The 141673-nt window shown below is 36.6% G+C and overlaps 12 protein-coding genes, 3 long non-coding RNA genes, 2 other non-coding genes and 1 pseudogene across 24 annotated transcripts; 9 read left to right on the top strand and 9 right to left on the bottom strand.

Annotated features, from left to right (window-relative positions):
• Positions 1–449: 449 nt before the first annotated feature.
• LOC121258457 lies at positions 450–5899 on the bottom strand. The gene is made up of 2 exons (XR_005939408.1): positions 5774–5899; positions 450–577 (listed from the first exon to the last, which is right to left on the bottom strand). It is a non-coding gene; the product is annotated as an uncharacterized LOC121258457 (long non-coding RNA).
• Positions 5900–6249: 350 nt separating this feature from the next.
• Positions 6250–6321, top strand: TRNAD-GUC. The gene has a single exon. It is a non-coding gene; the product is annotated as a tRNA-Asp (tRNA).
• Positions 6322–6367: 46 nt separating this feature from the next.
• On the top strand, positions 6368–15979 carry LOC121257970. Of its 2 annotated transcripts, none has more exons than XM_041159273.1 (5): positions 6368–6664; positions 9411–9520; positions 9622–9760; positions 14954–15541; positions 15848–15976. In XM_041159273.1, exons 1-5 carry the CDS (start codon positions 6560–6562, stop codon positions 15857–15859), a joined length of 954 nt encoding a protein of 317 aa, XP_041015207.1. In that variant the 5' UTR covers positions 6368–6559; the 3' UTR covers positions 15860–15976. The 2 variants fall into 2 exon arrangements, with proteins under 2 accessions (XP_041015207.1, XP_041015206.1); XM_041159272.1 differs by having other exon boundaries at positions 6369–6664; positions 15840–15979.
• A 791-nt stretch (positions 15980–16770) lies between these two features.
• Positions 16771–23692, top strand: LOC121257969. Of its 2 annotated transcripts, none has more exons than XM_041159271.1 (8): positions 16771–17052; positions 17710–18377; positions 18495–18580; positions 18658–18876; positions 19279–19407; positions 20734–21102; positions 21357–21472; positions 23193–23692. In XM_041159271.1, exons 1-8 carry the CDS (start codon positions 16878–16880, stop codon positions 23315–23317), a joined length of 1887 nt encoding a protein of 628 aa, XP_041015205.1. In that variant the 5' UTR covers positions 16771–16877; the 3' UTR covers positions 23318–23692. The 2 variants fall into 2 exon arrangements, with proteins under 2 accessions (XP_041015205.1, XP_041015203.1); XM_041159269.1 differs by having other exon boundaries at positions 17428–18377.
• A 1738-nt stretch (positions 23693–25430) lies between these two features.
• On the top strand, positions 25431–28929 carry LOC121258432 (lipoyl synthase, chloroplastic-like). Of its 2 annotated transcripts, XM_041159943.1 has the most exons (6): positions 25432–26191; positions 26615–26705; positions 26825–26982; positions 27515–27686; positions 28191–28301; positions 28614–28929. In XM_041159943.1, exons 1-6 carry the CDS (start codon positions 25629–25631, stop codon positions 28695–28697), a joined length of 1179 nt encoding a protein of 392 aa, XP_041015877.1. In that variant the 5' UTR covers positions 25432–25628; the 3' UTR covers positions 28698–28929. The 2 variants fall into 2 exon arrangements, with proteins under 2 accessions (XP_041015878.1, XP_041015877.1); XM_041159944.1 differs by lacking the exon at positions 28191–28301 and having other exon boundaries at positions 25431–26191.
• A 3860-nt stretch (positions 28930–32789) lies between these two features.
• Positions 32790–36013, top strand: LOC121258555 (transcription elongation factor SPT4 homolog 2-like). 2 transcript variants are annotated; one of them, XM_041160089.1, is made up of 5 exons: positions 32790–32983; positions 33088–33179; positions 33590–33650; positions 34684–34745; positions 35625–36013. In XM_041160089.1, exons 1-5 carry the CDS (start codon positions 32894–32896, stop codon positions 35710–35712), a joined length of 393 nt encoding a protein of 130 aa, XP_041016023.1. In that variant the 5' UTR covers positions 32790–32893; the 3' UTR covers positions 35713–36013. The 2 variants fall into 2 exon arrangements, with proteins under 2 accessions (XP_041016023.1, XP_041016024.1); XM_041160090.1 differs by having other exon boundaries at positions 32795–32983; positions 33590–33645.
• A 1005-nt stretch (positions 36014–37018) lies between these two features.
• Positions 37019–40047, bottom strand: LOC121258226 (folate synthesis bifunctional protein, mitochondrial-like). Its single transcript, XM_041159651.1, has 3 exons — positions 39834–40047; positions 38938–39063; positions 37019–38691 (listed from the first exon to the last, which is right to left on the bottom strand). The coding sequence occupies exons 2-3, from the start codon at positions 39002–39004 to the stop codon at positions 37235–37237; spliced, it is 1524 nt and encodes a 507-aa protein (XP_041015585.1). The 5' UTR covers positions 39005–39063; positions 39834–40047; the 3' UTR covers positions 37019–37234.
• Positions 40048–41685: 1638 nt separating this feature from the next.
• On the bottom strand, positions 41686–46105 carry LOC121258115 (probable 6-phosphogluconolactonase 1). Of its 4 annotated transcripts, XM_041159489.1 has the most exons (5): positions 45797–46105; positions 45633–45717; positions 44822–45020; positions 44601–44736; positions 41686–42435 (listed from the first exon to the last, which is right to left on the bottom strand). In XM_041159489.1, the coding sequence occupies exons 3-5, from the start codon at positions 44992–44994 to the stop codon at positions 41944–41946; spliced, it is 801 nt and encodes a 266-aa protein (XP_041015423.1). In that variant the 5' UTR covers positions 44995–45020; positions 45633–45717; positions 45797–46105; the 3' UTR covers positions 41686–41943. The 4 variants fall into 4 exon arrangements, with proteins under 4 accessions (XP_041015423.1, XP_041015419.1, XP_041015418.1 ...); XM_041159485.1 differs by lacking the exon at positions 45633–45717 and having other exon boundaries at positions 45797–45971; XM_041159484.1 differs by lacking the exon at positions 45797–46105 and having other exon boundaries at positions 45633–45780.
• Positions 46106–48814: 2709 nt separating this feature from the next.
• Positions 48815–51579, top strand: LOC121258770. Its single transcript, XM_041160307.1, has 4 exons — positions 48815–48923; positions 49040–49194; positions 49933–50752; positions 51491–51579. The coding sequence occupies exons 1-4, from the start codon at positions 48815–48817 to the stop codon at positions 51577–51579; spliced, it is 1173 nt and encodes a 390-aa protein (XP_041016241.1).
• Positions 51580–57177: 5598 nt separating this feature from the next.
• On the bottom strand, positions 57178–59923 carry LOC121258550. The gene is made up of 5 exons (XM_041160086.1): positions 59555–59923; positions 58695–58759; positions 58431–58606; positions 58027–58135; positions 57178–57875 (listed from the first exon to the last, which is right to left on the bottom strand). Exons 1-5 carry the CDS (start codon positions 59850–59852, stop codon positions 57576–57578), a joined length of 948 nt encoding a protein of 315 aa, XP_041016020.1. The 5' UTR covers positions 59853–59923; the 3' UTR covers positions 57178–57575.
• Positions 59924–60613: 690 nt separating this feature from the next.
• Positions 60614–65335, bottom strand: LOC121258769 (annotated as a pseudogene).
• Positions 65336–67696: 2361 nt separating this feature from the next.
• LOC121257738 (ubiquinone biosynthesis protein COQ4 homolog, mitochondrial-like) lies at positions 67697–81017 on the top strand. The gene is made up of 3 exons (XM_041158920.1): positions 67697–67845; positions 79103–79322; positions 80227–81017. Exons 2-3 carry the CDS (start codon positions 79140–79142, stop codon positions 80731–80733), a joined length of 690 nt encoding a protein of 229 aa, XP_041014854.1. The 5' UTR covers positions 67697–67845; positions 79103–79139; the 3' UTR covers positions 80734–81017.
• On the top strand, positions 79767–79848 carry LOC121258898. The gene has a single exon (XR_005939450.1). It is a non-coding gene; the product is annotated as a small nucleolar RNA snoR53Y (small nucleolar RNA).
• A 707-nt stretch (positions 81018–81724) lies between the features above and the next one.
• LOC121257737 (putative methylesterase 11, chloroplastic) lies at positions 81725–85855 on the bottom strand. The gene is made up of 5 exons (XM_041158918.1): positions 85478–85855; positions 83879–84115; positions 83174–83317; positions 82423–82554; positions 81725–82339 (listed from the first exon to the last, which is right to left on the bottom strand). Exons 1-5 carry the CDS (start codon positions 85841–85843, stop codon positions 82055–82057), a joined length of 1164 nt encoding a protein of 387 aa, XP_041014852.1. The 5' UTR covers positions 85844–85855; the 3' UTR covers positions 81725–82054.
• A 1769-nt stretch (positions 85856–87624) lies between these two features.
• Positions 87625–101049, bottom strand: LOC121257739. The gene is made up of 2 exons (XR_005939274.1): positions 100659–101049; positions 87625–87766 (listed from the first exon to the last, which is right to left on the bottom strand). It is a non-coding gene; the product is annotated as an uncharacterized LOC121257739 (long non-coding RNA).
• A 74-nt stretch (positions 101050–101123) lies between these two features.
• Positions 101124–108540, top strand: LOC121257947. Its single transcript, XR_005939296.1, has 3 exons — positions 101124–101252; positions 106280–106283; positions 108517–108540. It is a non-coding gene; the product is annotated as an uncharacterized LOC121257947 (long non-coding RNA).
• A 53-nt stretch (positions 108541–108593) lies between these two features.
• Positions 108594–116470, bottom strand: LOC121257946 (pre-mRNA-splicing factor ATP-dependent RNA helicase DEAH10). Its single transcript, XM_041159234.1, has 13 exons — positions 116067–116470; positions 115795–115841; positions 115617–115697; positions 115311–115527; positions 114258–114663; positions 113655–113858; positions 112620–112780; positions 111890–112075; positions 110933–111164; positions 110139–110338; positions 109869–110003; positions 109461–109669; positions 108594–109338 (listed from the first exon to the last, which is right to left on the bottom strand). Exons 1-12 carry the CDS (start codon positions 116153–116155, stop codon positions 109486–109488), a joined length of 2142 nt encoding a protein of 713 aa, XP_041015168.1. The 5' UTR covers positions 116156–116470; the 3' UTR covers positions 108594–109338; positions 109461–109485.
• Positions 116471–123700: 7230 nt separating this feature from the next.
• On the bottom strand, positions 123701–130491 carry LOC121258418 (cell division control protein 48 homolog B). The gene is made up of 12 exons (XM_041159925.1): positions 130277–130491; positions 130135–130179; positions 129590–129645; positions 129252–129401; positions 128502–128609; positions 127514–127613; positions 126563–126847; positions 126320–126489; positions 125980–126108; positions 124814–124901; positions 124606–124683; positions 123701–124292 (listed from the first exon to the last, which is right to left on the bottom strand). The coding sequence occupies exons 1-12, from the start codon at positions 130436–130438 to the stop codon at positions 123828–123830; spliced, it is 1836 nt and encodes a 611-aa protein (XP_041015859.1). The 5' UTR covers positions 130439–130491; the 3' UTR covers positions 123701–123827.
• Positions 130492–141673: the final 11182 nt, after the last annotated feature.

The raw sequence follows: 141673 nt of genomic DNA, 5'->3' as shown, positions 1-141673 counted from the left end.
TTTGTTGCATTTTCTTGCATGTAGGAAAACAGGAAAAGAGAGAAACAGAGCATGATTTTATAATTTGGTGACTAGTCGCAATATATGGTCCATTTTCTTTTCAGTATTTTACTCTACGTAATTCTAATGATTCTAAACTTATTGTAATTATAAGTTGTTAAGATCTTGAATTTCACACACTGTAATTCTACCAATGACTTCTCTTTCCTTTTGATTGTTAATATATTAGACTAAGGAAATAATGTGAGTCTCAAGGCTAAGGCCTAATACTTTTTTTATAGAAGGTATGGACTGGACAGGGTCTTTCATATATGCGATGTACATCCATAAGTACTTACCTACAAAAAAACATGGATATTGTTCAATATTGGAGGAGCTCAATATATATATATATATAAATAAATATAATACTAGTTGACCTGTATGTGTGAAGCACTAAAATCCAAGCGGACTCGACATGCTTGCTTTCTAGTTTAGGAAACAAGTGACCTTTCCAAGTGAGCCTAAAAACAAACATTTGGTGGGCAAAAAATTACACCTCCATTCGCTCCCCCATTCCATTTTCCAAGCAACTAACCTATTGAGGACTTGGGTGTTTGGAGTCGTGTAGGGAGAAGAGAAGGAGATTACGGGTTGAGTAATTAATTGTGGGCCACGCTTGAGTCGTGGGTTGTTGCATCGTGGGCTTGTTGTGGGACTGCTCTTTTAATTATGTTTACTTATTTTTGTTTACTTATGTTATTTTGTCTAGTCCATGAAGGGCTTATCAGTCATTTACTTTACTATTATATTTCATCTTTCCGTTAAATTTATCAGAAGAATCTGTAAGGAGAGATCATTTATCAATACAAGGTTTTATCCTTCTGGAGGTGTTGATTTCCTCGAAAAGTCAGAGTCTATTCTTCCTTTTTACAATCATCACACACACACATTTGGGTTTATAACAATTTCTGGCAACAGAGCCAAAGTTTCTGGAACCTGGAAGCAATCATCCATGGCTGCGGGTACTCGATTCAAGGAACTGGAGAAGCTAGTTTTGGGGATGAAGTAGCATCAAGACCTGCAAGACCAAAGAGTAAAGGGCCATCAGAAATCTCTTGATGATTTATCAAAGAAAATGGATCTTCTTTTAGAAACTTTAAATGGGGGTCACTCGCACTTCAGATCTGTCCATAACTCCCGCTAGGAGGAAGAGGTTATTGGGGATGGTTCGGGAGCTACTAGGGAAATGCATTTTCGTTCAGTTAAGCTGGACTTTCCAAGGTTTGAAGGAGAAAATCCAACTAGGTGGATTTACAGAGTGAGTCATTATTTTGCTTTACACCTAATGTTGGATTACCAGAAAATACTTATGTGTTCATTTCACATGGAGGGAGATGCCTTGGTCTGGTTTCAGGATGCTGAGGAGATAGAGTGTTTGCAGACTTGAGATTCATTTATACAAGAATTGCAGATCAGGTTTGGAAGCTCTTCATACGATGACCCATGGAGGCCATTACCAGGTTGAGGCAAACCACTACTGTTTCAGTTTATATGACACAATTTGAGGTACTTTCTTTCTACTCGTCTTAGAGGGTTGTCTGAAAATTATAAACTCAGTTGTTTCCTTAGTGGGCTTAATGATGAGATTAGACTCCCTATTAGAATGCTTAAACCTTAGAATCTGAACTCTGCCTTTGGATTAGCTAAAATCCAAGAGGAGTACATAAATAATTCAAGAAGGAATTCTATATTTGGAAATTTTTATAGTAACCCTTCAAAAGGGGTTCACGGTGGGGGTGATAACTAGGTTTTTTCATCTTAGTTTACTAAGAGGGAAAATGTACCTTCTAAAGGGTTTTCTCCCAAGGGAACTCTCCTTATCCAGAGGGTGAGTCCTACTGAAATGAAGGAAAGAAGAAAAAAGAGACTTTGTTACTTTTGTAATGACAAATGGAATCATACTCATAGATGTATGAAAGCCAAACTTTTTGTTATGGAAGGAATGGATTTACCATTAGAAGATGAGGGTGTTGAGGAGGAAAATGGAGAGAGTGAAAAGGAAGACGAAGAGTTGATGGTGCAAAAGGTGGGGGAGAGACCCCTGAGATATCTCTCCATGCCATAATAGGATCTATTAATCCAAGAACCATACAGGTGTTGGGCAAAATAAAAGGGCAATCTGTGGTGATATTTGTTGAGACGGGAAGTACCCATAATTTTCTTGATCTAGGCTGTAGCAACTAAGGCTAAATGAGATGTAGATTTAGAAGAACAAATGGAGGTAAGGGTGGCTAATGGAGAGAGAACTAGAAGTAAAGGCAAGTTGACTGGTGCTGAATTTGTGGTACAGGGGCAGACATTCTCCACTGATTTCTTTTTATTACCCTTAGGGGGTGTGATATAGTGCTGGGTATGCACTAGTTGAGGACTTTGGGACTAGTATTATGGGATTTTTCATCCCTAACTATGACCTTTATAGTGGGGAAGGTTTTTGTTACACTTAAGGGCTTGAATCCTAGCCTAACTGAATGGATTGAGGGGATAGAATTAACTCAGCTCACTAAAGTAGAAATGATGGTGTTGTTTTTACATATTCTTGAAGTTAAATCTGGTGTGGAAGAGTCACAAGTACTCGTGGATTTGGGAATTAGATAAATTCAGTAAGGTTTTTTCTAAGCCTAATGGACTACCACCTAAGAGAAATTATGACCATTCCATTAACCTTAAAGAGGGCACCACACTTGTATTAGTAAGACCCTACAGTACTCATTATATCAAAAAAATGAAATTGAAAAAATAGTACAAGAATTGTTGGCGGCTGGAGTAATTAGACTCAACCAATCCTCATTTTCTTCCCTTGTATTGCTGGTCAGAAAAGCTGATGGGAGTTGGACGATGTGTGTGGACTATTGCACATTAAACAAGGAAACAATCAAGGATAAGCTTCCTATTCCAGTGATTGATGAGCTGCTAGATGAATTACAATGGGCAACTATTTTTTCTAAGCTGGATCTGAGATCCGGTTACCATCAGATAAGGGTCAAGGAAAGAGATGTGCCTAAAATAGCCTTTAAGACCCACCAAGGTTACTATGAATTCTTGGTGATACCATTTGGGTTGATCAATGCCCCTGTCACGTTTCAAGGCTTAATGAATGAAGTATTCCAATCTTACTTAAGGAAATTCGTGATCGTTTTTTTTGACGATATTCTGGTTTATAGTAAAACTAAATAAGAACACTTGGGACATTTAACCTTGGTGTTGAAAACCTTAGCTGAACATTCACTGTTTGTTAAGAAGAGCAAATGCAAGTTTGGATGTAGGGAGATGGAGAATTTGGGCCACATAGTGTCGGCTGAAGGGGTTAAGGCTGATTCCTCCAAAATACACTTTATGACAGAGTGGCCACTACCTAAATCCTTAAAGTCATTGAGGAGATTTTTGGAACTTACAGGATACTACAGAAAATTCATTTAGCATTATGGAATATTGGTTGCCCCCTTATTGCATTACTCAAGAAGAATTCATTTCACTGGATTGAATCAGCTTCTAAGGCCATTGAGAGGCTGAAAACTTCTATGACTAAACCCCAGTGTTACCCTTGCCAAATTTTTCTAAGCCTTTTCTTATAGAATGTGATGCCTTAGGTGTGGGCATTGGTGTTATCCTAATGCAGGAGGGGAGACCCTTAGCCTACCTTAGCCATGGAGACCCTACTTGGTGGGTAGACCCTTTGTAATTAGGACTGATCAGTAGAGTTTGAAGTTCATTTTGGAGTAGAAAATTGGTACTCCTTCCTAACAAAAGTGGATCAGTAAGCTATTGGGATATGACTTTTCAATAGAATATAGGAAGGGAAGAGAAAACAAGGCTGATGATGCCTTGTCAAGACAGCACGAGGTAGTTGAAGAAGGGTCCTTGGCTGGGATCACAGTTCTGGATCCTATATGGTTGTAGGAACTAAGAGACTCCTATAAGGGTAATATGGAGCTTCGAGAGCTATGTAAAAAATTAAAGAAGGGGCAGTTAGCTGAGAAGGGTTTCTCCTTGGTGAATGAGTTGCTTTTGAAGAAGATAAGGATTTACTTAACTAAAATCTCTCCTTTTAAAGTTCAAGTGTTACACTAAATAAATGACAGCCCCTATGGAAGACATGCAGGGTACTAAAAATCCTTACACAAGGCTAAGGCTGATTTTTTCTGGCCTGAAATGAAAAAAGATTTTAAAACCTACATAAAGGAGTGTGCCACTTGCCAAAGGTGCAAATCCGAGAACCTGCACCCTGCTAGTCTTCTCCAACCACTGCAAATTCCTACCAGAAGTTGGACTGACATCTCAATGGATTTCATTGAGGCACTTCCCATGTTAATAGGGTTTTCAGTAATCCTAGTGGTAGTAGATCGATTCACGAAGTATGCTTACTTCCTTCCCTTGTCACACCCCTACACTGCATCTACAGTGGTAAAACTATTCTTCTCACAGATATTCAAATTGCATGGGATGCCTTCTACTATAGTATCAAACCGTGATGTGATTTTCACCAGCTCATTCTAGAAGGAGATGTTCAAGCTTTAAGGCGCTAAACTATCATATTCCTCAACATACCATCCATAATCCGATGGTCAAACTAAGGTGATTAACCGTTGCATACAATAGTATTTGAGGTGCTTCGTGCACAACAGGCCAAAGGAGTGGTCCACTTGGTTACCATGGGGGAAAGGTGGTACAACACAAACCTCCATTCCTCCACTAAAGTCACCCCCTTTGAGGCCTTGTATGGGGTTCCACCCTTTACCCTAGTGCAGTATGTCTCAGGAACTACTCAGAACTAGGAGGTTGATTCTCAACTGAAGACCCGAGAATAAATCATCACAATACTCAAGAAAAATTTACAAGCAGCCCAAGAGTCTATGAAGAAATAGTATGACAAGCACCATATTAGCGGAGAATTCGAGATTGGGGATCTGGTTTACCTCAAACTACAAAAGCATCGACATCAAAGTGTAGACACACGACAAAGTTCCAAACTTTCCCCTAGTTTCTTTGGACCCTTCAAGGTTTTGGAAAATATTGGTGGACTCGCCTATAGACTGGAGTTGCCCCCAATTCTTTGATCCACCCCGTGTTTTATGTTTCCCTCTTCAAGAAACACATTCGCTCGAGTATTAATCCCTCACCGGGGCTGTCGTCTGTCGATCCTCTTGGATCCCTGTGCATCGAACCAAAAAGGGTGTTAGATTGTCGAATGATTAAGCACAAAAACCATGCTTTGATCAAACTTTGATAAAATGGAGTGGTGTTCCAGAAGAGGACTCGTCGTGGGTCGCCGTGGAGGAGCTTCGCCGGTAGTTCCCCGACCTTGTGGGCAAGGTCTTTTGAGGGGAAGGTGTTGTTGAGGAGTTGGGTGTTTGGTGTCGTGTAGGAAGAAGTTAAGTTAGCAGGAAGAAGAGAAGGGGGTTACGGGCTGAGTAATTGATCGTCGGTCAGGCTTGAGTCGTGGATTGTTGCATCGTGAGCTTGCTGTGGGCCTACTCTTTTAATTTTGTTTACTTGTTTTAGTTTTACTTATGTTATTCTGTCCAGCCCATGAAGGGCTTGTCAGTCATTTACCTTACTATTCTGTTTCTTCTTTCCGTTAAATTTTTCAGAAGAATCTGTAAGGAGGGATCATTTATCAATACAAGGTTTTATCCTTCTGAAGGTGCTGATTTCCTCAAAGAATCAGAGTCTATTCTTCCTTTTTACAATTCATCACACACACACACACACACAGTTGGGTTCATAACATAACCAGAATCCAAAAATTTTGTAGAGAACATAAAGAGCAAAAATTACAGGTTCCACTGAAAAATTTATGGTTCTAAAATCTCAAAGAAGTGTATGGTTCCACTAAAAATTTACCTTGCTGAGAAAGGGGACGACGATCTCGCAGTGAAGAAGGCGATGATGATCTCAATCTGAAGGCGAAGGTGTTCCGATCCAAAAGTGATGACGGTCTCAATTATTTTGGGAAGATTGGAGATATCTAAAATCTGAAGCTGAAGTTGAAAATCTGATTTTGGGTCGGATTCTTTCATTGTTTCTTGTGTTTTACTCCACTTAATGGAATGATAACATTTTAACTATTAATGAAACGATTCCTCTCTAACCGTGCATGGGGTCCCAAAGTATGGACTGGATACAGAATTTTTCTCTAGAACTTTTTTAAACAGCAAAAGTCAGTTAAAAAATAATAAATAATTACTAAAGGGATAAAATTGCAACAAAGTCGTTGTAGTATAGTGGTGAGTATTCCCGCCTGTCACGCGGGTGACCCGGGTTCGATCCCCGGCAACGGCGAATATAATTTTTGGTTTTTTAGTAGCTAACAGTAACATTTTGTTTTCGAAGTATTTATCCATTGGAGTTGGAGGGAATACCTAACGAAAAACATCCCCTTTCTCTTTGATTTCGGTTCCCGCTATCTCTACTCTCTCTCACTCTGCGAACTAGGCATTTCAATCTATAAAATCAATATCCTTCAACTTCGTCCATTTTCGAAACTCCGGAGCTCAGCGCTCGCGCTCTTCACCTACCAATGGCAAAACCTGGAGAAGATGACCTATCGGACGGCCTAGAAATCACTTCCATTGGATCTCTATACAAAGGTCCTTGGGACAAGAAGTACTGGAGCAGCTCTAGGGTTCGGTTTCCACTCTCTTCCCCCTTCTCTCTCTCTCAATATTTGTTTTTCTTGATTTTTATTTTCCATTTATTTTCGTTAAAAACCTGTAATGTGCATTCAGTTTGATTTTCTGCGTGGCCATGCGAATCATCTTGAAATGTATGTAGGTTGAGATCTGTATTGATGTGATAATTAGCATTCAAACCGACATGACTTCACTTAAGTGGATTTTACATGATTTAAATCTCGCAAATAGATCTTGTGCGTATTGTTTGATATGTTTGGGAAGGCTAATCGCTTATAGGAGTGGTCTAACGATTGTTTTGTGAAATGCATTAGGAAGATCCAGCAATGTTAGTACTGGGTAACAATAAAGTCATTCATAAAATTTTCACTTTGGCCTAAGGCTCTCGACAAAAAACTTGAAAACGCTCACTCATTGACTGAACAGACAGTACTGGTTTCAAAGCTTTGGAAAGGCGATGAAAGATATGCGGAACAGGGGTGTTTGAGTCCGAGAATGAGGAGAATATATGATTTTCTTAAATAAAGAACAAAAAAAATTATGATTTCAAAATTCCGTGATGATAGTGCTCTACTAAACTTCTGATATGTTTGGATGGCCAAATTGCCTACACACGATCAAGATCAAGCTGATGAGGAAGAAAATAAGACCTGATTGCTTGGCATAGGCTGTTGAAGATAACATTTTTTTTATGACAGGGACCACCTCACGGCAGAGCCCGTGAACTCATCCATGGAACCTAAAACCCAGGGAAACTAGCACAGCAGTCCACCGCCATGGCCTCCCACTTAAACTTGATCCCAAGGGGAATAAAACCTGTGACATGGAGCTCATGCACACAAGTTCGCCCTTACCACTTGGGGCTACCTGTGGGTGGGTCTTGTTGAAGATAACATTTCAAAGCTAAAGTTATCAAATATCGGTTGTTTAAGCTTGTTTCATCACCAGCTCTCACTCTAGTATGCCTGTACAGAAAGGGTTTCAGTATGAATATGGTGAGCAACAAAGGCGAAGAATGACATTTTGTATTGCTTGAAAGTTTTTCTTTTTTAGTTATAGGTGGAATCTGACTTATCAAAAAAAAAAAAAAAAAAAGGTTAATAGGTGGAATCTGTCCATATAGCTTGTTATCTATTGATTTATCAAGTAAAAGTGGAGATATTTGTCAATGAAAAGAGAAGTTGAAGTTGAAGTTGAAGTAATAAGGTTGGCTGTGAATTCTTGAAGTGCTCCATTTAATGGTCTCACCATTATTACTGACTTGCAATTATCTTATGAAAAATGCTTTGTAGATCGACTTAGTTTTTTGTGGGGTGGATTGGGGGAGAGAAAAAAGTTCCATTTGATCAAATCGGACAAGATTTGTACACCCCTTTCTCGTGGAGGGTTGGGAATTAGAAAGTTGAGTATTTTTAATAAGGCCTTGCTTGGGAAATGGTTGTGGCAGTACCACCAAGAAATAGATGCTTTATGGAGGATTGTGGTTGATGCTAAATTTGGGAGCACTTGGGGAGGTTGGATTTCTAATGAAGTGCATGGATCATATAATGTGGGAGTATGGAGATCTATTAGGAAGGGCTGGGAGGATTTCATTTGTAATTTCAGATTTGTGGTGGGGCCTGGTACTAGGGTCAGATTTTGGGTTGATGTTTGGTGCGGAGACGTTGCTTCAAAGGAGGTTTATCCTTATCTCTTCAGAATTGCATTGCATAAGAAAGCCTCCGTTGCTGATTATATGGATTCCTCAAATGGCCTGCTGCAGTGGAATGTATCATTTATCAGAGCAGTTCAAGATTGGGAAGTAAGAGACATTTCTGAGTTTTGTGGCACCTTGTATGCTTTGAATTTGGACTGTGGTGTGGAGGAAAAACTGTTGGGGATGCATCCAGTTAGATTCTTATTTAATGTTATGTTTTCTCATCCTTCCATTCTCTTCCCTTGGAAGCGCATTTGGAAAATCAAAGTGCTCCTAAAAGTTACATTTTTTGGTTGGCTGGCCTCTCATGGGAAAATTTTGACATAGACAAGTTGAGGAAGCTTGGCTTTTTCATAATGGATTGTTGCTTTATGTGTAAATGGAATGGCGAATCGACGAACCATTTGCTTCTCCACTGTGATGTGGCAAAGGCTTTATGGGATGAAATTCTTGTAAGGCTGGACATTGCTTGGGTGATGTCTAAGAGAGTGGTGGTCTTTTGGCTTGTTGGAGTAGTGTACAGGGAAATCACCAAATAGCGGATGTTTGGAAGATGATGCCTCTATGTCTTATGTGGTGTATATGGAATGAGAGGAATGAAAGATGCTTTGAAAATAGAGAACGATCATGGGGGGGGGGGGGGGGGGGGTTAGAGACTTATTTTTACAATCTTTGTTACTTTGGGATAAGGCTACTATAGTTGAGGGCGATAGTTTTAATGACTTGTATGCTTCTTTTTTTGTCTGCAGGTTGTAATTAGGTATTTCTCTCTTGTATACTACCTGTGTACTTGGGCTATACCTAATTATGAGAATCAATACATTTTCTTACTTATCAAAAAAGTTTCCAAATGCTTCTCTCTGAAGTGTTAAATTGATCCTAACAAAGGTTTACTATATTCGCCATTCGGTGCATTGAGAATAAGGAACAAAGCCATGTTAGTTCTCTGCAATGTGTTCCCTTCCCTAGAACTCATGCCATGTCACTCTTTTTTGTTCCTTTTATGTTACATTTGAAATCAACTAAATTTTATTATTTTGTAGGGTAAAGATCGGTATCCTTATCCTGTTGGGTATCAAGTCATAAGAGCTCATAATGGGAACATGTATAAGATGGAAATTCATGAAGGTCTTAAGGGTCCATTGTTTGTGGTATGTAGCCTGGCTCTGCTGCTCTTGATTTGCTTTGCTAACTAGTTTGGGGCTGCAATGTAGTTTTTAGCCTATGAATAAAACATGTAAATTCCATCTTGTATATGCAGATTGCTTCTGATGGACGTTCATGTTCTGGCCAAACTCCAGATATTGCATGGGAGAAATGCCAAAAGAAAGGTTTTACTCGCATGAAGATTTGGCATGGAAAGAGATTTTCATGCAAGATAGATGGGGTGGAGGTAGATATTGGCAGCTTGTGTTTTTTTCTTTTGATAAGTAAGAAATTTTATTGATTGAATGAAACTAGGTAACACCTATGTACACATGAAGTATACAAAAGAGACTTCTAATTACATTCTAGAAAGCTGAAAAGAAAACAAGGACTCATGAACATTCCCTCCCTTTAGTACAATAGCAGCCAACCATTGAACTAAAGAAAAGACAAAATGTTCCATAATTCCCCCACATTCCTCTCCTTGTTGTTGAAGCACCTCTCGTTGCGTTTTGTCCATATACACCATAAAAGGCACAAAGGAATCATCCTCCATGTCGCTGCCAGTTGGGAACAATGATGATGCATGTTCTAACATGCTAAAAGTTCTACCACACTCTTAGGCATGACCCAAGACAACCCAGCTCGGCTGAAAATACCTGCCCATAGCTCCCTTGCCACCTCACAATGCAGGAAAAGATGCTCAATTGATTTGCCTTTGCTTTTACACATGTAACACCATGTACTTTTGATGAGGGTAAGTCTCCCCCCTTTTGATAAGTAAAGCCGCTTCCAACCCCTTCCAACCTACTAGTCTTTTTTCTACCTTCTCTACAACACCATCCCAAATGTTTTTTTGCTTTGAAAGAGGCTCCCAAAGGAAGACCGAGGTATTTCATAGAAAGAGAGGCTACTTTGCACCCCAACAAACCTGCTAGATGACTGATATTGTCCACCACCCCTAACGGGACCAATTCCGACTTTTCCAAATTCATCGTAAGTATCGAGACAGCTTCAAAACACAAAAGAACAGTCCTTAAAGCTTGCAACTATCCACTGTCAGCATCACAGAAAATTAAAGTGTCATCTGCATACAATAAATGGGAAATGGAAAAAGCATTGGAGTTACCCATTGAAAAACCAGCAATAAAACCTCCCCTTACTGTCGCCTCCACCATACGACTCAGGGCCTCCATTACTATAACAAAGAGAAAGGGAGATAACGGGTCTTCTTGTCTCAAGCCTCTCAAACTCGGGAAGAATCCACAAGGTTGCCCATTAATTAAAACAGAAAACCGAGCGGATGATACACAATGTTTCACCCAACCGCACCACCTATCTTTGAAACTACACCTCCTTAGCATATATAACAAAAATTCCCAACACACATGATCGTAGGCCTTTTTCATATCCAATTTGCAAAGAACTTCCAGAATACTTGCCCTCAACCGACTGTCCAAGCACTCATTCGCGACCAAAACTAAGTCTAAAATTTGCTGGCCACGTACAAAGGCATTTTGAGGCTTGGAAATGATTTTATCCATCACCAAACTCATTCAATTAGCTAACATCTTCGAAATGATTTTATAAATCCCACCTACCAGACTGATGGAACGGAAATCTTTCAACTCAATGGCACCTGCTAACTTCAGGATGAGTGCAATAAAAATAGCATTAAGGGACTTTTCAAACTTATGGCAAAAATAAAATTCATGTAAGACTCTCATTACATCATCTTTCACTATGTCCCAACACTCTTGAAAGAAAGCCATAGAAAAACCATCTAGACTTAAAGTTTTATCTTTGCACATACCTCTCACCACCTGCAGCACTTCGGACTCAAAAGGCTTCTTTAACAAACTCGTTGCATTGCCATCCAACTGTTCAAAATGTAACCCATCCAATTTAGGACGCCACACCTCCGTCTCTTTAAGAGGCTCTTCATAATAATTCTCTATATGGGCTTGAATGTCCGCTGAAGTTTGATGCACCATGGTACCAGAATGTATAACCTCAATCACATTATTGCGCCTATGGGAATTTGCCATTTTGTGAAAGAACTTAGTACATTTATTACCCTCTTTTAATCACGTCATCCTAGATTTTTGTCTCCAAGAGATTTCTTCTAACAACAAAATCCTTTCTATTTTGGACACCACCTTAATTTTTCTCAACAAAGACTCTTCATTTACCTTCCCTTCTTCTATAGAGCTCAACTCATTTCATAGAAGACTCTTTTGCTCATTGGTATGCCTAAAATTCTCAATATTCTACTTCTTCAACTCCAACTTGAGGGCTTTAAGTTTGCAAGTCACAATAAAGCTGGGAGTACCATGAAAAGAATAGGAGGCTCACCAATTCCTCACCTTCTCCTCAAAACCAACCGTTTTGAGCCACGTATTTTTAAATTTGAAATATCTCCTACCCCCATGAATACCGCCACAATCTAGCAAAATAGGGAAATGATCTGAGCATACCTATGGCAAACGCTTCTGAATTAGATCTGGATAATGTGTCTCCTATGAAGAAGAGACTAGAAATCTGTCTAATCTTGACCCCCTCTACTGTTAGACCAAGTGTAAGACCCCCCCCTCCCCTCCACTAGAGGAAGATCAATCAAATTGAGATAAAAATTCAGCTTCAAGAAGTCTTCCATAGCCTGTGTCAAAGAAGTAGTCCCCGTCCTCTCCCAAGGAAAGCGTGCCACATTAAAATCCCCATACACAACCCTAGGTAATTCCCATATATTATGCACTCCCGCAAGCTCTCTTCCCACAACAATCGTCTATCCCTATCCATATTAGGCCCATACACCCCCGCAAGTTCCCACCTCCAACCATCCACAATATTCTTAAAAGAGGCAGCCACTGAATAATTCCCAATGTCGTCCTCTACTAATTCCACCACTCTCATATCCTACATCAACAAAACCCCTCCAGAAGCTCCTAAAGAGGCTAAGAAACTCCATCCCACAAACTCGCAACCCCATAAACTCTGGATAACATTTCTGTCAACATGGCTCAACTTAGTCTCTTGGAGGCATACAACATCAACTTTCCAATTGCGAAGAAGAGAACAAATGCAAAGTCGCTTATTAGCATTGTTAATCCACCTGACATTCCACGATATGATTTTAGGCTTCATAAGAAAAATTGCTCCCCCTACCCTTCTGTCTTTCCCTCCCCACACTACCCTCCTTATTATCGTAATTAATAGAGCACATTAATCTTTTCAACTCTCTGTCTTTTTTAGGAGCCGACTTTACTGCTGTTGATTGACCAGATTCAATGGCCACCAGAAGAGCCTTGAATTGTTCTTTGTAACTCACACAAGAAATCCCCAGAAGTTCCTAAAGCTCTGCCACCTTTTTTAGCACCCAATCCGCAGGGATAGAAGTTGGATTAGAATGAATAGTACAAGCGGGGTAGGACTGCCCAACTCTTTCAGATTACCCCCATCCTCACTGACCACCATCTGTAAGCCCCCTGAGAATTCATCTCACACCTCTACCCCTGCAACTCTTCCCTCTATTTCTAACTCTACTTCCCTTGCCGCCGTAAGCCCAGGAAAACACCCCTCCTGCATCTCGACCGAAAACAACTCAGAGCTACTTCTCTCGCCGGCACCACCAAAATTGGGTTGTTCCCCCCTCAAGGGCAATTCTCCCAACCTTGGGATAGGTGAGCTGGTCTCCCCAACCAAAATCGACAGGATAGGTGTGCTGGTCTCTCCATCGAAACCTCCCTTTCCATTACAGACTTCTCGAACTTCTCCTTCCTCGAGATTCTTGCACTCCCACCGGCAGTCTGACGTTATTGACCCACCAGGGTGGTCGTCGGGAGTTGGCGACCCTTTCTATGCCGGAGCTAGGTCTGGCCGGTCACGTATCGGTGACGTGGTGAGGGGACAACACCCCTGTACCGATATATCAGGCGAGGCTTGATGTTTCTCCCTCCATACCTGTGCTGGGCCTAAGCCTTTGCCCAACCCAACCCCATTAGACTGGCCTAATACTTGCCCAGCTTGAAGAGGCCCTGGAAGGAATTGGCCCAAGCCCAAGCCCACGTCCCCAACTGCCTTACCCTTGGTGCATCGTTTCAACCAACTTATATTATTAGACAAGACACCCACTTGCAATTCCATCTCAGCCAACGCTTGAAGAAGGATTTCCTCATTCAGCCCGACCGTTGCCCTGCCACTCTCCTTACAACTCTAAGCAAACACCAAAGAAGAAGACCCTCCTATACCTGCCGAGCCTGCCCTCTCTGTTGTTTTCGCTGCTCGAGGCACCTCGAGCACCTTTCTGTATGACCGTGCGAAGGGCTTAAGCACCGTCGTCGAAGGTGGGGGTAGCCTTCCATTGCCTCTGTTTTTCTCACCCGAAACAGAGATTGGAGCTAACAGCTCCTTCAAGCTCTCTCCGAAGTTCCTCTATCCGTCCCCCTTCCTCCCTGCAGGTACCACTATCAGACAATTCCTCCTCTCATGCCCAAACTCTGACAAGGTGAAGAACCTGCCGTGAGTGTTGAGTCGTCTTTGCATCACCAGGACCTGGTCCCCCCTTCTGCGAGTTCTAAGAAACTCAGAGGGTCCCCCAGAAGCTGTACATTCCTTCACTTGAGTAGCCAACCAAGCCAAAGCTTCATGATCGATGGAGATATGTTTAATGACCCGACGACTACTCTCCGTGATTCTCCACTGCCTATCATCTTCCTTCTTAAACTCGAAAGTCTTATAATCAATAATAACGTTACGACACGACTGCATCACAGCCAACCAAACGTTAAAATAGAGTATCACAAAGCACTAAAAGAAACCACGAAGCTCAAACACTAGTAGTGTGACTCCAGTAACGGGGATGCACCATCATCGTGATTTTTCGCAAGTGTACGGAGAGAAAAAGTCTAGAGTGTACATGACTCCCATTGGCAGCTTGTAATATCAGCAAACTTCATTTAATAAAGAACATTGTGTTTAAGACCTTACCTTACATTTTGAAGGAACTAGGAAACTTGACAGGATTGAAACAGAATATTTGTCTTTACTATGTTTGAACCTCTGACAGGAGAATATGATCCTTTGAGTTGAAATAGAATAGTGCATCTTCTGTGCAAAAAGTAAATAATTTTTTTTCTACTTTTTTCCCCCCTTGGGAGTTTTTGATAAGTAAAACAAGAAAACATACAATCAACAACGAACAAGAAAATAGAATATTAATCTTAAATTGGTCATGAGTCAACCTTAAATTGCAGTTTTAAAAAAAGATAAGGGTGAAGAGTTTATTACCAATACCCTGCTCCCTTTCACTGCTGATGCTTCATATCCAACGAGTCAACATTTAGGCTTGTTGCTATAATCAATTCTTAATAGCATCAATTGTCCTAACACTCCAGTATGTTGTGCCCAGATTAAATTCATTGTCTTGGCATGTGATGTGCAGTTTTTCGGGTTTAAAAATCCATTAGTACAGAGACTGCTTCGGGAACTGGTGGCAAATGTCAATGGAATAGCAGAGCAAAGTTCCCATTTCTGCAATGGCACTTCTAAAACTGAGGATGACAGTCGACTCTCAGATGAATGTACATATCCTGATCTGCTACCATATATAAAAATTCCAAATAAAGGGAAGAGAAGTAGAAAACATGAAATTGTAATTACGAAGTCAGTTGGCATGGCTAGACTTAAAAGATCCCGATCTCAAGATCTCATTTGTGATTCTGACGCACCGGCTTTAGGACAAGGGAATCAGAAGAACTATAATCTTGGATGTTTCATGCCTCCCTCTTCTCCAGAAAAAGAGTATGGTGTTCATAAACATCCAGGAGCTTTGGTCTTGTCACCTCACTTAATATCTGGAACTATAGAAGAGACGAGCCACTTCTCAGTCAAAGAGGGGCCACTATTGAATTCTGTTGACCACTCTGAGATGAAGGAAGCTGTCCCTACTCAGGAAGAGAGGGAACCTGATGCTTCAGAAAATTGTAAATCTGCTGGAGTAGCTAACAACTTTCCTGAAGGGGAAGCACCTGTAAGCGCATCTCAGTTCTTTGATCCTAGAAGCTGATAAGCTCTTGGATGTTTTTGTCTCCCAGGAAATTTGCATATGTGCATATGTTTTACCTTTACACACACACACGCACATACTGATTCTAAATTACACCCCAAGCTCAGAGTTTTCACTTTTTCTTAACATTTGTGTTTAATTTGTACTCATTATTCTACAGTCAACTAGTTTAGCATGGGAAACACTTTATATATATATATATATAGGTAATTTAAAAAAGACATGAAATAGGAAGCACTCTTAACTTCTTACAGCTTTGTAGATTTCCAGATACTGAGTTAGAGGAGTTCAATGTTCAAAATGTAGCAGAAGAGGAAAATAGAAGTGCACTAGCTCAAAAAGACTGCTTGGTACTTGGTGATGGTCTTTGTGCACCAGATACTTTAGATCTTACACAAGGTATTCCTCAACTCATTCACTGTGTTGTGCTACATAGGCTAGTAGTTGATGTATCATCATCTGTAGTTCCCTCAGTTTGTAATTGAGCCTAGTTCAATGCAGATAATACTTCTAGTCCTCCTGCAAGTCCCCGACATAAAGGTGTATACAATGAGAAAGAAGAGTTAACTGCAGCTGACATGGTCATTTCTGAAGAAATGGTGACCGAATCACATCCACAGGAAGAAACAGGCACATCTAACTCAAATGCAAGTTCTGAAAAGAGTGATTATGATTCAGTTGGTCAGGAAATCGCCAAGTCAATGATGACACTTCTGCTTCCACAAGCAGTTCCTCTGCTCAAAAAGGTGTCTAGGAAGAAAAAGGCTTCGAATAGCCCTTCAAAGGCTTTTAGCTGTATGGTGAAGTCTCAGTTGGAAAATAATGAAGCCAGATACTCTGCAGATGTTCCCTCTCCTGGTAGTGTTGAACCTTCTGCTGATTATTTTATTTCTGGTATTTGCCATGTATATTGACCCTTCTTTAAGTTCATTGTAGCATTCGTTTTTCTTATGTTTGGGTCACTTTCTTTTGAACTTGCAGTTTTAATACTTACTGAGACTGCTCATATGGAAAAGGAAGAAATGATGCATATCCAAAGTAGAGTTCTTGATTTAGTTGGACCAAGTTTTGGACATACCAAGTCTGTCGTTCTTGACAGTTTTGAGGATGATCAATGTGGAGAGCTTGTTACTAAGGAGGTGAAATTGTCTCATGATATTGCTGAAGGCAATCACTTCACTTTTGACAAAGACAACTGTCCTCCCAACACTTGGGGCAGCTTTTTGTACAGAATGAGTCATCATTTTCTCATGTTAAGACCAGTGGGAACAAAGATGTCTTTTGCTATGATGAATTACACATGCCTTTGAATGAAAAGCCTCAAGAGGGAGATGAATGTATATCTGAGTCCATCTCAGCTTGTGCATTGCCCAGCAATGACATCAATGCTCGTGCTAAGTTGGATGAAAACCCAGTAGAAGTTGAAATCCATTCCAAGGAAAAGCACCTCAAAATTGTAAATGATTGTACTGAAGGTAATAAACTTTTTCCAAACCATCTGTTAAATTTTGTGTTCAGTCCTTAAGTAATAAGAATTAGAATATGTCATCTGCTTGAATTCAGTGTAGCCAATGAAGCAAGGCACCTATAGCTTCTACTACCTTGGTAATCATTAATAATCTCTTAGTTCCTTTTTCTTCATAAAGACGACATATTGGAAGGTACTGTATATTCTGCCTATAAAGTTGGGAGCCACAAACCACGAAATGATTATGACCTTTATTTTATGGTCATGAACTATTTTGAAGTGTTTACTTGTAACAAAAAAAAAAAAATTATTTTGAAGTGTCGAAACTTTTTAGTACTGCTATCTTTAAGTTCAAAATGATCCCATTCTTTACAAATTTCAGCTCACCCAGATACTCATGTTTCTACAACTACTGATACAACTGACACCAACCAAAGAAGCATGGTTGATTCTTCAAAAATATCATCAAAGGAAATAAGTTTTAAGGGAGGGGATGCTGAACCTGGCATTACGTTCTTTAGTCAAATACCAAATAAGGTCTATACCCGAAAAAGGGCCCGAAATGTGAATCTGTTGGCAAGGAAGGATGATGTTCCACTCTCAGAAAGTATCATATTTAGAAACTTTGGAGAGGATCTTCACCCGGAAAAAGATCCTGCCACAGGAACTTTGCTTGCCTCAGAGATTCATCAGACGAGCTCTTCTAATGACAAACCATGCTATGAAGATTTATTGGGAGGTCAAGCCAGGCTAGGTGGACAATCCTGTGTGTCGCACACTGAGAATACCATAGATTCCAAAATTTCAACAAACAGTATGGCTCCTGCTATATCACAAAGTCACGCATTGGCATTTGCCTCCGATGAGAAGGATACTTCAGATGTTTTTCAGCAATCTGTTTCACATGTAGAAAAATCTGAAGCCCATCTTGACAAGAAGGCGGTTGGGCACAAGAATATTGTAGAGTTAAACAGTCCCTCATCGATTCTGAATCAGAACACCAGTTTTGGTGGAAATAACAGTTTGATGGCTAAAGGAGTTCAAGAGAGTGTAGACACAAAACTTCGCAGGAAGTTGAAGCTTAATAATGAGCTAAAAGACATTGTTGAGCTTGTGGGATGCTATGTCCATCCCATGCCTATTTCGTCACTATTTTTGAGCACCAAAGGGAATGAAATCTGCATTTGTGTTTCATGTGGCCTTCTGACGGACAGAGACAGAAACCTTTTCATATACAGGTTAGCAATCCAGGAACCAAGAGTTGGATGCCCTTCTTTCGTTGGGCACACATCCATAACATTGCCGATTCGCAAATATTACTTTGGTAGAGAAGTAAGTTATTGTATAACTTCTGGGCACTTGTATTCATTTTAAAAAATTCCTTGGGTTGGTCGTCAGTCACATTTCCAGCTTATCATAGACATCACTATGATTGTGTTATCCTGCTAGGTTGAACTGGAAAGATCTGGTTTGCACTTTGCTCCAGATGGTCAGCATCTTGTTTTACTCGACAGCATAAAAACACCTTATTGCAGGTTGTATCTATATGGATTTTAATTATACTGAATGATAACATGACACAAACATAGTGATTTTGGGTATTTATTCTTAGGGAAGGGAGAATTCAGTGCTTGTGTTCAACATGTAAATCGGACTGCTTCGAGGAGAATACAGTGAAGATTGTGCAAGTAAAATTCGGTTATGTTTCAGTTGTTGTAAAATTGAAAGCAGTTGAGATCTTACATTGTATATTGGTTTGTGAACCCAACCATCTTGTTGCTGTTGGAGAGAGTGGGAGACTGCATCTGTGGGTTATGAATTCAGCATGGAGGTGAGTTTTAGATCTGTCATGTCTATCTGGTTACACTTCTTTCATGTATAGTGGCGCATTGCTATGATGTGACCCTAATATTCATGCAGATAGATTTTTTAATTACATTCGGATGTCTTATTGTGTCAGTAACTAGTCGTTCTCTCAAACTTGATATTGGATGCCCAAACTCAGAATATTATTTTGTAGAGCTTGTTTTATGGATACCTAGTGATACACACATTCATGAAAGAAGTAAAGAGAGGATATGAACTTGCTCAAATCTGAGGGTTCCTGAAGTCTGATATATTGTGTCAGCAACTTGTTAATTTAGTCAAGATTAACTTTACATATTCAACTTGGCATTTTCTTTATTGATTTACTGTTTTCCATTGCCATTCCATTTATTTTCCCAATACACAGTGCACAGACAGGGGAATTCATTTTACCGGCTAACAATTGCACCTCTCCTGGCCTAATGGAGTTGAAGGGAATTCCAAAGTGTGCTTCTCTAGTTGTGGGTCATAATGGTGTTGGGGAATTCAGTATATGGTATGTATCGCTATTTTTTCTCCCTGCAGCCCCAATTTGTTTTTTCTGCTTCTTAAGAGGGCTACAGGTTTATCAGCTTGAACGATTATCAATATGGTATGCCTCAAAGTATTCTTGTCTCTAGCTTATAGCACGCATTACATAGCTTTTTTTTTTTTTTTTTAAAAAAAATTAGTTTGTAATTTGACAATTCATGAATTGATTGCAATGGTTTTACTTTGGGTTTTGTCCTTTCGAACCAACCACTCCAGCTGTCCTTAAATAGTTGAAGCCTTTTTTTGGGCTATCCTAAAATACAGGGGAGTTTGCAAAAATGATATATATATTCGTGCAACTCAAATTTGAAACCACCTTTCAAAACTGATCCTACTTTTTTTTCCTCTCATTTATATCCTGTTGGAAGTATTTATGACATCTTGCATCCATTCAGATGAATAAACTCTAATCAGCACCAAGTCATTACTTTGTGAAATTAAAGAATGAATCACTGCAGAAGCAAAACAACTTTTAAATCCTATAAGTTGACCTGAGTTTTCTATGAGATTGAAACTTAGTTATCTTATATCTAAATAAGCGTCACATATTTATGCTGCTAAAGAGCAAAGCTTCACAATTTTCTCAAAACTACAGTCTAATTGGTCAATGCAAGCTTTTAATATCTATGGATAAAGTTGAATATGTTCAGGAAAAAAGGTCGAAAGTTTACATTTAATGACCCAGTAAATGAAAAATCAAAACCTAATTTATCTTGTTATGTTTTCTTACGTAGTAGCACCATGTTCTTTTGGTCAACATTTCAGTCTATGATATGATTCTTAATTTGGTCAATTTTAAGTTTCAACCAGTTCTACTATACTCATTCCCTTTTCTGGGAGATACTGAGAAAGTTTTGTATGTATTTTGATGTTGGCCTGGGTAATAATGCTGAGACTGAAACCTTGGGATAAATTGCTATGGTGTTCATGTCACCAAGTTTTAGGCAAAGCTGAGGTATGATTATTGTAGTCCTTTTCGGCAATTAGTTTTACCTCGAAGTGGCCCAACTCACATATTTATGATATTGTTTTTCTTTTTGTTAGTTTCCTCTTTGATGAGTGCTTTGTTTTAAAACTGATACACAGCTGTTCTGCACCATGCACCCATTCTATCAGTTTCACCCGTTGCTTTATGCTCTCTTTAAACCACATTCACCCCATCCCCCAGAAAGGAAAATTAGTATAGAGAGTAAAAGAAGGGCACAAACACCAAAACGGTGAAGGAAAATTTATTTATTTTCTTTCTGGGACAGATTGGTATCTGACAGGCAGTACGTTTCTTTTGTTTCAGGGATATTTCTAAGCGCATCTGTCTGTCAAGTTTCTCTGCTCCAAGCACTTCAATTTATCAATTCTTTCCAATTAGTTTGTTTAATTGGAACAGCAAATACCATGTTTTCAGCAACTCTAATGTTGAGGAACACATCAATGGGATTATGGCTGCAACAAAAATGTGGTTCTCAGACAACAGTGTGAATAATTCTTTTCTTTCATTTGAGGGCGAAGATATTGCTGTCTGGCTCCTTGTCTCAACCATCTCAGACTCTGATGCTCAAGATGACTATATACCAAGTTATTGCCAGAATCATTCAGTGGGAGGGTGGAGGCTGGCTCTACTGGTGAAAGATAAGGTTGTACTGGGATGTGCACTTGATCCAAGGTGCTTTATTTTTCATACTTAGCAATATGTTGCCAAATTCATTTTGGGCAAGGTGTTTTCTTGTATACATTCAGTGTACTTGGTTTCTCCTTTTGATATATATAATTTTTTACTTATAAAAAAAAATATGTTGCCAAATTCAAACCTTTGGAGGATGATAGAAAGAATTCTTGGAAATGATACATTTCGTATTTCAGAAGTCAACTTTGTTATTCCATGCTAAGAAAGTTTAAACTGTAGAACTTACTGTGCAGGGCTTCTGCTGTTGGTGCATCAGCTGGTCACGGGATTATTGGCACATGTGATGGACTTGCATACATGTGGGAATTGGCAACTGGAACTAAACTTGGCATGTTGCATCATTTCAAAGGTATGTTTGTATCTTAAACTTCCATATTTATGCTGTTCTGTTTTGTTTTTGTTCTCTTATGAGAATTGCTCTTACATGTATATTGCAACGGAGTAATGCTAGGTACAAGCCCCAGATGTACAAGCCTTGTACAAGTCTTTTGTAAAAATTTGGGCCCCATAAAGAAAAAATGAGTTTTTCACACTTTTGCATGGTGGGGTCTACTTTTTTATAAAGGGCTTGTGCATTTGGGGCTTGTATATATCATTTCGTATATATCATTTCTCATTGCGATATTGTGCACTCACAATTGCTAGCAGTGTGTGTAGCATGAAGACTGCCTTCTAGTACATTTGGAGTTCAGTTTCTATTTTCTCTTTGGATCAAAGCACTGTGTTTATATTTGAGATAGACGCATCTTGATAGAAGATAAATAAGAATTCATTGCATATTCAAGACAAGAAGTTTTTTCTTTTCTTTTCTGTAATGAAATTAGATTTACTCCTTGCAGAGGGCCTATGCATCCCTGGAATTAGTCGAAACGCTGTTCATGGACACTAGGTTCCAATAAAAGAAAAGTGAAATTAGATTTGTGAGCACCACATACTTAGCGTAACTATGCAAGATGATGAGAAATTGGTCATTATCTTTTCAACATGTTTTTATTTAAATGTATTGCAATGTAAAAATATTTTAAAGATGAACAATTATCCTAATATTAGGAAACACTGAACAACCAACCTTGAGCTAATATAATGTGTCTTATTAGAGCAATGTCTGGCTTACGGTAGGTTTTGCTTGAATATTTGTTCTCTAGCAAACCACTAAGAGTAATCATAATGACCATCATGATTAATTGTTGAAAGGGAAAAATATTATATCAAAGCCTACTCTTCATATTTCTCTCAGTTCGTTCTGTCTCAAGATTTGTTGCTTGATTTGAACCTTTCAAGTTTGCATTATAGATTGTTGTTTTGAACTGCTTGACATTTTCTTTAGTTTGTCGAAAGAGAAGTGCGAGATTTACACAGAGATAAAAAACAAACTTACAAAATATGTGATTTGATATGATATATTAGATCTATTTTATAATAAAAGGTACTTTACAATTAGAGTACCACATCAAGCCATATCAATTTTAAGTTTGTTCTTATTAGATCTCTGTGTCAACCAAACATTTTTCTTGTTGAAATACCGTTTCAGTCCCTGAACTATGCTCAGATTCCAATTCTGTCCTTCAAATATCTTTTTATTTTTTCCAATTTTTGACACAGCAATGCTTATGAGGCTTCAATGTAACATCACAATTTGAATGTTAATTACTAATATGGTGGACACTTTTTGAACACATGTCCTTATAAAGCTGGCGTAGTATGTATGGCAACATGTTGGCTTCAGACAATTAAAACATATGGAGATACGTGAAATGTATGTTAGGCTTATTTCATTATTTCTTGAAAATTCATGTGTGATTCTGTTTTGTAAGACCAACATGTGGCTTTAAGTATCACATCAACATTATCAAGATACTTGTGTAGAGGATGTCAATCACATCAGCAATTGTTATTTAGATAGCGATGGTCAAGTGGGGTAAAAATAACATCAAGTACTTTTAGAACTTCAAAGACTAAGTTCAAACCATTGATAAGTCCTGATGAAATCCGGATTTGCAATGTAATTTAATAACCAAATGCAGATTTTAATTTCTTTTTAATTCTCCTTTGTTTTGTTACCGTATTAGGTGGCCGTATTTCATGTGTTGCTACAGACGATTCAGGGGCAGGTGCTTTAGCAGTAGCTAGTGATGGAGGTCAGTTACTGGTTTATCTGCAAATTCTGCATGCTGAAAAACAATTTTCAAATTAACAAGCGAACACGCATACCAGTTTTTGCTCTAATGTTCTTTGTTGAGATCCTTGATATTCACAAGGCCACACAGCCTATATTCCCAAAGTTCTCATTCAGTTTGTCAAGATGTGCATGGTTCTTAAAAGGAGAAGGAGACATACAGACCGGTTTCTGCTCAAATGTTTTATTCTGTGAGCTGTTATCGGAAAACTTGGTATTAGTGAGGGAATGCTTCCTAGATCCCTAGAGGTAAGTGTATGCACCATTGACCTTAAATGTACACAGATCAAACTGGGTCCATTTTTAAATGGTGAATAATAATCAAATTCCCTCTTTGATATTGTCTGTCTGCTTCTTAACCAATAATCAAGATTCCTCTTTTCTGATCCATGATTGTGTGGTCCTTCCCACACAACATGATTCTCTCAAGTTCGCTTCATTACTTCCAGAATTCAATTATTAAGTTTGTCTGCTATTATTGGTGGGTGTAATTTAAGTAGCTGATACTGTCATTGGGGCCCTAAAAGCCCCTGCGTTGAATGAATGCTTGTGAATCAGAGGCTGAAATGTTGACTCCTAGGGGTTGGCTCAAGTGACAAGTGTTTTGGTTTTGTTGTTATGCTCGAACCCTTGGGCGCAAACAATTTCATTTCTAGGAACCACATCTTGTTGGTTAAAAGCCAACGATTTACCTAGTCTGTGTGATGGAGATGCTTTACACGACTATGAGGTTTAATTGGGTTAAAGACATGTTGTGTTTGCATGGTCTTTGGAATTTCTCGTCATAAAAACTCACAGGCTGTAATGTTTGATGTCTGATACATTCCTACCCAATGACTTTTTGACAAGATACTACAACTGGTGTTACTGTCTAACAACCGAAGTGCTTTGGTTTGTAGTTCAGAGACAGCTTAGATAGCATGAAATTTTAGAAATAGATTATATTTATAGTCATATCGCTGCACACTATTTGGAAAAAAAATGAATAAATATGAGACTCATATGAAAAAATTAATTTTTTAATGGTGGATTCAAATTTTTTCAACAAGAATGTGTGGTACTTATATCATAACTGTATTTAGTCGTACTCTTGGAAATAATTGAGATCAGAAGCGAACTTGAGAGAATCATTGAATTCTGGAAGTAACTTCTAATTGAAGCCCTTGCCCATCCCAAATTTGCGTGCTCTGCAAGCTGTAATTGTTATTGACTATTGAGTGAGAGTGGTCACGTTCGCACAAACGATCCTTACCTCGTTAGCTTGCAGCAGTGTAAGCTGGAGAGCCTATTTACATTGGAAAAACATCTATTTACATGCCGCTTTATAAATGAGTAATAATATACACAATATATTGTATAACAATGTTATAAAATAAGAGTATTTTTATAAAATGATATTATTTTTATAAGATGTTTTACAAAAATATCTTTTATTTAAAATATAATTGTGTAAAGTGTTTTGTGTAAATCATTTTCTTTAATATACTAACGACATCTTTGTCGTGGAAATCATTGCATCAGCTATCATAAAAAATTATTTGTACGTGTTAAAATTCTTAAAATTCTTTGTACTAATCTTATTAGTTATTAGTAATAGTATGAGTGGTTTTTAGGTTAAACACTTAAATAAAAAATACATTAAATAGAAAGAATTCTCAAGATATAGAATAACATTTTCTTTGATGAAAGTTTTAATAAGAATTTCCGTCTCATTTTATCGATCATTACAATTTTTTAAAATTTTTTATATAAAATAAATAAATAATTTATTTTTTTAAAAATTTTAAAATAAAAATAATATTAAAAAATATATTCTAATAATATTTTGGATAATGATACCTTTCCAACCGATTTACTCCTTTATTATTCTAACCGGTTTACTCCTCTTTTACCACTTAGGCTATATTTTAAATTTTTTATTTTTTATCATTTTCTTTTAAGTATTTTTTTAACATTTTTAATCATTAAAAAAAATTAAAAAAATATATAATTTTATTAATAATCACTTTTTTAACGATTAAATGAAATAAAAAATTAAAAAAAATTAAATATAAAAAGAGGAGTAAATTATTAGTAAACGGGAGTAATCTTATCATTTTCTATTTTAGAGAGAAATTTTTTAGTTAGGTGTGGTTGAAACTACCAAACCAACCTGAACTCAACGGAGAAACCAAAGCCACCCCCCAACGGCCACTCTCTCCTCTGATTTAAGAACAAAGAGGAGCTGAGCTTTTGCACTCAAACAAACAGACGACACTCTCTTTTTGTCTGAGTTTTCTACTCTGAAATCACGTAATATTGATTGTTTCCAGCGAAAACGGAATAAAAAATGATTCAGCAATCGGTTTCGAACCCTTGTCCAATCTCTATCCCATTTCCAAAACTCAAACCGCACTCCATGTCCTGGAATACCTCTGCCTGTATTTGCTTTCTTTGTGATTTTCCCGGTAGTTATGTGAGAACGAGAATTCGCTGTGAAGCTGTGGATTCGTCCAAGGTTGACATAAAACCGTCCCCGTCGTCGTGGGATTCGTCGGCGGCGAAGAAGAGTGGGCCCTACCCCGGAGGAATGGGGCCCTACACGGGGAGAGACCCGAATGCGAAGAAGCCGGAGTGGTTGAGGCAGAGAGCACCTCAAGGAGAGAGGTACGAGCAGGTGAAGGACTCCCTCTCCCGCTTGAATCTCAACACCGTCTGCGAGGAAGCCCAGTGTCCTAACATCGGGGAGTGTTGGAACGGAGGCGGAGATGGTGTTGCCACTGCCACGATCATGCTTCTTGGGGATACTTGCACCCGCGGCTGTAGATTTTGTGCTGTCAAAACCAGCAGAAACCCTGCGCCTCCCGATCCATTGGAACCACAAAACACTGCCAACGCTATTGCAAGCTGGGGGTATGTGTAATGCTTTAGAGTTTGGAAACCATGATATTTTTTTGTAAGTAAAAACCGTGACAATTTTATATCCGTAGTTGTTGAACTTGAACTAATAGAACTATTGTGATTTCGCTGTGTAATTATGCGGCTCCCTAAATAGAACTAGATTTATTACGCTCCATTATAAGTATTTGGAACAAGGGTTTTTTTTAATCGGTAAAGAAAGTATTTGGAACAAGGACTACCATTATGATGCTTGAAACTTGTTATTTTGTTCCATAAGAATTTTGAACCGGTAGTTTTATAGTATTGAAGCTTATCACAAAATTGAACATTTATTAGACGTTTATTGGGTGGTTTATAATACATACCTTATCATGTGTATCTCAATGCAATTTCATAATTCGGTACTCTTTTTTTTTTTTTTTTTGATATTTCTAGTGTGGACTATATTGTTCTAACGAGTGTAGATCGTGATGATCTACCTGATGGTGGAAGTGGGCATTTTGCTCAGACTGTCAAAGCTATGAAGGTGTGTAAATCTTTCCGGCTATTGTCTCGAGGTGCTTTCTACTCAGTTATGCATGCTATTGCAAATGAGGTTGAAATCAAAATTCAGGTTTGTTGGATTCTATATGACTCCTTTTGCAGAAACTCAAGCCTGAGATCATGGTCGAGTGCTTAACTTCTGATTTTCGGGGCAACTTGAAGGCTGTAGAGACTCTGGTACACTCAGGATTGGATGTGTTTGCCCATAATATTGAGACAGTGAAACGGCTCCAGCGAATTGTCAGAGATCCTAGGGCTGGGTGAGTTGCAGTATATGTCATCTTTCTGCTTAGTCATTGATTGTTTGTTTCTGCCCCCTCCCCCCACCCTTTGTTTTTTAAAAGGTTTTCTCCCTATAGCAGTTTGAATCTTTTAAGTCTGTCTGCAAAATAGATATTTTATTTTTCATCTCTGCATCACCTTCCAATTGGTATTCCTATAAATAACTAGAAGAAACTATTGTTACTTTAAAATTAAAAAAAAAACAAAAAGAATCTAGTAAGAAGTTTTTAGTTATGAGAAAATTTGGAAAGCTTTGAGAGCTATAAGACGAGGAAAAAAACTAGCAGGAGTGATGTAAGACCTCATTCTGTTGATTTTAGAGTGCATTTTCAGGCGGACTCATTCTGTTGATTTTAGAATGCATGATTGGACTCAGTTTAGCAGTTGGTGTGCCAGGCTTATTGGCGTACCCCATATATGGCCTTTGTTTCATAGATTTTTTCTTCCTCTATACTGAACATGTGTTTGCTGATTCTATTTATGTTTCTTGTGTTTTGTTCATTTATGCAGGTATGAACAGAGCTTGTCAGTTCTAAAACATGCAAAACTCAGCAAGGAGGGCATGATAACAAAATCCTCTATAATGTTGGGCCTTGGAGAATCTGATAATGAATTGAAAGAAACCATGGCTGATTTAAGGGCTATAGATGTCGATATTTTGACACTTGGACAATACTTACAGGTTAGTTGATAAGCGATAGTTCGTTGCATAACACCAATCTGCCTCTTTTTTTGGGAAAATTTCAGGGTCTTACATGATTACATCCTATTTTTTTCCCTGATTTTCCTTGTTGCAACCAGTCTGAGTAGTAACCACTATTTGAGGTTTATAATTCAATATATAATTATGTTGTCAAAGTTTGCAATTGTACGTGTGTTCATAAGGGTATTTGCCATGTAGCTTACAGAAGGGACATTTCTAAATAGGAGCCAAGTTCTTGATATTTTTCCAAACCATGAGAGAGTTTGGGGTAATATATACTAGTTTATATCATGACACAGAAATCCGAGCATTCTGGCACATGAAAAATGGGATCATTTTGAAACTTTGGTGCGGCCCATGTTTGTGCGTGTAATTTTTGCAGAGCTTAATCTTCTTCAATACTTTAAGTTGACTCATTGCTCGGATCTGGCACTACTTGGCTCTTGGTATTAACTTGAATTTGTTTACAATTGTTTGTTGCAGCCAACTCCATTACACCTGACTGTCAAAGAGTATGTTACCCCTGAAAAGTTTACTTTCTGGAAGGAATACGGGGAGTCCATTGGATTTCGTTATGTAGCCAGTGGACCTCTGGTGAGCTCTCTGTTACTGTTTGCATAGATGATGGTATCCTTATTTTCCATTCTCATATGAATGGATACTTTTTAGAATACAAAGAGCCACTGAAATGGACTAACAGGATGAGCTCCTCCCATCCAAATATATCTTGGTTCAAATTATTCTCTGACTAGTGTTTGGGTGGACTAGAAAATTGGGGAAAAAATTTGAAGTCAAAGTTTCTTCAAACTAATTGCCAATGAGTAATGTGATTTAATAATTTTCTCAAGCTCATACTTTGAATTTAAGAAATAAATCTTACAAGTTCAACATGTATTGATTTTTCAGGTCCGATCCTCATATAGGGCTGGCGAGCTCTTCGTTAAGACGATGGTTAGAGAAAGGGTTAATAGCACTGCTGGCAAATCCTAATGAGTTTTGGCTATGTGGACTTTCCGATGTATTGCTGTTGAGCTAACCACAAATTAGTGAATGGCGTGTCGTGGGCAAATGACTGCAAAGGCAGTCCTAAATCATTATAGTCTAAATTTTTGTAGGTCTAGTGAAAAAATGTCTTCATTTTTTTGAGGATTTTGTTTTTATGTTGAAACCCATTGCCTGGCTTACAAAATTTCAATAATCTTCAAGTTAGCATTTATTCTCACATTATAATTTTCCACTGGTGCTACTTTTTTTACACCCTTGAGACTAATACGTGAAGAAAGTTGAAAGATTTCAAACAAATCCCAGAAGGAGAGATAGAAGTTGGTTCTTAGATATTTCTATGCCATTTTTGTGGCTTTCTTATTCCAATGCATTTGGTTGGAAAATGAAGTAGCCACAAGTGTCTCTAGAAAACAGAAACAAAGGGTAGGGTACATGAAGTATACAACATGAATTCCACTTCAGATCTGAATTGCATCACCAGTCACAAGAACAGGAGCTGGGATATTCTCTTTGAACTACTCTTTTTAGTCGGGAAGCAGTTAAAAGTTTGAAGCTTTGTATGACTGTAAACTGATGATTGAAAACAACCTCGTGATACCCCATACTAAGTGCTAAATGTAGGTGGTGTATGGGGATTCCGCATTGTTAGAAGTTTTCACTCTTTATAATAGTTTTAATGGGATTTCAATTATATCATTGACTAGTCTTTTTTGAGTATTAGTCTTTTTAGAGTATAAGTGTAGATGTGACTTGGGCCGGCCTTCGGGCATTACAAACCTTGTCAGCGTTGCGTTGAATTCAAGTTTTATAATATTATAAGGTTATTTTTGTTTAGTTTGCGATGTCAAATGCATCCTCATATCGAAGATCAGCTTCCATGGAGGCGAAATGATTCTCAACACCTCATTGATCGTTAACACTTCATTGATCGTATTAATAAAAAATATTTGCATTGATGACTATCAAATATGATTGTCAAAATTGGCTGTCATACATGAGCAAGTAGTAATTGATGTCACAAATGAATAATAATCAAGCCAAGTCCTCTAAGAAGATGTGAAATCTAGTTCAAAATCATGCAGCGTTTAATTCGTTAATCATACATGGATTAGGGATAGGCAATAACTTAATAAGGTTTAAGATATTTTGAGTCTGTCTTACTTAGTTATCGATGAAAGATTAGGCTAATGGATATTTAGGGTCTGTTTGGCAGTATAAGTATTCTCAAATATTTAATTCTCAAACATAAGTCAAACATAAAATATTTTTAATTTTTAATTTTTAAATTTTAAATTTTTTATCTAATCATTACAACTTTTTCAAACTTCCAAACAAAATTTAAAAAATAATACTATTTTTTCAATTTTCAAAATAAAAATAAAATTTTATAGTAAAACAAATTTTAAAATTTATAATATTTTTGTTCAACTTTTTCTCTCTCATTTTTCAAAATTTAATAAAACATTTTAACTCAAATCATTTTACTATCATTCACAAATATACTAAAATATATATCCGCAAGGGCCTTTAGTCTTTTAAAAAAATATCATATACAATATCTCCTCTAATTTTTATTTTATTACACTGATGTAAGAGCATTGGTATTAAACTAGTCAAATGCTAGCCAAGTCTAAATTTCTACTAATTTTTCCTAAGATCAACTATGTTGGACTAGCCAAATCACTTTAAGTGAAGTTATGAGTAACAGTACATGAAGAACCAAAGCCATATTTGATAAGTTATTGTTCACCAACTAAAAGAATATTTTATTAAAAAGTATTCTCACTTTTCTCACTCACTCTCATGCCTTCTCTCTCCCTTCCTTCCCTTTCTCTTCATTTCTTCTTCTTTTTTATTTATTTATTTATTTATATTTATTTTTACGAAGAGGACGTAACCCCAATTTTAATGATAGCCCTCACTTTTTACGGAGGAAAATCGTGGTTACAAGCAGATTCATGGGTGTTACAATTTAGGTAAATAAGCATAACTCAGGTAATCCAGAGCTGAAAATTCCAACCAAAATATAAATTACCCATAAATTTGGAAACAAGGACCAAAATCAAGATAAAAACTTGCAAGAAAAATAGAACAAAGAACCAAGTGCACGTAAAAAGGCCAAAGAAAAACCAGCATCCTAATCACAACACATATAAAAAATACCAATTATGTCCATCGTAAGAAGACCTCTTAACTGACTAGGGAGATTATCACAATCAGCAGACCACTCCATATCTAAGCCCCTAGCACCCCTTTTAGTAAGAAAATCAGTCACAACATTCCATTCACAATAGATGTGGCTTACACGATAGTCCATGAAGTCGAGATAGGAGAATAATTCATCCTAGTACTCGTCCAGATACCGAATATTACACTCACCTTTAATAATCCAATTAACAAGAAGTTGAGAGTCCGTCTCAATCTCAACCCTAGAAAACCTAAGTTGGTAGCACCTCCTGATCCCCTCCAGAATACTTCTCATTTCAGCAAAGTTATTGGAACCCTGGCCTAAATAAGCAAAATAAGCCACTAGAAGCCTACCGCAATTGTCATGAACAGCGCCCCCAACACTGGTCAGCCCAAAATTACCCAAACTACTTCCATCAGTGTTAAGCTTCGCCCATCCTAGTTGAGGTCTAACCCATCTCAGCACACGAGTCGACTTAGACTTAGGTAAAAGAATTGGGATATCCATTCTATTTAAAATAGCAACATCATTTCTTTTTCTTCTCTCTTCCTTTCTTCTTGTAATAATGATAACAAGAAAACTGTTTGAAAAGAGTACAAAAAAAACCCAATTCTTCCATGGCCCCTCACTAGCATAGCAGAACAAACAAAATCTCATCACCCAAAAAACAGAAAACAGGATATGAAAGAGTGAGGTAATTCTCGGGTTAAATAATTTGTTTAGATAGTAAAAATTTAAGTTATTAATTAATATATAGAGTGTATTTGTAAAATATAAAAAAAAATTAAAATATATAATATTATATTATTATTTTAATTTTAGAATGACTAGTCCAATGTGAATAACCTCGTCAAAAGTTTTGGCTCTAGCCAAAATCTCAAATTTTAGTTAAAATTTAGACTTAGAAATGACCTAAATGCTCTGAGAGCACTCACATCTGAACGTGTATTCCAAAATTTAATAACAAGACTTTCAACTTTTGATTAAAAAATAATGCCCTGCATTGGGCTGATCATTACAGGGAAGGAATTTGACATTTGAACAGTATATCCCCATATTTGAGAACTATTGTAGCTCCTCAAATTGTTTTGTGCAAATTTCTTATTTGACCAACAAAACATACCCTTCCTCCGATTCTCTACGCTTCATTTTGTGCTCATACTTGCTATGGCTGGAACTTGACAAAAATGTCGCAGTTGAGATGATCCGACTTTCTTTTATTTGAGCATTTGGAAAAATCTGATTTTTTTTTTTAAATTATCATTATGAAAGTACTATTCTTTTTTAAGCACTATTTTAAAAACACTGTCGTTTGAAGAGATAAATAACTTACAAAAATTGTTATAGATGAAGAGTTGTAAACACAGTGACAACAAATAATTAAGTGATTAAGAAAATGTGAAAAGAAATAATTTAAATAATAATAATAATAGATTACTTTAATAGAATAGAGAAAGAATACAGTGTTGGTGTCGGCATATGATGTAGAAAATTTTAGAAATCGTTTGGATTGAAAAATATTTTCAACTCATCTCATCTTATCATTACAACTTTTTTAAATTCTTACATAAAATATAATAAATAATTTAATTTTTTAAAATTTAAAAATAATATTTTAATAATATTATATTAAAATTATATTATCTTATCTTACTGTCTAAATAGTTTCTAGAAAAATGGGTAACTAAAATAGAGAAATGTGTTTTAAAAAGCTGTGAGCGTTCTAATTCCATTTTCTTAAAAAAAAAAAAAAAAAAACCCTCAAATGAAATAATTGTTAATTTGAATTTTTTTTTTTTTTTTGTTAATAATAAAAGAGTAATTGTTTAATGAATTATTAGATAATATGTATATGTGTGCACTATACGGAAGTATGTATGTGTATGCATTTAGATAGAAAGAGAAGAAAGGAACGGGGAAGAGTTTTCTTGTCACAGCGTACACCAGCTTTATTCATCGATCGAGTGATAAAATATCGGAGGGGAAGACCAGAATGGGAAGTGATCCGGCACAGATTCCAACGAGCTTCGGGCATGAGCTGAGGGCTTGCCTTCGTTGCCGCCTCGTCAAAACCTACGACCAGGTCCACCCACACCTTCGACTAAAATATCAGTTTTAGGGTTCAATAGGTTCTTCTTCTTCTTCTTCCAATTCAATGGTTACTCTATTTTGACAAATACTGCACAGTTTCGGGAATCGGGGTGCGAGAACTGTCCTTTCTTTAAGATGGACGAGGATAACGAACGTGTCGTTGATTGCACCACTCCTAATTTTACTGGGTATGCATCTTTCTTACTTTTATCATAATCATTGTTGTTTTTTATGTTATTGTTACTATGATGTTTCTTACCCAACATGGATTAGAGTCTGCCATAAATTTTGTTTTGCTTTTGTTCTTGAATTTTCTGTAATCTTGAAAACGTGTACTGCGAAACTTTGTCCATCTTATTTTTGCTCACTTTTCTTAGCAGGAAAATAGTAGGAACTAGTTTGGTGCATCTTTTACTATTCCAAGAAATCATTCTTCCTGTATTATTGTGAAATGTCAATTGTTTGAGTATCATTGATTTTCCAAGGGTAGTGGTACCTGGGCTTGCTGACACGTGCCATAATTGTTTATTTTGGTTATCAAGTTCCATTTCCCGATCTCTCGTATTTTGATTTTTTCCTTTTATCGGGACTCTTGCAGGATAATCTCGGTCATGGAGCCAAGTAGAAGTTGGGCTGCTCGGTGGCTGCGAATTGGTATGTTAAACACCTTATTAGTTATTACAGCCGAGTTCTTTTCGTCTCTCTTTTTGGCTCTCCAGTTTTAGCACATGTAAGAATTCCTTAGATCCCTCTCCCTTGATAAATTTTCTGTACGGTTACCATAATTTACCGCTATCCTGGCCAATCATAATTCAATTCAAAATTGTGGTGTACTCTAATTTTGATTCATGAATGTTGTTGATCTGAAAGTTTCATTCTTTTTCATTCCCTGTCGACACTTAAGTAAAAGGCAAAATAGAGAACAAAACTTTCCTAGTTAGATTATGATATGTTTGTTCACAACGATGCTATAATTTTCCCTATACCATTGGATGGTCTCAATCTTGTTAATCTGATTACCGTGTTCTGGATTTCTATTACTCGTCCTTTTCTAATTAGTATCCTGTATCTCCCTGTGTACCTTTTCTTTTATAAGTAATCTCCCTGTGTACCTTTATTGAAACCTTTTTGTGTCACAGTGATCTGCATTCAAGAATACTTTTTTTTTTTTTTTTTTTTATAAGTGATCTGCGATCAAGAATACTCATTGCAAGCCTATGACTTCAAATCAGTTGGTTAAGATACTAATAAGAGGATCCTCTTAGGGTTGGGGATCAGGAAACCTATTGCTTATCACTTAACCTCTAGGTCATTGGCTAATTGCTTCAAAATTTTAAACATCATTTAAAGCATTGGTTGGTGGTCGGATGCTTGTAACATTTGAGCATAGTTTGATTTTCGTCTGATGTTTCTTACACACCCTCTCTTAAATTGGAAGTTGGGTGTCACTATTTTCTCGTACATGGTTATTAGAAATCCCGAATAGTTGATTTTTGAGCTCCCTCAGGCTTTTGTTATCTGCTAACAGTGATGTTTCCTAAAAAATTGAAATTTTATTTTACTTGTTTGAACATTTGCAAACACTTCTTTAGATGTTTTTTGGGTCCATATACAATTTTGCAGTTTAAAATCTAAGTTTGCTCGAATTGGTTTTTGTAATTTTGAGTTTAAGTTCCTAAATACTTTTTGCAGGAAAATTTGTCCCTGGTTGTTACACTCTTGCAGTCTCAGAGGCCCTTCCAGAGGACCTGCAGGTTTGTGTATATAAATTTTTACATTATGTTTTATCCTTTCAATTTGAATTAGCAAAAACAATGTCTCCTTGCATAATATGGATTCCAAACATTCATGTCATAAGATTTATTTGATTTAGGAGAGGAATTATGTTACTTTGCATATATCTCTTTCTTCTAATTAACACAAATTGTGGTACATAGTACTGAGTGAGTATAGGTTGTAAATAAGATCCCACATTGCTTTGGAGGGAGAAGCTCTTGCTCTTTATAATAATTATAGGGGGGCTCCAATTGTACCATTAACTAGTCTTTTTTCAGTAGGGGCACAAATGTGACTTGGCCTTTATTGGATCATTACAAATGATTTCAAAACCATTCTCAACGAGAAGTATGGGATTTGAGCCATGCCACCTATGATGGAATGGCTCGACAAGGAGGTTGGGATTTTAAGCTGGGGAGATTGTGATAATCATACAATCTTATTGTTGACTCTTTTGCATGCTAATCATACAATCTTTTCATTCATTCACATTCATTGATATGAACACTTTTCCATTTAATATCATACGTTCATTGCCAAGTATGTCCTGAAAAAGAGCCTGGGAAATGGTAATGTGATGAAAATTACTAGGATATATGCTTGGCCACTAATTTATGTGTTTATCAACATTGGTGTGCTGTTAACAGTTTAGGCTTGATTACCGCACCCCCCCCCCCCCCCCCCCCCAAAAAAAATAAAAACAAAAAAAAGAATAGAAAAGAAAAAGGAGAAAAGACTAAATGCAAAACTAACTACTCGTACTGGTTACTTGTATCTTTAGCTTTTCAGTTATTACATTTCATTGGATCTTTCAACTTCGAATCTTTGTAACGGGCCATTTTATTGGATTCTTGCAGAATTTATGTGAAGATGAGCACGTGCAATATGCGCCACCAAAACGTATATGAATGTGGAAAGTATCTGAAATTTGAACATTTGATGTAACCAAATCCTTGTTGCAAGACCCAGGACCAAAAAACGTTGAAGCGTTCTTCTGCATCCTTCTACATATGCGATAGGATTTAATCCTTTTTTGTTGTCTTTCCTCTTTTTTTTTTTTTTTTTTGTTTGGTTGTCTTTGATTAGCTTGCGTGGAAGTTTTGGTTCTTATAAGAGCAGACAAAAGAAGGAAAAAAGATATAGAAAGAAATGACCTGGCCTTTATCCACGAGGCTTTATAACGACTTAAAAGAGACAGAAATTCATGTAATTGATATATTTTTAGGCATTGCAAAACTCTTCATCAGATTGATAGTAAACTTGTATTTTAACGTGAGAGGATCTGAGATATATTTGGGCAGTGATGAAGAATATCAAACAGTATTTTAATGCAAGCAATCTAGCAGACTGGCAACAATTTCGTCGGATTCCATATCTCTGTTAGCCCGTGTGGAATTCAGTAGAAATAAGGTCTTCAATTTACGTGATATAACTGAGAGTGCTGAGTAAATGGAACAGATTTGAAGACCTTATTTCGTTGATACTCTTTCAGTTGTGTCACGTAAATGGGACAAATCTGAATGATCTGATTAGTCCATCTCTAAATGGACAATGGTCCATTCCTCATTGATCGTAATCTAATTTCACTCCCGGGCTACATGAATGTTGAGTTCTCAGTTTCAGTTTTGCATTTGATCTTCATGTGGCAATGACCCCAAAAAAAAAAAAAAAAAAAAAACTGAGCTACGTTGCTGGGTACCAGGTTGAGATTTTGAGGTCCAAATTGACTCTTGAGTTGCATCTCTCGAGTCTCGACTACTTTTGAAGCCAGGCTAAGTTCCTTTCTCCATTCAATTCTTTTGTGTTTTTATTTTTGTTTTGAATAAGTTCTCCACGTAATTATATTTGAATTGTAATCTCGTTCCATGCCCTAATCTATGTTCCTTCGACCTTCGGCCCTTTGAGCCCTTACGAAGACACCCACCATTTTTTTACCGAGTAATGCTACATACAGTTGTGGAGTGCGCAAACGACGTGCAGTTGCTTTGAAAAAGAGTGAGGTCTACTATTAAAAAATTAATTTATTTTCATGTGAATCTCGTATTTATTAATTTTTTTCAAAGACAGCACTTGCACACTCACGACTGCAACTATCATTTCTCTTTTTTACCATATCTGTTAGCCAATCCATGGTGTATTCCACTTGGAGCCTCTTGACAAAGCAATGAGAAGTTAAGTTGAATCCACAAAAACTTATCAATGAGAAATAACAATACCACAAAATTTTGATGAAGTTTGGGGACAAGGTTGGTGAAAAGAAGGAAAAAGAAATCTTGGAAATGCTATTCACTTCTGTAAGTTCATGCCAGTGTGTTGACTGTAAACATCAGGTTGCAAAGCAAATGCTTCCAATGGCAGCCTTCTAGTTCTATAACCGATCCAGAAACTAGAAACTAGGTGTGGCGGAAAAAACATATCAAGACAGATTTCCGATTAGAAGAGAAAAGAAACAAATAATTTACATCCTTTAATCGCAAGATCTCCTCTGCTTCAGCATTGCATCACAGACCTTCACAGCATCGAGATTATCTCTTACATTATGTACTCTAACAATGTTTGCTCCACCTAAAACACTGGCTGTGACAGAAGCAATAGTGGCAGGATCTCTCTCATCTGCAGCAGTTCGAGAGCAAATGTCACCTAAAAATCTCTTTCTCGAGGGTCCAATCAATATAGGAGCATGAGACATGGCGAAACTCTTTTTTGCAATCTCTGCACGAATGCTTGGTAAACCTGTTAGGATGTCCAAATTCTGTTCGCTTCTCTTTGAGAATCCAACACCTGGGTCAATAATTATCCTCCAAGCTGGAATACCTGATAATTCTGCATCCTTAACTCTCAAGTATAACTCAGAAGCTACCTGCTTACAAACATCATCATAACGGAGGTTTTCAGTATTTTGCATCGTAGATGGGTTCCCCCTCATGTGCATTGCAACATACGGAACCTTCAGGCCTGCAACGACTCTAAGCATGTTAGAATCTAACTTCCCAGCAGATACATCATTCACAAGATGAGCCCCTTTGTTGATTGCTTCTGAAACAACATCTGAATAGAAAGTATCCACTGATATGAGCTTTCCCTCTACCTCAGGCATCCTCACAACAGCTTCTAAAACAGGGATAAGCCTATCTAGTTCTTCTTCAGCGGATATCCAAGAGGCCATTGGCCTTGTCGATTGAGCACCAATATCAATTATATCGGCCCCTTCAGAAATCATCAAGCGGACCTGAGAAACTGCAGAGTCCACAGAAACGAACTTTCCCCCATCACTAAAACTATCTGGGGTCACATTAAGAATACCCATGACAGAGGTTCTCTGTGACCAGTCCCATAAACCCCTTTTAATGGGTAAAACTCTTTTCATGCCTTCCTTTCCAATAAGGGATTCACCACCCATTTTCTCCCATGACTCAAAAAGTCCATCAGAATCCACTGAAAAGGAATGCCAGCAGGTAACTGTATCGCAATCAGCAACTGATCCCAACAAATCCATTAGAGGGGCCATTACAAATGGTCTCTCCCAAATTCTTTCATGGGGTATAGTTAGAAGATCAGAGTGGACCTTGAACCTTCCATAGAACAATATGTCCAGGTCAATTGGTCTTGGACCATACCTTATACCATCAGTACGACCCATGTCTGTTTCTATTTTCTTGAGCACTCCCAATAATTCATGTGGGCCGAGTTTAGTGGCAGCTCTAACTGCTGAGTTGAGAAAGAGAGGCTGATTGGTCACATATGCTGGAGCTGTTTCATACAAACAAGCATGTCTTGTAATATTTATGCCCAAGTTGTTCATCAACTCCAAGGCTTTGTTGAAATTATGTAGTCTATCACCCACATTGCTTCCCAAAGCAATAACTACTTCCTGCTCTGGAGAATGAACTTCCACAGAGGCATTTGGGGAGGAAGAATGCAGTGCTGCAGAAAGGATGGGAACAAGTATATAGAAACTGACTCAGATAAATTCACCCAAAAACCAAGAGGGCTCTATAACTTCTTTCTGCAATCAAAGTATCGCAACCAACCATAGTTTATGTCCTATATGGCACAGTTAGCCCTGCTGATTTTCGTAATCACGGTGAACAATTCTGAGTGGCATTCAACTAAAAACCCATTATTTCACCCAATTTAGACGCCAAGTTGTTTAAACTGAATATACATTACCTCTAAAATACTTTGTGAAACCACTAAGCCAAAGTTTGTTGGGCACAAATTGCTTCAAAGTATTCATATCAGGAGCGGCTTCTCAACAACGTGAGGTCGAAGTAAATATTCTATTCCTTTTTTAGTCTGCACAGTTATATAAAGAGTGAAAAAGAAGGCATTTCTGGACAACTTAAAATCAGGAGTTACCATTTACCAATAAAGGTGATAAAAATGATTTAAGTAAAATAAAATAGCAGACAATTTTTTACGGGACGGTATACTAAAACCTAGCAGCCAAAACAAAAGATTCAAATTAGAGTCAACTGCTCTAACTATGGTGTGGCATATAATGTCTTGTGATAAGAACTTATTCTCATGATTTTCTTCGTTAGACATGACAGTGACTTAATATTTCGGCACTGAAAGCATGCAAACCGAGAAAAGAAATGCATAGACATTTTCAGTTTTCAGTTGAACACTAATAACAAAAGTTGACTCCCCATACTTGGGCCAAATACAGCCCCTAGAGAAACTATTTTTTCAAGTGATCTAAACAAGGCACTTGTACTTGAAGTTATCCAACAAATCTAAAAGCTAGGAAGTTCACTTAAGACCCCCTTAAAAGTACTTATTTAATTCTAACACGAAATCCGCCTGGTGAAGGAAGATTAACGTAACAAAAGTTTAATAGATGAACGAAAACAAAGTCCAAAAGAATCAAATGCACAAAAGAAGCTACAGAAATTTCTAGAGCAAAGGCAGCATATCAATAAGAGAACAAGAAAAGCTAATTTCAAAACATAAAACGGGAGACTCCAAAGGTTAATTTTCTCGTTTATCTTCAGGAAAAAAATGGTGAAAAGTTATCTTCTTTTTCAGATGAACAATAAAACTAAAAAACTGGAAGCGAATACCTTTTCGGAAAGACGATTTTTACATATGAAAGTGGTATGCTGGGTGCGAGACCTGCTGAGACTCCTATGTACTCTAATGTAAGGTTTGAAGCTGAACAGGGAGAGCTGTGTAGTGCTCCAGGAAGATATCAATCCGAATAAGCAGCTGCATATAGAGAAAGGGAGAGATGAGTTGGCGAGCCGGTGAGTAGGGTAAGCATTCGTACATTTTCTTAAACTAAAAACGACTGTCGTTTGTTTGGTGGATCTCGCATCGGCATCAATCCCCAGTCGTTTTATGCCAGCAACCTTACTCAACTACTCTATAGAAAGAAAAATTATTCTCATTAATTACTATTCACCATCTCACACCACATTATAAAGAAAAATTATTCTCATTAGTCACTATTCACCATCTCACACCACATTATATGAGAAACACCTCCACATCGTATAAAAAAATTTATAAGTGTGGAGTGTGAGAGTAAATAGTGACTGATGCATAGTATTCTTCCAATTGAAAATTTCAATCCACCGAATAAATGAAAAAAGAAGAAGATAGTTATATAGAAGAATGGATCTTACCATATTTATTATTTGAGAATTTAATTTTATTAATTTAATATTTTTTAAAATATATGGTCATGATTTATCATACACCTTGACATCCTCAAATTTCGACAATAACTTGATATAATGTTTTTTTACTATACATGAATGAAAGTTCAATTTCATTAATTTAGCATTTTTTTTTTTTAAATTCGTGGGATAGAAATACATCCTACAACTGAAGTGTCTGATTGAATATTTCTACAAATTTATTTAGACACCTATAAATACTTCTTATAATGGATAAGAAAAACCCAATATTTTTTAGATGATGGACATTAGACAACAAAAGTTTTACAAAGTTGTTTTATAATATCTGGATCAATTCATTCATTTTACACCATTTTTTTAATGCACCTTTGATAGACCGAGTGCTTTCTTTTGCTTTCCCTTCTTCTCTAAACTCAATGGCAGAATCAACAATTTTTTTTAAGGGGGCTAACTTTTCTACCACATGAGATGTTCATGTAAAATAAAAAAATATTACAAATTTATAAAGCATAAATGTATATAAAATTAAATCTCGATAATTTGCAAAATAACGTAGAAATAAAATTTTAAAAACACAACTTAATATATGTTTCAGATTTTTGACGACAATATTTCATAAAATAATATTCATTCATTATTCTTTTTATAAATATGAGATATATATATATATATATAAATTTTTTTCTTCAGAGAAACTATCAAGTGATATTTTAGAATGTCATATTTCATTCTAATATCTAAACTAGTTTATCAAATTTCATATAAAATCTATCTATTTTGGCGTCACATTAAGTATGGAATGCTACAATTGAGACCTTAAATAAAATTTTCCTTGCTCAATAAAGTTTAGAGGATAAATCATCTCAATGATTTTTCATATAAATCATCAATCTTAAATAATTTTTCTTATATTTTCACTTTGGATTCTATATTAAAAAACTTAATATTGTATAATAAAAAACGTTGGTTTCAATGTTAATAGTTCATTATTTCTCCTAATCTTAGTTTTAATTTAATTTTAGTGGGGCCATATCCTTGAAAATAGATAATATATATAAAAACTATACAAAATCTAGGGGTTATAGGAAAAAATTGGAGAGACATTTCTATGTATATTGAAATTTTCCAAAATTTTAAAAAGTATATGAGAATAAGAAAATTATAAACTTTTTTGGATGGCCAATTTCTATATACATGAAATTATGAATACAATTTAGGGACTATTTTGAATTTTGAAATTTTTTTGGGGAGATTCGCCACTGGGCAAAGGGAGGAGACAAAGATCCTGTTGAATTTCATGAACTTAGTATTCAAGTTCCAAAAAGGAACCTGAACAAAACAGCTTTTGCATCACGGCCCCTACCTTATTAACCTCATCTCACAACAAAGGATAATCAAAATTGTCCAACCCTTGTTAAGGAAGAGAGCAAGAAAGGCCAAATGCGAAAAGCAGAAAAAACTAATGGGAAAGAACATAATCCACTGGGGTAAAATACCATCACTACAACATACAAGCAATACACATCCCAACCTACTCAGAAATTTGAGAACGGTCAAGTTTTGAGGCAGCTGGCTTGTCCAAAAACCACACCAACTTCCCTTTCATTGGCTGCACCATCCTTGCTGGCGGTGACAGGGAGTCAGGTCCCACATCGTCGATTGCCAAGTGTACAGCCTCTGCTTTGCTGTCACCTGTCACGACCACAGCGACGTTGGAAGCTGAGTTGATGACAGGCAAAGTGAATGTGATCCTCTCTGGTGGGGGTTTGGAGGAATCAGTAATAAAAGTTACCCACTCATCTCTCTCATTGAGCACCGAGTGGTTAGGGAATAGTGAGGCAACATGGCCATCAGGGCCCATTCCAAGGAGTATAAGGTCAAACTTCGGGCAATCACTAATCTCAGACACACCGACCACACGAGTTTTCACTAATTGTCGGATGACAAACTCGTAGTCATCGGCAGCCTCCTCTGCTGTCATTGAATCATTGATAGAATGCACGTGACTGGGAATTATAGGCACCTGTAATGTAAAATGCAGGTGATCTAATGAGAAGATTATGCACACCCATATCGTTTGACAGTGAAACACCCTCTAAGATTTTATGAATACACTAGCACAAGTAATCTAACAACCAGCAAAGCTCATAATAAATAAATATATATATTAAAAAAAAAAAAAAACCATCTTAAATAAATATATATATTAAAAAAAAAAAAAAAAACCATCTAACCAGCAAAACCACTATGGTCCTGAGTCTTCAAAACTAAATAAATATTTTTGCTGGGGCCATTTGAGAGCACGAACGCATTGGAACTATAGGCCACTCAATAGAAGGTAAGGTTTCTCCAATCCTTTGCCCTAACTAGGATTTGATCCCAGGTCCCCTGTACAATGTCAAGAGACTTACAAGTAACTAGTCCTCACCCACCTTCAAATCTAGATCACCTACAATATGTCCAAGTTGATGGAGGATACCAATATGCAGAAAAAAAGAACAAAGCGTGGCTTCTTACAAGAATACTACTATTCTAAGGCCTCTACACCACTCACTCCTTATGTGGCATAATTTGATTTGAAAGATAAATTTTAAAATTTGAATCTTACAAATCAAATCTTACCATTTAAATGATGTGAATGGTGTGCTCTACACACCTGCTTGATAACAGAATAACTCTACTTAAAATTACTGTAATATATGATGATAACATACTTACTAAAGAGACGCTAGTGCTACTGAATTATGCTTCAGCATTTATGGGATTTGATACTCAATTTAGTCAATCATAAGCAGTAGAAACTTGTTTTTACTTCCGAAAGTGGGAAACTTGACAATGATAAAGATTCATAAATTCCTCGAAAAGTATCTCAGGCATAAATAGGAGGCTTTACAGGTAAGTAAGGGCTGCCACAAATACAAGATTGACAGTCTAATATTTGTCAATTAGAAGTGCATAGAGCTGAGATTTTACATATAAATCAAAATCTATTTATGGGAGAACGTCTTTTATTGATGTTTTTTTCCGGTAAGTAAGAGAATATCAACTTAATAAGGACCACTTCCCCATTCATACAGAAGAGCAAGTAATAAAGGACATGCTTGGATACATATAGACATACTAATTAGCCAGTCAAAACATAATTGTATTTTGATATTGAATTCCAAGATATGTATTCTCCAAGCCAACTTACTAGATACCAGTGGTTCCGAGTATGGCCTTATACAACAAGCAAAAAAAGAAAGAAAAAAAAAAAAAAAAAAAACTTTTAAGTCCTATCTCCCCATGACCATCACAGCCGCTCAATTTCATTTACATTTTTACCTACAAAAAAAAAAAAACTATATCCCCATGAGCAACACCATTCTTTAGAGTGAGAGGGGAATAATGTAGGCATTTAGCTGTTATTATAGCCTCTACATAGAAACAAAAAATACAGCATAAAATGGCTAAGTAGCCACCTAAATAATATTTGCCTAAAGTCCTTCCTCCGTATCGACACTATATTTTGTAAGAACCTTCTTATTAGCTGCCAATTTTACAAGATTGAAAGTCCACAAAAGAATAAAACCGAAACAAGTATAAAAGCAGCTGTAAAGACTAAAGAGGACATTGAGATATTAAAGAAACTCTGAATTTTAGCAGCAGGTAGCAAGTTTCAGCATGGTACAAACTTGACTAAATAAATATGATAAGCACCTATTACTTTCATACACATATCTTGAATCGGCACAATAGTTAAAGAGTTGAATCACGGAACTTTCTATCGACAGGAAAATCCAAAAGATCTTACCAATCACTCTACACAAAGAAAGTAATGACAGTCTAAGGGTGTTAAGAAGACATTTGGTGCCAAATAAATTGGCAGATAAGTTGGCCTCAAGTAAATGTTCCAGTAACTGGAAGGGTCTGTACCAATTTTGAGGAGGATTTGAACTGATAACTAAATCCATAACGGACTCCTGTATCTGGCTATCGGTAGGGAAACTTGGACTCCCCCCCCCCCCCCCCCCCCTTTCCAAAAAAGCAGCGAAGGTGTCTAAACAAAAGGCATGCAATGCTCAAGGATTACAACCAACTGCATTTAATTTCCTCCCCCTCCAACCTTTCTGAAAATCGAACACAGCCTACATATAGATAGGTAAAGTGAAAAAAGACACAAGAATATATGAAGTAAGAGGTAAAAACCTTGGACAATAGGCCATCCTTTGCTAGCTTATAATTGCTGTCAGCATGAGTTTTTGCCACAACACGCTCGTCAGCCCAAAATATATACCATTTGGCCCAGTCTAGAGTCTTGTTGTAAGGAGCATCACAGAGTTTCCTGTTTTTCACCGCGTCGTTAAACTAAGTACCAAAGTCATAAAACTAGAGAAATCATGAGGCAAACAAAAGGAAGGCTTTGATACCTCATTAAGCCAACAAGAGAACCACCAGACAATGCAATGGCAAAGACACCCCGCTCTTTCACAGATGCCTCTGATAATTCAGCAATATAGTCTGCCAAATCAGTGCTAAGCTCATCCAAACTTTCATGGATCCTCACCTCCCCTCGATTTTTACAAGCCCCAGAGAGAGCCATTCTTTCAATAAGTTTAACAGCTCTATCTAGAAACATAAGAACGACAACAATACCAAAATTCAGACTGGTTTATTTTTCAAAAGTACAATCTGACCTTCAGAAAGAGCCACGCTTTCAACAAGCTTAATTAGAATCAATATGACATCAATCCACAAAGTAGTCATCCTCCTTGTAGCGCTTATATGCAGCGACTTATACTAGTACAGGTGAACATAAAATCTAGATCATTTAAAATTCTACAGAGTCCATGACTGAATGTTTTTTTTTTTTTTCAAACAACAATTTGAGATATTAGAAAAAAGAAATTATGAACAACTATATGGTAACACAAATCAACCTGTGCATGGAGTCAAATTGACGAGAAGAAGACAATCGAACAAAAGGGTATGATAATTATACAGTTTATGCTCCAGAGATCAACGCAAAGGAACCGAAATCAAGTCAAACAGACAAATTTCACAGCAAATACAGGCATCCATCACAGCCAGATCGTAAAACACCCTCGACTCAGAACCCCATTACACCAAGAAGCTGAAAAAAAATAAAACTACAAAAAAATTAACAATCCCATGCAGTCTAGGATTCCCGACACCGCAGCATGTCGAAGAACAAAAATACAACAAAAGAGAAATACTTACAACGGTGGAGGAGAAGAGGAGTGGCAAAGAGAAGTAAGAAACTGGCGAAGGTGGAAGATTGGTATGAATAAGGAATTATATCATACTGCAGAGAAACATTATTTTCTAATTCATTTACTCTTGATTGTAACAAAACCTTCACAAGAAATTGAGAAGAATTTTACCTTGTGGGCTTCCACGTGCAAACAATGACCGTGACAAAACACACGCAAACACAAAACAACAAGTCTCTCTCTCTCTTCGAAGTAACCGGATAAAACTAGATAGAGAGAGAATGAATAAATATCTCTCTCTCCACTTTTCACAGATGATGATGAGAAAATTCCTCAATCCTAGATCCTCTGCGGAAACATCTGAGACAGAAACCAAAATGAAAATAAAAAAAATAAAAGGTCAATAAATACATGTAAATCTTATGGGTTAAAACTGCCAAAGAAAACAAAAATTCTAATTTTTACAGAAGAGCAGAGCCACGGGAGACTAACCCAACACCCGTCCAAAGCTGACGCTGAAAAATATACAAATAGATTTCCCTGCCTTGCTCTTGCAAGAAAACAGAATATAGTTTTCTATTAAAGATAATGGGGCTTATTTAAAATCTTAATTTATCTGACTGCGCGTAACTATATTTCTCCTATGTTGTTTTTGGGTAGTGGTGATCATAAATATTTTGTGCATAATAATAAGAAAATAATAAAAAAATAATCATAGAATATTTAATAATAAATAGTAATAAAAATATATAAAAAATAATAATAAGATAATTAATAATAGTGAAGTATTCTGATAATACTCTATTATCTAAACTAGTCTTAAGACGCAGTTTGAATAGTAAAATGAGATAGTTTTATATGACAGTTAAAAGTTAAATAAAATATTATTTTTTAATATTATTATTGTTATGAAACGTGAAATAATTAAATTATTTATTATTTTTTTATAAAAGTTTAATAAAATTATAGTGATGAGAGACCAACTGAACTTTAATCTGTTCTTCTTTTCCCACGGGTCTTTGCTTACTTTTTAATTTTCGTTTTGATTGTCTCCTCAAAACCAGCTATCGACACTTTTTATATGTTTCTGTATGCATTGTGTCATACACTTTCCCTCGTCACCATCCCACATGATCCACAGGTCTGTACCGGGTAGAGAAGCACTGACACGTAAATGTAATATTTCTGTTTGAGTACATACGGTCCGAAGTCAAAGTCATTGGGGCCACTGATGGTCCAACTTGCATATATGCTCCAAAGTGCATGTATGTGTTTTAAAAAAAATTAATAAAATATAAGATTTATATAAAAAAAATTAATTTCTTAATATTAAACTTCACTCTTTTTTAAAATTATTACGTGACATTTACGTACTTCACGATTGTATGTAGAATTACTCTTTTTTTTTCCTTTTCTTTTGGAAGAAGTTTATTTTGTGATTCTGTTTTCTCAAAAAAAATCTCCCAATGATAACGTTCTCTTTAATTGTTGAAAGAGTTTATGCCATTTCAATCTATGGGCCTATTCCTTAATTATAGAAACCAACGTTATGTCATCTTTCATTATGTTGCATTGAATACATCATGTCAGCCATCATTTTGTTTACTTCCTCCAACCTCCACACCATAGAAATAGAAATAAATACTCAAGAGGGAGTTTGGAATCTCTCTACATCAAAATCAACCTCCATAGTGGTTAAAAGGGAAGGTGGGGTGTTCCAAGTAAAAAAGTACACATAAAGTTCCCTCCCGCCAAATCAAAGCCCCACATCATGACAAATCAAGACTTCCTACCCCAGTTTGAGGAATCTTTGCATTATCAAAGCATGACATACTGATGGGTTCCTACTTCCTGCAGGAATCATGCCATGGTTGATAATCTTCCCCCACCTTTCATTCTACCACTATTGACAGGAAATGAATAAACACCTCTAATCATGCTCTTGAATGAAATCCCACTTCCCGTATTGAACTAGTTAAACCCTTTTATTATAAAATTAATTGATCTATAGTTAAGGGTCATGCAAATAATATAAAGTAATCAAGTATGCATGAAGTCATCCCTGGCCAAAACATCTTCATCCTTCAATGTACAACCTCTCTAAAAACAAAGACTTGGAAAATCAATACAAATATTAGAAACACTCTAGATCTGTTTTCTTCGGAATCTTCTTTGTGTGTTTTCTCTACGTCTCTACGTCTAGAGTTGCTGCATGGCGGCGGTTGCCGCCCCTCTAGTGTTTCAGATGCCAGCGGGGATTCCAGAACAAGCACTTTCATATGCCCATGTTGTTTCGAGAGCATCTCCTTCATTATCATTCAAGCTTCATATGCGTTATCCATTGGATGTTGACGGCCAATCGAGTTTTGTGTTTTCAGAGGGAGAGATGACCAAGGTTGCGGAAGATTTTAGATTTGCTTTGGTGTTGAAGTTTCTTCATTCCCGTCCTTCCATCGATGTAATTCAACTATCAGTGGTCAAGTCGTGGGATTTGCAAGATATTCCAATCATCAGTTTTATGGATGCTCACCATGTCTTCATTAATCTGCAAACTGAGAGGGATTTCGTACATGTTTGGGTGAGAGAAGGGCAGGTCATTGATGGGTGCACTTTTCTTTTATTTAGGTGGACGAAAGATTTTGACCTTAAGAAGGAGCCATCAACAGCGGCTCAATGGATCTTTTTGCTAGGTTTACTGATGCATATGTATAGAGTTGATTGTCTACAGATATTGGCAACGAGGTTTGGTAGATTCCTAGGGATTGATAATGCAACTTTGAATAGGACTAGGGCGTCAGGTGCACGAATCTGTGTGGAGATCGATCTCTTAGAGGAGCCTGTTCAAAGTTTTCCCATTGTTGTCTTGGCTCATCAAAAAATTTGGCAAGAAGTGAGATATGAGAAGCAAGGCTCGTATTGTCAGAAATGTCGCTGTCAGGGTCATACGAATGTTGTTTGTAGGGTTGGGTTGAAGGACTTTAAAGTGAAAAATCGAGATTCACAAAAGTCTGACAAGAAAGGAAAAAGAACTAAATGTGGAAGGTTAGAGATCCAAGTGGAAATAAGGAGAAGAAAGTGAGTAATGATCTAGTTACTAGTGAGAAGGAAGAGCTCGATGTGGATCAGAATATTATTGTTGAAGAGCTAGAGGACATGCAACACGAAGGTCCAGAGGGCTGTGCCTAGGCAATGCCAAAGAGCAATGAACTGGTTATTGGTGGGTCAAATACAATCATTATTTCTGAGGATATAAATGGAGTTGATAAAGGGAAGATGGTGGTAGATATGGAGCCAGCGGGTAGTGAATAGGAGAGGGATGCATCGCATGAAGATGGCCCAGTGAGTCACTTTTTGTGATTGGGAAGTCTAGGGAGCATGTTTTAAAGGTTCGGAATGTCGAAAATGATATGGCAGTGCATGAGTTTTTTACTTGTGAAAGGCTAACTATTGAAGGCAGGCAACAAGATGTTATGTTCGAAATTTTAGAAAGTGAGAATAGGGGCAGTCTAGCCATAGCAGATGAGGCATTTCACTTGGATCAAGAAGAACATGGAAATTCACATAAGATGGCAAGTGACAAGGGGCACGGATTAGACTCATAATTGCTGTCTCTGGCATCATGTGTGCAAAAAGTTACAAATTCTAAGACATTCGAGACGGGTTGCTTCCCATCCTGAGAAATTAAATTTATAATAGACAGAATCTTGGTGTGGAACGTGCGCGGATTGAGCCCGTCTAAAAGAAGATTAAAGAGTTTGGTAAGGAAGTATAAGCCTCTTGTTCTAGCAATTTCTGAACCTTTTACGGAAGAGGTGTGTATGGTTTATTGGGCTGATTATCTTGGGTTTTCTTCTTATTGCACTAATGAAGCCATAGGCGGGAAACTTTGGATTTTTTGGAAGACAGAATTAACGTTTGATGTATGTGATATGTCTGATCAATTAATATCGGGTTGTTTCACAGTGAATGATTTTAAAATCTTTATGACTTTTGTATATGCAAAGTGTACTCAAGGGGAAAGAAGAGAATTATGGCATGATATAGAGGGTGCATTGGTGGATGATGTACCTTGGATTATAGTGGGAGATTTCAACTCTATCAGAGAGGATGGTGAGCGGTTGGGAGGACATCAAAGGCCTTTATCGGCAATGGCAGTTTAATTCGTGCATCCATAATTGTGGCCTTCTGGAGTTGAATTATAGTGGCTATAAAATGCCGTGGTGCAATGGACTAGGGGTACATCGCGGAGTTGGGTGCGTCTTGACAGAGCCCTTTCGAATACTGCACTGAGCCGCTGTTTGCCACAGGTTCATATGGAGTACCTAGAATGGAAATCCTCTGATCATTGTCCAATGTTGATAGATTTTGTTAGGGATATGACCGGATATGGCCCTCATCCGTTCCGGTTTCAAGATATGTGGTGCTCACATGAAAGCTTTAATAAATGTGTGGAAGATGTGTGGAGTGGGGAGGTTTCTGGGATGGGTTTGATTCAGTTGGCAGCCGAACTTAAGAGGCTTAAATCGGTTCTTAGAGTTTGGAACAAAGAAGTATTTAGTCAAGTGGACCATGTGATCAAGGTCTTAGAAGAACGCATGAATTTTCTTGAATGCCAACTTCAGGATGGACATGCCCCAGATGTGGAAGGTGAGTATTTACGTGCTAAAGCTGAATTAGAGTTATATGAACATAGAGAAGAAATTCAGTTGGCACAGCAGGTGAAGAGGAAGTGGCTTAAAGAGGGAGACAGGAATACGAGATTCTTTCATGATTTTGTGAATCAACATAGGAAAGCTTCGGCGATTAATAGAATGGTTTTACCAAATGAGGTGATCTTGGAAACGCCGGAAATGATTCACTTGGAAGCACTAAATTATTTTCGAAACTTCCTTACAGAAGAGGGGCTGAATGTTATTCCAAAATTAGGGGACTTAGTATTCTCGGTGGTTAGTGATGAAGAAAATTTGGTTCTTTCTAAAAAGCCATCTGAGGAGGTTTGGAATGCTTTATCATCCGTTCTTAAGAATAGTAGTCCTGAGCCGGATGGTTTTAGTTCTGCTTTCTTTATCCATTGTTGGGAGACGGTTAAAAAGGACGTGATTGAAGCTGCGTGTGATTTTTTCCAAGGTACTTTGTTGCCGAGATTTTATTCTGCTTCATATATAGTGCTAGTAGCTAAAGTGCAGGACCCTAAAAGTTTTGACAAGTTTAGACCATTCATAATAAAGTGGCAGGATGGAAGTTAAAATCTCTGTCACAAGGTGGGCATCTCATGCTTATAAAACATGTATTATCTTCCATGGCTACACATCAATTGGCAGTTTTGAATGTTCCGAAAGTAGTTTTTTCAAAGATAAGCTCCTTCTTCTCTACTTTCTTTTGGAGAGAGTTTCATGGAAAGGCCAAAATAAAATGGATACCATGGTCGAATATCTGTAAACCGACAAGTGAAGTAGGGCTTGGGATTAGGGACTTGTATGAAGTGCAGAAATCCATGCATATGAAGTTTGTGTGGAGGTTGTTATTTGATGATAATCTCTAGTCACAATCTAGCTAAGTATGTGAAGGACCAGAATTTTGGCATGGTTGTCTCGAAGAACAAGGGATCAAGGTTCTGGAAGTCCCTTATGCAGGTTTTTCTAGAGGTGTATGAGCATACAAAAGTAAGGGTAAGGGAAGACAGTACCTCGTTTTGGCATGATAAGTGGTTGTCTTTAGGTCAACTTAGTGTGCAGGTTCAAAACATAGAAAATCATACTCTAAAAGTGAGGGATTTGTGGGTGGGAAACGAGTGGGATGAAGTTGCTCTAGTGGGTTTGATTGGAGAAAACAGGGCAACTGAAGTGATGTAATCTGTTATGGCAGGTAAAGCAGGGACTGATGTTTTTGTATGGGAGCCATCTTGGGATGGTGTTTTCTCAGTAGCTTCGGCATGGGACTCGATAAGAGTTTGAAGAGATGATCTTCCTTGGAAGGATTGGATTTGGCATAAATATCTTCCGAAAAGAGCAGCAATTTGAATGTGGAAAGCTTGGTTCCGATGTTTGCTAGCTGATGCCCGTGTTATGTCTGCTGGTATACCGCTTGCGTCTAAATGTAATTGCTGCGGAGAGGGGAAGTTTGAAACATTAGATCACATTTTATGTAATGGAGATATTGCTAAAGCCGTGTGGCGTCGAGCATCTATGGAATTGGGCGTCCGTTGCATGGAGAGCTCGACTTGGCATGGTTGAGTCTCAACATGGTTTAGGTGTGCGAAACGATGTTCTCAAAGAGGCATTTTGGTGGGTTTAATTCCAGGCTTGATCTCTTGAAAATTATGGGTGAGAAGATGTAAGGCTAGAATGGAATCAGTGGAGGAATCGGTTGAAGCTATTTGGAGGGATGTGAAGTTTTGGTTAGGCCAGATTTCTACCCAGATTAATAAGTGTCGTAAGATCTCGTCAAGTGATATAAATATTATTCTAGCCATGGATTTGCCTATAAAACAAGTCAATGGCCGTAAGTTGTCTGCAGTATCATGGGCTAAGCCTATGGAGGGTTGGGTAAAATTAAATATAGATGGAAGTTGTAGGGGAAATCCAGGAACATGTGGAGGGGGTGGTGTGATTAGAGATCATGTTGGCAATGTTATGACTGCTTTCTCAAAATTTCTGGATTTCAGAACCAATAATAAAGCCGAGTTAATGGCTTTATGTCGTGGTGTTGCTATGTGCAAAGAATTTGGATTTTGTAATGTAGAAATTGAGTGTGACTCGGCATTAGTTGTTCATTGGTTATCTTCGAAAACTTGCAATGCTTGGTACTTATGAGATTTTTGGGAGACTTTATTAGAGAATTTGGAAGGAATAAACTTCAAAATTTCGCATTTTTTCCATGAGGGAAATAGAGTAACTGATTTGCTTGGTAGAGATGGAGAAGCTGGGGTTAATAGGATATATGGTCAGATGGATAGGCTTCCTCAGGTTGTGAGAGGGATGGTCAGGCTAGATAGATTTGGTATTCCGTCTTTAAGATGTCATTAAGGAGTATGGTTGGGTTGGTTTTTTATTCAAGAAGTACAGTTGCTGGTTTTTTACGTTGGGAATTAGTTTTGGAATTTTTTTGTTAATATGTTTGGTCTTAATAATTCGGTCTAGACACTTGGGTTTGAAGTTTTTATTTTTTATTCTTGTATACTCCAAGTGTAAAGTTGTTTCTACGATTTTCTTCCGCCATATGCGAGGATTTTTTGAAATAAATTTGAGATATGAGACACTATGAAACATGTGTCCACTCTTCAAAAAAAAAAAAAAAACACACCCTCTCTAATATCAAAAGTTGTTTCAAACCAAATAATGGAAAACTCCAAAAACCATCAAATTCCTTAATTTCTGTCTAGATCTGATCATCTCAAAGCTTCCTTGCACAAGTATGGTGCTTGGTGAGGACTTGGCCCCTCTCATCCGTAGTTAGTTGCTGAAACACATGAATCAGATAAAGATCCTATTTTGTTTTTTTCTTATGGGAATTTTTGGGTTCCACTAAAGGAAATATTTTTAATTACCATTCAGAGTATTTTTGGGACCCCTTTTTCTTTCGATGTGATTAGTTAAAATGGTGTCAAATCCATTTCACGAGATAATGCCTATCCCTTTGCTGATGTTGAAGTGGAAGATCATCAGTTTTTTAAGAAGTTGGGCAACTGAAAATTTATGAAATACCATAAATACAAAAAAAAAAAAAAAAAAGACTTTAAAATATATTAATCCTCTTTCACTAATACTATTACAAAATTTAAAAATAATAAGAAAAAAATATATTATATTTTGCTTTTAATATATAGTTTTATAATTCACACATGATAAGGACATATATATAGGGATCTATATTAATCTGACACATTTTCTGCATGAAAATGCAAGATTATTCCTTGATATTCGAGTTGAGACGTTTGTTTAATTAATAAACTGTAGTATAGCCAAATCAAGGTATTTGAATGAGAACTTGGAGTTATTCTGCTTGGAAATTGATCTCTCAACATCGAAAGCTTTATGAAGGTTGGAGAAGTAGCTCATCTTCTTATACTAGCCAGCCAGGACAGGACCACATACACCGCGCATGATATAAACAACTGACAACTGTGCCAAACAGTTCCCAGGAATGCAAGAAGAAAGCATGCAGGCAGACAAAAACAAAGCTGGTGTCATGGTGGTTTTGGCTGAAAGCAACACAGAGCCAAAAATGACTATAAAACTGGTGAAAGATAATGATCCACCCCGGCCCGTAGGTTGGTTGGTTGGTTGGTTGGCTGCTTCTCTTTAGTCAAAATATGGATACAAGTAAGTAACAGTGGCGTGTAGGCATCTAACTTTGAGCAAATTCCAGGCCACTCTTTCAACCTTCAAAGTAATAAATATATATATATATATATATATATATATATATATATATATCTTTGAGCATTTTCACAGTGGTATCTTTGAATTTTGATTGCTTTAGCATAAAATAAATCAGCAATTCATCCATCAGTTTGGAACATATACAAGTGGGTGCATGGGCACTCTATCAAATATTCTATTAGAGTTTCTTCGTGTACTTCGTTTTTTTTTTTTTTTTTTCAAAATAAAAATTAGATTCATTAATTATATACAAGAGGAGATAATAAAAGACATATAAATAAAAAAAAAACAGGTAAGACGTAGCAATAAAAAAAAACAAATAAATAGACAATAAATTGAATCCGGGCCCAATTTATGAACTCTTTAAATGCGATTTTCGGCGGCGTCTGGATAAGGATTAAGGAACACTGTAGTCAAATGTTTTGATATAGTCAAGAGATTTTTCACCAATACTCGTTATACTCTAATCCTATCCCCTTTTTTTTTTTTTTTTTCTTTTTTTTTTTGTTATATCATGCATATTAATTACGTTATTTTGGTCCTTGAGGAAATTAAAAAATAAATAAATTAAGGCCCAAAGCAGCTTGGCCTTAATCAACTAAAGTGGACAAAACGTGCTGGAAGGGGCTTCGGTTGTTGCACTGAATGAAGCCCAATCCAGGAATTGGACCAGCAGGTTCTGAAATGAAAAATTTTATTCATCATTTCTACATATCACTATATATATTTTTTTTAATTTTTTTCTCTTGTCAAATGTGTATTATATGAGTGATGAGTAGAAGAATTTAATTAATTTAAGAATAATAAAAAAATAAAAAAAATGTGACTTATAGAGATGATGAGTACCAAAATTCCAAATAAAATTACCGTCCCTCAAATTGGGTTTTGGCTTCTTTTAACTAACTCTAACCTCATGAACATGAACATGCACAAAAACATCCTTTTATAGAAGGGCTGCCAATGTCAAGTGGGTTTACAGTGATATTAGTTGTGGTTGATAGATTCACCAAGTTTGGACACTTCATACCCCTATCCCACCCATATACAACATCTACTGTGGCCAATTTGTTCATGCTTCATGTGTTTAAATTGCATGGGTTACCCTGCATTGTTGTTTTTGACCGAGACCCTGTGTTCATAAGTTCCTTTTGGCAAGCTTTCTTTTCACTGCAAGGATCAACCTTGAATCATAGCTCTGCCTACCACCCCCAGTTCTGATGGACAGACAGAAGCCCTAAACAAGTGTCTTGAAGCTTATCTCAGATGCTATGCTGGAGTTAAACCCCAAAGATGGTCACAGTGGCTGCCTTTTGCCGAATGGTGGTATAACACCACCTACCATACAACCACCAAAATGACACCATTTCAAGCACTATACGGCTACCCACCACCCCAATTATTATCCTATGTACCTGGGACATCCTCAAACCCGACCGTGGACCAGACTCTCCAAAACAGAGATCAAATCCTAAAGCTATTGAAGGAAAATCTCGAAAATGCACGGGACAGAATGAAAATACATGCGGATAAACACAGGACCGAGAGAAAGTTCAAGGAGGGGATTGGGTATACCTCCGGTTGCAGCCTTACTGCCAGAAATTAGTGATCCACCGCCGCAATATGAAACTCTCTCCCCGCTATTATGGGCCTTTCCAATTAGAGAAAAAAATAGGGGAGGTCGCATATCGTCTCAAGCTACCGGAGTCCTCTCGAATCCACCCCACATTCCACGTATCATGTCTTAAAAAGAAGGTGAGAGATTCGATTCAGCCCTTAGTGACTCTACCACTTGTCGACAGGAACGGAGAGGTTCGGCCTGAGTCCAAATCAGTTTCAGATCGACGAATGAAGAAAGAGGGGAACCGATGCATCACTGAGGTATTGGTGAAGTGGAGGGGAACAACAGAAGAGGAGAACACGTGGGAGCTGTGGAAACTTCAGCAGCCCTATCCAAAGTTTTAAATTTCGTATCGTACCGGCCGGTACGGCAGAAATTTTCGTTTCGGCCGTCCGGCCGGTACAGGTACTATACCTGTTCCGTACCGGCCAAAATACCGGCCGTACCGGCCGGTACCGGTCATACTGGCCTCAATTTCGGCCTGTACCGGCCTATATTTCGGCCGGTACCAGCCGATATTTCGGCCTGTGTTTTTTTTTTTTTTTTTTTCATTTTTTCGTTTTTTCAAACTACAAACTTATTTTTTAACCCTCAATTTAGACTAGACTATTTATAATTTATATATATATATGTATTTGTATATAATTTCTTTATATATAGACTATTATTTTAGAATATAATTTTTATATATATTTATATATATAATTTATTTATAGATCGACTATTCCGAAACGTTATCCCGAAACGCTATCCCGAAACGGTACAGGTACCGAAATATTTCGTTCCAGTGCCTTGACCGGTACGTTATCCGGTACGGTATTCAAAACGTTGGCCCTATCCCCACCTTGTGGGCAAGGTGCTATGAAGAAGGGAGAAGTTGTTGGAACACGAGGGAAGACACGGAAGACACGAAGTGAAAGAAGTGAACTGGAGGAACTGAAGGCATATGAAGTGAAGTAAATCGGGAACTCAAAACGGCAGTGCACAGGGCTTCTTCAAAGCACACCGTTTGGTTTCATTGGGAGAAATGCACCGTTTAGATAAAATAGAGAAGCAGATGTATTTGGCCAAGTGTTGCTCACCTGCTTGTAGTACGCAGCGTTTTAGTGTTTACACTAAATGGTGCATTTTCAATTCTATCTTTTAATTTACGTGAACAGTGGTCATTTTATGGTTTTTTCCAGAGTTTGTTATGAGTGGGGTATTTGACAGAAGACCGTAGTGTAGTACAGGGGGTCTTTGATCATTTTGAAATGTTGTCTGTTGTAGTGGAGGAAGGAATGACCTCGAATTCATTCCAGCGTGGTTCGTAATGCATTTCAATATTCCTTCATCTTCCTTGCGTTATTATCATTGTTCATCCTCAACCCAGTAGCAAATATCTAGATTCCATCAAGGGGTCTTAACACTCCTACACTTTTATACAGTACCTTTTATTCGTATCAAAACCGATGATTGTTAAGTAAATTGTCTCTTTCTTTCCCTTCTTAACCGTACTCAATACTATTTTTGTCACGAATGAGAAGCAAAAAGTGTAATGAGATAGAATGATGTCAAACAAAGGTATACTTCTATTAAGAAAAGGACTTCCGGTGGCTCTTTCCGGTCGCCGAGACAGAAAGTAACCCTTCTCTTTTTAGCCTCATTCTTAGGGTGGATGATGGTGCTATTACGCCCACAACCATAGCTATTACCTCGAGTTTGCGCAGCCATACGCCATGGAGTCCAAAACTCCACTCCAATCAAGATTGTTCTTTGGAAAGTATCCAAGACGTGACAACATAATTCGAGTTACAATACCCAAAAATAATTGTAAAAAAAATAAAAACCAACCTGGAGCGAGACACCAGGAATGCCACACGAAAGTTACATGTTGTACTGGATCATTTCATCCAAAACAAGGCAAAACTTTATCATCTCATGTTCTTCAATACAAGCTCACGAGTAAGATTCAGTATTCGAGGTACAGGAATACCTTTTTATGCATCCCAAATGGAACTTTTAATCTCCAATCCTTCTGTTTCCGGCTAAAAGGTCTACCTTTGCTTTGAGGGTCCCTGTTTTCCTTCACATTAGCCAACTTCCACACACAACTCTCTGATTCCGTTTCTATGGAATCCAGCACAAAGATTCCATCCTTACCGAGACCTTTAGACTCCACATCGACATAGCACACTCTCATAGGCATGTCCTTAAACCGATCTAAATCATCCGGTACCTTTAGCAACCTCTCTGCCCCTGGAGATGATACCTATGAATCAAAGTAAAGTGTTTTCATACACAATCTACAACGTGAAAGGTTTATATATCAGATAAATCTTTATGAAATTACGGGAAAATTCAACAGCATAACTATTAAAGCCTTGTGTACAGACTGCCGAAGAAATCTAGCCATTCAATACCTCAAGAGCCAAATTATCAGGTACTTTTCCAATTTCTCCAACTTCATCCAATCTTTTCTTGAATTCTTGACTGTAGCTTTCAAGCTCCTCCATGCTAGGACAGCCATATCTGATGAAAGCAATACTTGGATCTTAAAAAAAACACTACGGCAATTCAACTTGAAAAACAAAATATCATAAGTTATCTCCCCTACCTAAGATGTAGCTATAGCTACAGACTAACATAAAAAAATAGGAAAAAAAAAAACTTACAAAAGACCCTGTCAAACAATCAGATTGAGAAAATTAACAATCGTAAGAGCTTGTATTTTGACCATAGGATATGCTACCATTTATAGTTTTTGAGAAAATGTTTTTTTTTTGGAAAAAGTAACCACATCCTAGCTACAAAAGGTCGGCCTTACTCATTTGACAGTTTATCCAGTCTCACATAAACATATCCGCGAGGAGTTGTCTTGAAAGCATAGAGTTTCATGTCATCGCCAAACTGCAACAAGACGTCAAGGGCAATTGAGAGAGCCCCCTCACCCCATGGGACATCTTGCAACACAACACCGCCACCATCACCTCCATCACCAATCTATAAACCATTTTCATCCACTAAAATGTTAACTTTGTTTAGCTGAATGAAATTTAAGATGTAGATCGTTGAAGCCAGAACACTGTACCTCAGGCTCAGCCTCCTCCTCCTCTTCCCATCCATCTGTGGATTCTCCCTCTTCATTTGTCTCACCTGCAAATAAAAAACAAAAATTGAGCGAGGATCGCATTACAGTATCTATGACCAGGAAAACAGAAAGCTGGAACTGAGAAGTTTACACAGCTACTTCTACTCATGAAGTCTAACATGCATCAAAAGCGAAGATTACATCTATAATTTCCGCATTGAATATGAGGAAAAAGACAACCATAGAGTGCCGACTCTATGTGGCATATATGTGTAATACATTAAAGAACAGTGTTAACAGCCAGAAATATACCTATGAAGCTGAACATAATTGGTCAAATCTTAAATCCTTCAATGAAGCTGATAACGAAAAATGTATTGTTTTTTTTTTTCCTTTCCCAAGATTTATATTTCAAGGAAATTCAGAGAAAGTACTAGTATCCCAAGATCAAAATTAGTATATTTAATAGTACAAGACTTTTAAAATGCCAAAAGTATAAAACTCACAGCATGGTTTCAAATCTTTATAAGCGTAGAATAAGAGATAACTTAATGGCAAATAAACTGGTTTGTATATGTTTCAAAAAAAAAAAAAATGGTCTATACATATCCGGAGTATTGGACTTTTATCATACACCGGAAAAACATGCCGAAGAGAACATATCAAGGTTATCGAATTATTTCCAAGCCTTCAAACCCATCATACAATAGCGCAAAGCAGCATTTGCGTTCTCAACGAATTACATGTGAACACTAGAGCTCTTTCTGCTCGATGAAAGAAAACAAACCAAAAGGAAAAAATAAATAAAGTTAAGTAATTTCAAAATCTCCCGAACCCAGAAACAAAAAATAAAGGCTTACATTGAAATGAGTCTTCTTCGTTGGCCTCGAACTCAATATCTTCTTCCGAGGAAGAGGAGCTGGTAGTGCTCGCAAACCGAAGAGCAACAACAAAAGAAGAAGAAAGGACGGAGGAGTTGGGTTTGAGAGGGAAGCGAAGCAAACGAGAATGACAAGGGTTTGAGAGGAACTGTGTCTGGGAAGGGAAGGAGGCTAAGAAAGAAAGCCTTTTTCCAGACGACAAGGATGGGGAGGAAGATGAAAGCAAGCTGCCAGTTCTGCAAAGACGAAGTAGAGCCTGAAGAGTGCTGCACTTCATTGTCGTCGGGGCCCTCCAACTCTAAGCGGTGCTTTCCAGTTTCCTGCGCCTCTAAAAGCATTGGGGCGGGCTGGGCTGTAAACGAGGTTTGGCTAGCTGATCATAAACCTTTTTATAAAATATTAATTGCATCAATTTTTCATAAAAATAAATAATTTTTATATAATAACATTATAAGAATATCATTATTTTATAAAAAATAAATTTTCCATTTAAATTTTCATATTGTTCTTATAATACCATTTTCAAATCCAAACCCTCCCTCTATACTCATTCAAGAATATTATTAAAAAGATTATTAAATATATTCTTCAGAGACCAATTATTATATTTTTTTAATTTTATTAAAACATTTACCTTTTTTTTTAACTTTCATATTTTTTTGAAATCTACATCCAAAATTCGATTAAAAATTTAATAAGATGAGAAGACACACTGGCCAAGAAAATAAAAGAAGTGTAATTATTTATATCAGTCTGTAGCCGTAGCACACCTCATGTGCTGAGTTAAAAAAAAAAAATCAGTGAGATGTGCAGAGAGTGCGGCTGATATATAACCGCACTCATAAAAGAAATAGAAATCGAAAAAAATTATTGATTACAATTTTTTTTTTTTTTTCCAAATCCTATTTACCCACAACCTAATACCACACAGTTTTCTCCCTTCCAATTTTTTTTTTTTTTTAAAAGACCCACAAAACTACATAAATGAAGAAACAGATTTTCTTAAAAAAAGTACAAAAGTGGTAGAATTTTCCCTATCTACAACCGCAGAATAGTTCTAAGAGTATCACAGAGATTTTGAATGGTCTGCTCTGCTGCTCCCCTGTTGCCTGCAGCTCCTGAAGTGGCATGTCTTCATAACACCTGCAAACAGTCGCCCACCAAGAAATGCAGCAATTTATGTGATTGTCGGTTTTAATTCTAGTGGAAAAGAAGACAAAAAAGAAAACAAAGTAGGAAAATAAGTAGCAGTGGGAACTGACTAGCTGTAGTCAAAATTCTCCGATCGCACTAAATAATTGCTCTGCTGGAAGTCAATTGGACCAAAAACATGCAGCAAGTAATCAGCAACGATATATAATTGGAAAAGAGAAGCCATACATTTTGTGGTATGCTAAAGCCTGTGCCAAATTCAGTAGGGTAGAACTTGAAGTGAGCCTTTAGTAAACACTTGGGAGGCAGTGGCATCTGCAACACATCAAATGTATAAGAAACCCATATTCCAACGGCAGGGAGAGGAGACAGAGAGGTGTAACCTCATTTTGTACTCTTCGACCCTTTCTAGACTGCCCATCACCAGTAAAGAGCTCCTGCAATGCCTCTACAGCGATATTTCCGCCATTATCCCGCTGCATGCTTCCAAGCTCATTGTCTGACAAGAGAGCAATAGGGGGATATATCGGTAGCCCTCAAGAATGGAATTGGTACTGTATTGCCAGCTGTGTATATGGACCAAAGCTGAAATGGCATTGACAATAGAACTGAGGTTAACAAATCCAAGGCTGCAGCCACAGTAATAATAATTTCAAAGGCTCTAACAGGAGAGATAAATAGCCTAGTCAAACAAGCAAGAAGTCAAGCAGAAGGCCAGAATCCATAGGCATGAGAAACACACTATTTTCAAAGCAGATGATATAAAAACATAAAGGAAGACAGTAAGCCATCCTAAATCTCCAAACAATAAATTCTAAACAATGCATAATCCGTATATCTATTCTAATAATACAACTAATCACAGTAACTCAAATCTTTTCAAAACTTTCAAAGAGTTATAAAGTCATTGCTTACCTCTATAGCAGTTATAGGATAAAAAAATACAAAGTCATTTTATAAGTTGGGTAGATATAAAAATTAGAATAAACACCACCTTATCTTGCAATGCAAAACCTTTTTGGCTAGCAATATCATTGTTCAATGTGCGCCTGATTATACCACTGCCAACTTCGAGCTGTGCCTGACAAAGACCTTTCGTCTTGAGGCTTTGCTTGGTAGAGCTAGATATGGTGTGAGGAGACGCCTTATTGGCTAGTGTGACAGAATTTGATTCTCCAACTCAAGTGTTGTCTGCATCAAGACCTTTTACATTTTCCACCCTGAGAAATTACCCCAAGAAATTTGGTCAGCGCTTTCCAGAGGGCGTGGGGGGATTAAATTGGCAACTATAACAATCAGTACCAAGTGAAGACTAGACATCAAAGGGGCAGAGTGATATATCAAGATCATCAGCCAAACCCAATAAACTACGAAATACAACATTTTAGGAAGTTCTTCAAATCACCATATATGAGTTATGACCATATATATTTATCTATTAAAATACTTAAAAAAATATTTTATATATTCAACTAACCAGTTATGCTTTTAGCAACTTGAAATCAACTTGACGAGATTCGCAAAAGTACTCTGTTCAACAATATAAAATAAAATATTTCTGCAAGTCTGAAAATCAAGCTAAAAATCTAGATTTTGGAAAAAGAAGTACTCGTTTGCAGCCGATTTACCTTGTGTATTACTGATGGAAAAGATTCCAAAATGTTCAAGAGTTGGCGAGGGTTCTTTAGCATCAGAAACTTGTATCTGAGTTGCTTTCTTTTCTATCTCGTCTCCACCATGAACTATAACAGTGTCAAAATTACCTGTCATACATAGAATTCATATATTACAGAAAAATAGCCCCCAGGTACAAGCAGTGTTATTTGGCAAGATGTCATAACCTTCTGGCTCTTAGATATGCACAGGATATATGGCAAAACCCAACCTTAGGATTGCCTTTCTCAAAAAATATGTGACTTATTTTAACTTGGGTTCAGTCATATCCTGTTTAGAAAGAAAGATCTTCAAGTAATCCCTAAAATGTAATTACAACTATAACGATCAAAGGACAAAAATACAGATGAAATGATCATTTTCACCAGACTCCAAGGGAATGAAGAACACAGAATAAACATCACGATGGGCTAATTGAAAAGTGCTTCTTGTTTTATAGGCTGAGAGACTATAACAATCATCGGATGATTAAATACATTAGCAGGTAAGCAGATGTATAGGTTCTAAAACAGGTTTCCAGATTCAATAAGTATAAATGGTCCCTTTTCGGGTATTTTTTTATCATTTCAGAAAGGGGAAAACCATTAGTAGTACAGTTTCAAAATAACTTGCGTTCTGTTTTTGAAATCCGAAGGTGACATTAACATCATACAGCAGACTAGTAATTATCACAGCTCATTCCTTGCGATGGCAAGTTAAAGCATGCAATCAAACATTAGGAAGGATCCAATGCTATTAAAGAAATATGAGTATAGGATCTTTTATTTCGAGGATTGGTTGTATTACAATTTTTTCTCTGCCACAAGTGAGGCTTTTTCAAAAAAATTTCAGGGCTTTGACTAAAAAAGACGCCATTAAAGAAAAAAAATCAGTTCTGTAATAGTTCATCACAAATGTCCAATATACTTCAAACGAGGTTTTTTCTTCAAGAAGTAGCGACTCCATGCCCCATGAAGAAAAGAAAGGAAACGTCACACAACTCACAAACCCAGATTGACAGATGGTTGAAGTTTTATTTATAAATTAGTTTACATAGTTCCATTTACTTAAAAATCCTCAGGTTCAACGTTTTTTTTTTTATTTTTAATAAGAGAATTTATTCCAAGTAAATAGGTATAGCTAAAGTACATAGAGAAAGTATACAAGTGGTACACCTAAATACAAGCTAAAGAAAAACAGAACTAAGGCAAAATATTACAAATATTCTCATCCCTTACAAGGTTCTTCACCCAAAAACTTATAGTGCTAAAGAAAAAATCTACAGAGAACATTCGCAATCTTCGAAACACCTCTCATTTCTCTCTAACCATAAGCACTAAAACAAACACAAGGGGATTATCCTCCCCACTGCTGCACTGCCTCCGCATCCCACCGAACCTTGCCAGCTAGCCAAAGAGTCCACTACACGCAAAGGCATCACCCAAGCAATGCCTACCCTTGCAAAAATCTCATTCCACAGCTGGTTAACAGATTCACAAAGTCACCACATGCTAAGTCACCACCTTACAATGAAGGAAAAAATAGTTAACAGACTCGCCATTTTTTTTTTACACATAAAACACCAATCAATCTCAAATAAACCTCTTTTTCTCAAATTATCCGTGGTTAATATTTTATCAAGAAACACTAGCCAACATAAAAATGCAACTTTACTAGGTAGCCTTGCTCTCTAGATACATTTGTAGGGGTATACTTTATCACCATGACTATACTTTATCACACACTTTCCAGTCCTGTAAATCTCTAGTAAATTTCACATTCCAATGCAACATATTATTAGAAAGCTAAGAAGAGTCAGCCACTGCAGCCCCTTTGTTTCTAGCAATCCTAAAAAAATTAGAATAAACATATTTAAGAGTTGAATCCCTAATTATCATGCCAGAAATAGATATCTGTCCCATCCCCCACTTTGAAATTAATGTTTTTGACAAAATCCCCCCATCCCAACCGAATGGACTTCCACAAACCCACCCCATACATCTCTTTTACTTCATTAGTACACCAATTATCCCACATCCTCTCATATTTAACATCCACAATATGCCTCCATAATGTATTACTCTCGTTGTTGTACCTTCAAAGCAACTTTCCAAGAAGAGCTTTATTGAAAAGCTTTAAATTCCAAACCATGTTTCAATTCACCAAATGAAATTTTATTTCCTCCCCATTACCGTTCCATAAGAAATTTCGAAAAATCATCTCAATTCTTGTAGCTACCCCCGCAGGTAAAGGAAAGAGGGAGAGGAAATATGTGCATAAATTAGACAATGTGCTTTTAATCAATGTGACTCTGCCCTCTTTTGACAAATAAAGTTTTTTCCAACTTGCTAACCTCCTTTCAATCTTCTCAATCACCCATTCCAAATAGAAACTGATTTGTGAGGGGCACCCAGAGGTAACCCAAAATATTTCATAGGTAACGAAGCTACCTTACATCCCAAAATATTGGTTAGATCCAAAATATTTTTGACTGTACCTATTGGAACAATTTCAGACTTAGTTAAATTAATAATAATAAGGCTCTTAAAGCTCGAAGATGATCCTGGTTGGTATCACTGAAAATTAAAATATCATCTGCAAAGAGTAAATGTGAAATAGTAATGCTGCCCCGTGAAACATCACCCACCATGAAACCCGACACAAAGCCACCTTCTATAGCCGCTTCAATCATACGACTCAAGGCGTCCATAACTAAGAAAAAAGGAAAGGAGATAAATAATTTCCTTGCCTCAAACCACGGGAGTAGTTAAAAAATCCAGCTGGGGAGCCATTCACCAATATAGAAAATCTCGCCGTCGAAATGCAATACCTTATCCACTAGCACCATTTCTCCCCAAAACCAAATATACCTAGCAAGTAGGGTAGAAAATCCCAATTGACATTGTCAAAAGCCTTTTCCATGTCCAATTTGACTAAAATTTCAGATTGCCCCATCTTATTTCTTCTGTCAATTTCTCTGTAACACGTTAAGTGTCTATACACGTTAAGTTTATTTATAGTTAGCCTAATTCTCTGCTATACAATCTAAATATAGAAATACATAAATTATGTTTGTAACATCCTCCCTCAAATTGATGCTGGTAGATTAAGAAGCATCAATTTGTCAATAACGAACTGATGCTGGTGCTGAGAAATGGTTTTAGTGAATATGTCTGCAGTCTGACGTTCAATGGAAATGTGAGGTAGAGTAATCACATGTTTGTCAAATGGTTTACGTATGGAATGTCAATCGACTTCAATATGTTTCGTACGCTCATGGAAGACTGGATTATCGGAGATCTAAATAGCACTGATATTATTAGCATGAAGAGGAGTGGGATGCAGTTGAGGAAAACCAAGTTCACCTAATAACCCACGAAACCATGTGATCTCAGAGCATGCATAAGACATAACACGATACTCAGACTGAGTAGAGGACTTGGAAACTTTATCTTGCTTCTTACTCTTCCAAGAAATGAGTGCATTGCCTAAGAATATGCACCAGCCGATAACAAAGTGACGAGTATCCGCACATCCAGCCCAATCAGCATCACTATACCCTACCAACTGTAAGGAAGATTCTTTATGAAAGAACAACCCGTGTGTAGAGGTGCCTTTCAAATATCGGAGAATGCGGTGGGCAGCGGCTAAATGAAGATGTCGAAGAGCCTGCATAAATTGACTGACTTGTTACACAATAAAAGAAATGTCAGGACGAGTAATCGTCAAGTAGTTTAAACTCTCAACAAGCTACCGATACAAAGATGGATCTAATAAAAGCTCTCATTCTTCCCGACGAAGCTTAAGATTTACCTATAAGGGAGTAAAAACAGAGTTACTCGATTAGAGACTACCTAGTGAAATAACGTCCTACGTGTATTTGTGTTGGTGTAATAACATACTAGTTGGAGTAAGTTGCACCTCAAGGCCAAAACAATACTGCAGGGGACCAAGATCTTTCATGTGAAAGGAGGCCTTGAGATGCTGTTGTAATTGCTTGATTAACTCAGTATCTAAGCCAGTAATTACAATGTCATAGACATATACGAGAAGCAATACGATTCCTACAGAAGTCTTGCAAAGAAAAATAGAGGAATCAAACTGATTTTGAGTAAAATAAAAAGCAAGCAGGTTAGAGTAAAAAAACTTTCTTAAAAAAAAAACTTCAATCAATTAATATAATCACGTAAATTAATTTGAAATAAATTCAATCTTTTTATAAAAATTAACTCAGAGTAAAAAAATTTCAAGTTTTATAAACTTAAATTTATTTTTAATTAAATTACATAATTACGTTAGTTAATTGAATGTAATTTCTTCTAGATTATGCAAGAATGTCATATTCTGAGATTCAAAGAATAAAAAGGAAAAAAAATAGTTGGATGGTAAAACAGTAGTAAATGAGGTGTTAGGGTATCATTGCCCTTCCGAAATAAGGTGGCAAATTGTGTTCGTCTCGTATCAAGTTATAAATATTTAATAATATAGGTCAATCCGAACTCAACTAGTTAAGCTAAACATGTCAAACTTCTAAATCCTAACTCAACCTATTTAAATAACGGATTGTATTACATCATCCATTTTGACTTGTTTAATAATTAATTAGAAATATATTAACACGACACAACTCATTTAAACTCGTTTGTTTAATATAAACGAGTTGAATTAAAACACATAACTCATTTGTTCTGATTAACATAATTTTACATAAAAGTTAAAATCTATATTTATTAATAATTACAATATCTTAAAAAATATATATCAATATTTTTCAAATTTTAATATATAATAAAATCAATATTACAAACCATTCAATAATAAATATGAGCATAAGTCTAAAATTATAATATCAATAATAAAAATAATAAAAACATAAATATATTGAAAAATATCAATATTACAACTTAATAATAATAAAATTTTAATTTTAAAACAAATTAATTTCATATTAAACAAGTTGATTCATTTATAAATCGTATCTTAATGGGTCAATTCGTTTTATTCGAATCTATTAACATCAAACCAAACCCTTTAATTTCATGTCGTATTTTTATTGAGTTGACAGATCGTGTCACATATTATTACCTTTAGAATATTGAAATGAAAGTTAAAAACTATATAAAAGTTAAAAGTTAAATATTGAGATGAAAGTTACATATTGTCTCATTGAGATGAATTGAGATAAAAGTTAAAAGTTAAATAAAATATTATTAAAATATTATATTTTAATATTATTATTATTTTAAAATTTTAAAAAATTCAATTATTTATTATATTTTACGTCATAATTTATGAAAATTTTAACTTGAGAAGGGAGTGTTACTCATAAGTCATATTTCTCTCACTCTTCATCTTTAATGCGCGACTCGCTGCCCGGCTACGGTGATCCTGCCACCAGTCGCGCCACTATCGCAACACCAGGCTGCTTTCTTCCCAACTTGAAATCATTCGCACTTGGACCCAAGGTGAGGTTTCTGTCACTTTGTTATCGATGGCTGGTTTCGGTGTGAAGCAGGGAAAAATGCATTGGGGTATTTTCCTTGTATGAATATTCAATAAGAGATTTGATGAGGAATCCTGTGAGATGGAAATAGGATTGTCTCTCGTGTGGAATTGGTATATCTGATTTTTCTTTTGGATTTTGAGTGAATTCTGGTTATGGTTTTGATCTTTGTTTTTGTGCTTTTGACCTCCAAAGCTTGCCTGGGTTGGTCATTTTGTTGGATTAATTGGTAAAATCTGTTGTAATTTCGAATGCGTTTTTGCTTGACGAAATTCAAGTGTCTAGTATTGAGATTTAGAAATAATCGACGGTGATTGTGATTAGTCGAAATGGGAAGCTTTGAGTTTTTTTTTTAACACTTTCAGTTCTGGTTTTTGTGCTTTGATAAAATCAATTAGGTGGGAATATGGTTGGTTGGTCAATTTTTGGAGCTTTGGAAGAATGGGGAAATTTTCTGGTCATTTAGGTTTGGAGACAATAATGAGAGAGAACATTGATCTTGCTTTGCGGGAGAAGAAAATTTTGAGGGGGTTGAATAGCTTTCCACTAAAGTTATGGGGGTTTGTTTTTAGTAATGGAGGTTGAGTTGGGAAAAGTTTGAGTTTTGTAAATTTGTACAATGTCTAATTGCGGCCTAGATTTTAAAATTTAAGTTTGTCATCTGTTTAAAATCTATTCCCATGTATACCCAAGTATTTAAAACAGCATACATTCCATAGCTTAAGTCAGAACCCTAGGTGTATTTACATCCCTTGGTGTATTTGCATCTATTTGTTTATATTCTTCTGACCAAAATCTTTATACAGAAAGATAAGTGCTATTCATCATCCTTTCATCACTCCCCAATGTGGCCTTAAATGATTATCTTTTACTTATTTCCCAATTATTTGATGCCACATTAGGTGGATGATAAAATGATGCTGGTTAAAATGCTTGATATAATTTAGTCTGTCCAATCGTGTGACTTCCTTTTAATATTCATGTTATTGAGGTATTGAATTTGATCTTTTTTCCTTCTTGTTTTGGTTTAGGTTTTGTAACACCCTGTTCCCATAGGATAGAGATGTTATTAACATTCATAACATAAAGCCCGGTAAAGAGATTCATATTCTAAATTTCCTCGTTTATTGAAAAGCATAAAAAACTGAAATGAACATAATTGTTTCAAAACTGAACGTAAAGTGGAAAGACATAAACCCATCCTACGAATGACATAAAAGGATTATAGTTCTTGTGTAAAAAATCACTTAATTCTTCCTAAGTCTTTATACTAGATCTACTCCTGGCCATCCAGCTCTACGCCATCATAAACATCATCTGTAAAAATTAGACATGAAAGAAAATAGGAAGACAAACAAAAATGAGTCAAATACTCAGTAAATAGCACATCATACTGTAAAATATAATCTGGCCTAGTATGGATTTAATTTCTGAAGACTCTTAACAACATACATATAGCATCATAGATTCCCAATCATACACGTAATATAACTTTCTGAAAAACTTCACATATATACATATATCGTCACATATTCACATAGCATGTATATATTCATCATTAACATGAGCAGAAGTATACAAAATCATAGCAAACATGTAACGTAAATGCATAATAACTTGTTTATCTTGTCTTAACATGGAGTGAAACACGCTTGAGTCCGTGTTTCACTTTACTCGTGGTTAACCATGCTTGAGTCCGTGGCACTGTCTTAAAACTTCTTATCTTTCTTAATGCATGGGAATTCATTAGGCTTCATGAACTTTCTTAACATGGTATATTCTCGTTCATGACATAACATAACATAACATACTCTTGTACATGATATAGCATAACATGACATTCCTTGTACATGGCATAGCATAACATGACATAACATGACATGATTTGAACATTTTATGACATTCCATGGCATACATGATCTAAGTACTACATGAACATGGCATACACGATCTAAGTACTACATGGACATGGCATGCATAATCTAAGTATTACATGAATATGGCATACATAATCTAAGTATTACATGAACATGGCTTGCATAATCTGGCTATTCTATTACATGGCATACTTGATTTGAATTACTATATGAACATCTCATGGTTTTCGTATGATTTTTGTAACATTCAATCAATTAATCAAACAAATTCATTCATTCAAGCATAATCTCATATTTCATCAAGATCGTGAAAGGAATCTAACCTTGACTTGTCTCTTAGCGTAGCGTAGATAACCATTATAAGCACATCATATTTTCATGCATAACAATAATATTCACAGTACGCATGCAATTATATGATCATACTATTTACCTCCTAGCTCTGCTTCCTGATTTCCAACTTGTAGCGCGTTACCTATACGAGGTACTAGACGTTACTAATTTCCTAAAAAAGCGTGTCGTAATAATCCAAGTAATTAAATACGTATAATGGAACTTAACTAAAATAATAGGCTTCAAAGCAAACTCTAAAAACATACTTTAAAATCCCTTAAATACTCTTTATAAAATTTGCATCTATGGACTCATAATTATTCAAATAGATAAAGCCCATGGAAGAGTAATGTTTTTCTGAAAATATAACCAGCCCAATAAAATACTAAAACATGTTTTTGTAAAGCACCACCAGCCCACTTTAAAACCATAAAACAGTTTCTGTCAACCCAAGTTCACCCGCTTAAATTATCATAGTTTTTGAAATAAGCCCAACAAGTTCATTTGAAACTAGGCCCAGTACTCCTTAAAGAAAACACTAGCCGATTGGGCTTAAGGCAGGTTACACAATCAAGGGTCAAAAAGGCATGTAAGTAATTACAGAATTAGTGGAGGGGCTTTTTGGGAAAGGCTGAAAACAAAACACATAAAGGGAAACACATCCTATGGCAAGACTAGATGGTGGGGTATTTGTGTAAAACTAATGGTAATGCATGGGTGTTTTAGGGAGGCTGAAGTAAAAGAACAAAAGGTGGGAAGGCATGCTTACGGGAGAGTGGAAGAGTCGTGCGTATTGAGCTATCCTCCATTGCTGCCAACAAAGCTGCTCCTGCCAATGACTCCTCCACCTCAGCTGATTCAAGAAGGACCACCACCACGTCAAATTCTTCACAAACAGATCCTTCTGGAATCACCTAGTTTAGGTTGGTGCCTACTGTAACACCCCCTTCCTGTAGGCTAGGAGTGCCACGTATTTTCCATAAAATAATCCGGTAATAGATTCCATAATTTCATAATTGAAAAAAACTGAACTTTTATTATGCGGAAAAATGTCTAATAAAACTGTCTTCCAAAACATTAAATAAAATAAACTGAAATAAATTCATGTCATAAAAACATGTTTATTTTAGAAAGTTTGAACTTAAAAATAAATGCTCCTACTCCTGGCCTGCCTGCTCGTAATCATCATCTTCACTTGGGTGGTTAAAAACATGAAAACAAACTAAAATGAGTCGATGACTCAGTAAGAAATCTATCACAACGTAAACGTAATAAACATAAGATTTTCATAACAACTTTCATGCTGAGCTTAAAAAAATTCATGACTATTCATACTGATGCTTATCCTATGTATGACTGTTTTAACTGAATTAACTGACTGATCTGACTGATTTAACTGATTTATCTGACTGGCCAACACACTTAACCCTGTGTGCAAGGTTGTGCACCAGCCCCACATCCCGCTGCAGCAAGGGGAACTGCTGATAGTATTCTAGCATACTATGGTGGACCACGACTGAGTTCATGGCTTGCACACCACCCTGAACTGAACTGAACTGCATTGGTACCATGCATCTGAATGACCATCTTATTAACTGATCTGATATTATCTTACACTTGAATTTAAGATGGCTTACGTGTCTTATACACATGAGATGCATGACATACTACATACATAATCATAAATTCTGAATTTAAATATGATGCGGAATGACATGGTCGTATGCTATGCTAGATGACATGACATGAGCGGTTCATAAATAGTGGCTATCAATGAACTGGCTTGGATAATACATACATATAAGCTAACTGTGATGATCCTAATTTATGATCAAATTTACTTACCTCGCTGCGTGTCTTCTTGAATAATACTTCGTAACTTGAGACCTATATTCAATAAATAACTATCACTAAATTGTTTGGAAATAAATAAATGCTAATATCTTACTAAACTAATTTCGGAATTCTAAAATATAGTCAAACCAATATTTGTTTAACACTAAAATCAATAATTCATAGTATTTAAATTACTTAAAATACTAATTTATAATTTAGTAGAAATACTCGAGCTATTTTAAAATAATTCACAAAAAAAAACTTAAATTCTTAAACTAAGTTTCATTTCTCAACATAATTATTAAATCTTATAAGAAACTTAACAAATTCCACTAAATTCTTAACATAGAAATTTTATTAAAATCTTACTAAATTGACAAAGGAAATTTAACTCAAATATTAGACTTAACATTATCCTTTAAAAACATATTTCTAATTCTTTAAACATTTTTATTAAAAAAATGAACCTTTAATTAACTATATTTATTTAATAACTCAACTAGTAATATTAAACTCAATAAAATTCACTAAAATAATTATTGAAATAAAATAGGATCAAGTTCAATTAAACATCATTATAGTCTGTAAAAAGGTTAAAAACTCTGGCCCATAATAATAATAATACAACAAGAGCCCAATCAAAAGAATCACACGTACGCACAAGGCCCAGGGCCCAAAGCCCATCAAATCTTACGGGTTCATTCGGATTCATTCAAGAATCCGAAAACACGGCAACAAAGGAAAAAAAACAGAGAGCTGAGAGAGAGGGAGAGGGTCTGCGATGGCGGCTCACCGAGGGAGGGCTGAGGCGATGGCGGCGCTGGTGGCTGGGAGTGACCGGCGGCGCGACTGAGGGTTCCTATGGTGGTGCGGCACCGAGTGAGAGAAAGAGAGAGAGAGCTGAGCCGAGAACTACCGAAATCAAAAACAAAGGCTGCGGCGGTCGAGATCTTACCGGAAGAGAGTGGGTGTGCTGGGGCTGAGCTGGTCGGCAGTTTCTGGTTCCACGGGTGGTGCTCTGACGTCCTATGGTGGTCGGCGGCGGTTGGGAAGAATCTAAGGATTAAACGGCAGTGTTTTGGTACTCTGGGTGTTTCAGAAGCAGATGTTTTGGAGTGGCTCACGAGATACTCCTCTCGTACGAGGTAAGTGATATTTATAAGCGTAGAAGATAGAGAAAATAAAAAGGAAATCTTAGAGGAGTAGAGACGTGCAGAGACTGAGAGTGGAGACGTGCATGAGTAGAGGAATACACGGCAAAAGAGTTGGTGTTCCACTAGGACGTTAGCAAAACAAACAAAATCACCGAGAGAAACATACGGGTTGGGTGGTTTGAAGTTCTCAAACAGAGGCTAACAAAGTGATGAGGTTCGGTGACTAGAAGAAAAAAATTAAACTTTAAATTTCAAAACAAAACCGTAGTAACATAATCTGATACACTTTAGAAATCCTTATTAAAACAAAACTCTAACAAATCATAAATCGCAATTATAATAGAAAATATAAAGATAAAGTACATATAAATTCTGATAAAACTATAATCATAAAAATATAAATTCTAAAAATATAAGTTTACTAGGAAAAATTTCTTATATACCCTAAAACCAAAACTGGTATGTCACACCTACCCTCTGGGTATGGCTGCTGATTCAGTGTACAGTGTTGTATTGTGGCCGACAGCTTTTGTAACAAACTCTGCATTGTATTCATTTGTGTAGTGCACAACAGATGCTCGAGAATATTCCTAGGCAAGTTTGTTAGGATTGCCTTGTGTATATATACACACTTGTATTCAGACTTTTATCTAACGGTAAATATATTCAAATTCTTCTTTGCCTTCTCTATTCTCTACATGGTACCAGAGCTAAAAAATTGACTAGCGTCGTCTTTCTTTTTTTTTTTTTTTTTTTTTCTTCTCTTCTCCTTACTGATCCTCTCAAATGACTACCGAAACTCCATTTTCTGAAAAAGAAATATCCAGTCCCAATCCTTTCCAACTACCCAGTAATTTCTCCCACATTGTTTCTGTAAAGCTTGGTTCCGATAACTACCTACTCTGGCGTGCATAGATCATCCCCTATCTTAATGGCCAAGAACTCTATCGTTTTATAGATGGCTCTTCTCCTCCTCCACCTCCTATTCTTACTGTCTCCTCACCTTCCGTATCTGCTCCCTCTCCACCTTAGCCAAATCCTGTTCATCTTCAGTGGCGTCGCACTGACCAAATGCTCCTCAGTGCACTCCTCTCTTCCCTTACCGAAACCATTCTTGCCCAAGCCATAGCTTCTCGCACATCTCGTGAACTATGGCTCACACTAGAAACTATGTTTACATCACAATCTCAAGCCAAAATATTTCAGATTCGTCATCAGCTCATCAACCTCAAAAAAGGGTCTCTCTCTGTTACTGATTATTATAGGAAAGTCCGTCTCTTATCAAATACCATGACTACTGCTGGAGAGCCCCTTGGAGACTATGAAGTTGTCTCTTACCTCCTAAATGGCCTCAATTCCGAATATGAGTCATTTGTTATCTCGGTTACAACCAGAGCCACCCCCATCAGCTCAACTGAGCTTTTCAATCTCCTTCTTACTTTCGAAAGTCGAGTCTCCCTCACCACCATTCAACATGGTCTTCTGCCTACTCCTACTGCTAATATCACCACTTCCATGCCCTCCTATAACACTAATCGTGGTCGAAACTCTTATCGTGGGGGATGCGATAACAACAGGGGTGGTCACTACCGTGGTGGACGCTCTCCTCAATCCTCTTCACTCACTCCTCATCAGCCCAACAAACCCACTTGTCAGGTCTGCAACAAAGTTGGCCATATAGCCCTTCAGTGCTTCTATCGTTTCGATCAGGCAATTTGATCCACCCCGTTCTCTGTCTGCACATTATACTAGCTCACAGTCTTTTTCGGATCGCCAATGGTATCCCGATTCAGCTGCAACAAATCATCTCACCTCCGATCTTCATCATCTCAATTTATCAGCTGAACCATATCTCGAACAAGAGCAAATCCAAGTCGGCGATGGCACTGCACTTCCCATAACTCATATCGGTGACTCTCAAATTTCCTCTTCTAACTCTACTTTTTCTCTTCATAAATTATTGTGTGTTCCTAAAATAACCAAAAACTTAATTTCTGTCCAACAATTCTGCCGTGACAACTCAGTTTTCTTTGAGTTTCATGCTTCTAATTTTATTGTGAAGGACAAAATGACGGGAAGAATGCTTATCCAAGGACCAACGCGTAATGATCTCTACTTGTTCCCTCCTCCTGCCTCCTCAAAATCTGCTCCAGTTGCTTTTATTGGTGAAAGAACCATAGTTGCACAATGGCATCACCGACTTGGCAATCCCAATCTTCAACTTGTCTCCAGCATCGTACGCACCAAATGCTTGCCTTTCATTCCTTCTCAATCTATTTTTTTTTTTTGTTCTTCTTGTCCCCTTGCAAAATGTAGACAGTTACCTTTTAAATCTTCTAGTAATCGGTCTTTGAGACCTTTGTTTTTAGTTTTTGTGGATGTTTGGGGTCCCTCCCCACATATATCAAGAGATGGTTTTCGCTATTATATCTCCTTTGCTGATGATTTTAGTCGTTACACGTGGTTTTATCCCTTAGCCTCAAAGGGTGATGCAACATCCGTCTTTCTTATTTTCCAACAACAAGTGGAACGCCTATTTAATACTAAAATAAAAAATATTCAAAGTGATTGGGGCGGTGAATTTCGACCCCTAACTCGGATTCTAAATTCTCAAGGCATTAACCACCGTCTATCTTGCCCTCACACCCACCAACAAAATGGTGTGGTTGAAAGGAAACATCATCATATAGTCGAAACGGGCCTCGCTCTCCTTGCAACGGCCTCTCTTCCCTATAAAATTTTGGCCGATGCTTTTCAAACCACGGCCCATCTTATTAATTTTCTTCCCTCTCCTTCTCTTCAAAACAAATCTCCTCATCTTCTACTCTACCAAAAGGAGCCCGATTACTCCTTTATAAAATTTTTTGGATCCGAGTGTTGGCCTAATCTTAGGCCTTATAACACCCACAAAATTAATTTTCATTCTCTACCGTGTCTTTTTCTTGGCTACAGTACTGCTCATAAAGGGTATAAATGCCTTCACTTACCAACAAATCGGATGTACATTTCGCGTGATGTCTTTTTTAATGAATGTTCTTTTCCTTATACTTCCACAAATTCCCAATTAACGTCAGCTCCAACTAATTCCCAGACCACATATACCCTTCTACCCCTTTCTTTCTCTATACCTCCTGATCCATCTACAACTAATCCAATAAATGGCCCATCCAACACACACGGCCCATCTATACCTTCTAATCCCTCTCACTCTTCTTCAACCTCAAACACGTCAACCAGACCCTCGTCTCCAATAGAACCACATTTTCCCTCTGATTCGATAACCTCTCAAACCTCTCAATCAATTCAACTCTCTCAACCACCTCATTCACCCATCATCACACGCTCCAAAACCAACTCCTCCAGACCCAAACATTTTTTTGATGGTCAAATCCCTTATCCTCCAACACGCCATTGCCTCACTTCATCTATTACAATACCAGAGGAACCAAGCTGCTACACTATAGCCTCCCGATACCCAGAATGGCAAAATGCCATGACAAATGAGTTCCAAGCTCTTATTCAAAATCAAACTTGGACTCTGGTTCCCCCTCCCCTTTCTACGAACATCGTTGGTTGTAGGTGGGTCTTCCGTACAAAGCATCATGCCGATGGCTCCATTGAACGGCATAAGGCGCGCCTCGTTGCAAAAGGATTTCATCAACAAGAGGGGGTAGACTACTCTGAGGTCAGTCCCGTTGTGAAATTCACAACGATTCGGTTAGTCCTTTCCCTTTCTGTATCTCGTGGTTGGTCCCTTAGACAACTAGGCATCAAAAATGCTTTCCTTCATGGAACCTTAACTAAAACTGTGTATATGTCTCAGCTTGTTGGTTTTGTCCATCCCGATTATCCCCACTATGTATGTCGCTTGCAAAAGGCCATCTATGGCCTCAAGCAAGCACCCCGTGCATGGTTTGCACGGCTCAGCTCTAAGCTTTGTGAATTTGGTTTTATTCCCTCTAAGGCAGATCCCTCTCTCTTTGTTTATTCATCTACCTCTGTTCTCACGTATGTTTTAGTTTATGTGGATGACATTATTGTCACTAGTTCTCACTCACCTCACATTGAAAATCTTCTTTCCTTTCTTGCTTCTGTCTTTCCAATCAAGGATTTAGGCAAACTCTCCTACTTTCTTGGTTTGGAAATTTCTTACTTAAATAATGGAATCCATCTTTCTCAACGGAAGTACATCCAGGATTTGCTCTCTCGCACAAATATGTTATCTGCCAATGGTGTCTCCTCTCCCATGTCTGCCTCAACCGGCTCTCTTTATCTGATAATCCATCCTTTTCTAATCCTACCCTTTATCGTCGCATTGTAGGAAGCCTACAATACATGTCACTGACTCGACCAGACCTTGCCTTTTCCATTAACAAAATTTCTCAGTTTATGCACAATCCAAAAACTCCACACTGGCAAGCAGTTAAGCGACTCCTTCGGTATCTCAAGCATACTCTAAATTTTGGCCTTCACATTCAAAAATCATCCTCTTTTCAGCTTCAAACTTTTTTTGATACCGATTGGGTAGGTTGTCCGGATGACCGTCACTCTACCGATGGCTTTTGTATTTTTCTTGGTCAAAATTTAGTGTCATGGAGTTCTCGTAAGCAACGAACCGTTGCTCGTTCCAGCACTGAGGCCGAATACAATGCCCTTGCAAATGCCACAACTGAACTCCTATGGGTTCAATCTCTCCTCAAAGAACTCCGTGTTTTCCTTCCAAAACCCCCTATCCTTTGGTGTGACAATCTAGGTGCCACCTACCTATCCGTTAACCCTGTTCTTCACTCTAGAACTAAACACATGGAAATCGATTTTCATTTTGTGCATGATCGAGTCGCAGCCAAGACCCTTCAAGTTGCCTTCCTTCCTTCCAAAGACCAATTGGCTGATATATTTACCAAACCGATTGTTTTTTCTCTGTTTCACTTAATGAGAACAAGCCTCACAGTTGTTGATACACCGTTAGGCTTGCGGGGGCGTATTGAGCTATCCTCCACTGCTGCCAACAAAGCTACTCCAGCCAATGACTCCTCCACCTTAGCTGATTCAAGAAGGACCACCACCACGTCAGATTCTTCACAAACAGATCCTTCTGGAATCACCTAGTTTAGGTTGGTGCCTACCCTCTGGGTATGGCTGCTGATTCAGTGTACAGTGTTGTATTGTGGCCGACAGCTTTTGTAACAAACTCTGCATTGTATTCATTTGTGTAGTGCACAACAGATGCTCGAGAATATTCCTAGGCAAGTTTGTTAGGATTCCTTGTATATATATACACACTTGTATTCAGACTTTTATCTAACAGTGAATATATTCAAATTCCTCTTTGCCTTCTCTATTCTCTACAGTGTGATATCTCACCGAGAGAAGGAGGCTGAGGCGACGACAGCTCTGGGGTGGTTGGAAGCGACCGGTGACGCGATTGGGTCCCCTGAGTAGTGGTGTGATGCAAGAGAGAGAGAGAGAGAGAGAGAAGTGAAAATCACGGGGAAAAAGAGAGATCCTGTCGGGGACTTACCGGAAAGGAGTGGGTTCAACGGGGTTGGGCTAGTCGGTGATTTCTAGCCAGCCGGGGTAGTGCTTCGACGTCCTAGGGTGGTCGGCGGTGGCTGGGAAAGAGTATAAATGACTTATGCACAAGTGAGTTCTTTGTAATTTTTGTGTGTTTGAAACAGAGGTTTACGTGAGATTTTATAAACGATGGGGAGGGAAGTGGCGTGAGTCCTCAATGGATATGCTAGGGTTTGGAGTTGGCTACACTTGGAAATTATTCCTATGAGGATAAGGATTCTGAGAGGATTTTGAAGAGTCGGGTTGTAGTTTCAAACTAGGAAACTAATCTAATATGGAAACTAATGGATAACTATACAAAAGTTTTGATAGGAAAAGAATCACCGTATAATAGATAGCATATTTCCTAATAAAGACAATAAAAATAAATAATAAATAAATAAATAAATAAATAAAAATATAAAATACTAGTTTTAAGCCCTAAATTTGGACCCGTATGTTACAGGTTTTGTTCAAATTTGAGAGTCAAAAGAACAGTGAGGATGATAGGAGGTGGTCGTATCCGGCTCAACAGATGGCAGCAGGCAGCTGTTGCTGTTGGTTCAGCGGTTGGTGCATTGCTAGACCCACGAAGAGCAGATCTGATAGCAGCCCTTGGGGAGACTACCGGAAAGCCAGCTTTTGAAAGCGTGCTTGAAAGAATGAAGAGGAGCCCGGAAGGCAGAGTAAGACTATTCCCCACTGTTAATGATATACCTTATCCTTTTTTATTAACGGTGACATTGAACTAATTGGATGGCATGTTGTCTATTTAACCAAAATGTCGGAAGGTTTGGCACATTGGTGGAATATTGGACCAGAATTGTGACTGGCGTGTTGATTGATTGTGTTATTGACATTTGTGGCCATTTTTCTGCCTAATCAACCCATTCGTGTTCTTCTGTTGTCCAAAGTTTTATATGGTTTCTTTTAGTGACCAACATGTTTATAAAAACTTGCTTGCTGGTACCTTTGACATATCCTGGTAAATCCCACGTGTTACTATTAAACTTGCTTAAAGGAGATGCAGATATCTTATTTATTTTTGTTTAAAATATTTGATCGTTGATTGTTTCTGATCCTGCGATGAAACTTGCCCCCCCCCCCCCCCCCTCTGTGCCATTTAAAGTGTTCCCCATGATGCTTCAATATACACCATGCTAATGCTGATCAATCCATGATCGATCCCTTCTTTCATATGCTGAGGGAATGAGAACCAAATTCAAGTGCTTGTGCAAATGCATTGCTTTAGATTTATCTCCATTTATAACTGACCAATCTGTACTGTTTACTCCGTTTACCACTCATGAATAGACAAAATGGACCCAAAGACAAATTTTGGGAATTTAGTTTTCCATGTGAAACTACAGTGAAGCACCTAGACATTGTCTTGTACTATGGGCAGATAAAAAATACATCATCAGTGGAAAGGATAATTTTCATAATGTTGTCTGTTTTCCCTTTTACCTAGCTGATCATGCTTTTCTCTCTTTTCATTTGCCGCTGTTATCATCAGGACCTGAAAACTCCTTTGGCTGCAAGGATTGGCTTTAGCTATTTTGTTCTAAAACTAATGTATTTCCTTGATAGGCAATTTTGCAGGATCAACCACGTGTGATATCTGTGAACGTGGGGCATGCATGGGAACTACCGCCCAACACATTCGGTGCTGCTTATGCAAACTTCATGGGATCAAGGAATTTTTCCCCTGACGACCGACCACCGGTGCGGTTCATGGAAACAGACGAGTTGGCATATGTGGCCATGCGGGCTCGTGAGGTGCACGACTTCTGGCACACCCTATTTGGCCTCCCCACCAACTTAATTGGTGAGTCAGCACTCAAGGTGATAGAGTTTGAGCAAATGTGCCTTCCCATGTGCCTGCTCTCTGTCTTGGGGGGCACAGCAAGATTCAGCGAGAAGCAGAGGAAATTGTTCTTTCAGCACTACTTCCAGTGGGCCATACGGGCTGGCATGGAGTGCACTGACCTCATGTGTATATATTATGAACGACACTTTCATGAGGACTTGGAGGATGTTCGAAGGAAATGGGGGATAATTCCTGCTCCTCTCGCTCCTAAAGAAAATGCTATTTGAGCAGCGGCAGCGGCGGCTAAGCTATAACTAGTTGGCCAGATAGAAAAAACCGGACAAGATGTATTGCTGAGAATTAAGCGCAAAATTTTCTGCAAAGTCCTGCAAATGCCTAGTTGGGAAAGAGACCGATTCTGATTGCCAACGAAATAATCTCGTTAATTTTCCAGTTGTTGAAAGTTGAAGCTGATGCCGTGAGAAGGCTCATGTGGCCAGAGGATTGTGCTTCACGGCTCAAAGAAACAGAGTGATTTGGAGAGATAACAAGGAAAAGAAAATTTACTAAATTGCATGAAAATTCATTGCAAAATAAAATTATTTCAATGGCGATAAATCTAAAACAGTGAAGGGAAACCAAAGGTAGAACACACGGCTACCACTCACCGTCCCCAAAGAGTATGTTTTGGTGCTCCTTCAACTGGATTTTCTTAAAATTTTCCAATCGTTTTGTTCTCTTTTCTTTAATTTTCCTCCATTTTCCTTGTGTTTTTTCCCCCAAGTTAAAAATTCCCGATATGTCATTGTCTACCTACCCACAGCCACCATGCGTTGCACCCCAGATCCAGATGCCTGCCAATACTCCAACAGTTCTTATTTCTTTCACGAGGGACAATGAAGTCAAGTGCATAATTTTTTAGCACAATACTGCAATTAGTGGGATGGCACCAAAAACCGCCCCTTATGACGAGAATTTCCTAGATTATGCCAAGAAATACAGGCTTAGACCATATTTTTTGTACCATTACCCTTCTTTTTATTGTATGTTTATTACCTTGTATTTGTTTGTAAAGCATGTAAAAAACGTCCAAAAAGAGAGACCCCATAAGTATGCCTACCTACAAGTCTTTGTTTTAGGTTCTTATCCCAACCAGTCTTCATGTGATAATGTCATATCTTGAGCAAATGGGCATCAAGTGTTATGCAGTCTCACTCTTAACTTGATCGTCTCTAGCCTGTCACCAAACACAGTTTGCCATAACATGATACAAAGGAGTACCGCCGAAATCTTCCCTTCTTTTCAGAAGTCCAAATGTCATCCATTTCATGACAAGTACCCTACAATATGTAGGATGAAAATACAATGTGGTACTCTCTGGCTCACAAAACACATGCAAAACTGTCTACACAGATGGGAAGATGCCAAAATACAACCAAATGTATTACAGCTACACAAGGGGAGCAATGCCACATGCATGCACATGGTTAAGACAGATTGAGGTACCCTGACCAGACATGCATTCAATATACATGATGCTGCTTACAATCTGCCCCCCCACAATCTGCAAGATATCTCTACCACCGAGGCTCTGCTGCACAAGGATTCCTAGACTTGCTTTGATGACATTTGCGCTATCTCTACCAGTATTTTGTGTAAGGACTGAGGCCTCGAGAAGAAAGGTGCATGATCAGAACCTTTTAGCCAAAACACCTGCTCTGGGGGATTTGTTTTTATCATGTTCTCTTGCAGAGAAACTGATACTGCACTGTCTTCTTGAGTAACTAAGTAAAATCTCCTAACAGAGCCATAGTTCTTATCAGAAAGCACGAGCTTCTCCATTACTGGTGGAAAAGGGATTGGCCTCATTGAAACTAATGCCAGTGTGATATCCTGGACAGAGGAGAATAAAAGCTTTCATATCAGACCTGGTCCAAGAATGTTTAACTCCAGTCACAACAATATGGTGGACATACCTTTGCGGGACTTTGATTGAACAATAGGTCTCTCACCAATGTTTTGTCAAGATCGATAGCAGTTGGAGGCTGGTCTTTGCCATTAGCATACATAAACATCTGAGCCTGCCGCATCAGATCATTTGAACCTGCCTGCAATATCATGCACAACCAGTTTAGTACGACAGTCTCATGCTAGCAAACAATTGTCAAGAAACTAAACTAAACTTAAGAGTTTCATACTAAATTTTAATGAATAATGATATTGACAACTATTTTACAATCCATTTAACAACCAACCAATGTGATAGTGTCGTTTCATAAAAAAATATTGAAGTGTTTTTTCAAATTTTGAGTTTCCCATCTGATTTGAATTTTAAATTTTGCATAATCGCTTTCCATTATACAGAGAGTTATAAAATGAGTTACTCAATTTTAATTGCAGATACATGCAGCCTATTTCAAATGAATATAGAGTGGACTGAAACTACTGCAATTGCAATTAACAATAAATTGGAGTGTAACATTAAATGAGCAATGCACTTCTTATATTTGGACCGCTGGTATTTAAGTATATTGAACTGAGAATTAAGGAATGAAGACGGAAGCAGATTAAGGAGGCATATGTTGTAAACTATCTAGAAAACAGGAAAGCTTTGGAGTCACCCGGAGAAATTAGAGCAAAGTTTTCCCTTAATTATATGGGTGACACTATTCTCTATTTTGTTTCTACACTTTCTCTGAGCCCAATAATTATGGAGTGGAGGCCAACCTGTTGGGAAAACATCTCGAGGGTACTCTGCCCACTACTCAACATTGTTGCAGCTATAAAAATTGCTTTTGAGATCTTAGATGGAAACAACTCCATTACATATGAAATACAGGCACCGCCAAAATCATGCCCCACCAATATCACCTGCATTTAGAATGAAGATTTTAGTTCTGGTACATCTGAATGAAACATTACCAGATGTACTACCACAGGTTTACTATGATCAATGCTAGTTACTCTCAATTATTCACGGGAAACTGGAAAGCTAGCTACAAAGTTCCCTAATTTTATAGAGGCATATGAACTTTTAGTGAATATCTTGTCCAACTGTATTGCATAATGTTTGTTTGGAATTAAAACGTGAGAGTCAGAGAGATTGGAATCTTAAGCATGAATAGAAGAGAGTAATATGATAAGGAATCAATACACAAATGAAGAATAATAAAGTGAGGATAAGCTTGAATAGTCCCTTTCAGTGTTAGTCATCTCCATATGAGATAAAAGCAATCCGAAAGTGCTATCCTTGTTGCAATTGAGAGTAAAAAACCAAGACTAACTTGTGAAAGAACACCAAAGATCTCAGACGTACACAACTTTTTACCCTATAAGCATATAAGCATATGTACACAAAAATAAACACTGATTATTTATCTAACACACACACACACACACACACACTCTCAGAGAGAGAGAGAGAGCAAAAACCTTTTCACCATCTCCAAGTTTCTCTAGGATATCTGTGAGTGGCTTTACATACTGTGCAAGACTGGTGATGTTGTTTGTGTCATATGAATGAATTCCAGCTCCAGTTAAGTCAACTGCATCAACTTTGTATCCCCCTTCTTCCAAAAGCGTCATAATTTTATACCAACACCAAGCACCAAAGCCACCTCCGTGAACAAGGACAAAATGATTGGTTTCCAGACCCTCAGCCTTTACATCCTAAGGGATTAAAATCAGAAAATAAGATGATGACTGATATATAAGAGGAAGAATTTACTTTCTTGGATGACAATCATCATTTTTTCCACCTCCAATTGAACAAGCAAAGTAAAAGTACAAAATCAAAATGACCAAGTACAAGTATTTGAGCAGCATTAGAGTCCAAAAATCATGGAGATGTTATTGCATGTCCATACATAATGATAGGAAATAGAAAAGGTGAATTTTTCACAAACTCCATCAAATGGTTCCTGATCACTAGCTAACTAAATCCATTAACCCTACTTATTCAGTCCATTGTGCATCAAAACTACAGTCAATTATATGCATACTTTCTAAGCACTCTCACTAAATTGAGACTCCTGGAGCCAATAGAGAGTTCTCTGTTCTATTTCTTTTCTTTTCATTTGTTACATTAGACTGTAGAATTGGGAAGGATCCTACCTGCTTGAACACCTGAACTTGGAATAACTGTATATTGATTAATTCGTCAAGGTTTATGGATGGATCTCTCACCCATAAGGAAAAGCAGTGGCATAGTTTTGTGGGTAAACTTGTCTCTTTTGACACAAGTTAGAAGGAAGCTGCTTTATCCAAGCCCAATCATGTTGTAAACGTCAAGTAACTTTTTGGCAAAAGCATAGTGATCAAAGGGTAATGGACTTCACATCAACCTTTTTTATGTCTTTGAATCGTCAGTTTTGGCAACTCTTCGCCGACAGAAAGGTGACCGTAATCATGGAATCCATGCATCTTTTCAGCCATAATATATGATATCTCCAACTAAAGTTTGAATTTCACCAAACCCGTCCAATTTTAGTCGTTGAAAAATGCTCGACCAAACAAGCCATGTAAACAGATGAGAACTCGTGGCGTAATTAAACACTAAACAAACGTGATGGAATGTGATTATATGGCATATTTTAATCATATATATATGAAATAGGATATTATAATTTATGCCGAAAACATAATCGTCCTATATAGAATTAATTAATGGCCAGCAGGCTCAGGCTGCACTTTGAACTGGTCTTTCCATCTTACTGATTTGACCAACTCAGTCAAACAGCACCATTCCTAAGGATGCAGGCAATGAAATGAAGATTAACCAAAACTCTAATTCCTATTCTTTGACATGAGCTTCAGATCAAAAGACTCACACACAAGATATAGTTCCCAAAACAAGAAATTGAGTAATAATAGAGTTAGACTGGAAGATCAGTTTTCACAAGGCCAAGGGAAGAAATCATTTTGAAGAAAAAAAGAAGCACGAAACTATGATCAAATGTGGGAAATAATCTGACGCGCATAGAACATCCAAAAAAAAAAAAAAAAACCAATTTTAGGGAAATTTACACAAACCTTATTGATAACAAGCTGATGAGGCTGAAGGAGAGAATCAGAGCGTGAACGCTGCCTAGAACTCGAACTCTTGGGAAGCTTTTTAAGAACACCAAGAGATGGATTAGGATAAACGACAGAAGTGGAGCGGTTAAGGGGCAGAGAAATGTTCTGCTGATGTTGGCGGAAGAGAAGAGCGGCGGCAATGGCCTGCTGTCGAAGCTGAGCATCTTCATCATCGAGTTTATTCCCCTGCTTGTTCCTGCTAGGGGAAGAAGAAGACGAAGAACCGGTTCTACTCTTGCGTAAAAAGTTGGGTATGCGTTTGGAGGGTTCTCTGGTGAATCTGACCTCCTTGGGAGCGAAGCATGTCCACGAGTTTCCCATAATTGAAATAATTAACGATACTGTGAACAACACACACGTCAATACAACCTCAAATCGCACGAACCAAACCTTTTATGATACTGTGTTTATGTTCTCGATCAGACTCTACGTGCAAGTGATCAGAATTCGAGAGAGAGATGAAGATTAATTGTTGTTCAAGATTGCTCCTTGCAAATAAACGTTCTTAAAAGGCAAAGCCGAGGAGGAGCACAGGCATGTAGTAACAGCAACAGGTGTCCTTCCTCGAACATCAGACTGCCGGCAAATAAAGGGTGGTCTTGTAACAGTTACGGAACTGTATTTTCAATTCTACGCGCAAACTGCAAACTGCAAACTGCTCGTTTAGGTCCGACTGAATGCTGAGTAAATGCTATGGCTTTCTTTCTTTCTTTTTTTGTCAAAGTTGGCTGCCCCGAATTAAATTTTATTTATTTGTTTCGAATTTATTATTTTAAAATCACTTAAATATTTTGTTTCAATCTATATGATTGAATATAATACATTTAGGAATGAAAATCATCATTTTTTATATCATAATTTTGGAATTATTTTATACATTTAATTTTATATATGAGAAATGAATAGTGAATTTGATATGCATTTGTCACACTTTAAGAAATCAAAATTTTAGGACTATAACTATATTCATCCTCAACAATAATAATAAAAAACTAAAATTTGTTTTAGATCTCGTTTATTTTCAGAAAACTTCTCAACTCATCTCATCTTATCTTATTTAATCATTACAATTTTTTCAATTATCATACAAAATAAAATAAACAATTTAATTTTTTCAAATTAAAAAATAAAAATAATACCAGGTAGAGAGACCCAATCTTGAGTGAAATAAATACCGCGGCTTCGATCTTTTTCAACAAAATCATCACGTAGTAAATCAACAAAGCCTAAAGTGATTTCTCTTTCCCCTTCAAGTTTACCTACTACGGTACCAGCGTGAATATGATCTCCACCAGACATACGTAACGCTTTAGCTAGTACACGAAAGTGTATACCATGATTCTTCTGTCTATCAATAACTGCATGCATTGCACGATGGATGTGAAGAAGTAGACCATTATCTCGGCAATAATGAGCCAAGCTAGTATTTGCAGTAAATTCCCCGGTTAAGTAGTCATGCATTACGATAGGAACTCCCAATTCTCTGGCAAATTTAAAAAATATATTATAATAATTTTTTATTCAATTTTTAATTTTAATCTCAACTCATCTTATCTTATCTGCGAAAACAAATTGAAAAATGGAAATTTTTTTTGCTTGTATTTTTCGGTCTCCAATGTTTGGGGTTAGATCAACTTATTAGATGTAAATTTTAAATATTTATCAATATACTACAGTTTTATTTATTTTTATTTTTATTTTTTATGACGTTGTTATGTTATTACTCATTAACCATCAGATAATCTTATATTTTAGAATAACAAGTTCATGGATTAATAATTTCAAATAAAATTGGAGTGAATGATACAAATAAAATCCAATGCAGCACTTGAGACTTGAGAGTAGTCGGTAGCACAGACTTGGACAGAAGCTGACGAACCCCGTTACCGTGAGCACCACTCACTTCACTTTTATATGGTTTATTTTCTTTTTTCTTTTTTTCGAGTAATGCTATGTATATTTGTAGTGTGTAAATTGTTTTTTAAAAAAATAAAATTTATTATTAAAAAATTAATTTTTTTTATATACATTTTATATTTATTTATTTTTTTTAAATAAATTACACGATACTTATACACTTTATAATTTTAAATATCATTTCTTTTTATTTTAAAAGTGATCTGTTTTAAGCCACGAATTTTCTTTCTTGGTTCTTAACAAAAAGAAAATTAGAAAAATACAACAGTAAGCCACTCCTCTGGGTCGTTGACAAAAAGGTTTGGTGCGCAGAACATCGACGACCATCTACAAAAAGGGATTGAAAAACGATGTCCATCTGTTATGAGATGATCACTTGAAACTCCTGCGTCAATGTTGAGACGCAGAAAATTGCAGCACGAAAAAACAAAACATCAATAAATTAATCAATAGAAAAGAACAGAGCAAGACTTTTTTTTCTAACACCTTGCACCACCTGCAGGCTTCTATGGATTATATTTAATACAAGATATTCTAAATTTTAACACTCCACAGTGTTTGATTGTCAAACTCATTCATCTATCTCAAACTAATTATTAATAAAACTTATTACTTTTTTAATTTTTTATAAAAAAATTTATATATTTTAATCTACTTCATAAATTTAAAGACATATCGCAACATATTTTATATATTTAAACACATTTCAATGAGATTAATAAAATACTATTATTTACAAATCATCTGAAATTATCTCAACACTCAAACCCACCTGACTCTGTCCACTTGATAGAGTCATGCAGCCGTCCAACTGGAGCTATTTTAAGTGATATAAATATATATAAATATATATATATATATATATATATATATATATATATATAATGACATTAAAGGAAGGGAGGAAGAAATTACAAATAGAAAAATATTTTATCTACAAAAAGATCTTACCGAAAGATATTCACAAATTTTTATAGTTTGATATAATAAGTTTGATTATAAATTTTTATTATTATTATTGTAAACTAAATCTGACCCATCACATTAAGTCATGTACAACCTCGTTTGTTTTTTATTCATTGTGGATGGACAAGTGGCCAAGTAAGATCTAATTTACTATCATATATATATATAAATCTGTTTTTTTTTATTACATGTTTTTACAAGAAATTTCTATTTTTAAGAATATTTTTCATGTTTTTGCAACTGGGCACACATTGTCAGAACTCCATGTTTTGTGGCTCATGGCCAAGCTGCCAACCATGCCATGACAAACCTTGATAGGCCCATGGCTGATGCTTTGACATTGCCATTGACAAGGTTGGACAGCCCCATGGCCCATGCCTCGACACTATTGCTGACATACCCCGACAGCCCTACGAACAAGGCATTGACACTGTAGCTGACATGCGCTGACAGCTCTTCGACACTGTTGCTAACATGCCTTGACAGCCCCACAGGCATGTCATGGCCCCTGTCGTGACACACCCAGGATGCACAGGGAGGCTAGTGACCATGTTAAGGATCTCGGTCTAGTCCATAAACACTTTGTTGTCCTCGTCTTGGTTCTCCTTGTGATGATCGATTGCCTTAACACTCTTACTTGGTCTTTGAACAATAATGACAATGAAAGGTCCCTAGGTTGATGAATGTATTGTGTTTAGTGATGGAAATGATGATGATGATGAGTTCAGGTGATCTAAGTGATGATTTGGTGTGTTTGATGCAATTTGGAACGGCTTGAAAGTTGCCATTGATGTTGGGGCACTTGGATGATGTTTAGGGTTGGTATGGTAAAGTGAAGCTAGGGTTTTGGGTTGTGGCTAAGGGGATTAGGAAATTGGGAAGTGATGGACTAGGATTGAAGTCTAGGATGGGTTGCTAGGGTTTGGAATGAGGATTTGGTGGTGTTTGAATGAGTCTAAGGTTGTTCTTTGACTTTAGGGAAGTTAAGATGGAGGTTGATGGTGTTTGAATAAGTCTAGGGTTGTTCCTAGAGTTTAGGGATTTGGAGAAGGAAGATAAGATTTGATTATGGTAAGAGGATGATGATCTTTGGTAGGATTTGGGAAGATAGAGATGAGTGAGCTATGATTCATAAATGGTAGGAATTAGTTTAGGGATTGATTGAGTTTCGGTTTTGGAAATGGAAAAAGGATTTGGAAATAGTTGACTTGAGTGATTCTAGGAATGGAGAGATTTTAGGGATTGAGTGATTGAGTGATTTTATGGATTAGATTTAGAAGATGAGATGAAGAGTCCTAAAAAGTAGGAATTACCTTGTTGGACTCTAAGGTTTCGGCTAGGCTTTAGTTGGATGAAGGGATGCTAGGGTTAGGATTCCTAAAATTTAGGAAGTCCTTATGGAAAGCTAGGGTTTCCAACTATGGCAAGAGATGTGTATGGAATGATGGAGGCAATGAGAATTTCGGCTAGGACTAATGTGGATGGGCGAAGGCTAAATTTGGTAAGTGACAAATATGAGAATTATGGGATTGTCAAGATGGTGGCTTAGGGAATTTCGGCTATGGCAATTGGTGGAATGTATAGAAAGTGGATTTGGTTTTAGATGACAAAGGAAAGATGAAGACTTTATTTTTGGTGTTTATGGATATTTGGGAAATCAAAAAATATGAATAATATGACTTAGGATATATTTGACATGCAAGGAAATGCAAGGAAAATATATAAACAACTAGAAAAGATAAAAACAATGTATTTTTGGATTTTTAGATATAGAATGGAAAACATAGACAAGAGATTGATAAAAGGAATCAACACATATTCACGACTTGCAAAATAATGAAACAAAGATAGATATATGGATAGATAAGTGATTTAACATCTATTCACGAATTACAAGGTGATGAATCAAAGATAGATAAATAGACAACACCTATTCACAAATTGCAATGTGTTAGTTCTCTCCTTGGGATTCACAAATTTCAACCAAAAGAGTCCAAGTGCAAAAGCACCAAAAGTGTTCTTCAAGAACTCACCAAACTGTTCCACAAAGGAAATATGTCAAATTGTGCAAAGATGTAAACTAAAATGCTAAGAGTCCTATTTATAGAAATTATAAAGTGGAAACCCTAATAAGTCCCTTGATAAATAAAATAAATAAATAATTAAATAAATAAGTGATAGTTGTAACACCCCGGACCCAACCAAGCCCTATTTTTTTAAAATATTTTTGGACTTATGCGTATGAAAAAAAAATCGAGTGTCCGAGTATTTTTTTCATTTAGAATATAGCCTACATGCTTAAATGTCTTTCTTTTGGCGGATTATGATTTTATTTAAGCTTGATAATTATGTTAAATTTATTTTTTAACCCCACCACGCATGACTCTAGCACTCCCGTGCATCTACGCCTCTCTTCTCCTCAGCTTTAGGGTTTTGTTTTGTTTTTTGTGTTGCAATCATGTATATATTCACAGGTTAACTTCACAGTTTACGCACGTCTCCATTCTATTTTTTTTTTCATGGCAACCGTCCCTTTATATATAGAACTCGTATGTGGTGGATGTAAATGATCTTTAACCTAGACTAGAGTGCCGCCGCACCACTAGAGTAACCTTCCCGGACCCTTCCCTCTCACTGGCTAGCGGCCATCATTAAACCCCCCTGTGGAGCCCTCCCCATTGTCGTCAAATCTCTATGCTGCCCATGCTCTCTCGGCTTTCCACTGCCACAAGTGAGCCCACCATTTAAAAACCAGCTCTCGTGCGACCTCGCCATCAGCGGAAGCAACCCGGGTTGTCCACCACACGTAACCAATTGCCCAGACCTCACCACTGTATCCCAGCTGTGAACCCACATGGAATCACCGTTGGCCATCACCGAAAAATAAGAGAGCCCCTGTTTCTCCTCTTGAAAACGGAGCACCACCACAAATCTGGTTGATCACCACCGCACGAAGAGAATATTATTGGGCTAGCCACAGAATCCCCTGGTTGTCACCTTCCCGTTAGCCTCGAGCCGCCTCAGTTCCGCCTTGTCCCTCACGGTGAGCTATTGCCAAACGCATACACTGCTTCTCCGTCTCTTTTCTCTTGCTATGCGCACTTATTATTTTCATCTCTCTCTCTCTCTCTCTCGTCCAGTGCACAGCTGTCAAGTTCACCACCTCCCACCGCACCCTGCGCCGTCGCACGTTCCCTTCTCAGTGAGCCCCTGCCATGCAACGTTATTTCACGCATGTTATATATGTTTTTGAACAACAAAATGCCTAACTATACCTTACCGAATAGTTGGTCTATTAATTAAATGAAATTACATTAGCACCCTTTACTACAAGTTGTAGTAATGTGCTTTTAAACTTTTATTATGTATTAGTACTCTCTAATTTATTTATCTTTTACATAAATCTTTTAAGTAAATTAAATTGGTGTTAAGCAAGGTTTTTATTTCAAAAAGTAAACAATGATGTTGTATTTTTTTTTATTATGACCTAGCTTATTATATTGTTGCTATATAATTTAACATATTTTGGTATAATTATATTATTTAGTATTAGATTGTATAATTACACTTCAATAGTAAATAGGTCAGACTTTTAAATGTTTTAGTCAAAGTTATTAAATGGATATTGATGATTTTAGAAAGTGATGAAATATTTTGAGGTTATGAGAATTTTAGGTTTTGAGGAATTAAATAGGTTATTTTAGAAACTTAGGCTTAAATATCGAAATACGTGTTCGATTGGAAATTTACGAGAATTACATGAATTTTTTTTTTATAGGTGATGATTAATTATTGTTCAACATTTTTGAGGAAAATTCTGAAAAAACTAAGAAGTCCAGGTAAGCGGGATTCTTATCCTAGACTTTGAGTAAAAAATAAAATGGGCTGAAGTTGACTTTTGAAAATGTGCATGTTTTGTTATAAAAAGAGATTTTTACTACCTCAGTTATTTGTTCTATATTACTCATGAGATTCTGTTTAAGAATAAAGTATTTTCTGACATGATTGGTGTAGACATGAGCTATTTTGACATTTTATTTTTGAACTGTGCAAAAGCGAGCGAATATGAAATTTTATGCATAAATTATGTTTTTTGTGATCTGATTATGTTCAGTTTTGAAGATGTTCTGTACCCTGATATGATATGATGTGATTTCTGAAAACCTCTGGCATAACATTTTGTTTCTATTTCTGTTCCGTTCTGACCTTACCATGGGTGTAAAATTGTGGTCTCTGTTCGGGTTGGTACCAACTTTTCTGTTTCTAATGCACCCACTTTGAAAACAAAATAGTTTTCTGCGTGGTCTTTCCTATGTGCACACTCAGGGTTTCGAGAATGAATAAGGGGAAGATTCACATTCTATTTCTACTCGGTTAGCTACCGGGGTTTGCACAACCGTACCACAGGGGTTAAACATGATCTCTATTATGATATGATAAGATAAGATGAGATGAATATGTTCAGTTATGCTCTACCAAATGAAATTTTGGATACGAATGTTTTCTGAAAGTTTCGCTCTTATATTTTTTGATAATATGTTATGATTTTGCATTCTAAAAACAAGTATTATGATTCTGCATTCTGAAAGAAAAATATTTTGTTCAGCATTCTGAATTCTGATAAATGCTCATGTTTACACACTAGTATATGTTTTTTCTTACTGAATTATTAATAACTCACCCCTTATCTCCAAATATTTTTCAGATAATTTGATGGTTCAGCTGAAGAACAAGAGTATGAAGTTTTAGAAAGGTGTAATGATCATAGTGGAATAAGTGTCTGAGGGTACAAGTGCTTATTTGAGAATCGTAGCTAGTAAATCGATTTATTTTCTGTTATTTTGAATTGATAAGTTAAGGATATTTTCGAGTCTTTGAAGAGTTTTTAATTTATGTTATTAAGAATTTCTTTATTGTCCCTATGAATGAACATAAATATTTGGGTTGAGTAAATGAATTAATATTTTATGGAGTTTTTGGATTTTATAGTTGTGTTATTGAAGTTGATATTAGGTATTAAGAGCTAACTCTCCGGACCTTTGGGATTGGGGCTTTATTATAATAGTGGTGTGGGGCCCATAAGGGCCCACAGCATTGGCCCTTGGTGGTCTTGGTTGGCCTATGGCATGGGCCATGGGTATGACTGGCATGGCTGGCATGCTTGCTGGCCTGGCTGCACGCAAGGCTTGCTGATGGCATGGGCTGGCATGGCCCAGGCATGTGGCTAGCATGGCCCAGGCATAGCCTGGGCGCTGGGGGTGCCTGGGCTACACGCTAGGGCTGCTGGCCTGCTGCTGCATGGGCACGCTGGCATGCTGCTGGGGCTCACTGGGCTAGGCACATGGGGCTGCTGGCCTACTGGCATGTCCACGCTAGGATGCTATTGCTGCGAATGGGTGTGCACTAGGCTGCTGCACACTGGGTGTGCGCGCACAAGGCTTGTGCGTGCTATGCTGCGCACAGGCTGCTACTGCTCGCTGCTGGTAGGGCTGTCACTAGCCTCACTGGGCGTGCCATGACAGGTGCCATGGCATGCCTGCGGGGCTGTCAAGGGCATGACATGGCAGGGGCCAGTGGGGTTGTCCTGGACATGTCATGGCAGGGCCATGGCATGTCAATGGGGCTATCCTGGGCATGCCATGGCAGGGACCATGACATGTCTGTTGTGCTGTCATGGGCGTGCCTTGGCAGGGGCTATGGCATGCTTGTGGTGCTGTCAGGTGGGTGCCATGGTAAGAGCCATGGCATGTTTGTGGGGCAGTCCTAGCCGTGCCTTGACATGCCTGTGAGCGCACTGATGGTCTACTAATGGTGCTGGGTAGGCTGATAGGCTCTGGGGTTGCCTGTTAACCATGTTGATGGGTGGCTAGGCATGTTGCTGGGCACTGGGGTGCTGCTAGGTGTGCCATGGCATGTCAGCAACAGTGTCAGGGCATGGCCTATGGGGTTGTCAAGGTATGTCGCTAGGCTATCAAGGTATGTCAACGACAGCGTCGAGGCATGGCTTGTGGGGCTGTCAAGACTTGTCAGCAATAGTGTCAAGGCATGTGCCATGGGGCTGTCAAGGCTTGTCAATGTCGAGGCATGGACCGTGAGGCTGTCAAGGCATGTTAGCGACAGTGTTAAGCGGCTGTCATGGCATGTCAGCGGCTGCATCGTGGGGCTGTTGTGGCATGTCAGCAGCAATGTCAAGGGGCTATTAGGGTTGAGCCATGGCACGGTCAAGAGTGAAAACGTGAGCCACGTTCTAATTGACCCGTGCCATTTCTGCAATCTTCTGAGGGCATACACTAGACCCCTAGGGAAGTCCTTTAAAGCTGGGCTTGACCCCGAAAGTGGCTCAATCTCGGCAATCCATGCATGCCTAGGACCTTGTCCTAGGGTGATTTTTGTTGGGGTCTTGTCAGACCAGGCCAGCGCCCAGGCACCTTGCCTGGGCCATGCCAGCAGCCATGCCCATGGCCCATGCCATGGGCTAGCCTAGGACACCAAAGGCTAATATATGACACGGGCCATCATGGGGCCCACCCAAGACCTATTTTACAAGGGGATCTTTTAGGGTTTTCTCATCTATGTAATTGCTTTAAATAGAATTCTTAGACATTTCATTTACATCTTTTGACTTTTTGATCATTTGACATTTTCCTTGGTGGAATGGTTTGGTGTGTTCTTGAAGAACACTTTCGATACTTTTGCACTTGGACTCTTTTGGGTGCAATTCGTGAATTCCAAGCAGATGATTAACACCTTGCCATTCGCGAATAGGTGTTGTCCATTTATCTATTTTTGATTCATCACTTTGCAATTTGTGAATAAGTGTTGAATCACTTTTCTTTCTTTTTATCAATCTTATGTTTCATCACCTTACAATTCGTGAATACGTATTGACTCATTTTATCAATCTTTTGTTATTTTCCATTCTATATTAAAAAATACAAAAATACATTGATGTTCTTATCTTTTCTAGTTGTTCATATATTTTCCTTGCATTTTCTCACATACCACACATATCCTAAGCCTCCATCTTTCCAATGCCATATTTCTCATAAGCTCCACTTACCAAAATTAGCCTTTCCTCATCCACAGTAGTCCTAGCCAAAATTTCCATTGCCTCCATCATTCCATATACATCTCTTGCCATAGTTGGAAACCCTAGCCTTCTATAAGGACTTCCTAAATTTTAGGAATCCTAACCCTAGCATCCTTTCATCTAACTAAAGCCTAGCTGAAACCTTAGAGTCTAACAAGGTAATTCCTACCTTTTAGGACTCTTTATCTCATCTTCTAAATCCAATCCCTAAAATCACTCAATCACTCAAACAACTCAATCCCTAAAATCTCTCCATTCCTAGAATCACTCAAGTCAACCATTTCCAAATCCTTCTTCCATTTCCAAAACTGAAACCCAGTCAATCCATGAACTAATTCCTACCATTTATGAATCATAACTTACTCATCTCCATCCTCTTGCCATAATCAAATCCTATCTTCCATCTCCAAATCCCTAAACTTTAGGAACAACCCTAGACTTATTCAAACACCATCCAACTTTATCCTCTTATCATATCCAAATCCTATATTCCTTATCTTATCTTAGCCAATCCCTAAAGTCAAGGAACAACCCTAGACTCATTCAAATACCACCAAATCCTCCTTCCAAACCCTAGCAACCTATCCTAAACTTCAACCCTAGTCTATCACTTTCCAATTTTGTAATCTCCCTTAGCCACCACCCAAAACCCTAACTTCACTTCACTATACTAACCCTACATATCATCCAAGTGGCCCCAACAACAAGGGCAACCTTCAAACCGTTCCACATTGCATCAAACACACCAACTTACCATTCCCTGTGACGACAACGGGCAGAAGCGAGTTCAATAACAGATTTCCTAAACAAATTACCTCCATACGAAGGGTGTTAGGCGAGCAGGCGGCTCGGCCTCCTCATCCGGGAGAACGAAAATAGCCTTTGGGGGCCCCGAATAACTTACCCCGACCTCTATCTTGATGAAGGAGCGGCCAACCAACTACTGTCTGAATTTATTTTCCCTGCAGGGTACCATAGGGAAAGGTAGGCCTTAAAGTTGCCTTATCCCTCCCACGACAGGGTGCGGGTAGTCCTCAGCTACTCGACGTCAGAAATCTTTACCTTCCTCATAAGTGTCAATAGGCGGGAGCGGGTACAGGAACAAACTACCCCGAAACTTACCTCCCCGTGTGACATCATAGGGAAAGGTCAGCTCGAGGGTTGCCTTATCCCTTCCGTAGATGAGAGAGGGACTGGTATACGGCCTTTCCCGAATACTTACCCCGACCTCCACTACAGGTGAAAAGTGAGTCTAGCACCATCCTGGCTCTAAGTATTACCTTTCCCTGTGATGTCAATGAGCGGAAGCGGGTCCAATTACAAACTGCCCGAACAACCTACCTCCCTGTGGGGCCGAAGAGGGAAAGGTCGACTCCCATCACGGCAAAGGAGCAGACTGCTCTACTGGCAGCATGAAGAAGTTACCTCCTTGGGGAAGAAAAATGGGCAGGCTAGCTTGAGGTAGCCCGACCCTGCCCTAATGGAGAGTGGGTTTGAGTCTTAAAACTACCCGGAAAAAAAAAAAAGGAAGCTCCACGGAAAAGAAGCAAAATGACGAGAAGAGAAGCTTCACAAAGCATCGACAAACAAAGAACATATGGAGAATGTATAGCTGGATACACATGTTTACTTTATTACTCAATGCAGGATCACCAAAAAAATGGGGAAAGTAGCAAGAGTACGAGAAGAAATACAGCAAGGAAAGCGCGGAAACAACACAAAAAAATAAAACATGGGAGCGGCACAGTAAACAAGGCGCAGTAAATAATAGTGTAGGGGAAACTGGAAGTAACAAGAGGGAAGTACACAGTCAAATACACAAAATCATTTTATTAACTTCACTACAATATGAAAGGTCAGTTACATCATGAAGTCAAATTACAAGGAAAAAGTTACATCTCAAGGCCGCTGGAAACCATTGAACTTCAAAGGATAATTCACACCGGAAACCTCATACATTCCAATGAGCCGCTTGCAGTGCCATGTACCGCACACATACACATATAGGAGAGAAGTCTTGGCTTCTCTCGATATACTACTATATATATCTAACACGTATTTTTTTTATTTCAATGTTTTGCTTTAATTATAAATTCAAATCTTTAGGGCAACAGAAAACAATGCATTGCTTGAATAAATAATTGCAAACAATTTCGATAGGCCAAGCGCATCAGCTTCAAGCAATCTGTTGAACCAATAATAAAAATATCTGAAATTGCCGAATGCCTGAAATCTATACCAGCAATGATGGTATAATTTTATTGTTTAAAATCATATCTCTTATTTTTTTTTATAAAAAAATTAACTTTTTTACACTTTTTTAAATGATTTTGTTTTTTTATATTTTTTTGAGATATGAAGATTAGAAATTGGTTGGGATGAAATGGAGATGGAGGATGGAAATTTGTGAATTGTGTATTGTGGATTTGGAACAGTGCATGTGGTTAAATTTAAAATTTTGATTATTTGTTGGGTTGAATTGATGTGGTAATATTGAACTTTTATTAGTACATTTAATTATTCAATTTTAACGCAGCGACCGACATTCCTGGTTAGAGGAGGATTTATGATGTTTGATTTATATCAACCATTTTATTACTTGTCATGTGGGAACTGCAACAAAACTACTGGATATGAAAAAGATGAGCAATTTTTATGTTATAGTTGCAAAGAAATAGAGACTTCACAACCAAGGTAAATATTTTTTCTGATATTCTGAAGTTAACAATTTTTACATTACAAGTAGAATATATTAACTGCTAATATCAACAAATAATAATTTATTTACTATTTTTAGATGTCAAGTTTATTTAGAGGCATTTGATAACAGCACCTCAACCCCAATAGTTGCTTTTGGATCTGCAGTAGAATGGATCTTAGATTGTACAACAACAGATCTTGTAGAGGTAAGATTTGTACTTTTAAGTACGTTTAAAATATTTAATATTTTATATATTTTTATCATTACAGGAGGACCCCTCACATATGAAGAATATTGCAAATTAAATCCAAGATAAAGAATGGATGATAGTCTTGGGAGCACTTATGAACGAATTTGGGAAATTGTGCCAAATAAACTTAATGTATTATCTGTTAATAATGTGCCTGAAACGACAGAATAACTATATTAAAACTTTTCTTCAAAACTTCCAATCATTGTAATATATAGCTACACAAAATTTATGTATAGTTATAAATGTGTTTATGAAAGTTTCTGTCATATTTATCAATATTTTGCACATAACATCTATATGAATGCATTGCGCGTGTGTGCCCTTACTAGTATAATAAAGAACATCACACGTGCAATGCTGAAAATTAACACTATCTATTTTTTACATCTAAACCTAGAAAAAGACAAAAGAAGCCCAAAATTTCACATCTAAAAGCCCAGCCCCCAACACTTCAATCCCATATGACACCGTTTAAGGGAAGAAACCTTTCATTTTCTCTCCTGTCTCCTTCCTTCCTTTTTCTCCGTTCCTCGCTTCCACTCTCAGATGGCTTTCTTTGTCTCCAATTTTCGCTTCTACTCTCAGGCGCACCTAGGCCAATAGCAACACGGCAGTGCCGTCTTGCGTAGCTTAACTTCGCATCACTCGGCCAAACAAACAAGAATCTCTACTGTCTCTCTCTGTTTCTTGAATTTTTTTACGAATGCTTACAAATCTGAAGTTTTCCTTTTCACATGTGGAGCATTTTGTTGGCTACGTGTTCTTCTTTCATCTTTTTTTTTTTTTTAAACTTTTTCGTTGGTCTGTATTATTTTTTTAAGTTGTTTTGTTTCTGTGGTTTTTCTCTTTTCTTAGTATTTTCTACCTACAGATCGATCTCGTTTTCCTTTTTTTATCAAGTTGGTGTATGTCTGAATATATTTTTCTCTATTTTGTTATCATTTTTGTTTGGCTGTGATCTGAAATTTTGTAGAACCTTTGAGTTTATAAAAGTTTTTTTGTTTTGTTTTGTAGATCTCTGGTTCCGTTATTTATTTGTTAGATATTTGTCTTCGGAAGTAAGACAGATGTCAGATATTATTTCTCACATCTGAAAATCCTACCTTTTTTCATTGTTTTTTCTATGGTGAATCTGTAAATAAATGAATGGATGTTGTTCCTTTTTGTTTTTTTTTTCTCTACAGATCTCAACACATAAATAAAAGTTTGGAAATTTCTTTTGTTTTGTAGATTTCTGGATCTGTTCTTTATATATTATAGTTTTGTTTTCAGAAATAACACATATGTCAGATATTATTTCTCACATCTGAAAATGTTAGTTCTTTTTTTCATTTTATATCTTTCGTTATTTGTTTGTCAGATGTTGAGATTTATTTCTTCTTTGTTGTCTTCTCAAATCTGAAATCTGAGATGTTTATTATCTAGAATATTAATAACAAATCTGTTTTTTTTTTTTTTTTTTTTTTTTTTTTTTTTTTTTTTTTTTTATTTCGCTTGATTATCTTATTCAGTTTGGGGTTTACTTTCTTTGTTTACAGTTCAATCTGTTTTTTTTGGGTAAATATTGAAATAAATAACATTATTTGTTTTCCATTCCAGGTTTGAACATATCTGAGATTTTAATAACACATCTGTTTTTTTGTTGAAATAATAAACATTATTTGTTTTCTGTTCCTCCTTATGTCTGTGCTCGTATGTAAATTATTTTTGTCAACGAATACAGATCTGAGATTATATTTATGAGAATTTGGTCTTTCTTATTTTTTTTTCATTTTAGATTATGCGCTGGGCTGTTGTGATGATTATTTTGGTTGCAATTTTTTGTTTTTTGAATGGTTATAAATCTTTACCTCTGTGTTTCTTATCTTCTAATTTATTTTTTATATATGCTTTTCTGTTGTTTTAGCATACTTTACTGTATTTGATATTTGTTTGGATTTGATCTGAACATGTGTAATTTGTGGGTTCTTGAGTTTTTTTTTGTTAGTATCAGTTTTCTTTTGATTTTATTTATCTCATGTCACTGCAATTGAGATAAAGGAGTCGGAAACAGCACAATTAGAAATGGAAATCTGATTAGATTCAGTCCTCCTCAACTATAAATTTAGTCCAAATACTCCATGTAACTTTTTTATTTCTCAACTATTGCATATATGTAAATAACTGAAGAAATAATCATAAATATTTAAATGAACATAAAAAAACTGACCTGTGAAATTGGAGAGCTGAGAGGCAAATTTAGAATCCAGAGTCAGAGGAACAGATTTGGGAACGTTTAAACAGGAGCTCTTAATTTTATCAGATAGCAAACAATGGAAAATAAAGAAGATGAAATTTACTCTTATACGAAGTGGCAAGCGGTCGAAGCGATAGAGAAGACAAAAAACAAAATCAGATTCTAATAAACAAGCAAAACAGGAGAAAATAAAAAAAATGAAGATAGTTCTTGTACAAAGGAGCAAGCGGTGGAAGCAGTGAAGAAATCTTAAAAAATATTAGAATCCGATAAGAGCAAAATCGTGGCAAGGGGGGTAAAAAATCTAGAATCTGATAAGATGAAAAAAAGGAATTCGAGGAGGCGGTGGAAAACGGGAGAATACAAAATTTGGAATGAAAAAATGAAAACACTGGAATTCGAGAAGAACAAAAGTAAGGACAAAATCGTAAATTGTCTAATGGCAACAGGGACAGAAATAATGTTGAACGGAAACACTTTAGGGAGAGAGAGAGGAGAAATAAATACAACTCGAGGGATAAAAATGGAAAAAATAAATGGACGAAGCCCTGCTTATTGACGCTTATTGTATATACTAGTAAAGGGCAAAAACGTGCAATGCACGTGTGCCTAATTGTGAAAATATAAAAAATATTTTAAAAAGTAAAAAATATGTAATAATAAAAAATAGGTTAATATATATAATTATAAAGTGTAATAGTTTTGTCTATATTTTTAGATTCTCGTTGATCATAAAAATAATCACATATATTATTTGCAGAATATCTATTATTATAATATAAGAATTTGCACGAACATATTTATAATTACACAAATTTTTATTGTAAATAAAAAAGTGACTATTGAAATTGACGCGTTATGATTATAATTACAAATAAAAAGCAAGAGCTATATCATAATTACAAGATAAAAAATTCTATAAATACATTTATAATTACATACAAATTTCTTATAGCTATACATTATAATAACTGTAAGTTTGGAAGAAAATTGTCGAAATAGCTATCCTGCTGTCCCTGATATATTATTGACAGATAATACGTTAAGTTTGTTTTGGCGCAGTTTCCCAAATTCATTCATAAATGCGCCCAAAACAATCATCCACTCTTTATCTTGAATTCTATTTGCAATGTTCTCTATGTACGAATGATCCACCCGTAATGACAAAAACATATAAAAATAATAATTTCTTAAATTTCTTAAATGTGCCTAAAAATATAAATCTTACCTACTCTGCATGCTGTACAATATCCGCTGTTGTACAATCAAGAATTCGTTCTATTGTAGGTTCAAAGGCTACTACTGTGATCGAGGCACTGTCATCGAATGCCTCTAAATAGACTCGAGATCTAAGAATAATAAATAAGTTATTACTTCTAGGTATTAGCAAATAGTATATTATAATTATTATGTAAAAATTGGTAAGTTTAAAATATCACGATAAGTACTTACCTTGGTTGTGCAGTTGTTAGTTATTTACAATTATAGTATAAAGTCTTCATTTTTTTCGTATCCAGTGGTTTTATTACAGTTTCCACATGATAAGTAAAAAAAATGGTTGATGCAGATCAAATATTGTAAATTTTCCTCTAACCACAAATATTGATCGCTGCATTAAAATTGACAATTAAATGTATCAATAAAAATTTAATATCATCATATTAACTGAAACTAATAAACAATCAATATCTTAAATTCAAACATATGAAAGGTTCCAAATTCAGAACACAAAAATCACAAGTTTTCATCTTCTATTTCCATTTCATTAAAACTAATCTCTAATCTTCATATTTCCAACGGGATAAAAAAAAATAAGTGTAGAGAAGTTATTTCGACTGATCTAATAAAATGACTAATGTAATAAAATGACTGATGTAAATCATACATCATAAATCTGACTTCGACCATGTATATATTAAATGTATGAATAAAAGTTTAGTATTACTACATTAATTGAACCATAAGAAGCAATCAACATTCTATATTTAACCACATGCAGTTTTTCAAATCTACAACACACAATTTAGAAGTTCTCATCCTCCATCTCCATTGCATCCCGACCAACCTCCAATATCCAGATTTTTTTCAAATCCACAATACACAATTTAGAAACATGCACTATTTCAAATCCACAACACACAATTTATAAGTTTTCATCCTGCATCTCCATTACATCCCGACCAACCTCTAATCTCCAGATTTTTTTCAAAATGCACAATACAAAATTTAGAAACATTCACTCTTTCAAATCCACAACACAGAATTTAGAAATTCTCATCCTGCATCTCCATTTCATTCCAACCAACCTCCAATCTCCATATTTCAAAAAAATGTAAGGAAACAAAAGAGGTCAAAAAGATAATTCTTTACAAGAAATAAGAGATGGTTTTAAATAATAAAATTATACTGTCATTGCTGGTATAGACTTTAAGGCTTCGGCAATTTTTGATATTTTTATTAATGAGTCGTTAGAATCGCCTGAAGTTGACGCGCCTGGCTTATTCAAATTTTTGGCAACAATTTCTTCAAGTAACGCATTGTTTTCTGTTACCTTGAACATTTGAATTGATAAATAAAGTAAAACATTTAAATAAGAAGAAATACATATTAAATATATAGGATAATATATTAACATAGGTTATTATATTCATAAAGGTTAATATAAAATTTATATTGTATTTAAATAACAAACATAATAAATCAATTTAAGCATATAATTTACCATGCACGTAATGGAATGACAGGTGCAAGAAAGGGTTGAATGGTAAAAACACTTGTTGGCGTGATGATAACGACAAGCCTACATCATAAACACATATGAATAAATATATAAATACAAGATAAATAATTAATAAGAATGTTAATATTAAGGAAAAATACCGTTACATGAAGAAACTCTGATTTTTGTCCCAAGAATAATTCGCTTTTGCATAATAATATTAAAAATCTGAGGACATTCATCGTGAACGAATATGTTCCTCATTGCCAAACGTAGAACCTTTAGACTACAAAAAATAAAAATAATATTAGATTTACGATAATAAGAGTATTATAAGATATTAAAGTAAAAATTCTATCAATGCAAAAATATATATATGCATACTTTGAATCGACCACATATATGTTCTGCACCAATGATTTTTCATGGCTTGTGTTAACCTCTCTTGGTGCATTCGTGTTAATTGCTATTGCCAGAATATCTAATTTATAAATTTATTATTAATATTTTGCAATAAGAAAAACATATAAAGATATTGACATATTTATGTAATACGTACCCACTTCTGCATCTGTATCTTAGTACATATCAAGTTGATTTAAAGGAACAATATTATAATCCAGCGGTTTAAGCGGCATATGTATGGAAATTTTCAGACTCAATCGAATCAGAAGTGAACAGTTGACAAAGTTCGTCTAAAAGTCGATTACAACTCAATGCTATTGTTCCGTCAGCACAGTAGAAGCCATTTGACTCATGATAAAATCTTCTTGCTCCACAATATTGACATGAAATAACTAATGGCAAATGATTTGGCTCCAAAAATATAGTCTTCAATACTTGTCTCAAACAAGTATTACATGTTGGAATACTGACAATACTACTGGAGACAGAAGTCCTTAGCCTTGGTAGAGCAGATTCATTTCTATCTATAGTATTGTCAGAACCGTGAGTGTTTGAAGAAGATCCAATTTCTCTTATAGAAACAATTCCATCATCCCTTGAAGTATAAGATAAATTATTATAGGATCTTGTTTCTATTTGATTTCTCTTATTTTGATTTTCTTTTAACTCAACATACATTTTCCTCTTCTTTCGATGTATTTCTTCTTTCTTCTTCTCCGATTGAGTACTATACCAATATTTTTTTGTAGCATTTTCTCCATATTCTTCGGAATTTAATTTTAAGGAATGTTAGATACAAACTAGTTACAAAAGTTTTAATAAAAATTGAATTATTTTTAAATAAGATCAACCTACCAGTTGGCATTCTTACAACAAGATAGGAATGTCGCAGCAATGTTACAAATTAATAACAAATTAATAACAATCTGTCAAACACATAAAATAGAAAGCACAGAAACAAGATAATAAAAAATAAACAATAGTACAGCTATCTACATTTAAAGCATAAATAAATATTATCCAATCAATAAAACATGCTTAATATTAAAACCAAATTATTTAACATGATATTGAAATATTTACAATTAAAAATCTTAGTACAGATACAACGAATATTGGGCAATTCTAAATAATAATCACAATTCCATATATTTGCAACATGCCTTATAAAAATAAATGTATTAAATATTATAAAGTATAAATAAAAACATCTATTTGAATAAACAATAATAATACATACCTAGAGATAGGAGAGAATAAAAGATTAATGGAATTAGAGCCAAATAGTGAACAAGAAGACAAGCACAAAGTGGCAAAACCAAAGCGCCTGCTATAAAGATATATATTATATAAGATTATATGATTATTCCAATAATACATTGTTGTTTGTTAAATAAAGTTACGCTAACATATTAAAATATAATTTGTTAATATTTTTTATTTAAATTCAATTATAATAAGAGGCTATCTAACTATCAGTAAAAAAAAATAACTACATAATAGCAATAAAATTTGTGAGATTGCAAATAAAAATTGTGTAATATCCTAAATTTTTTTTCTTTTGTTTCTATATTTTTTTTTTCTATAGTTTTCAATCGTACAACAATAATTGTTAAATAAGTTTTAAATAATTTAATCATATAATTATTTAATACAGGAAAACATATGAAAAATTGATTACTCATCAATCCACAATAAACAACAAAACGATAACTTAGATTTATACAATTTCTTAATTTTAAATATTAGTGGATAGAGTTTCATCTATATTTTAAGTTTTTATTTTTTATCATAAAAAAATCACATTTGTTATGTACAAAATATTGATAATCACAACATAGAAATCTTTACTACAAATGGAGTACAGATTTATGTTTATGTTTTTAAAACTTACTTTCTTATTTACAATACATATCATAGACATGATTTGTATAATGTTTATAATTATAATATAACAGTAATAAAGAACAATAAATGAAGAACAAGAACAAAAAACCTGTAAAAAAAAATTATAATAGAATATATATTTTTATATCATGAAGTTTTATAATTATATTAGTGAAATTTATATGGATAATTTTATTAATAATCTTAATTTTATTAGTTTTTATTTTTTGTTCTCACTTAAAAGCCCAAAAGTAAAAAAAGGAAGAAAATCAGCCCTACAAACCCAGCCCAATTATCAGCACAAGTGACCCCAACGGCGCCGTTTTCAGCACAGCGTGTAACACCCCATCCCAGACTTAGAACGGCGCCGTTTTCACAAGGAAAAAATCCTAACTCTACGAGCAGCCCTATAAATACATCCTTATCAGATTCACATCCCTCACTTCGGCTCTTTCCAGATTCTTCTTCCTTCTCTCTCCCTCTCTTTCTTTTTCTCACCTTTCTTCTTCTCCTTCTCTCGTCTCTTGCCTTTCCGTCTGCACTTTCTTTTCTTTTCTTATCTTCTTCTCAACAAAGAAACAAGATATGTACAAAAAATTTTAATTTTCTCCCGTCTGTGGATCTCATCTTGGTTTTTTATTTTTATTTTTTTTCCTTCTTTGCATGTCACTACAATATATTTCATGGGCCTATTCCGAATTTCCATCAGAAGGCGAGGCTGCAAGCGAGAAAAGGAATTTGATCACGACATGGTCTGTAGGTTTTTTTTTTCTTGCGAATGGTTTTATCTTTTTAGTTTTTCCGTTCTCTTTGTGTTTTGTACATACAAATCGGAGTCGATGTAATTTGTTTTGAAGTTGGTCCATCTCTACATTTTTTTCTCTATAGATCTGAACAGATCTTCACATAGTTGAAGAGCTCGTGTTCAGATCTGAATGGTCTCTTTTTCTTTTGGTTTATTTTTATAGATCTAAAATAGATCTGAGTGGTTTTTTTTTTTTTTGGTTTTTTTTCGTGTTCAGATCTGAGTGACGTCATTCGTTGATCTCCAAGTTTTTTTTCCTGCTTCCCTTTTCTATTCTTTTACTTTTTGTTTTAGTTTTTTATCTTTCCATCCTTCTAAGTAAATGAACAAAGGAGTGGAATTTTTTTTTTCTGATTTTGCCTAAATTTTTATTTTAGGATCATTCCATTCTTCTCTATTTTTTCTTTGTTTTGTTTCTCTCTTTTTTTGGTCTTTTTTTATTTCCATAAATCTCAACAGATGTTCAAATCTTTCAAGATATTGTCTTCAGATTTCATTGTAATTTTTTTCCCTCCCAATTAGTCTTTATTTTATTTTATTTTTTCTGTTTGACCTTTATCTTGTTTATTTTTTCTATATTTTCTGTTGTGCTTGTAAAAGTTTTGATTTTTTGTTCTGTTTTGTAAAGATCTGCATCTACGTATACCAACCTTTTTCATGCTTGGAAATTTTTATGTTTGACACATATTTAACATACCTATTACATGTTATGAGTTTCGGCTTAAATTTTTAGATTTTTAAGTATTAAGTCTGGAAATACTTAAAAAGAAAGTGTAGGATATTCAACCAAAAAATTCTTGACATGTTATTTATATGTCTTTTACGTATATGTCTTTTATGTTATGTATATGCATGTTATGATTGTAAAAATAACTGTCATGATGTTATGTGTCTACATTATAATTCATGTTATGAGTTTTGGCTTAAACTTTTGAAAAATGTAGAAGTAATTCTGTCATGATATTATGTGTCTACAATATAATTCATGTTATGAGTTTTGACTTAAACTTTTGGAATTTTAAGTATTTAGTTTGGAAATACTTAAAAAAAAAAGTGTAGAATATTCAACCAAAAAATTCTTGACATGTTATTTATATGTCTCTTATGTATATGTCTTTTATGTTATGTATATGCATGTTATGAATATGAAAGTAATTCTGTCTTGATGTTATGAGTCTACAATATAATTTTGCTAAACTGTAATTAATCCTTTCTATAATCATAAAAGACATAATTTTTTTTCACATCTATAGGTATTTACTATTTTATGAAAGCAAAGGAAATTTCATAATTAATAGAGCATAAAACCAAACGAAAAGCATATCGAATTTAATATGAAATCCGAAAGCCAAGCAACAAACTCTGACAGCAAATTTTAAACGCAGAAGCAAGAAGTAGATTTCGAAAATTTAGAGCAACGACAACAGTAGAAAATGAGACGGTGACAATTGCTTTTATAGTAAACCGCAAGCGGTGGGAAAAAATTAAAAATTGAATCTGAAAACAGTTGCGAAAGCGGTGGGAAACTTGAAGAAGAAAAAAAATCTGATTAGAACAATACTTTTCTACAGCAGGATAAGAATTGGAAAATAATTCGGCAGAAAGGTAAAATCCAGAACATATGAGTAGATGACAAAATGGGAAATAAATGTTAAACATATTAAAAACAGGATAACAACAAAAATAATTCGGCAAAATCCACTCGGCAAAACTCAAATTAAAACTGACGAGAGATAGAGTAGGAAGGTAAATTACATGAATGGGAGATGATAAAATCGGAAAAAATAGTGTGCGGCAAAAAAGTGAAATCTAGAACATACGAGAGTAGAGGTCAAAATGGAAAAGAAATATAAACATATTCAAAACAGGATAATAACGAAAATAATTGGGCAAAATCCACTCGGCAAAACCCAAGGCGAGAGACAGAGTAGGAAGGTAAAATATATCGATGGTGGAGGATAAAATCGGAAAAAATAGTGTACGACAGCTGCTTATTGCCGCTTATTACATATAAGATAAGATAAGATAAGATATATATATATATATATATATAGAGAGAGAGAGAGAGAGAGAGAGAGAGAGAGGCACAAGATACATCACAGCACTCAGACAACAATTTCCCTATTCCTTTAAATCAGAATTATGAGGTATCTAATATCAAAGTCACTTGTGACTGGAGACTATGGTTACTCATCAATGCTCAAGGCTGCCACAACCTGATCATCAAGATCAATAATAACTTCTGTAACGAACTGAAGTATGCGCGTATCTCTAAGCAAGCAGGGGGGACTCGAGGAAGCAGCAAATTGTTTGGTCTGCTGAGATGCCTTAGAGCAACAGCACTCCTGGTCTTTATATATTATGATACAGAAGGCAGGAGGAGTGAAACATTGCCTTCAGTCAAGTTGATGGAAATTTCCATAGATAACTGGGAGCCACCTTCGAAAGAAACTCCTCAATGTAAATAGACCTAGGAAATATGCACCAGAAACCCCGCCCAGACAAGCTTTTTTTAAAAGAACAGTTAAATATCTGCTACAGAATTCCAATTCTCCATTCTCCTTTCTCACGTTGCAGTAGAGGAACCGAAACATCAAACTGCAGCACCCAGCATGATTTAGAAGACAACGATTGGCATCAAGAATTGTTTTCTGAAAGAGTGCTTTAAGCAAGGTAGCTCATAGAATAACTCCAAAACTTTTAAGTTGCTGCATCTAAAAGGTAATGACTTGATTGGTGTTGAACTAAGTTTGTCTTCTGATATTGAAAGCCAATATGGTAGGCAACATCCCATGTCAGTACGTGTTTGTAAAAGTACCTTTGAGTTTTGCTTCAACCTGATTCATTTATGCCAGGACCGAAGCAGATAGAACATCATGATAAATTAAGCATTCCAATGGATGAGATATAAAAATAACAGACCCAAAAAGATAGTACAAAAATGATCAAATGGACTTACCGGCTAATAATATCAAAACCAAGATTTAATTTTGTGTGCAATAATAATGAGGAGCCAGTTCAGATAGCCACAAGTAATCGATTCTACTAATGTTGCGGATGTACTTATGATTAGTTTGGACTAGTTCGTTGAAAACTATACACTCTGGTTTTGCCCGGAATAATACAGAAGAAGGGTGGATCTGCACCACCTGACCACTTGCTAAAGCCCTGTCATTTAATTACAAGTGTTAATATTCCAATTAACAATGGAGCATCATATAAATTAACCAAAATAACCTTTTTGAAGGGTACAAAGACAAGTGGAACCCCTTAAGATCTACCAGATGAATTCCATAAAGGGTTCACCTTGTCAAAGAGTAATTTGAGATCTACCAGAGGAATTTCACTTAAACGTTACATTCAATACCTATATGTTCCCTCTGGCTGCCTCAAAGCTGCATTGAGGAAAAATGAAGCAGCGAGACATTTGCGGAACTGAAGCATGTCATCTCCACAAGAAGCAACACGAAGACCCATTTGTTCAACATGACCTCGAATTTGACTGCAATAAGCACCTAATAAATTAGGGGTGGAGATCTGGTGGAAACTTCAATGAATCAACTATTAACAATCTTTTATGGAAAATGAGACCTAAAAGATACACACATAAACCCAACAAGGATGACAGACAACCAACCTGTGAATGTCACGAGCATGTCTCAGGGAACGACTATTGATGAAATTTTCCTTGCACCACTTGCTCAGAATTTTGTCCTTTTTCTCTTTGCTGAGCCCCACCATTCTCTTATCCAAGAACTCATCAGAGGCATGGTACACATTAACCAAACTGAGGTGGTCTCCCTCTGGACTTGAAAAGCGTCTCATTGCAGTTCTTGCCTGGCCACATGGGGGACAAACATGGCAGAATAACTACGAGTCCAAATGCATAACAATTTTTCTACAATGGTCCTCTCTGTATTGAGATAATATACACCAAAATGGGCGATAACAGAACAAGATAACAAATTCCACAACTTATTTACTCTGCAAACTATTTCAGTTCACAATTATTGCGCATACTGCTGTTCCATTACTCATTGAACTATTAAACTCCCACACAACAGATCTACACGATTTTTTTATTATAAATAAACGATTATATTAATAGTAATACAAATAGGCATAGCCCAAGTACACAAGGGGGTATACAAGAGATAACACCTATTTAGGAAGAAGAAATGGAAACAAGAAAATCATGAAAATCGAGGCCATTGAAATCTACAGCTTTGGCCCAAAAAAACAAAATTCTAGCAAACAGATCTACACAATGTTACTGCACCCTTCAACACCCTCTTGCTAATACTCATCAAATTTAATGCCTAACCAAACTAAACCATTTAAATATGGATTAAATTCATATCATTGCCTAGCAACAAAACCAATACAAATATTGCCATGAATCATTAGAAGCTGCAATTCATATGCACTTACCTCTTCTAACTTCTCACGAGGGCCATAAAAAATAGATTCCACTGAGAGCATCGCAACAGTTATCAACATTTCTTCCAAGCAGTTGAACTGACTAGCCAAAATAAGAGCTCTGGAATAAACAGGGTCTAAGGGGAGCTGAGCCATTTGACGGCCTACTGGATCTGACAGTTTACATTCATCTGTTAAAGCACCTAGCAAGAATAATTGCTCCAACGACTTGACAATAGATGCCCTGTTTGAAAGTTCAAAAATGTTAATGTACCAAGGGACATAATTGAAAGATAACAAGCCTTTGTTTATTTGTATAATGCAAATAGAACAGGATATCAAGTGATATCATTAAAACAGCTCAAGCCTTGCAGAAAACAATGCAGTTTCCGCAAGAGAGGATATTAAGAAACAGAAGACTACCCATAGCATTTATCTGAATCTACAACCCTGCTTTCCAGACAATATGAAGCCAACTATCAAAGACAATCACTTAATGATTAATGATGATGATGATGCTCATAATCACAAGGTACAGTTAATCCACTCCTGCAGGACTTGAACCAATTTTATTTTTTATTTTTGACAAGTAAACAATTGTATTAATATGAATAGGCATAGCCCAAGTACACGGGGGTATAGAAGAGGTAACACATATTTAGGTAACACTAATTATAATACATAAACAGGCAAGTTTACACTTCCGAAACCAACAAAGAATTTATATTTTTCACTATATTTTATACTTGCTAAAATTTTACATATGTTTTCTTTTTTTGATAAGTAATTTAACGTATGTTATCCTAGGAAATTTAAAAGGTTGGCCTTGGGTTTTGTGTTTAATGGAGTTGAATGAGAAGATCCATATGGCCAAGTATAGCCGTTCAGGTCATCATAATACACAAACATGCAGAAAACCCCCACACACAAAAAGTATAGCAAAATGATGAACCATCTACAAATATTGACCTTGACGGTTTCTCCATGAAGTCAAACCCAAGAATATCATCGACACCCAAAGCCTTGAGCTGCAAAATGACATTAGAGAGGTTGCATCGTTTTATCTCAGGCTTTGTTGAATCCTCAAGTTTATCAAATTCACTCTCCGGGTAGAGACGAAAGCACTTTCCAGATCCTTCACGACCTGCTCGTCCACTGGAGTAGGAATTCAGCAGTCATCGTAGATTATTAGTTTGTAAACATCCTTCAGAGAAGACGGGTATACCAAACTAACCATGGATCCTAACATAAAGAATGGAAGGAACAATACAAGGAAACGCATATGGAAACCAGGCGGAGAAAATAATAAAGAAAGGATATCCATTGTGTGTACAAATTAAAACTAATAGTGCAAGTGACAAGCAATGTCACAAATTGTTTGGCATAAAAGCCTTATACTAACTGAAAATGTATGATTTGTTGCTTTTAGGTGTTATAAGCTAACAGATATTAAAAAGGCATTATTGATGGTGACAGGTATTATTAACCAACAAACAATACTTTCTTATTTAAGTTGAAATTTGACATTTAATCATGAGTGAATGATTATGTTAACTTTAGTAACTTAGCACTCGAGAGAAAAGAAAGCTCAAAGTTAAAGCTCTTAATCATTCTTCAGGATTATCACACAAACTCAACTTCCTCAAATTCGTATGTAATTATTCAACCATAACTGTCAAGCATGATCAACTATGCTTACCTCCTTTGAAGAGCCTGTGATTTTGATATTGGAATAATGATCAAAGATTCCATTCCTTTGACCGGATCATACGACCGTGCTTTTACAAGTCCAGGATCTATAACATACTTGATTCCAGGTATTGTCACTGATGTCTCAGCAATATTTGTTGCTAATATTACCTAAAATAAACAGCGAAAGGAAAATGATTAATGGTTAGTCAGATGAAAGAATGCCTAAATTTTTCCTGGTAGTTAACATTTTACACTATATAAACCACCATCATTACATTCTTATCATCAGCATAAAATGCAGTCAGATAAATGATTGAAAAGTTAACTTGAGAGTTTTATTCATAAAGATAGGAGTTTTTTTTTAAAGAAAAAATTGAAGTACAGCTGCAAGCTCATCTCAACATTTTTTAACCTATATTTCAAGTATAGTTTGGATTTTTGTACTTGAAACAATGACAAAGAAGTAATAGCATATTGAAATATATTATATATAGGAGAGATGAATCGGGCTGTCTAACCTTGTACTCTTGAACATATATAATAACCTCTTTTATTTCCATAAGATTTTTTTTTATAAGTAGAATGAAATTTTATTAAACCAAGTAATTAGGCTCTTTTAATTTCAAAATAAATATAGCACCCACAACCATCACAGCGGTGTTAGTATAGATGGTGGTTATAGCATCGCTGATGGTAGTGATAGTGATAGTGATTGTAACTACTTATAAGGCTAGGAATCGTCTTGTCCTATGCCAACACTACTACGACTAATACCTAAAGGGAATCATTTTGTTAGCACTCTTTTTCTTTGGGTCACAGCTGTAGATTGTCGTGGCCTTGATTTCCATGATTTTCTTGTTTCTATTACTTCTCTCTAACTAGGTGTGACCTTTTGTATACCATCTTGTGTACTTGGGCTATGCCTATTCATATCAATATAATTGTTTACTTATAAAAAAAAATGTTACAGCATGAATGTGCACCATCAAAAAGAATGGTCATAAGATACTCTAAATCAAAGCTGACATGTAACGCTAAATACCTTACGGAAACCGGCTGGAGCTTGTCTAAATGCTCGCATTTGCTTTTCTGAGGGAAGAGCTGAAAATATGGGAACAGTTAACAGCTTTCGACTGCCTTCGGGTAACTGTTGAAGTCGCTCTTTTACAAGTCGTTCAACTGATTCAATCTCCTCTTGCCCAGTCAAAAATACAAGTATATCACCAGGGCCTTCCTCCAGATGAATCTAATAAGATGAAAATACACACATAAGAAGCCATAGATGAACTCTTAAATTATCTTAGGAGGTCAAAGAACAAACTGATGTACTTCAATAATTTCAGAGTTGAACTTCATGACAAAATAGGAAAAATACAAGTTTCCAACGATCCTATTAACCCCAATCTTGTAGGTTGAACTTAACTCTACACGATACTTTCACATCAAAGTACAAGCACAGAAAGTGAAACCATACGATATATAAGCATACTTAGAACCGAATTCTGATACTTTGATATTGCAAAAACACTCATCGTCAAGATCTACTATAATTGAAATCGCCAAAGAACCTCATCAAAAACATTAGAGCAACTCGCATGCAGAAGTTGGGCTATCGGAACACAAAAGAAGATATCTATATAACAACCTGGAATATGGTAATTAAGGCTGCGTCTAAATAATCCGGCTCAGCATGATGGGTGTAAAATGTATCCACAGGAAATTGTCGCCCTTGGACATGAACAGCTCGTGCACCGCCGAAGTACTCAGAGAAACCACGTGCATCTAAACTCGCAGACATGATAATTATCTTCAATGGAGGAAATTTTCTGCTTTGGCATTGCTTGAGAAAAACACCATTGTCCTTATCCGACAGAGTGCCATTGTTTTCCTTATTTTTTTCAATATTAACACGGTCATTGAAAGATTTTGACCTTGCTCGTTGTATATTTTTAAGCAATCCCAGCAAAACATCAGTGTGGACAGTCCTCTCGTGGGCTTCATCAACAATGATGACTGAATATCTAGAGAGATATGGATCTAACAATGCTTCCCTGTAAAAGAATCAAAAATAAAATCCATTCACACATGAGAAAAGCTCATCAGAGGTCTTGTAGATAAACCCTATTACAAGTAAGAGATGCATTTAATATTTTCACCATCCTCAGCCATCTTCACATCAATTTTTTTTTTTTTGTTCAATAAACAAAATTTTATTAAGAATGAAATAGACAAAGGCCCGAGTATACGGGGACATATACAAATCCTTATTTACCAAAATCACTTACAGAATTCTCTGTCCTCCAGTGCTGGTTCTTAATAAGCCTCCTTTCACCAATCTCAAATTGATCTATTTTTTAGAAAATCTCATGAACTATACATATTTTTATGCTGGGGACAAAATAGTATAATCTGAGAAAATTTGAAAACTTCTTCTAGCATATATCTTTTATCCACTATTGCCTTCATCAAACGTAACATACAACACTCAAAATCTCTACAAAAATCAAGGTCCAAAATTAATAGGCAATCAATATCCACTCTTGACTTTCCAAATGGATGAACCAGCAAACAAGCAATATGTTTAGTCAAAACGATCACAAAATATACAGTCAAAAAATAAATAAAAACTTATCAATCAAATATGTAATGTCACAATGACCCATAAAAAATATAGCAAATCATACTTTCTAGTTTCTACCTCAGTAGCAATCCATCTGTCATGTATTTGATCCTCGTTGAGATGGAAGTCGCATCCTCAAATCTAATGGAATACCCAACCCTTTGGCCCAACTCCACGCCACATTCCTCAGCAACCCGTCTTGCAACAGTAACAGCCGCAACACGTCTAGGCTGAGTAATCCCAATAGTTTTCCCATCCCGACAAAATCCCGCATTAAATAGAAATTGTGGCAACTCTACAAAGTATATCACAGTGTAAAATTAAAGAGGAAAACTGATCGCCATAAAACTTCAGACATAGGAGAAGGGGTATGACAAAACATACGGGTAGTTTTTCCACTTCCAGTTTCACCAACAATAATCAAAGTATCATTGTAACGGACCTCATCCACAAGTCGTTTCTCGACTAAGAAAAGTAAAACCATTGATAAGCAAATTTCAAGGAAAAGGAAAAAAAAAACAAAACAGAAAAAAACAACACCAGAACCAGTCTTAGCAAATACCGGAAGCGATCGGAAGAGACTTTCTATGTTGCGCAATATTTTGCTTCCTGCAATATGATCAAAATCAAATAATGTTTCTTCATTCTAAGTCCATACAGTAAAATAGAACTAAAAATTCGTATATTTTTTTACTGTCTCTAAAGAGTTATCCGTCCGGCTAAGCGTAACAACAATACAAAAACTGGACTTAATTTCCACAACGATCAAACAAAAATCATGCAATGTTTACAAATACAAATACATATACAAAGATTTTGAAGTTTTCTCCTTACCCAGAGAAGGCGTCGAGCTTGCGGTCGTGAAGTTTGTTAGGGTTTTCGGTAGGGTCTCGGAGTCGTCCTCCTTGAGCCATTGAAGGCATCCTTATCAAGTATCAAGCTCGCAGAGATAGAGAGAGAGAGAGAGAGCGGGAGAGCTTCTCTGTAGGTTAAAAAGCCTCAAATAGACCAAATCGCAATGTTCAAGGTCGGCAAGCTTCGTGCGGTGCTTTCCTCTGCTCTGCTCTTAAAACCGCGGTCCGTGTCTGTGTTAAGGGATAAGAAGTCTAAACCTAGCCGGAGATCTCACCGGATTAGTTTTCGGAGTCGGAGATTTTCTTTTTGTTCCCAAATTTTAAATTTCACCTGGCTTTTCGGGTTATACCAATTGAATTCGATCGGGGCAATGATTTGGGTTCGGGTTGTATACTTGTATTTTGTCGAGTCTAGAAGTGAGGTTTAGGGTTAGAACCGGCTGAGTTCAATTTTGAATAAAATTTAAGGTCGGATCGGTATGCATCGATTTTATATTTTTTAAAATTGATTATGCACCGATTATTTTTTTAAATCAGTACTTTCGATTTTATCAATTTCCGGTCTGGTTCAATCTAATTTTTCAATTTTAATAAAATTCAAATTTGTTATAAAAAGACTTTTATTAAAAAAAAACTACTTTAAAAAAATATGTTTTATTAAAAATCTGTTACTATTTATAAAAATCTGCTATATAAAAAAAATTCTATCATAAAATGTCTGTTTTATAAAAAGAATTTGTTATAAAAATTCTGCTATAAAACAAAAACCGAAACAAGAAGTATGCTTTAAAAAAAAAAAATCTGTAATATGCAACTTTAATGAGAAAAGACAAACAAATAACTAAAAGGAGAACCGTAATGGAACAATTATTCTTTTGATTAATCTTTTAGTTACATTAGAGTCTGGGAGGGACCATAGCCTATGAACAAACAAATGATCTATATTCTTTCAGTGAACTTTATTTAAAATATTATAAATTGAATCAATTCTTAGTTTCAATAATTAATAAATAACATCACATTAACAGTCTAAAGTACTAAGTATTAAGAGACTTAATTAAAATGAAATGAGGATAGTAAGTTAGTAACCACAAACTTTTTTTTCCCCATCAAACCAACTGTATATTAAACAAAAGGGAATATAGAGTTATAGAGTTATTACAGAACATAAAGAAAAACTATGGGAGTCAAATCCAGTATGAGACCAATAGAGAAGTCATGAGTTACAGGATCCTAGATAACGCGTAATGAGTTAGCAACCCTTTGCGTAAGCTCATGTACCTTATGGTTGGCACTTCTAGGGACATGTAAGGATCTCCAGTCCGTGAACTAACTCAGGTGATGTCGACAATCCTCAATGATGTTTTGGATGGACCAATCAATGTCTTTGTGGCTATCACTGATGGCTTTGTGTACAAGTTGAGAGTCGCCTTCTAGGAAAATAAATTGAGCTTTGAGCGCCAGAGTTTCCTTGATTGCCAATAATGTTGCTTGAGCTTCACCATAGATAGGGGTAGATGTTTGGATTCTTTTTGCCCATGATTTAAGATTTCTCCTCTTGAGTTGCTGCATATGCCTGCAATAATGGTGAATTTTTTCCGAATTGTTGCATCATAATTGACCTTCATGAAGCCAAAAGGAGGGGTTGACCAAGTTGCACAATTGGAATTTTTTGGCTTTTGTTGTTAGGCTGTTGTGTGTTATACAGAAAGGTGGTTGACTAGGTTTGAGATCTCTAAGGCTGAAAGGATTGTTTGTCCAAGGTTGGCTTTGTTGTGGTACATCCAAGTTTAATCCATGGCTATAGAGGCAAATATTTAGAAGGGATGGGTTTGGTTGGGGGCGAGGTTTAGAGTGGGATGGGGGAAATTATCAGGTTGATCCAGTTTTGTATGGGTTGAGTTGAGAAAGTTTCAATGTCGAAGGGCCATGGGGATTGATGCCAAATAACACGGAATAAATGGCAAATAAGGAAGGTGTGCTCTAGTGTGTCAGGGGTGGAATGGCATATTGGGCAAGAGGTATCAGCTGTGGTTGGAAGGTGAAGGCGAGAGGCTATATTGGTTTTTGTGGGGAGGGTGTTCCAGTTGATTTTCCAGAGAGGAGTTTGAGACGAGCTTGTAGTTTGAGTTTCCAGAGTTTTTTCCATTGAGTTGCAAGTAGATCTAGGTTTTTAGGGGGTATTGAAGTGCTGGAAATGAGATTGTATGCTAATTTAATGGAGAACTTTCTTGAGGGGGATGATGTCCAGATGAGTTCATCATTGTTGTCATTTACAGGGAGATGAATGTTGAGAATTAAGTTAGCAATATCTGGTTCAAAGGATGAGAAAATTTTGTGCCTATCCCATTGCTTTGGATGGTGTTGGATGAAACTGGAAACAAACATTGAGGTGTCTTGATTGTGGCGGGGGGGTAGGTGGGGAGGAGTGGGGGATCCAATTATCCTAGAAGACCTTAATGGATCTTCCATTTTTGACCAAGAAGAAAGCACCTTTTATATGGCAGGTTTTGTTTTGCTTAAGCCTTTCTAAAACCAAGAATCTGAAGATTTAACCTTTGAAACCAGAAAAGGGTAATTTTTCATATATTTTGCAATGATGGTTTTGGCCCAAAGCTTGTTGGAACTGGTAGAGAGTTGCCAACTAAGTTTGGAGAGGAGTGAAAGGTTTAGTGAATGTGTCTTTCGATTCCTAGACCTCCTAAAGGCTTAGGTTGACAAATTGAGTCCCAGCTTTTCAAGAAGAGGTGCTTTGCATTGTCATGTTTGTGACCCCACCAAAATTTCATGAGCATGGAATCAAGAGAGTTGCAAAGGTTTTTAGGGAGAAGGAAAGAATACATACTATATGAGGGAATGGTTGAGGCCACTGAGGTGATGAGTGTGGTTCTGGCTGCTTGAGAGATGATTTTTGCTTGCCAACTTTCAAGTTTGGAAATGATGCATTTTTTTATGGCTTTGAAGGCTTCATTTTTTTTTTTAGGGAGGAAGAGAGGTAGTCCAAGGTGTTTGGTTTTTGCGGATAGTTTATCCAGATGTAAGTTTTTGAGAAGAGCCAAAGTGGTTTTGGGGGGGGGGGGTGTTCTTGCGAATGAAGGCCATTGATTTACTATTGTTTTATGCTCTATCCAAATCAGGCCATGTAGGTAAGGAGAGTTGATTTGATGATGTTTGCTTCTTGCATATTTGTTTTAGAAAAAAGGATGAGATCTTCTGCGAAGAGAAGGTGTGTGATTGGGGGACAAGAGTGAGCTATTTTGATGCCATGAAGGTGTTTTGATGCTTTAGCTTTGATGAGTAAACGAGATAAGACTTATGTGCCCATGATGAAAAGGAATGGGGATAGTGGATCTCCTTGTCTGAGTCCACGAGTGGGAGGGAAATAACCATAAGGGGAGCCATTGAGAAGAATAGAGTATTTAGGCGTGGTGATGCATTCTTTGATCAACTGAATCCATTTTTGGCTGAAACCAAGGCATTTTTGAACGTAAAGGACAAAGTCTCATTCCATTCTATCAAAAGTTTTCTCCATATCCACTTTGATGGCCATGCTTCTTTTTTTCCCTTGCTTTTTGTGAATTTTATGGAAGATTTCATGAGCTATAATGGAGTTTTCTTGGTTAATTCTACTCGAGACAAAAGCAGCTTGCAAAGGGGAAATGAATTTGTGAAGCACCTTTTAAAATCTATTTGCAAGAATTTTTGAAATAATTTTGTAAATAACATTGCACAAACTAATGAGTCTATTGGGGATGAGGGCAGTATGGGTGTGATTCATTTTTTTGAGAACATGACCATGTTGAAAGAAGTACTTCACAGTTGCTATGGTGTCTTTGCTTGTAATCTGCCAATTGGTTTTCAAGAAATTTGTTGTCATTCCATCTGGTCTTGGGGCTTTGTGAGCCCCCAAGGCAAACAATGCCTCTTTGTCTCTTTTGGTATGCTGTAGAGAGAAAGATTGTCAATAGGGTTAATAATAGAGGGAAGGAGATTTGCAAGCTTATTAGGAAAATGTGGATTGCTTGATGAATATTCTTGAAGTGCTCTAAAAAAAGTTCTCCAATGTCTGCATGGCCTGTTCTCCAATTGCCTTCTTGATCTTTTAGCAAATCAATTGAGTTCCTGCAGCGCCTGATGACAGTACTTGCATGAAAATATTTTGTGTTTAGGTCATTGGAGGAGAGCCATTGCTACCGAGACTTTTGTTTCCACAATGATTCTTCTCTTTTTAGTTGCTCATGGAGAGCTAGGCATAGAGCTTCCTCTCTTGCTTTGTTTTCTCTAGTAGGGTCCAAACTTTGAATAAATTCTATTTATGTGTTGAGTTCTTTGATTTGTTGCCTTATATGACCAAAGTGCTTGTGATTCCAGTCCTTGATGAAGTTTTTTACCACCTTAATCTTTTGGGTGAGGACAAAGAGTGGGGATCCATTAATGGGGTAGTTCCAGGCAGCTGCTATTGTTGTTAAGTAACTTGGGTCTCTGAACCAAAAGTCTTCAAATTTGAAAGGTTTCTGGAGATTTGAAAGAGTTCCATTGGTATTGAGTAGGAGGGGGTGGTGATCAGAGGAAGTTGTTGGGAGGTGGGTGATATTGGCATTAGGAAAAATGATTCTCCATTGATCATTTGCTAGCCCTCTATCTAGTCTCTCTCAGATGTTGGCTTTCCCTCCCTTTTGTTGGACCAATTGTATGGGGAGCCCTGAAACCCTAAGTCAATGAGGCCTTCATTTTGTATGAAAATCAGTGAGATAATTTTGGATTGCGGATGGGGAGGGCCCCCCCCCCCCCCCCCTCTCTTCTCATGATGCGCACAAATTTCATTCATGTCACCTATACAAATCCAAGGCCCTTGATTGATATTAGAGATGCTTGTCATATTTTTCCAAAACATTTCCTTCTGTTGCTAGTAACTAGGTCCATACACAAGAGACATCAAATAACTAGAAGAAGTGACATCATAATACATCAAAATATTATTAGTATTAATGAAAATGTTAATCACATCAAAGTGGAGACCATGTCTCCTAGTAAACAAAAGCCCTCCACGTTTACCTACCGAAGGGGCATATTCTAAAAAAGTGAAAACCTATGCTTCTTACAAGTTCTTTAGTGTTCTCAACTGTGGTTTTTGTTTCACTCAAAAAGATAGCATTTGGATCATAGTTTCTTATTATTGCTCTCAGTGTTCTTGTTGCCGAGGGACGAGCTAAACCTCGGCAGTTCCAGGATAGAAGCTTCATGAGTCTATTGGGGCCTTTTTTTGGCTTGCCTCGGCCATTTCTTCGGTTGCTTCCCACCCATTGTTGTTCTTGGCTTATGGGTGAGGACTACTCCTTTGTAGTATTGATGTGATTTGCGTAGGTGTTTTTTCCCAGCACCATTTCTCTTCTTTGCTATATCTTTCTTGATGCTTTGGAGGAGTTGGTCCAGCGGTGTGCTATCGAGTTCAAACTCTAACGAGTGCAACTTTCGTTCTTTGTGGCAGAGTGTGGATATTCCTCCTTTGGGACTTTGAGTTGTTGATTTTCTGTAGGATGACTTTGTGGTTGAATGGAGGATGGGTCAGATACTGGTTGTGGGGCCAGTCTCCTATTGAAAGGGGTTGTTCGAAAGGGGAGACGACAGTTCATTTGCTTTTTGAGGGGGTGGCTCTTATATTTCCGTGATGGAGAGGTGGATTGGGTTTTGAGGTAATTAAAAATGTAACAAAAACCTCTTAGAAAACCTCTTAGTAATTTATTATAGTGATAGTATTAGTATTACTACATCATTATTTTATATGTAATTATTTAGTATAGTGATTTATATACTAATTTATATATAGACTTAAAAGTATATTACTAATAGTAATATAGTATTAGATTGTAGTATTATTATAAATATTAGTATTAATTATAGTGATTAGAATAAATTGTTATAGTGAGTTTAATTTATTATAACTATATTATTGATAGACTATAGTGATAGTATTGGTATAGTTATTTAATATTAGTATTACTATATCATTATTTTATATGTGATTATTTAGTATAGTGATTTATATACTAATTTATACATAGACTTAAAGTATATTACTAATAGTAATATAGTATTAGACTATTAGTATTAGGTCATAAAATGTAAATTGTAATTAATATAAATCATATACTAATATATATTAGTATTACTAACCTACTAATGTCTTGTGTGCTTATAAAAAAAATATTGAGAATTTATTAAGCCATCAAAATTTAATAATAATAATTGAGTGATTTTATTTCTTTCTTGGTTCTTACTTCTTATGATAAAATGTTATTAATAATTTAATATATATATTTTATGTTTAAAACATATGATTAATTAAATTTTCATGTTTAAGAACCAGTCTAGTCTGGGCCAAAATGTCCAGAACTGAAACTGGATTGGTTCCGGCAGATTTTTCAATTTCGAAAAATGGTTCTAGACCGGGCCGATCCGGACTGGTTTTTCGGGTTTTTTTTACACCCCTAGTGAGGTTTGGATGGTGAATTAACATGAGTTACGAAAGTTAAAAGTCAAATAAAATATTATTAAGATATTATTTTTTAATATTATTATTATTATGAAATTTGAAAAAATTGAATTATTTATTATATTTTGTATGATAATTTTAAAAAATTATAATGATCAAATGAAATAAAATGATTTCATTATCCGAACGAGCCAACGCTCAAAAAGAATTTAGAGTTAGTTATGGACTGATTGATTGAATTAAGATAAGTTTGAATCCCCTATTTTAATTTTTAATAAAAGAAAAGGGACAAAAACTCCCATTAAATTATAATTGTCAAAAAAATTGTGTCAAAAAAAAATCCTCCCAACTTTTAATTGTGTCAAAAAAATCCTCAAACTACCAAGCAATTATAATATGACCCTTTTTTCCTTACTAAAATAAAGATTTAAATATTCAAAGAATTTAAATTAATAAAAGTTTTAAAAAAATTGCTCTCTATTTGTTGTGTTTATATATATTTGTTTTTTTAATTTTTAATTTTTTATTTGTATCGAGGATATTTGTGTCGACATTTTATTGAGAGAGGTGGTAATTTTTTGATAGTCCATTGAAGCAGTGTTTGTGTATTTTTTCCATAAAAATTATAAAAAGCAAATACAATGCCATTCAAGTATATAAAATGTGTATAAATGAAATGATTCTAAAGTATGACTTCATTGTATAGATTCAATCTTAATTTGAATCATAATAGTTTCAATGGAAATATCATTCAAATGTTTTTTTTTTCCCCATCGAATATCCTCTGGATAAAAATTCTTAATATATAAGGTCGTCATAATGGTATTATTTTCTGCATAATCACAAACTCGATATAAAACACTCATTTTTTAGAAATACTCAAACACCAAATTAGGCAAAATCACAAATGCCATCAAACTCAATACAACCCGAGTAGACTAAAATCAATTTGAATCAACGGATTAAATAAGTTTATAAATTAAAGTAGGAAACGTATTTCTTGAACAAATTTGATGATCCTCAGCCCCCAACTTTCTTCAGTTTCTCCTTACTGTTCTAGTTCGTTGATTAATTTGTATGACCATCCTCTTCGCCGCGGAGAAGGGGAGGGATGGCTCACATAGGAATATTGATCTGAATATCAGTAAGAATGGCCATACATCGGCTGCAGTGACATTGAAGTATGGGCACAAGGGAGAAAGATGTGAATTATGACCCCAAAAAAAGCACACTGCTTCAGTGAACTCTTCATGTAGCAGCTAGTTTATGTTGGGTTTGACCTGTACGTTCGAGAAAATATTTAGCTGCAGCAGCAACTAGAAACATTAAGCTTACAACACAAATTTTAACTGAAAACAATGGACACATCGATTCCTCTCTCTGCTTGCTTTCGTGTGCGACACTTGAGGGTGTCACAGATGGGGTCTTCAGAAACGATGAATATGCATCAATTTCTGCCCTTGTGAGTGCCGGTTTCAATGAAGCCTTCACCGTCTGGAAATGACGATCACACACAACAGTGGCGGCAATGTTTTCCCTCAGAGCTACAATTCCAGCTTCCCTACACAGGCCTTCCAGTTCAGCCCCTGTGAAAAGCTCAGCATCTTCTGCTATTCTTCTGAGGTCAACATCATGGCCTATTTTCATGTTACGTGTATGTACACGAAGTATCTCATACCGAGCCTCCAGATCAGGTGGTGGTACATAGAGCACCTGAAATTTCATCAAAGTAACAAGTCAACCTGGGACACTTGGCTAACTCCTGGAAATGTAGCTATTTAGCAACATGGGGCACTTTGTTCTTCCCCCCACTGTGGAGGACTAGAACTGACAACAGTATATCACACTAAAAAATTCCCTCAAAAGATTTTTCTTTTTTATTTGTAATTTAGTGCTACCTCATGCAAGAAAACAAGGAGGCAAACCAGATTCACCAACTCGCTACTAGGAAGCTCACAACCCCAGAGAGAGACTGACTTTACAAGTATAATGTTAGATATGCCCAAGGTGAACAAAACTTCCTTACAAGATCAAAGCGTCCAGGGCGCATAAGTGCAGCATCAATTGCATGAGGACGATTTGTAGCAGCCAAAACAAGTATTCCCTTGAAAACAAAAGAAACAAATGAGCGTATACTGGAATCACAAGAAGAAAGTGAAAGCTGTGTCCACTTTATCATACATAAAATATTAAGGTCACTGGAAGATAAATAACCATTTGGATTTAATGCTCACTTTAGCTTCTTCTAAACCATCCATTTCAGTCAGTAGAGTAGATAGAAGCCTCTCTCCTACTGTGATGTTGCTGCTTGAACTCCCCCCTCTGCCATTAAAAAATACATAAAGAAAAAAGTCCAAAGTTAATTAATTGTGTGTTTGGGTCCAGTCCTAACACCCTCAATTAAAAGCCAGGACATATCCTGAATGCCATTGTGCAAACCACTAAAAGCAGATTTAAGTCAGTAAATGAAAGTTCTCAACAGAATTATGCATTAACAGGCAACTGTCTCCAAGGAAAAGAAAAAAGGAAAACAACTTAGACACATAAAGGTTAAGACGCACCATAAGGCCCATTGGTTAACAAATAAGGAAAATGATAAACTTACAAGGAAAAAGCTACTCTGCCGCCTGAAGTGTACCGATGAAGTTGCCCCCACTGGGTTGGACAGGCAGTGGTTCTGTGTTTTGATTTTTTTTTTTTTAAAAATTAAATCGATGACGAGGCCACGTCAATGGGGCAACTTCATCAGTACACTTCAGACGGCAGAGTAGCAAGACTCAACTTACAATTAGTCTACAACTATTTTACCACTCTATTTAAAGTGAAGAGTAGTTAAGTAAAAGTGGAATTAGTTTTTAATGAAATGTCACAATTACATTGGTTGATTTAAACTGAATTGTAAAATAGTTAGAAAAGAGTTATAGGTGTATCATTACCCAACACATAAACAGATCAACTAACATCGTACTTAAGCCTGTGAGTCATGAGACCAGACTAGCCAGAAACATAGCAAAAATCCTTATCCCCATCAGAAACCTGGGTTTTGGAATTTTGTGCACCTACTGCCATTATCCAACACCAAACTGTTCGGGTTCCATTTCACTGGGCAAGCACATTCATGCATATTAGGAAAATGATTTAATATTTGGTGCCCTTGAATCATAGGGGTTTTCAGGAGACACAAGTAATCAGAGTGATTTCATCCTATCATCAGGGTTCTTGAATCCTTGATAACCAATCACAAATGCTCAGGTTTGTGTTTTTCATGAGTTTAGACTCCGCAAAGCACACCCCAATACTGTTTGGTAAATGCAAACTTCACATTAATGTCAAAACCTGAGGTCAGTTCTTTGAGCATGTACAGACAAGACAAATGAATCCTGATTGAATATATGCTAACCGCTTAGCAGCAACAACGTCAGCTTCATCGAAGAATATTATGCTTGGTGCCGCAAGGCGAGCTCTCTGAAATGTATTCCGCAACAAAGCTTCTCCCTCTCCAACATACATCGAATACAATTCTGCACCACTGTAACAACCATAAGCCAAACAAAATCAAATCATAATCTGGTAAATGATCAAATGTCAACACAGATTGTAACAACTAACAACATGCATTTCCTAATTACACCCCAGCAGTCTCGATGATATTCCAAGCAAGCACCATAAATTTCCTAATTACACTCAAATGCTCCTGTTTACTCAATGTACCCTATGTAGTGACCGTGAAAAGTCTGAACCTCAAGGAAAAAAAAGAAGCTTGGGCAGCATGAGCTGCAGCTTTAGCAAGGGTGGTTTTTGAGCATCCAGGAGGCCCATGCAGAAGAATTCCACGCACAGGAGATATCCCCAGCCTCGAAAATGCAGCAGAATGTTTGATAGGCCACTCGACAGCTTGCTGGAGCTTTTTCTGCCCATGGATAAGGAATCCTTACAAATCCCACGAGACTTTAAATGCAAAACAAGAAGTCTAGGATACAAACCTTCAAATCTTTTAATCCCCCAATATCTTCCCAAGTTACCTTTGGGATTTCCACAGTAACACCTCTAGTTATGCTTGGCCCAACTATGGATTGTGCATGTTTCCAGTCTCCCATTGTTAAGCTGAGCACACCAACACTTCCATTTGCATCAGAAGACCTTCTAACTGCAAACATGGTAGCCTCACGACATAAAGCTTCAATATCAGCTCCAACATAGCCATTGCAAGATGCAGCTATGGCCCGTAAATCAACACTGGGATCCAAAGGAACCTTCTTTGTGTAGAGCTGGAGTATTTAACACAAATAATGTTACAGCCTTGAGCTGATAATAGTGTACTTACCTATCATACATTCTATTAGACTAGCCAAAAATAAAGGCAAAATAAATTTTCATCCTTCCAAGTCCATATTTGCTATCAATTGGTTCCTGCAATGGCAATCCCAACCCTAAAGTTACTGATGATTACCATGGCCATTTCTGTCATTATTTTTTTTTTCAATAAACAATTCCATCAACATGTTTCATTATATGACTATCAGGTCTATAAAAGTGGAGAGAATTCTGGGGAAAAAAAGAAAATAAGATAGAGATAGAAAGAGACAGAGATTGAAGGAGCCATGACGAACAATGCTGCAAATCATCCATATAAGCCTACCCACCTCCCCCCCCCCCCCCCCCCCCTCCCCCTCCTCTTTGTTTGTTTATCATTTTATCTTACCAATACAGTGTAGTTTTCATGGTCATGTGCAGCATTATGACATTTAACAGCAGCATATGAAGGAAAATAGAACAGAATGATAAAATTGACAGAAATCTGAAATTTTACGATTGAGATTGCCAAGATTAGAATTACAGAGGCCAAAGTCCAGCCCTTTTAGAAGCTGATGTTCAGGGATTCTGCCAAACAACAAACCAGGGATGGCTTATAAATTTAGCAGATTCATGATTACCTTGAGAATTTGAAAGCGCTCCTCCTCAGTAGGTGTAGTAACTTCAATTTCAGCATCAAAACGCCCTGATCTTCTTAGTGCAGGGTCAATTGCATCCACCCTTTGTACATATAATAAAAGTTAAAAGCAAATCCAAAGTTTTAGGCAAACAGTGCAAAATTAAAAATTAAATAAAATATATAAAGGAACTGAAAATTAGATGATTTTTTTATCGATAAACAAAATTTTATTGAGCATGAAATAGAAAAAAGCCCGAGTATACGGGACAAGCTGGAAATTATATGATACTAAACCTCTAGTAGTGTTAGTTGAGCGCACTATTAGCAAATGAATAGCCACTAATATCGGCAGAAGATTAGCTAGGTAATTAATTAGTATGGTCTTCACACGGAATTTAATGGAAAGCATCAAAAGTTTAAACCACAACAATATAACAGTTATGTCCCTCAATAAGCATGCAGGACAATGTACATTTCAAATTTTCCTTTTTTTTTTTTTTTTTTTTTTTTATGACGGGGGAATTACCCCACGGCAGAGCCCTTAGGACTCACCCAAACCCCCAGGGAGACTAGCACAGCAACCCACCGCCATGGTCTCCCACTTAAATTGCAGTTTGATCCCAAGAGGAATCAAACCTGTGACATGGGGCTCATGCACACAAGTTTGCCCTTACCACTTGGGCTACCCATGGTGGGTTTTAAAATTTTCCATGCCTTTTGATAATTGTTATTAGCAGGATCAATATGGATCAGAAGAAAAGCACAAAATTGAATTTAACTGCAGCTGGAAAGCCACACAAAAATGTGATAGGGAAACCAGCGTACATGTATTTCAAAATGACATCAGATATGGTCTTTAAGTTGACATCTAAATATATCACACGTTGATGAAGCAAAGCTCGAAGAAGAACTCTTATAGATATACAATAGTCAAGTTTCATAGGAAAATAGAGCTGCAGAAACTATACAGATATGAGAGAGACAATAACCTGTTAGTGGATGCAACTACAACAACCTGTGGTACAGAAGTTGAGGAAGGTTTATTGGAGTCCATTAGTGTAAAGAGTTGAGAGGCCACCCGAACATCTTGCTCCCTTCTGCATTTGAAGTATAATTTATTGCATGTGTTGCAAATCATTATCAAAGGTTTACAACTCAGCTACATTACATGTTCCACATTACCTTATATATAATAGACAAGCATAGCCTATAAATTTGTTTCTGCAGTGTGCAGAAAATTTCAATGCAGATGTGCCCACACAGAACAGTCAGAAGAGAAGTATTGCAAATCATATAGAAATCATAAAAGCCTGAACTTTCGGCCTCAATAAATTTAATCAACATTTCATAAAAAATATCACCATGGAGATGAAACTTACAAGCATAAGACATGTTTGGCTAGAGCTGAACAAAATTATAGTAATGAGAAAATCAATGCCAAGTCCAAAGGCTAGGAAACTCAGATGAACTCAACCTGACAAGGCCTTGACTGGCAACTCTCCTTATGTGCCCCGTCAGACCCATCTCACATCAAGCGTCCCAACCCAAATTTAACAACAATAATCTAATAACGCTCCCCATGTTCTCAGAGCACATCTAAATTTCTCAATTTCTACACAATATTTACTTTTTCCAGTGTATTATAGAAAGCACAACTTATGAAGTCCAAAGATTAAAGGATGCAGTAATGGAACATCCATGTACTCCTTAATGTCACATCCATCTTCTCCATAACTTGCCTGGAATCACGACGAGGACAAAGTGCATCTATTTCATCGATAAATATAACTGATGGCTTGCCCATCACTGCTTGAGACAATGCCTCTGAAAATGCCTCCCGCAGAACCTTCTCACTTTCTCCAGCATGTGCTCTATGAACAGAATGCGGACTGCAGAACATACCCACAAGAAAAATCCAAAAATGATGAAACAGATGAATAAAGCATAAGGACAACAAGTATAACCTATAATAGTTGAAAAAGAATGAAACGATATAAAAATCAATTGTTTCAGAATCATCATAAACGGCAGTCTGCAAAAGTCAAAGCAAATGACAAGCAAGGTGATAATGCAGTACCTGATAATGGTTAGATGTGCACTGCATTCCCGAACAACTGCCCGCACCAAGCTTGTCTTGGATATGACAAAAATATAAAATTAGATAATATTATGACTTTTTAATATGTGGACCAAACGAAGCCATCATTTCACCAACAACTATGAGCTACTCAGAGAACTTCAAGTAGAATGACCAACCTAGAAAGACGTATCATGTGGGGAAAAAAGGAAAATTTGAATTCAAAACATTAAAACCAAACCCTGTCATCACCATTCGCTGTGTAGAGTAACCCTCCATTTTTTTAGCAACAAATTCTTAGTACAAATCTTCAATTCGTTTTTCGTTTCTCCTTTTCTTTCCAAGAACCAAATATAACTAACACAATTCGAACATACACACAGCACGCTACATTCATTTTACCCCGAATCCAAAAGCAAAGCAGTAGGAAAACAATCCTCAAACTTCACCGTAAAGCAAAACGCAAGCAACTTTTTTTTTTCCTTTGGACAAATTAAATGGAAACCAACTTACAGTAGAAAGTATGCAAGGTCGCAACAAAATACCTTTCCGGTACCCGGTGGACCGTACAGGAGCAAACCTTGGGGCCACTGGAAGCAAACCCAAGAACCAATTAGCACGAAACTAAAGCTAGTTCCTAAGGTAACCATCGAATACGGAATGAAATTTTGAGTGCGTTGTTGTTACTTTAAGACCGAGTTTCTGAGCTTCGCGAGAGTAATAGAGAGGGAAAGTGATGAGCTCTCTGAGAGCTTGGAGAGCTTCTGCATTTCCGGCAATTGCTTGCTCAGCTCTCCACCGGTTCTGGCTGTCGATGTTGTGGCTGCTGCTGGTGCCTTGGCTTTCCATTTGAGCGCCAACTGCTCAGAGACGAGAGGCTTTTGAGGTTTTATTGGGAGCTCAGAGGAATACACAGTTCAGAGTTGGGTCATTATAGTCATTTCGTAGGTCAATCGAAATTTGGTCGGCAGATAATTGCCTTATTAACTGCCTTAATTTTAGGAGAGATTTAGATTCAAGATGAGTTGTAAATAGTATAATAAAGTTGAATTATTTATTATATTTTATATGAAAATTTGATAAAATTGTTTTGAGATTTGAAAAAATTGAATTATTTATTATATTTTGTGTAAAAATTTGAAAAAATTATAATGATGAGATGAGATGAATTGAGATGAATTTTGAATCCAAACCTCTCCTTATAATTAGGAGGGGAAAGTGTCCGATTCTCCGATTATTTGAAATCTGAAAAAAAAATAGAAACTAATATTTTTAAAACTTCATAAAAGGTGAGTGCTCAGACCTGGACGACCGCAAAATACTCGTAGGCGAGCAAAAATTGCTCGAATCGGGGAGGTTGGGAGCAAGCAAAGACTACTCGCAATCCGGAATGAGAAAAATTGCTAGAACGCAAGATCGAGCAAAACTACTCCAACCCAAGGGCGAGCAAGCTCGTATAGTTGTATCTAAGGGTGTAATCGGTCCGGTCCGGTCCAGTTCAGTCTTGTCTGATTTTGAAAAAAATTTAGAATCGAATCGGTATGTATCGTTTTTACATTTTTTAAAATCGATTACGCACCAGTTACTCTCCTAAACTAGTACTTTTGATTTTACCAGTTTCAGTTCGGTTCGAATTTTAATAAAATGTAAATTTATAAGAAAAAAGTTGTTTATAAAAAAAATTAAAAAAAAAACTGCTTTAAAAAAATCTATTTTATATTTTTATTCCAAAATCCAATTAGTACAAAAAATTCACAAGATTGATGTTTAAAAGAACTCATAAGATTGCAATATAAATGACAAAAGAAAAGAATTGCAATATAAATGCATGATCAGTACCAAAAGCCAAATCTTATATATCATATGTTGACAAATCCAAATGTATTGAATTGGTTTGAAGACCAAGACTTGTTGAGACTGTTGAGGGCTAGTGTTGTGTATGGAAATGGATGGAGGGAATGGAATGAGTGTTACGTTGTAATCTGCGCTGTACATAGATCTTCTCTCTATGACAGTGCTCATCCAGAGGGGTGGCGAGAAAAAGTATTTCTCCTAGGGAATACTAAAAATGCTCGCTCCAGTGAGAATGATGTTCATCAGAAGTGCTTGTCGCCCTATTGGGCAAGCACTATATTGATCAAAAGCTCCTGCACCTAGAGGCGCGAGCAATGCTCTCATCCCGCAGGACGACCTAAGGGTGCTCGCACCCAGGATGAGCACTTTGCTCAATGCAAGTATCCAGTATAGTGAAACACTCGCACTTTCCTCGCATCCAGTATTGCAAGTGAAGCACTCGCACTTTGCTCGGTGCTATAAAAAATGCTCGCCACCTTTACTCCTAGGTGCGAGTATCGGGAGCTCGAACCTTGAGGCAAACAATAACATATCTCGCTCATGAGCTAGCACTTTGGTTACATTACATGGTATAAAAAATGATGCCTGATGGTCGTGGGATCTTGCGCAAATTGTACAAGTTCTATGAATCTAATGCTTATGTGGTAGCTCAGAGTACGTGAGACATAAAAAAATGAAGATAGGACAACAAAATACAATACAACGGAAAAGAGACTAAGATTGCGTTTGGATTTTGAGATGAGTTGAGATGAGTTGAGTTTTTTATGAACAGTAATGAGTTGAGATTGTTAAATGAGTTTGGTGGGGTTCACTTAAAATGAGTTTAAAATAGTTTGGATGTTAAGATTAGTTTAGATATATTTATGGGTAGTTGTAAAAGAAATGAGTCCCACCATTATTTTATACTGTTCACGTTACAATAAAAAGGAAATAATTTCCTCATCTGGCGCCAAATGCAGCAAAGGACAAAAAAAAAAAAAAAAAAAAGATTTGGCACTGTAGCTAGGCGCGCCAAGGAGAACCTGCAAAATGGAAATAAGTTATCAGTTGTGGGGCCCAATGGAAATGAATTTACAAATGAAACTCGGCCAAATGGAAATAAGTTGTCAGTTGTGGGGCCCAATAGAAATGAATTTATGAATGAAACTCGGCTCATGGGTTTAGGTGAAAGTGATTTGTCAGTTGTGGGGCCCAATCAATGGGTTCAAAGTTTGAACTACTCTCACTTGACGACCAACATGTGTTTGGATGAGGAAAGCAGCCTTAAAAGTGAAGTGAACTCAACCGTTCTGTGCATCCAAACGAAGCCTAAGTGGGTAAATAATGTTTAGAAACTATGAATAATAGTTATCACATGAATTTCTATTGGGTAGGGTCTAAACTCGTTCTTTTATTATAGTATAGAATCAAGAATAATTTTATAAAAAAAAATTGATTGTGAGATAAATTAAAATATATATAGATGTATTATTATTCTTTTGATAACAACTTAATATTTTGTACTACCACCAAGCAATTAATAATTAAAATTTAAAAAGTAAAAGCAAATTAAATATTCTCTGAATGTACTATTTATATGTGTAAATAAATTTGTATATATTTTTCTTTTCTCTCTCTCTTTATTTATTAAAGTATTTGTTAGTAAAAAATATAATATATTGACATATTCTTATAATTATAAAATGTAATTCTATTGAATTGTCATATCTTGGGTAAAGTCTAAATTGAAATTACATAAATCACAAGCATGGCAAATCCATTAAGACATAGAGATATCTACCTAGTTGAAGCAAAACAATTATATCTTTTGATCTCGAAACCTAACGAAGGCCGTGATCTTGGTGGTATTGCAAACTTGATTGTAATAAGTTACTTGTATAATTTAAAGGTGGTGACTAACTTCCGGAATGATTTTTCTTTTGAAGAGTTATTCAAAACTTATCATTTCATGACCAAAATCCTGTGATCATTATTTTACCAATTTCTTAAATTTTGGTTTGATATCTTTAATTACCTATATATATATATATATATATTGTTTTGATTTATTAATAGACTTCATTCATTCCTGAAAGCGAAGTTATAGCTGTGACTGATACATACAAGGAAAAATCCAGATTACAAGCCAACTGCTCATAATTGGGACTCCAACAATACACAAATTCATTTGTAACTGGTAGGGGTATAAATTTAAACCGGAAAACCGGACCGGACTGGACCTGCCCGACCGATTTTGAACCGGTCCAGTTCAGGACCGGTTCCTATATTATGAAAACCGGTCGGACCTGGTCCGGTTTCGGTTTCATAGTTTCCGGGACAGATTGGTTAGGCAAATATATATATAAATTAATTTTATATATTATACAAAATATTTTTTATATATAATATATAATTATATATCATATAAATAATATAAATTATAACATTTTATCATAAGAAGTAAGAACCAAAAAAGAAAGAAAATCACTCAAATATTATTACTAAACTTTGATGGCCTAATAAATTCTCAATATTTTTTTTTATAAGTAATAAGTACATAAGACATTAGTAGATTAGTAATACTAATATATATTAGTATATAATTTATATTAATTAAAATTACTATTACTATTAGTAATATACTTTAAGCCTATATATAAATTAGTATATAAATCACTATACTAAATAATCACATATAAAATAATGATATAATAATACTAATACTAAATTACTATACTAATGCTATCACTATAATAAATTACTATACTAATACTATCAATATAATCCTATCAATAATATAGTTATAGTAAATTAAACTCACTATAACAATTAACAAATACTAATATAAAAATTAACAAATTCACTATAGTTATACTAATATAGTTATATAGTTATACTAAATCGCCTACAAAAAAAAAATATAGTTATACTAAATCACTATAACTAAATAACTATAGTCTATAACTATGTATTAAATGTATTACAAATATATATAAATTATAATTATCAATTTCTCAAACCATCATAATTTTTTTTAATGATCATTAAAAAAAATAAAAATAAACCAAACGGTCCAAAGTCCAAACCAATAGGAACCGACGACATTTCCTCTCCAAGACTCAAGTCTCCAGTCCAGTTTTGTTTCAATTCAAATAAACCCTAAGGCTAAAAGCTAAAACAAGAACAATTGAACAAACATGAAGGACCAAAGGTGAAACGACGACCCTCTCTTCCAATTCCAATCGACTCTCTTTCAGTTTCTGCCCTCTCATCTCTATGTTATGAGCTACCGTATGAAGGAACCGTAATCTTAGGGTTATTGTCTAAAGTGTTGAGGGCCGGATCTACGCCTAAGCCTACCGGCCTTATCTTATTTGCTTTGGGTCAGATTTTAATTGTTTGGTTAGTTAAGTCCAACAGGTGTCTCACGAGCCACGTTATGCAATGGTTCCAACTTGCAATTGTCATGGACCACGTTTTATTCAGTATTTGTTATTTAGTTCCTGTTTTGAGTCTGTGTGTCTAGTGGGTCAGTTAAGTGTCGTGGGTCAGTTTATTATTTGACTAAGTCTATATAAAGCTCTATTTATATTGCAATTATCAATGCATGAGGTATCAGATTTCCAGAATTATTGTGTTTACAATTGTGGAGGCCAGACACCTTGAATTGCCTACTATATCTCTCAAATTCACAAGTTACAAATTGATACAAATCATAACAGTGGTATCCAGAGCCGCGTTCCTGCTCCATGGCTGAGGGTACACGCCATGCTCAACTTTCTGAAGCAGTCTCAATACTCAAAGCTAAAATGGGGCACTTGCAAGAATAACAAAGCAGAAAAAAAGGCATGCTGGAAGCTGTGTTACAGCAGCTTAACAATTTGGCAGCCAGTTATGACCAGTTAGCTCTACAGGCCAATAATTAGAACTCAGGAGAAGGGTTATCCAATGCTAGAATCCAATGCTAGAGGTCAGTTCAATAATCCACTATTTGAGGAAATGGGGGGATACATGCTAGGTCCCTATGATTAGATTTTCCTAAATTTAATGGGTTAGACCCTATGGAATGGATTCTTAAGGTTGAATAGTTCTTCGAATATTTCAACACACCCAAAAACCAAAAAATTTAGATTGCCTTCTTCCACATGGAATGCAAGGCTTTGTCTTGGTTCTCTTGGTTTAGGGATTCAGGTACGATGGAGAGATGGGAGGAGTTTACCGCAGCACTTAGGGTGCGGTTTGGGCCCTCAACATTTGAGGATTCAATTGGAGCCTTTACAAAGCTAAGACAAACATCTACGGTAGAAGAATACCAAACTGAATTTGAGATCTTATAGAATAAGATTAAGGGACTACGGAGGAATTCCATATTAGTACCTTCATTAGTGGCCTAAGGGATGATCTTAAAATTATGGTAACAATGCTTAAACCAAATACAATTTCAGCTGCATTTGGGTTAGCAAAGTTACAAGAGGAGGAAGTAGCTAGGAGAAGCAGGGTAGCCCCAAACAGAACCCAAAACCCAAGCTAATCCACTCATACTTACCTGCCAAAATTTCCACCAACTCCACCAATCCTCAGATTATCAGCCCCACCCCTAGACCAGAAGACAGAACCCCACAAATTCCATACAACCCAAACAGAAAAACCATAATGCCCAAAAAAAGAATAAACCCAGCCCAAATGCAAGAAAGAAGGGAGAAGGGTCTATGTTACTATCGTGATGAAAAATTTCACATTGGTCACAAATGTAATAGACCTAAGTTGTTTTTGTTAGAAGGAATTGAAGAAGGTGAGAGTGAAGAAACCGAGCTTGAGGAGGGGAATTTGGCCATCATTGAGCCAAAGGAAATGGATGAAGGATATAAAGAGATGGGTGAACTACTTGGCATTTCTCTACATGCCATGGCTGATTCGCTATCCCCTAAAACGATGAGGATAGAGGGCTTTATTAATCAACAAAAAGTTTTTATTCTTATTGACACAGGAAGCACGCACATCTTTGTGGATCCTTATGTAGCTAGGAAATCAAAACTACCAGTGGGGAGAGCCAGCTGACAGTTAAAGTGGCCAATGGGGATAGCCTTCCTTGCCAAGGTTACTGTAGGGCAGTTCCTATTCAGCTACAGAGTTTAAAGATTAGGGCTAATTTCTACTTATTAACTCTAGGAGGTTATGATGTGGTATTTAAAGTCGATTGGCTACGAGATTTAGGATCAATTTGATTTTCTAGAACTTTTCTGACCTCACTATGCAGTTTGATTTCAGGGGTACTAGGGTTCAACTGCAGGGTTTAAAACCTCCAAATGAAGCCTTGGAAGTAGTGGAAGATGTTCCTAATTTATAGAAAGGTTCAATCAAAGGAATTTGGCTGCAATTAATAGGTGAAACTGTGATGCAGATTGGGGAACACGGGGAACCAATGCTGGAACAGGTTGTTAAGAAGTTTGAAGATTTTTTTCTGAACCTAATGGATTGCCTCCACCCTGGAGTCATGACCATAAGATTGAGCTGTTGGAGGGAGCAAAACCGATTTGTGTAAGGCCTTACAGGTACCCCTACAATAAAAAAATAGAGATAGAAAAGCTGGTGGCGGGATGCTTAAGAGTGGGATTATTAGAGGAAGCCAAAGTCCCTGCTCTTCCCCTGTTTTGCTGGTCAGGAAAGTGGATGGAAGTTGGAGAATGTGTGTTGACTACCGTGCTCTCGACAAGGACACAATAAAAAATAAGTACCCAATTTCTAACATTGATGAGTTGCTTGATGAACTCCATGGGGCAGAAATTTTTCAAAGCTAGATTTGCATTCTGGTTATCACCAAATCAGAATGCACGAGGGGGATATACAAAAGACTACTTTCAGAACCCATGAGGATCACTATGAATTTATGGTGATTCCTTTTGGGCTTACTAATGCTCCATCTACTTTCCAAGGTTTGATGAATGAAATCTTTAAACCTTACTTGAGAAAATTTGTTTTGGTTTTTTTTTTTTACGATATTTTGATTTATAGCAAGTCTTTGGAAGATCATGTGAAGCATTTACAAGTGGTGACACCTTGAGATCCCATCAGCGTTATGCAAGGGAGTCTAAGTGTATGTTTGGCTACCGTGAAGTAGAATATTTAGATCATCTAATTTTCAAGGAAGGACTTAGAGTTGATCCTTATAAAACATCAGCTGTGCAACAGTGGCCACTGCCCAGGAACTTGAAGGCCTTAAGGGGATTTTTGGGTCTTATAAGATATTACAGGAAGTTTGTAAAAAATTATGGAGCCATTGCAGCCCCCTTAACTGCTCTCTTAAAGAAGAATGCGTTTGTGAGGTCCAACAAGGCACACGAAGCCTTTGAGAGGCTTAAGGTAGCAATGGTAAGCCCCCCAATGTTAAATTTACCTGATTTTTCTAAAAGATTTATTGTGGAGTGTGATGCATCAAGGGAAGGTCTAGGTGCTGTATTAATGCAAGAAGGGAAACCTATAGCCTACCTCAACCAAGGACTAAAGGGAATGAGCCTCTCATTATCAACTTATGAGAAAGAACTCTTGACACTAGTAATGACAATCAGAAAATAGAGGCATTATTTATTGGGACAACATTTCAAAGTTCGTACAAACCAGCAAGCTTTGAAATGGGTTTTCAAGCTGCTGGGATGTGATTTCTCAGTGGAATACAAGAGTGGGAAGACCAACCAAGTGGCTAATGCACTATCCAGGTTACCCCTCATAAACAAACCCGAAACACTAAACCAACTGACCACCCAAGAAAACCCTCCAGATACACAGAGCCCAACCAAACATACAAATTCCATTCCCAACCAGATACAACCCAATCCAGCACACATTCAAGCCATAAGCCTTCTTTAAACAAATTGGATAGAGGAGTTAAAGAGAGCTTACTTGCAGGATTCCCAGTTGCAGGAGCTAATTAGCAACTGCCATCAAGGAACTCGGGAAAACCAGTCCTTTTACCAAGTCCGTGATGGCATGCTCTTTTATAAAGGCAGGGTGCACCTTGGGAACCTGGTGGCCTTCCAGCGTGAGATCTTGCAGTAATTCCACAGTAGCCCATTAGTAGGTCACACGGGGGTGTATAAGACATATGCAAGAGTTAAAAAATAGTTTTTTTTGGCCTGGTTTAAGAAGGGACGTCAGGGACTTCATCGGGAATGTGATGTTTGCCAGAGAAATAAAGTGGAAAATATTCATCCAGCAGGCCTGCTCCAGCCTCTACCCATCCCTACACGGAATTGGGTTGACATCAATATGGATTCCATTGAAGGATTGCCACCTTCAGGAGGGCGAACTATAATGCTGGTGGCAGTAGACAGATTGAGCAAGTATGCTCATTTCATGTTCCTATCACACCCATACACAGTAGCCACGGTGGCAAGGGTATTCATTGACACTGTTTTTGAATTACATGGTTTTCCTCTAACAATTGTGAGTGACAGGGATCCAGTGTTCACCAGCCAGTTCTGGAGAGAACTTTTCAAGATGAGTGGCATTGAGTTAATGCTTAGCTCAACTTACCATCCCCAAACAGAGATAGTTAACAAAGGGTTAGAAGACTACCTCAGGAGCGTCTCAGGAGATAGACCCCCGTGACTGGGCACGATGGCTGCCCTTGGCGAAGTACGCCTACAATACCTCAGAACATGCTTCCACAAAGATTTCGCCGTATGAAGTGGTCTACGGACAGCCACCTCCGAGGATGATGCCATATGAATCAAGAGTAACTAAGGTTCAAGCTGTTGAGGAAGAACTAAGAAGTAGAGAGCTCATAAACAGGTTAGTCCGTGAAAATCTAAATGAAGCTCAAGAAAAGATGAAATTTTATGCGGATAGGCATAAGACAGATCATGAGTTTCAGGTCGGCAACAGAGTCTACCTTCACCTTTGCCCCTACCGTCAGATATCAGTAGCTGTAAGGAGGAACCTCAAGCTCTCCCTAAGATATTATGGACCTTACACCATAACTCAGAGAATCGGCAAAGTGGCATACCGGTTAGATCTACCACCTGATTCACAGATTTTTTTGGTATTTCATGTCTCATGTATCAAAAAGACTTTGGGAGAACAAGTACAACCATCCACAAAGTTACCAAGACTTACCTCCAAAGGGCATGTCGAGCCAGAGCCAGAAATCGTATTCAGCAAGCGTATCATCAAGAAAGAACGAAAGGCTGGTGTGGAAATGCTAGTCCAATGGAAAGGCTTGGACGAATATGATGCGGCATGGGTGGACCGCAAAGAATTTTAGAGGCGATTCCCAGACCTTGCGGGCAAGGTCTTATGAAGAGATGGTGTGTTATGAGCTGCCGCATGAAGGAACCCTAATCTTAGGGTTATTGTTTGAATTGTTGTGGGCCGGGTCTGGGCAAGCCTACAGGCCTTATCTTATTTGCTTTGGGTCTTATTTTAATTGTTTGGTTAGTTAAGTCTAGCAGTGTCTCACGAGCCATGTTATGCGATGGTTCCAACCTGTAATTGTCATGGACCACATTTTATTCAATATTTGTTATTCAGTTCCTGTTTTGAGTTCGTGTCTAGTGGGTCAGTTAAGTGTCGTGGGTCAGTTTATTATTTGACTAAGTCCATGTAAAGCTCTATTTATATGGCAGTTATCAATGCATGAGGTATCAGATTTCCAGAATTATTGGCTTTACAATTGTGGAGGCCAGGCACCTCGAATTGTCTACTATATCTCTCAAATTCACAAGTTAAAAATTGATATAAATCATAACACTCTATCTTTCTGCCTCACTCTTTGAGTCTTTGCACCTCCCTTCACGGTCGTCGCACATCTCGCCGTCGACCCCTCTCTCAAGTTCTTGAATCTCAATGTTGCGCTGCCCCTCTCTCAAGTTAGTGTGCCAAATGACAAAAATCTAGTAATATTACCGATTGATTTTTTTCCCAAACACACAAACACATTTACAAAAATCTTTTTCCCATATGAATTTAGATAAAATATTACTGATTGATTTTTTTTTATTGAAATAATTTAGGGTTGGATTGTGATTGTGTAACGTGTTTAGGTTATTAGGGTTTTGTGATTGTGTTTGTGAAATTATTTTGAAATAATTTCCATATAGATTAACAATTTGATTTCGTGTATTTGTGTTTGGGTATAGATTAATTTCTGTATTTGTGTATAAATAATTTTTTGTATAGCCAATGTGATTGTGAATTATTTCTATATAGATTAACAATTTGAAATTACTTTGAAATAATTTTAGTTGCAGGTTTTCTGGATATTGGCTTTTTACTAGATTTCGTGTATGCTTTGTTTCTTTTATCAGAGACGTATATTTTTAAAAAGATTTTGGCAATTTATGGGTTAGATTATTTTGGTGTCTATTAGAAATACATTAGTTTTCCTTTATATGTACAACTACATTTCTGCCCTTGTATTTTAGTACATATAAATACTCCTTTTTAATTGTAAACAAACTAACATAAAATATATACAATACCAGCGAATTTTGCCCAAATCTCTCTCTCTATTCTTGAACCCTAGCTCTACTTGTTCATCAGCTTGATCATAAATCCATGGCAAAACTCCAGTTTTGTCATTTTATCAGAGAATAAACCGTTGCTCTGCGAGATTTGGCATGGATTCTGATTCATCTGATTCAGATTCTTCTTCTTCTACTTTTTCTCCTTCTCTCGATAACCCATCAAATCCTTATTTCTTACACCATGGAGAAAATCCTCTCGTGGACATAGGCCTAGTGTTGAACCACGTAAACCTATATGTCCATCACTCCTTATTTTCTCTGCATTTAAATACTATTCACCACAAAAGACGTACGCACAGATATTGTTCAGCCACACCAGATCACCGCCGGGGGCTCTACACCTCACCGATTAAGGCCCAACCCACCTTAGCACGTCCAGGAATAGATCTTTTTCCACTTCCAAGTTAAGTCGTTTTTGGGCGTTAACAAGTATTTCATAAAGCAATTTGGGCATTAAAAAGTAGTTTTATAATCTAAAGTATTTATCGATTATAAACGTTAGAAAAGATTGAAACCCTAAGATTAGGGAGAATCAGCCAAATTAAAGTATCAGACAATAGATAAATTCATAAAGCAATTTATTGTTCGTTTAATAATGACTTGAAATATTTTGAGTCTTTCTACCTCTCTCACTTGAGATAGGGACCTTCAAGTTCGTATCAGAGGGTTTTGTCCTTCAAATCTAATATTCCAGAAAGCTCGAATTAATCGCTCACCTGCCACTAAAAGG

Source organism: Juglans microcarpa x Juglans regia, chromosome 3S (genome assembly GCF_004785595.1).
Source record: "Juglans microcarpa x Juglans regia isolate MS1-56 chromosome 3S, Jm3101_v1.0, whole genome shotgun sequence".
NCBI classification, from domain to species: Eukaryota; Viridiplantae; Streptophyta; class Magnoliopsida; order Fagales; family Juglandaceae; genus Juglans; species Juglans microcarpa x Juglans regia.
This window is presented reverse-complemented; position numbering and strand designations above follow the sequence as displayed.

Excerpts from the sequence above, each read along its gene's own strand:
- LOC121257970 (XM_041159272.1), top strand. The coding sequence starts at position 6,560 with ATGGCAAAACCTGGAGAAGATGACCTATCGGACGGCCTAGAAATCACT. Across the intron at positions 6,665-9,410 it reads AGTACTGGAGCAGCTCTAGG|GGTAAAGATCGGTATCCTTA; the intron begins GTTCGGTTTCCA and ends ATTATTTTGTAG. Across the intron at positions 9,761-14,953 it reads GCAAGATAGATGGGGTGGAG|TTTTTCGGGTTTAAAAATCC; the intron begins GTAGATATTGGC and ends TGTGATGTGCAG.
- LOC121257969 (XM_041159269.1), top strand. The coding sequence starts at position 16,878 with ATGCCTTTGAATGAAAAGCCTCAAGAGGGAGATGAATGTATATCTGAG. Across the intron at positions 17,053-17,427 it reads TGTAAATGATTGTACTGAAG|CTCACCCAGATACTCATGTT; the intron begins GTAATAAACTTT and ends TACAAATTTCAG. Across the intron at positions 18,378-18,494 it reads AATATTACTTTGGTAGAGAA|GTTGAACTGGAAAGATCTGG; the intron begins GTAAGTTATTGT and ends TTATCCTGCTAG.
- LOC121258432 (XM_041159943.1), top strand. The coding sequence starts at position 25,629 with ATGATTCAGCAATCGGTTTCGAACCCTTGTCCAATCTCTATCCCATTT. Across the intron at positions 26,192-26,614 it reads AACGCTATTGCAAGCTGGGG|TGTGGACTATATTGTTCTAA; the intron begins GTATGTGTAATG and ends TGATATTTCTAG. Across the intron at positions 26,706-26,824 it reads AGACTGTCAAAGCTATGAAG|AAACTCAAGCCTGAGATCAT; the intron begins GTGTGTAAATCT and ends CTCCTTTTGCAG.
- LOC121258555 (XM_041160089.1), top strand. The coding sequence starts at position 32,894 with ATGGGAAGTGATCCGGCACAGATTCCAACGAGCTTCGGGCATGAGCTG. Across the intron at positions 33,651-34,683 it reads GGTGGCTGCGAATTGGTATG|GAAAATTTGTCCCTGGTTGT; the intron begins TTAAACACCTTA and ends TACTTTTTGCAG. Across the intron at positions 34,746-35,624 it reads CCCTTCCAGAGGACCTGCAG|AATTTATGTGAAGATGAGCA; the intron begins GTTTGTGTATAT and ends GGATTCTTGCAG.
- LOC121258226 (XM_041159651.1), bottom strand. The coding sequence starts at position 39,004 with ATGAATACTTTGAAGCAATTTGTGCCCAACAAACTTTGGCTTAGTGGT. Across the intron at positions 38,692-38,937 it reads TTTCACAAAGTATTTTAGAG|CACTGCATTCTTCCTCCCCA; the intron begins GTAATGTATATT and ends TCCTTTCTGCAG.
- LOC121258115 (XM_041159489.1), bottom strand. The coding sequence starts at position 44,994 with ATGGCTCTCTCTGGGGCTTGTAAAAATCGAGGGGAGGTGAGGATCCAT. Across the intron at positions 44,737-44,821 it reads TCTCTTGTTGGCTTAATGAG|GAAACTCTGTGATGCTCCTT; the intron begins GTATCAAAGCCT and ends GGTGAAAAACAG. Across the intron at positions 42,436-44,600 it reads AGGATGGCCTATTGTCCAAG|GTGCCTATAATTCCCAGTCA; the intron begins GTTTTTACCTCT and ends TTTACATTACAG.
- LOC121258770 (XM_041160307.1), top strand. The coding sequence starts at position 48,815 with ATGCCAAAGAGCAATGAACTGGTTATTGGTGGGTCAAATACAATCATT. Across the intron at positions 48,924-49,039 it reads GGTAGATATGGAGCCAGCGG|TGCATGAGTTTTTTACTTGT; the intron begins GTAGTGAATAGG and ends ATGATATGGCAG. Across the intron at positions 49,195-49,932 it reads ATGGAAATTCACATAAGATG|GTTCATATGGAGTACCTAGA; the intron begins GCAAGTGACAAG and ends TGTTTGCCACAG.
- LOC121258550 (XM_041160086.1), bottom strand. The coding sequence starts at position 59,852 with ATGAAGTGCAGCACTCTTCAGGCTCTACTTCGTCTTTGCAGAACTGGC. Across the intron at positions 58,760-59,554 it reads CGAAGAAGACTCATTTCAAT|GTGAGACAAATGAAGAGGGA; the intron begins GTAAGCCTTTAT and ends TTTTATTTGCAG. Across the intron at positions 57,876-58,026 it reads CTGATAATTTGGCTCTTGAG|GTATCATCTCCAGGGGCAGA; the intron begins GTATTGAATGGC and ends TTTGATTCATAG.
- LOC121257738 (XM_041158920.1), top strand. The coding sequence starts at position 79,140 with ATGATAGGAGGTGGTCGTATCCGGCTCAACAGATGGCAGCAGGCAGCT. Across the intron at positions 79,323-80,226 it reads AGAGGAGCCCGGAAGGCAGA|GCAATTTTGCAGGATCAACC; the intron begins GTAAGACTATTC and ends TTTCCTTGATAG.
- LOC121257737 (XM_041158918.1), bottom strand. The coding sequence starts at position 85,843 with ATGGGAAACTCGTGGACATGCTTCGCTCCCAAGGAGGTCAGATTCACC. Across the intron at positions 83,318-83,878 it reads AACTTGGAGATGGTGAAAAG|GTGATATTGGTGGGGCATGA; the intron begins GTTTTTGCTCTC and ends TTCTAAATGCAG. Across the intron at positions 82,555-83,173 it reads TCGAGATGTTTTCCCAACAG|GCAGGTTCAAATGATCTGAT; the intron begins GTTGGCCTCCAC and ends ATGATATTGCAG.
- LOC121257946 (XM_041159234.1), bottom strand. The coding sequence starts at position 116,155 with ATGCCTTCAATGGCTCAAGGAGGACGACTCCGAGACCCTACCGAAAAC. Across the intron at positions 115,698-115,794 it reads GTCTCTTCCGATCGCTTCCG|TCGAGAAACGACTTGTGGAT; the intron begins GTATTTGCTAAG and ends TACTTTTCTTAG. Across the intron at positions 111,165-111,889 it reads TTCATGGAGAAACCGTCAAG|GGCATCTATTGTCAAGTCGT; the intron begins GTCAATATTTGT and ends ACTTTCAAACAG.
- LOC121258418 (XM_041159925.1), bottom strand. The coding sequence starts at position 130,438 with ATGGAAAGCCAAGGCACCAGCAGCAGCCACAACATCGACAGCCAGAAC. Across the intron at positions 129,646-130,134 it reads GTCCACCGGGTACCGGAAAG|ACAAGCTTGGTGCGGGCAGT; the intron begins GTATTTTGTTGC and ends GTCATATCCAAG. Across the intron at positions 127,614-128,501 it reads GTAGTTGCATCCACTAACAG|GGTGGATGCAATTGACCCTG; the intron begins GTTATTGTCTCT and ends ATATGTACAAAG.